The sequence below is a fragment of the Giraffa tippelskirchi genome, chromosome 13 (genome assembly GCF_054371585.1).
Source record: "Giraffa tippelskirchi isolate mGirTip1 chromosome 13, T2T-mGirTip1v1.2.pri, whole genome shotgun sequence".
Taxonomy (NCBI): Eukaryota; Metazoa; Chordata; class Mammalia; order Artiodactyla; family Giraffidae; genus Giraffa; species Giraffa tippelskirchi.
The window spans coordinates 88,039,788-88,181,715 of NC_137287.1; the positions used below are offsets into that span (position 1 = coordinate 88,039,788).

General features: G+C 50.0%; 2 protein-coding genes and 1 long non-coding RNA gene across 22 annotated transcripts; 2 read left to right on the forward strand and 1 right to left on the reverse strand.

Annotated features, from left to right (window-relative positions):
* Nucleotides 1-27,050: 27,050 nt before the first annotated feature.
* Nucleotides 27,051-53,960, forward strand: PITRM1 (pitrilysin metallopeptidase 1). 14 transcript variants are annotated; one of them, XR_014073551.1, is made up of 27 exons: nucleotides 27,051-27,114; nucleotides 29,028-29,130; nucleotides 32,432-32,538; nucleotides 32,714-32,865; nucleotides 33,314-33,428; nucleotides 33,507-33,603; nucleotides 34,210-34,370; nucleotides 36,493-36,619; nucleotides 36,859-36,947; nucleotides 37,440-37,568; nucleotides 38,121-38,234; nucleotides 38,393-38,489; nucleotides 39,565-39,699; nucleotides 40,966-41,104; nucleotides 46,720-46,836; nucleotides 47,891-48,023; nucleotides 49,030-49,150; nucleotides 49,250-49,326; nucleotides 49,542-49,707; nucleotides 49,951-50,051; nucleotides 50,592-50,712; nucleotides 50,872-50,965; nucleotides 51,412-51,524; nucleotides 52,080-52,205; nucleotides 52,911-53,056; nucleotides 53,268-53,370; nucleotides 53,450-53,960. XR_014073551.1 is itself a non-coding variant. In XM_081558574.1 (27 exons), exons 4-27 carry the CDS (start codon nucleotides 32,823-32,825, stop codon nucleotides 53,547-53,549), a joined length of 2,727 nt encoding a protein of 908 aa, XP_081414700.1. In that variant the 5' UTR covers nucleotides 27,051-27,658; nucleotides 29,028-29,130; nucleotides 32,432-32,538; nucleotides 32,714-32,822; the 3' UTR covers nucleotides 53,550-53,960. The 14 variants fall into 14 exon arrangements, 13 of the variants coding, with proteins under 13 accessions (XP_081414700.1, XP_081414707.1, XP_081414703.1 ...); XM_081558574.1 differs by having other exon boundaries at nucleotides 27,051-27,658; nucleotides 50,909-50,965; XM_081558581.1 differs by having other exon boundaries at nucleotides 27,051-27,658; nucleotides 34,214-34,370; nucleotides 50,909-50,965.
* Nucleotides 53,961-54,429: 469 nt separating this feature from the next.
* On the reverse strand, nucleotides 54,430-105,951 carry PFKP (phosphofructokinase, platelet). 6 transcript variants are annotated; one of them, XM_081558585.1, is made up of 23 exons: nucleotides 105,793-105,951; nucleotides 96,730-96,803; nucleotides 86,480-86,557; nucleotides 78,732-78,921; nucleotides 77,365-77,530; nucleotides 76,374-76,418; nucleotides 76,109-76,217; nucleotides 74,453-74,548; nucleotides 73,190-73,282; nucleotides 72,491-72,616; nucleotides 70,437-70,501; nucleotides 69,914-69,983; nucleotides 69,517-69,663; nucleotides 69,085-69,155; nucleotides 67,441-67,528; nucleotides 66,778-66,930; nucleotides 61,985-62,137; nucleotides 60,398-60,562; nucleotides 59,297-59,358; nucleotides 58,942-59,053; nucleotides 57,356-57,455; nucleotides 54,823-54,925; nucleotides 54,430-54,744 (listed from the first exon to the last, which is right to left on the reverse strand). In XM_081558585.1, the coding sequence occupies exons 1-23, from the start codon at nucleotides 105,905-105,907 to the stop codon at nucleotides 54,597-54,599; spliced, it is 2,529 nt and encodes an 842-aa protein (XP_081414711.1). In that variant the 5' UTR covers nucleotides 105,908-105,951; the 3' UTR covers nucleotides 54,430-54,596. The 6 variants fall into 6 exon arrangements, with proteins under 6 accessions (XP_081414711.1, XP_081414714.1, XP_081414713.1 ...); XM_081558588.1 differs by lacking the exon at nucleotides 66,778-66,930; XM_081558587.1 differs by lacking the exon at nucleotides 61,985-62,137.
* Nucleotides 104,359-107,995, forward strand: LOC145532788 (uncharacterized). 2 transcript variants are annotated; one of them, XR_014073553.1, is made up of 3 exons: nucleotides 104,359-104,657; nucleotides 106,546-106,616; nucleotides 107,257-107,995. It is a non-coding gene; the product is annotated as an uncharacterized LOC145532788 (long non-coding RNA). The 2 variants fall into 2 exon arrangements; XR_014073552.1 differs by lacking the exon at nucleotides 104,359-104,657 and adding an exon at nucleotides 105,165-105,511.
* Nucleotides 107,996-141,928: the final 33,933 nt, after the last annotated feature.

Below are 141,928 nucleotides of genomic sequence, written 5' to 3' on the forward strand. Positions count from 1 at the left end.
CACCAGCGCTCTGAGGCTATTGGTATTTGTGAATTTTAGTTCTTACTCAGACCTCTCGTGCTCTCCTGGGTCATGTCTCCATTGAATGTTATACCTCCCGTATGTGAGTGTGTATTTGCTTTTTTAATTTAACTGTGGTAAAATATGCATAACAAAACTCACTGTCTTAACCATTTTTAAGTGTTTGCTCAGTGGCACTAAGTACATTCACATTGTTGTGCAGCCATCCCCTCCACTGTCTCCAGAACCAGTTTTCCCAAACTGAGACTCTGTCTCGGTTCAACACTGACTCTTTATCTCCCCTCCCCTGGCACCCACCATTCTGTTTTTGTCTCTGATCTTCACTGTCTTAGGGACCTCAGGCATCATGTTTGTACTTTTGCATCTGGCTTCTTTCACTGAGCGTAATGTCCTCAAGCTTCATCCGTGTTGTAGCCTCTCAGCACGTGCTTCCTTTTTGAGGCTGGATAATACTCCACTGTGCGCACAGACCACACTCCTTTATCCACGCACCCGCCGTTGGGCCCTTGTGAACTGTGCTGCTGAGACCATGGGATGCAAGTATCTGCCAGAGACTCTGCTTTCAGTTTCTTGCGGTTCACACCACATAAAATAAGTAAGATACTGTCCAAAAAGAATTAAGTATATCTTCTTATTGGAGGAAGTGGAATTGCAGAGTTTGGCTCTAAGTTTGCCTTCTGCTTTTAATGCTTCTTCTTTTCCTGTTTTTTTTTTTAATTTTTCATTGTGTGGCCTTCTGTATGATCTTTATATGTGCTTTGGTGTCCTTTCTTTTATGCTAATTTAAAGGTTTTTTGTTTTGCTAATAATTTATACTACATTACTTTGCCAACAAAGGTCCGTCTAGTCAAAGCTATGGTTTTTCCAGTAGTCGTGTATGAATGTGAGAGTTGGACTATAAAGAAAGCTGAGTGCCGAAGAATTGATGCTTTTGAACTGTGTTGTTGGAGAGGAATCTTGACAGTCCTTTGGACTGCAAGGAGATGCAACAAGTTCATCCTAAAGGAAATCAGTCCTGAATATTCATTGGAAGGACTGATGCTGAAGCTGAAACTCCAATACTTTGGCCACCTGATGCGGAGAACTGACTCATTTGAAAAGACCCTGATGCTGGGAAAGATGCAGGGCAGGAGGAGAAGGGGACAACAGAGGATGAGATGGTTGGATGGCATCACAGACTTGATGGACATGAGTTTGAGCAAGCTTTGGGAGTTTGAGGTTGGACAGGGAGGCCTGGTGTACTGCAGTCCATGGGGTCACAAAGAGTCGGACACGACTGAGTGACTGAACTGACTGACTGACTGATGTTTTACTTACAGTTGTTGTAGTTTTATATAGTTAGTTTTGCAGCTTTAAACTACCTGTGTGATATCCTTAATCCTCTTTGGACAGTATCTTGTTTATTGTACGTTATGTTGACAGCATAACAGCAGAATGTCATAAGTGAGACGCTGTGGCCCAGACAGCGTCAGGGGCGTGGGTGGCGGTACAAACAGGTAGTGTCTCTCCCCTGCTCTAGTCTGGAGTTGACACACATGGCATCAAAATGACAAGTGATTCAGGTACTATTCCGCTGTGTCACCGTAATCCTCACCATAGTTCCGGTCTTATTCCTACATTTAACTGGCTTCAGGGCTCACGGCCTGTGTTTCATGTCAGCCTCTCCATTCCCTTCAGAGCCATGTTCCAGACGACCCCAGGAGGGGTCCCGGGGACTAGCCCCTGGGTCTTGCACACTCCAGGCGGCTTTACTCCCTCCCAAGAATGAGCATCGTTGGTGAGTGTGAGGGCCGCCAAATTTCCCTTAGAAACATCTCATTCTTTGTTTCCTTGGCCTGGACACCTAAAGGAACTTTCCTTCACCTTTTATAGATGCCTGTTCCTCACCTGCGGTCAGTGTTTCCTTAGTGTCTGGCCTGTGGTCTGCACATGGCAATTTATGCTTCTTTCTGTATCAATCTGATTTAAGCCTCTGCCTTTCTGACTTCTTCCCCCTCTTGGCCTTGACATCATCTTGTCCAGCCCTCTGCCTCCAGTTAGGAGCCCTCCTCCTCAGTGCCAGCCCTTCCTACGGTGGCTGCACATCTGCCGTGACCTGCGTGTCCCTCAGATCGGGCGGAGGGACCAGAAGTGCCCACCTCTCCCCACCTGCCCGAGTGTCTCCGTGTCCTGAGGGGAGCCTTTCTCTGATCTCAGCACTCACCCCGGCTCGTCGGTTCCCCTTTGTACAACTTCTCCCTTCTCTCTCTTTTTTTTTTCTGAAATAGTATCTTTCCTAGATGCCTGTTTTTTTCTTTCTTGTTAAATTCACCTTTTAATAAAGGGACTCTTTTTTGGACCAGCTGTTTACACAATATACAAATGAAGCTCTTGGTGACCAAGGGCAGTGTGAGTGTGTGCAGGTGTGCGAATGTGTGCCCGTGTATGTGCATGTGTGCAGGTATATGCATGTGTGCACATGTGTACCTGTGTGCATGTGTGTGCACACATCATCTCTGTTGCCCCGCCCCAGCCAGCAGGGAGTGAGGACTGCACCGCTCCATCTGCGGTCTGTCCTCCCGCCCTGAACCCCGAGCCGTGGCCTCTAGCAGAGGGTAAACTAGCGCCGCTGTTTAGAGAGACACCTGACACAGGCGCCTGGTGCTCAGGATGGTCAGTTGCTTGCTTCCTCGTGGGTTGTCTCTGCTCCTCTGGATGCCGGGAGGTGTCTGTAGCTCCCGTCTTCCAGCCAGGCTCACGTCATGTGGGAAACATGGGGCACTGCCAGCTGTGCCCTGGCCCCACCTGATCAAACCACGTTTGACGACCTTTCCTGTCACTGTGGGTCATGGTTGTGCTGTCTGCTTCACGGAAGAGAATCTGCTGTCTGGATGTTTTTTAATGAATGTTTAAAAACTTTTTTAACATTATTTTATTCTTGGCTATGCTGGGTCTTGGTTGCTGCACAGGCTTTTCTCTAGTTGTGGCGAGTCGGGGCTCCTGTCTAGTTGCAGTGTGCAGGCTTCTCATTGTGGTGGCTTCTCTTGTTGTGGAACAAAGGCTGGTGTGGCTCAGTAGTTGCAGCTCTCAGAAGCACAGGCTCAGTAGCTGCCATTGCACAGGCTTGAGCTGGCCCAAGGCACATGGGATCTTCCCAGACCAGGGACTGAACCCGGGTCTCCTGCATTGGCAGGTGGATTCTTTACCACTAAGCCATCAAGGAAGCCCCTGCTCTCTGGATTTGTTCTTGTTCTCTGGGGATCACTTTGGATGAGAAGATGATCGAGGTGTCTATACTATGCTGCCTTAAAGTGGAGGCGGTATGTTGTTTTGTCTCTGTTTATAAGCAATAAAAAGACCATCTACTCTAGGACATTTCTTTATTCATTATCATCCGACAGAAGTTGGTTTTGTTAACGTTGCTAACTTTGGTACATATGAGGCATATAAAAATAAACAAGACCCAGTGGAAATGAAAGGAAAGACTTGAAGGTCTGTCTGTACAGCCATGTGCACAGCATGACTCACCACCGCCAAGTATGCACACAACCCAAGTGTCCATCAACAGATAACTCCATACACAGAATGATACTCAGCCTTAAAAAGGAAGAAAATTGTGACACAGGCTACAGCAGGCATGAACCTTGAGGACATTATGCTGAGTGAAGTAAACCAGGTGCAAAAGGACAAACCTTGTAGGATTCCTGTTACATTAGGGCCCCAGAGCACTCAGGTTCATAAGTAGAATATCAGGGACCGGGGGCAGAGAGGGTGAGGAACTAGGATTTACTGGGTAGGGAGCTTCCGTGTGAGATGGCGCAAAAGTTCTGGAGATGGTGGTGGTGATGGTCGCACAACAATGTGAATGTCTTAGTTCCCTTGAGCTGTACACTTAAAAAAAGATAAAGATGGAAAGCTTTATGTGTATATATTTTATCACAATTAAAAATGAGGAAAATAAGCAGAACACCATCGTAGGCTTCAGGAAAGCCCTGGAATGGCCAGGGATGAGGCTTGCTGGCAAGAGATGCCATTCCCCTGCAGACTTGTGCAGTGTGGAGGCGTCAGGCCTCTGTCTGAGCCCAGAGGGACAGAATCTCCAGGTACTCTCTGGTTCTGTGATGCTGTGGCCTTGCTTGATGTTGCCCCAAATAGACCGTAAATCTACCAGGGTTGTTATCACACAGCTCACGCTTTTGCACACACAGCTTTCCATCTACTCCCCTCCCGCCGCCACCACATCTGTGGACGGCTCTGTACACACAGGTGCAAACTGTGGTGGACAGAAATGGGGTTTTGGAGACCTGTGCAGGGTTCAGGCCAGAGGTGCCTGCTGTGCCCAGTGACCAGAGCTGGCTTCTCTGCCTTGACCTCGGCAGGCACCCAGCCTGACAGGCCTCACGCCCCGCCGGCCCCACCTTGAACATCTTCACGAAGCACAGGGTCCCCAGTCGTGCAGCTGGCTCTGGATAGGCTCTCACCCTGAACGGTGAAGGTCAAGTCAGAGTTGCTTCATTTTCAAAGGAATCCAGCCCTTGGCTTCACTATGAGGACAGCTGACTAAGGCTTTGAAATACTGAGAAGGACAGCGCAGCAGGAGCCATAAACATGTCAGAGAGACGCCACGGAAGCCTGCTTTCTTAGGCCAGGCCCTCGGTGCAGGCTGGGATGAAGGATGAGTCTGGGAGCTGGCGCACAATGACCAAACTCGGACTGGTTGACGTCACTTTCTGGCCTACTCACTTGGCTCTTTCTTTAGGTTTTATTTCTGTTCCTCACCCCTCCCCAAGGGCTCCTTTCTTTGATCACAGAATTTTACTAGCATTTTTGAGAAGAAACAGGAGGAGAGGAGAGAGGTTAGGTGGCCCCGCGGGTCTGGTTCTGCTTCAGTTGGCCGTTCCTCACTGAAACTTAGAGTAAATAGTTAACCATCTGGAAAGCAGGGAAAATAAAGAATACATCCCTGGCTCAGCATCTCTTGGCTGTTGTGTCACTGAGGGTGCCGTGGGTGCTCTGGGGAGCCCTTTCCATAAACCCTGGGGCTTCAGGTTACAAGACTGAAACGTCAAGGCGGTAGAGACCCCAGCCTGGGTCTGTGAACCAGGAAATGGGTCCTCGTCAGACACCCCATTTGCTGGTATGTTATCTTGGCCCCCACCCCAGCCTCCAGAACTGGGGGAAATGCACATCTGTTGTGTATAAGTTGCCCAAAAGGCTGGGATGCAAGGTCACATGGGGATAAAGAGGCCCCAAGTGAGAAAAAATACACGACCCAAGGCAGTTTTGAGGGCTGCTTAAACAGTTCTGCAAACAAGGACAGCTAAGAGTCAATATTCATTGATGGTGCCCTGCCACAGATATTAGCATTTCAGTGTTCGTTAATTTTTTCACCTGATTGAAAAAGCAGTGTTCTCCATTTTCTTCTCATATACCAGACTCCTGTCTCTTTAAATCAGTGTATCCGCCTGCCTGTAGCCTGGATGGGGCGAAGTGTTAGTCGTGATATGCATGCTGCCCAGGTCTGCAGGGTTGGGGTGTGTGTCCCTTTCACAAGCAAAGAGGAGGATGCTTTCCTCCTCAGTGCTCAAGGCAAATGGGAACCACAGGTTAATATCTCCATGTTATTAAAGGTCATCTTCTTTAATTAACATAATCAGGGGAAAATAATACGCTTTGGAGGCCAAAAAAGTGGCATATCTTAGATCAAAGATTTTTCCTGGTGATTGTGTTTGATTATCTTTTAAAAACATGCATCATAAGAGTTTCTAGACGGCAGTAATTTGGTTCTTGGCTCTATTTACTTTGTATAGTACTTACTCTGATTTTTAAATCATAAGGCAACAGGGGATTTCCTTTTATAATGTTTGTACTGTTGGGGAAACTATGTAAACTGTACATTTTCTTAATTCTAAATAGAATTATACCTGGACCTGCAATTACTTTTCTTAGGAACAACTTCAATGAGAACAGAGCTTAGCTTGTCCCCCGCTGCCCTGTGTTCCTTCCTGGTGCTGCCCTTCCATGTGGGAGAAGAAAAAAGGCCATGGCTCCCACACCTACATGTTCGTGTGTGTGTGTGTGCGCTCATGTGTGTCTTTGTGTATGTGTGTGTGGTGTGTATGTCTGTGTCTCTGCGTGTTATGTGTTTCTTTGTGTATCTGTGTGTCTGTGTGTGTACATGTGTTTGTCTTTGTATGTGTGCCTCTCTGTTGTATATGTATGTATGTGTCTGTGTGTGCACGTGTGTGTGTGTCGTGTGTGTGTTCATGTCTTTGTGTGTTAGTGTATGTGTTTCTCTGTGTGCATTGTGTGTATATATGTGTATGTATTTATGTGTATGCGCACGTGTCTCTGTGTGATGTGTGTGTGTGTGTGTGTGTGTGTGTGTGTGTGTGTACGAACACATATACCTGTGCTCTGAAGAACTGCAAGCCCCAGTGGGGTCAGGACTCTGCGTGTCCCATGGAAGGTCCCGTGAGGCCCTGCACAGACTCTGCACCTTTCGGCGCCCCTGAGCTGTAGGCCTTGCTGAATCTCACGTTTTCAGGTACAGGAGGTGCAGAGAAGACCGTGGCTAAAGTAAACGTGATAACACACATGAAGCGTGGGCAGGCCAGCCATGTGCGATCAGGGTGCCCTTGGATTGGTTATGGTGGGTGGGCGGCAGGGCTCAATGTGTGAATTGGGGGGACATGTTTCCACCCCTTCTTGGGGCCTGGAGACCCAGCCATCTGCCCTCCCCCATCCTTCTGTAACCTGAGATCTCTACTCCCAGAGAGAGCCTGGGAGCTTTTCCAAACGATGCTCCTCTGAAGGACCAAGGTGCCTGCAGAAACCCAGGCCAGAGCCACTTTGGCCTCCATATCTGAGTCCCTGGGGTGGGAGAGCCAGCCTGAGAAGGTGAAAGGACTCCATCCGATGATCTGAGGAGGCCCTGGAGCTCAGAGTCCTGCGTGGAGTCCTGGGGGCCCCACCTTGGAAAGACGGCTGCTCGCCTTTCATTTTACAGAGACTCTGAGGGTGAGGGATGACTGGGAAAGCCGTGGGGTCCAGAGCACCAGGCTGGGAGGCGCTCACAGTGAGCCCAGTATAGGGGCAGAGGCCCCAAGCTCGCTCTGGCCGCTCACTGGCCCGATGGCAGTCAAAACAGTTCTCCAGGCCTCTGCCCCTCCAGCCAGGCCTCCTTTCCTGTCTCAGAAGACAGATGGCATGGACAGAAACACAGACTGAGCAACACTGCACGGTCATTTTCAAAAGACAAAGTTTAAAACCTTCAGAAGCTTTTAAGTCTGGCCTTGTATTCAACAACTAGTCGGACCCCTGGCAGCAGCCGCGGCCGTGTTGTGCTGACATGCCTGCCCTGATGGGCGACGCAAGAGGTTTTGTCCACACAGAGACCGACCTCTGCTTGAGACCCGGGTCCTGCTCCGTGGGGCAGTGAGCACTGAGGAGGTGACGGCTGGCCCTGCGGTGCCGCCTCTGCACTGAAAATACTGGACCACATAAAGGCCCTACAGGGCACCGCTTGAGTCGGCTCCTGGCGGCGTCCTGAAGGACCTTGGCATGCTGCTGCTTCTCAGTCATGAGGAGACGGCTCATGGAAGAGCGAGGTTTGGGCAGAATCATAACAGAGCAGGAGCCTTGGCTTTGGAAACTGTTCCCCTCCCTTGACTGTGAAGCTGCTGTGGGAAATGGAGGGCTTCATCTTCCAGAAACCCCCCAGGTCAGCACTGCTAGTGACCGTAACAGAGCAAAGCACATGCCTCCTCCCTTATGAGACCAAGTGGTATTGCTGGAAGGCCCTGGGGGTTTCTGAGCACCAACCACCTCCCATCCCGACCCCACCCCAGGACAGGCAGCGCTGACCCACAGAGCCAGGCCACCCTGGGGAGCAGGACTGCCCACCCCCAGAGACCATCGTCTCCACACCCGACCAGAACGACAGCCAACGGGAAAGCCCCGAAGTGAAAGCTTGGAACTGAGCAGAGTGTAAGTGTGGGGAAGGAGGGAGCTCAGATTTCAGAGGTGATGGGAGGAAAAGGGTGAAATTCATTATCCCGGATGCTTCTGAACTGTGGTGTTGGAGAAGACTCTCGAGAGTCCCTTGGGCCGCAAGTAGATCAAACCTGTCAATCCTAAAGGAAATTAGTCCTGAATATTCATTAGAGGAACTGATGCTGAAGCTGAAACTCCAATACTTTGATCACATGATGCAAAGAACTGACTCATCAGAAAAGACCCTGATGCTGGGAAAGATGGGAGGCAGGAGGAGAAGGGGACAACAGAGGATGAGATGGTTGAATGGCATCACTAACTTGAAGGACATGAGTTTGAGTAAACTTCAGGAGTTGGTGATGGACAGAGAGGCCTGGCCTGCTGCAGTCCATGAGGTCGCAAAGAGTCAGACACGTCTTGAGTGACTGAACTGAACTGAACAACACAGGTGAAAATGGTGGTTGCTTGGTTGTGTCCAACTCTTTGCGATCCCGTGGACTGAAGTCTGCAAGTCTCCTCAGTCCATGGGATTCTCCAGGCAAGAATAGTGAAGCGGGTTCCATTCCCTTCTCTAGGCTAAACATACAAATAACCCTGAATGTGTAAGACAATGGAAGACTGCTCGGAGGCGGATTGCTGTGCAGAGGCAGAGGGCTTGGGAACAGAAGGAGAAAAGATGCTGGGTTGGACCATCTGCTGAGCGGTCGGGGTGAAGATCCTCTGTTCCTTTAGAGCCACAGCAGGAAGCAGACGGGTTCAATGCTGCTGTGTCTCTCATCACAGGCGCAGTGCAGGAACTGCCTAATCCATGTGACATACAATCTTCTAACCCGTCCGGTCCTTGCTCACAACAGTCATGCAGACGTGGGTTCATGATTGATTTGGCATATATTAAATATTTCTTTTTCCATATGTATTTTTTTCTTCTTCAACAAATTATGTCAGTGTCCTCATTTATCTTTGGCCTGTTTGGTTCTGTATCCCCTCTTCTAGTTTCATAATATTTTCAGTAGAGTAAGCCCAGATTTGAGAGAAGTAAAGAGCTCATCAGCGGCTGTCTTAAGGGATGATGACTGAGGCCCTCCCTGTGCTGGGCTTTCCAGTGAAGGGGTCCACTTGGAGAAAGATGATCACTTTCTTCAGCTGTGGAAGTGCCATGGGCTTCCCTGGTGGCTTAAGACAGTAAAGAATCCTCCTGCAATGCAGCAGACCCAGGTTCAATCCCTAGGTCTAGAAGATCCCCTGGAGAAGGGGATGGCTACCCACTCCAGTGTTCTTGCCTGGAGACCTCCATGGACAGGGGAGGCCGGCGGGCTACAGTCCATGGGTTGCAAAAGAGGACACTACAGAGCAACTGACCCTTGGCAGTTCTCACTTTCAGGAGAAAATGCTCTCCCTCAACTGTGGAAGTGCCCTGGGTCCTAGCACTGCCCTCCCCAGCCAGGCAGCGGGGTTCCCAGGACAGTGGGATCATGCCAATAGGACCCCTTTGATGCCCTCCAAGGCGGCAGAGGCCAGCACTAACATGCTTCTCAGCTGCTGCCATCCTGCCCTTGCTGGCATCTGGCTGGGACGCCCTGTAGCTTACTTTGTTGGAAACTTAGTTTTCCTTTTATTGTGTGGAATTCACACTTAAATTTCCTGTCTATTGTCTATATCCAAGTGGGTCCTTAGAGCACTGGGTTCTTTTTTTTATGACGGAGAATATGATCAAAGCTGCTTGACTCTCTTCTTAGTAAAAGTCTGGATGACATGCAAAAAAATGTATGGTTGATTTTAGGAGGTCAAAGTCCACTAATAATTCTTGAGATTTCCAGCTTGAAACAAGGTGAGCAAATACATTCCAAACCCCACGAAAACATTAGGAAAACTTTGGTTAAGAACATGTTGGTGGACTAACAGCAGATTCTCATAAACCAATAGCTGGTTCTGCCTGCTCGTGTACCCTTACTCCCAATTTACCTGGGAGGGATTAGAACCACCCCACCACCATGAATCACAGCCACGAGCAGTGTACAGTTTGTGTGCAGAAGTAATGAAATGCTGACCATGGGTGCTGGAGCGGGTGTTATTTATTATATTATGACAGAGCATTCACTGTGTGTCAGATCAGGCTGGCATCCCTGGGCAGTGCCCAGCGGGTGACCAGCCGCTGCCCAGTGCCTGTCTGATCACACAGGGACACTGGAAGCGGACTTTGGGTTCTGTATTGGCTGTGCCACACCTTCACCACTACAGAATTTTAGGTCTTCTGTTTGTGTCCTTAAGCCCTGTTTATGGGTTTCCCTTGTAGCTCAGCTGGTAAAGAATCTGTCTGCAATGCGAGAGACCTAGGTTCGACCCCTGGGTTGGGAAGATGCCCTGGAGAAGGGAAAGGCTACCCACTCCAGTGTTCTGGCCTGGAGAATTCCATGGACTGTATGTATAGTCCATAGGAACGCAGAATCAGACATGACTGAGTGACTTTCACTTCACTTCACTTATGTCCTTAAGACACTTCAGTTTGGGAGACAGAAAGATCCCAAGGGGAAAATCGGATCACTGACTGCAAGAGTTCTTCTGCCCTAAGAAAGAAGCTGTTAGCTACATCCTCGCACAATTCTTACTTGCCTGGATCCTGACAGAGATCAGGACTTTCTATGTTTCTAAGAAAGGTGTTTCAAGACTGTAGCTTCAGTTAGTGATGTATTTGTTTTTAATAAAATTCGACAAAATGCACGTATTTCAGCATCTCCCTGGGACAGTATTTGATAATTTGCTAGTTTGGTTCTTCTGTGGACTGGAAGGATGGGGGAAAGCATTCATCAGCAGAGAGAAAATTAGACAGATAATCTGCCTCACTCCTGGAAATCGAGTACTCTGACCCAGCCTGACCTTGGAGGAGGGCACGCTTGGTATTGAGCTTGTCTTCTTCAATGACTGCCACCTTAATAATGCCTGATTCCTGCATTACTCCTGTGGGCGCCTCGTATCTGCATCTGTACTGTGGTCAAAGGTTTCCGGATATTCCATTGTTACTGCCCCAAAGAAACATTCTCACTATTGTGCCTAACTCAGAACACAGAACAATGAACATTTTTCAAAGAGGAAGAAATCTGGGAGATTTCTTTTCATTTCACAGACTTCTTAGTAGCCGTTTCAGGAAATAGAGTGTACCCAGGCGACAGGAATTAAAGCAGGGTGGCGGGTACTTTTCGAGAAACAGGTAAATAAAATCTTTGGGAAATAGAGTTGAGCTTGGCTGAAGCCGAATTGAATGTGTGTCACCGGGGCCCTTGTGTCCTCTGTGTCCCTTCAGGTGACACATTTACTACCTGCAGGGTCAGGAGTCACTCGGGCTGTTTGCCTGGAGTCCTTTGAAGATCAGAGGACGATGAGTGCGTTTCAGACATCATGGCAAACATCTCCAAATGATTGTGCAGGCCCCCCTAGGCTTACATAAAAGATGCTTTATTCTCATCTGAGAGCGTGTGTGATGGCTGGTTGAGAACAGCGGTGATACCTGCGACAGATGAGCCCCAGACATGAGGGCTCTGAATGGAAGGACACCTGGGGTCCTTTCCGCGGGACAGTATGGACCAGGGACCAGGCTGTCTGTGACGGAGCAACCTGCTGATGCCTCACTAAGTTACAGTGACCAGAACAAGGAGGAAGCTCACTCTCATGGCTTTTTTTTTTTGGCTGTGGTGACTGCCACGTGGGATCTTAGTTCCCTGACCAGGGATGAGCTCGCGCGCCCTGCAGTGGAAGTGCGAGGTATTAACCCCTGGACCCCAGGGAAGTCCTCGTTGGTGTTGTCTGCATGAGTTTGGAGCGGGGCGCTCTCTCCAGGTTAACCCCAACCCTCTCAGCTCCCAGTGAACTGAGCCCGCGCCCCCACAGAGCAGTGGTCAGGCTCAGGGCTTCCTCACCCCTGATGAGCTAGTCCCTCTCACTGGAGCACCAGCCACCCCACCTGGAACTAACCTGTTTATGTCCATTTTCAGAGCTTCGTGCATGGCCTGACACATGAATTTCCATGCCCCAAACGTGTTCATTGAGTGAACGAGTAAATGAATCTATGAAGGAAAGGTAAGTGATTTATTATGTTCAGAAGTGCATCTACCCCGTGTGCATTGTTTAGAGGTGGGAGCAGCCCACAGGCAGTTATTACTCTTCTACCCTTCACTGTGCCCTGTGCCCTGTGCCCTGGCCAGGCTGAAGTCCGAAAGAACACTCACTGCTACCACCATCCCGAGCATTTGGGGCCCTTCCTTATCCACATATCCACTGTCTCTTTGAGCAGTTGATGGTGTTTCAGGTCCCTGACCCGCGTCCTCCTGTCCCCACCTCTCCATCCCCACCCAAGTACCACTGCCCCCAGCACCAGCTCTGCCCTAAGGTCACCACCCACTCAGCCCACTCTGAGCTGTCACCTGCCAGCCTGATGTTCACAGCAGACGGTCCAGATGAGCTTCACATGGTTGCGAGGCTCTGCATGTTCACCTGCCTGGAAGACCACTGTGAAGTGGGACCAGATTTGTCTGTAGATCCCACCTTGACCTCTGAGTCAGTCTTTCCTGGCTTGCTCCCCCCACCCCTGCCCTTCAGAAGGTTCCCCTTGAGGCCGGGAAGGAGCTGCCTGCCGCTGGGGAAGTGAGGGCTCCTTGTGGCATGAATGCAGGTCTGGGTTCTCGGGGATGTCGAGGACTGCCTCCTCGTGGTTTTCCCAGGGCCGGGTCCACACTAGACTCCAGGGCCCAGCCCCGGGCCAGGTGCTCCCCGCTCTGGATCTCAGGACCGAAATTCTTGGATGTGTCTGTTTCATTCTCTATCAAATTTGTGTTGAGGCGTCCCGAGGTGCCGGACACTGCAGGTGGTGAGGATGAGAGAGCCTCCATGGGGGGCGGGGCGCAGCGAGGGAGAAGACAGGAAGCAGCAGAAGCCACAGGCAAGGTCCCTGCTGATGCGGGCCCCTCCCCGGGTGGATGGCCTCACCAGGAACAGAGCACCTGGGACCCTGAGCCGCCAAACCGCCCTCGCTGGGTCAGTCCTGCTCACATGGAAGGCGGGCTTGGGGCTCAGCAAACTGTAGGCCCTGGCACCTGGGCCTCTACCTAGGTGCCCCCCAAGAGCGGCTGTGGGGTTCGGGTGCACTCCAGAACTTAGGGCTGCTGTTGAGTTGTCTGTTGACAAGTCAAGTTGTCTTGAGGTTGTCACTCAAGGGAGGAAAGCTCTGCGGTTGTGGGTCAGTGTGTCACCTGTGTTTCCCCTCCTAACCCCAGCATGACCCCACACAGGGCAGTGCAGGTCTGTAAGGTCTGCAGGCGTCCGTCAGTCCATGATCAGATGGCCCAGGGCCCCAGGCAGCTGCTTGATCCTGAGAGGCCACAGTGAGGCACAGTGACAGGTGCCGCCCAGGGGACCTCTGGGAGCTCTCATTCTACCTTCTTTTAAAAATAATATTTACTCATTGGTGGCCATGCTGGGTCTTCTTTGCTGCACCAGCTTGCTCTAGTTGCGGGGAGTGGGGATACCTTCTAGTGTCTCTTGTTGCGGGGAGTGGGGGTACGCTCTATTTGGGGTGCTCGGGCTTAGCTGCTCTACAGCTGGTGAGATCCTCCCAGACCTGGGATTGAACCCGTGTCTCCTGCATTGGCAGGATTCTTTACCACTGAGCCACCTGGGAAGCCCTGATTTCACTTTCTTAAGGAGCCTCTGTGCTGTTCTTCAGAGTGGCTGTTAGCAATGTATATTCCCACCAACTGCAGAATTTATTGCTTGTAGCCTTTTTATGATCAATGCAAGGTGACACCTCATTGTAATTTTGATTTGCATTTTTCTGCTAATAAGCAATGTCAAGCATCTTTTCATGTGAGATTTTGTTTAAAACACTGTGAGTAAAACTTACCTCTTGAAACTGGCTTCTTGAAGGTCTGCCCTTTCTCTTTCACTTATCTACCCCAGCACAGTGTTTGCAGGCAGGGGTCATTTACAGCCCCTCGGGCCTTGTGACTATTAAGAGTCTGTTTTAAAGTTATTATAGGCAATAGCCACAAGGAGACAGCATTTCTTCATGCCCAACTCTGGGTTCCTGGGGAACCAGAGCCTGACCTGGTGGGGGACCCGCGTGCTCCAGGAGGTGTCCTGGGCTGGAGCGGCAGGAGACCCCGGGCTGGACAGAGCATCTCTGCACTTGTAGGGCTGCTTCTGGAGCTCAGCTCAAAGCAGAAGCGGGCCACGGGGGCCTCGTGTTCATGGGGAGGGGGCTGAGGTGGGGAAGGGGTCTCTGTCCTCGCCTGCAGTGCTGGGGTGGACTCCAGGCTGTCCTTCCTGTCTCTGCCTCACTTTGCCCTCATGGCACACAGGTGACCACCTGTTCTGTCCTGTGTCACCTGCCTGCCTCTGTGAGGGTCACTCTGGTTTCTGTTAAAACTAAACCCAGTGGGCAGGAGTATATCTGGGCTCCACAGAGGGGCCAGGGCTCTGGCTTTGTCCCCCACCCCCACCCCTGCACAGCCTTTCTGCTGCTTCTTCACGGGCTGAGCCATCTCTAGCCGTGCTCACTGCCGGGTGTTGGGAGAACCGCCAGAGCTGGCCTTGGAGCAGCTGAAGCCCACCCGAGCGCCTCCCACACACCCCGCTGGTCACCTTGGCCTCTGCGGCCACACAGTGTCCCTCACCGCCGGGTGGAGGGGTTGGGCCGGGACCCGGTTAGAGCTGTCAGGCTCGGGGGTGGGGGACCCTGCAACCCCAGGATGAAGACGTTTCACAGGAGCCACCGAGCCCTCCAGCTCCGGTCCTCCCTCCGCCAGTCACTTTTCTTTCCTGGTGAAATCAGATGAAATGAACCCAAAAATCAGCCTTCAAGGTGGGAGGCTCTGGAAGACCTTTGTTCTCAGCTCTCCTGCTTCCCTGACCTGGGCGGAGGACGAAGCCTTCCAGGAGAAATACCAGAGGACGCCTGCACCCCGGGCCTCTGGGATCAGGGGACGCCTGCACTCCAGGCATCAAGGATCAGGGGGTGCCTGCACCCTGGGTCTCTGGGATCAGGGGACGCCTGCACCCTGGGCATCAAGGATCAGGGGATGTCTGCACCCGGGCATCTGGGATCAGGGGACACCTGCACCCTAGGCGTCAGGGATCAGGGGACGCCTGCACCCCGGGCCTCTGGGATCAGGGGACGCCTGCACCCGGGCATCTGGGATCAGGGGATGCCTGCACCCTGGGCGTCAGGGATCAGGGGACGCCTGCACCCCAGGCGTCAGGGATCAGGACCCGCCCTTCGTGGATGACAGGCCCACAGGTCCTGCGGGCAGGGACCCCATCACCACAGACATGGTGCAGCTGTGGTCACTGCACAGAAGTGTCCCCGCACTTGCTGGCCTGGGTCTTGGGAAACTCCAGAAAGTCAGAGAAGGTGACAGAAGCCAATGCTGAGGCTGGAATCACACACACAGTTCACTGAATGGTGGAAATGTGACAGAGGCCAGAATGAGAACCACACTCAGCAAATGGACGTCTGACAAACTAGACATTCTAGGAATGGGTCAGCCATGAATGGATTTTCGGTGAGTTGGCCCATTTCTGGATTCATGGCCAGGGGCCAGGTGAGCAGAGCCTGTTCTTGGTTCCACAGGAATTATTATTTCACAGGGATGACTGCCAGGAGCAGCAGAGGACCCTTGTGATGGGGGTGTCCAGGCGGGGTGCTTGGGGGAGAGTCTCAGGAAGTACTGATGATTGACAAGAACTCATGGACCACTCTCGGATCCTCAGGGACGTGGCGGTCTCTGAGCCAGCTGCGGAGATGAGGACAGCAGTAGGAGGAGCAGATGTGTCCAGTCACACCTGCTCTGTGCAGGGACTCTGCATGAATCCACTCGCTGACCTTCACAACCCTTGACTTAAGGATTGTGATTTTCGCCCTGCTTCTCAGAAGAGGAAACTGTGTCGTGTTCATAGGTTTTAATTTTCCAAAGCAAGAATCAACTAGGCTTCTAAGAGTTTTATTAATTTTTATATCCACAACAACCACATATTTCCTGTATGAAACGTAGGAACATGTTTGGCACTCGGTCGTATAAACTTGACCGTCCTCTTGTGAACTTCCTTTACATGAAGATCCTGTCATACCTTTGTGTAGGCCCAGGCAAATGGCCTGTGTTCCATAAATGTTTATTAATTGCTTTATGTTTGCCTCTCAAAGCAATCACATTGAAGAGACTCAGTGTTACCTCCTTCCTGTATATTTCATGCCTTCTTGAAGGAAATGTAGATTGATTCAGGAAAAGTCAGTGACTGGAGGGAAAACAGCTTGAGAGAACAGGTGGAAGAAGTAGGAAGCTTTCACAAAATCACTTCAAGAGATACTTTATTGTGATTTGGGGAGACGTTTGTTAAAACTGTCCGAGACTGAGCTAGGATGTTCTGCCTGCTTGTGGGATAAAATTCAGCTTAGAAATGAGAGTACAGGCAAGTGTGGGAATATGTGGATTCAAGTAGAAGGGTCCATAGTGGGTTAATAGGACTGGTGTGTGTTTTTCAAAAAGAAGAAACATAACTGAGGAAAAAACGAGACAGCAGTCATTCTGGGCTAACAAAAACAGGAGTGTTGTCAGACTCCACTTTCTACTGTAATAAGAGTGAAAACCTGGAGATGGAACTCGCTATGGTATTTTCATTAATTGGGGATCTTAAGTACCAAAAGGTTAACTCCTGAACTTTAATCACCTAATATTCAATCCTTGTTATAATCTTTCTCCAAACCAGTCTCCCAGGAGTGGTTTCCCAAGTATGATACTGTGAAACTGTTCGCAGTTCACCAAAATATTCAACACAAAATTCAATCTCAGATTAATATAAGTGGTGCACATGAATTACCCATGACAAATGGAGAAGTGAACCGAGAAACGAATTAACGTCCTCTGACCCATGGAGCTGCCTTGTCAGCCTCCTGCCCTGGATGGAGGGACTGCCTACAGGGGAGGGAGTGTGGGAACTGCTTCTGTCTGCAGGCGTGGCCAACTTGTTGCCAAAGTCCTCAGTCCTTTGGCGATTCCCTGTTGAAATAGTTTCTCCTCAAAATGATTGCAATTTGAAGTTTGAATCTCTGAATGAGGGTGTGCTAAGAGACAACCTGATGTAGGCGAGCAGTGGCCGTGGTGGTGGCAGGAAGGCAGGCAGTCTGCGGAGGGTTGGGTCTGGTCATAGGAGTGATGCTGCAGAGCCATTCAAGTTTCTGACATCGCAGGAGCTGAAAGAACACGGAAGTAGTGAGTCTGACCGTATCTCTACAAACATGTACATGGAGAAACGCTGGACATACGGATAGTGGGAGAAGGGTCAGGCTTAGGGGTTGTTTCACACCAGTGGCCGTGGGAACCCGGTAAGGATGGGTGAGGAGTGCGGGCATTGGGAGAAGACCGTTCCGGATAAGGGCACCGCAGGTACAGGCCTTGATGCAGGGAGGGCTGGGTGGCAACATGAATCGGCTTGTCAGGTCATTCTGGAGACCTGGGCTGGCACCAAGAAGTCTGGGCGCAGAGGGTGGCTTTTGGGCAGCACTCAGCTGACAGCCAAGGGCTTGTGAGGTAAAGACACGAGGAGACGCGCGCCCATGTGTGGAGGACGCATTTCAGCCTCTGAAACCCCTGCTTCTCATGCAATATTGAGCTGTCAGGGTGGTAGGAAAGGGCACTGCCAGAAGGAACCTGAGTCCTCACGCCCTTGGGTCTGAGAGATGGGTCTGCTCGTTCCTGAGATGCAGGTAAAGCTGCGTCCACGACGTCTGACGAGAAGCTGTCGTCCCAACAGGAAGGCGCTGGGTCCTCTCACCCAGGACTGGCCAGGGAACCTCAGAAACACAGAGTGTGTGAAGGATTGGAGGGGGCGTTTCCACCTCCACAGCCAGAAAATCAGCAATGGTTTTGGACTTTGTAGCCCCAGGACTTTGGGCTGCCTGGAAAAGGAAATGGCTTAAAACGGGAAACAGTCAAAATCCAAGAGCGAAGAGCGCTTGGGCATGAAGGCTGACTGTGTGCTCTGCCACTCGGCTTCCTGGAGGGACTGTCTGCCCACTTCCCCAGCTGAAGAGGGGAGATGCCCTGCTGGTGAGTCCAGGAATGTCCTCAGAAAGGGGTTGGTTGCTTGAGTCTTTGATCCGCTCCTGAACCAATTCCTGTCGGTGGAGGCACAAGAGCTCTGGCCTGCAGGGTGAGGAGACGGACCGTTCACACGGAGAGGGCTGGAGGGTGTGTGCAGGAGGACTAGGACCAGGAGGGAAGTTCATGGACACCAAGGAGACAGAGAGCCCTCATGCACCTCCTACTCCCTTCTCCACCTCGGACTCCCTTCCCCTCCACAAAACACCGCTATCAATGTGTTTATTGTAAAAGAGCGATAGTACTTTGTTGAGGATTTTTGCATCTATTTTCATCAGTGACACTGGCCCGTGATTTTCTTTTTGGTGATGTCCTTGTCTCTGGGTATCGGGGATGGCCGCCTTGTAGAATGAGGTTAGGAGTGTTCCTTCCTCTGCGGTTTTTCAGAAGAGTTTGGGAAAGACAGGCATTGGCTCTTCTCTAAATGTTTGATAGAATTCACCTGTGAAGCCATCTGGTCTGAGACTTCTGTTGTTGGAAGATTTTTAATCACACTTTCAGTTTCATTACTTGTGATTGGTTTGTTCATATTTTCTATTTCTTCCAGGTTCAGTCTTGGAAGGTTGTACCTTTCTAAGAATTTGTCCTTTTCTTCCAGGTTATTCATTTTATTGGCATAGTATTAATAGTCTCTTTAGTTTCTTATGATCCTTTGTATTTCTGCAATGTCAGTTGTAATTTCTCCTTCATTTCTTATCTTATTGATTTGAATCCTCTCCCCATTTTTTCTTGAGGAGTCTTAATTTTTTTTAATTTTGGATTTTTTCTTAGGATAGATTCCCCAAAAGTATAATGATGGAGACACACTTTATACTTTCATAGTGATGGAGCAGGAAAGGAGGACGGATCTAGGGAATAAGCAGCTTCTGACTCACTGTTGGACATGAGAGGAGGAAACTAATGTTATGAAACAAGAATTGTCATAGAACCGAGATGCAATAAAAACATAAATAACGTTGGGAAATATGTCTTAAGTTATATGTTACAATACAGTCATTCAAATGATAGATTTTATATTCATTGCCTTCACCAAAAAAGTCCTTTTTTATATGTACAGGGTTTTTTTGATAATTGGGCCTTGCTTTTTATTTTTTAATGTTGATCTATTTAGGCTGTGCTGGGTCTTAGTTGTGACATTTGAACTTCTAGTTGCAGTATGTGGGATCTAGTTCCCCTGCATTGGGTGCATGGAGTCTTAGCCACTGGACAGCCAGGGAAGTCCCTGTGTTTACAGATTTGCTTGGAGAAATGATCAAAGAACAAAGCAATAAAAAACTTAGAAAAAAAAGAAATCCTCAGCGGTTCTAAACTTCCTGTTACTTTTGATTTATTTACAGCGACCATGGCTTTGTCTCACTTGTCTTTTTTACAGTGCCAGCCAAGCAGGCTGAAGTGGTCGTAGGTGTGAATAACTGTCATGAAAGCAATTTCAGTGAAAATAAATAAACCGTGTAAAGGACGTATTTATGTAAAAGCAGAATCCTTGCCATGGAAATGGTGAAATTTAAGGAAAAGGCACCATCTAGTGGCTGAAAATCAAATTGAAGGCTTTGGGGAGACAGCTCTGCTGGAGAGGAAATCATTTTATCTTTCCTGCAGATGACAGTCATTGCTAGGGGCTGAGGGACCCCTTTGGAGGAGTAATTCTGGTCCAGCGAGATACCTCGCAGACACCCTGTGAGGAAGGACATGGGCTTCAGTAGTTGCAACTCACAGGCTCCAGACCATGGACCCACTAGTTGTGGCACCTGTGCCTAGTGGCCCTGTAATATGTGGGATCTTCCTGGACTGGGGATCAAACCCGTGTCCCCTGCGTTGCCAGTCAGGTTCTTAACCACTGGACCACCAGGGAAGCCCCAGACATTTCTAACTACAAAGCTTCATTCAGTACAGCAGCTTTTCTCCATGTAAAGATAATCCTCTGCAGTCTGATGGAAATTCTACTTTATTCATTCATGAATATATGCACATGGTAAGCCATGCAAGGTAAAACGCCCACTCTCGGGAATGTGAATTATTTTATCATTTGATCAATTGCTGAGTGCTGCTCTAAAGTGTCCTCGGTGGTTAATACTCCCACAAGTTATGTGGGAGGAGTTCGCAGAGATACCCAAACATTCTCAGACACTATGTCTTTGCCAACTGGATTGGCTAAAAATGGTTTCACACTTCAATTTTAATTTTCTTAGTTGTCAGTTTAAGGGTCTTTCGTTTTTGTTGGTCATTTGGAATTCTATTTTTGAGCCAACTTCCCCAATTTTAAAGAATTTTTAGTTATTTATTTTTGGCTGCACTGGGTCTTCATTGCTGTGCGTTGGCTTTCTCCAGCTGCGGCAAGTGGGGGCTACTCTCTAGGTGTGGTGCCCGGGTCTCTCATTGCGGTGGCTTCTCCTGCTGCAGAGCACCGGCTCTAGTTGCCCCCGTGCCATGTGGGATCTTCTCGGACCAGAGACTGAACCTGTGTCCCCTGCATTGCCAGGCAGATTCATAACCACTGGATCACCAGGAAGTCCCTTGAAGTTTTTGATTATCGGTATTTTCCTACAAGATTTATGAGACTTATTTATATACTAAGGGCTCTTTCTGTCATGATACTTGCAAAAAATTTTTATGGTTTGTTGTTCTTTTGACTTTATATTGATATTTTGGTTTGCACGTACACTTTAAAATTTTATACTGACAAATGTGCCAGGTTTTCCCTTTATGGATTCTGGGTTTTTGTACTACGTGCTGTGGTCAGTCGCTTCAGTTGTGTCTGACTCTTTGCAACCTATGGGCTGTAGCCTACCAGGCTCCTCTGTCCATGGGATTCTCCAGGCAAGAATACTGGAGTGGGTTGCCTCCAGGGGAATCCTCCCAACCCAGGAATCCAACCCATATCTCCAGTATCTCCTGCATTGCAGGCAAGTTCTTTACCCACTGAGCCATCTGGGAAGCCCATTAGCACACTAAAACCCCCTAAATCTTGTTCCCATTAGCTTGTTCCCATTTTATACCATTAAATCTTGTTCCCGTTTTATACCATACTTATAAATATTTCCTAAGTTATGTTTTGCATTTGCTTATCTTTTATGTTTTTATGAGGTCATTTTACATTATACTCATTGATCTATCTGGAATCTCTTCTGTTGTAAAGAATGGGTCAGTATTAAGCTAATTTAATCTCAACATCATTTCTTAAATAATCTTTTCCTCAATGATTTAAAATGTTTTTTATTGCACATGAAATTCCATATGTTCTGGGTCTGCTTCTGGACACGATACACTGGGTTTCTGAGGTCAGTCTGTTTCTTCCCTCTTGAGCAGTGGCCTTCTGTGCTGGTTTGTTAGGGACAAAGGGGACACATATCTCACCTGAGGCCTTAAACAACAGACGTTTGTTGTCTCCCAGTCCTGGAGGCTGGGAGTTCAAGATCAGGCTGTCGGCAGGGCTGGTTTCTCCAAGTCATTCACTCTCACAGCAAAATTTGAGAAGATGAGTATTTGCATTTTAAGCCTTTTCCTGACTTTGAAATGTAATTCTGTCTCCCATTGGAGTAGTTCAGGCATCAGTGAGTGAACGCTGAGGGTGATGTGTAGGGGAAATCCTTTCTCTGCCTCGACTCCTGAAAATTGCACCCTGAGTGACTTATTCTGAGGGCATTTTAATCTTCAGGACTTTTCTATTACAGGAAGCAGAGACAAAATCCAGACTGCATCTATTGAAAGCATAAGTGAGAAAAGTAAAACTTTTAAACCCTTAGAAGTATAATATTACTATGGCGTTGGGGTAGGTGCAGAGTTGAAATAGCAATTCAGTTTTTCTTCCCCCCATATAAATTACGAGATTTTTTGAATTTGTTCTCCAGTCACCTACTTCTAGGTGTCTATTCCTGGCTTTTTTATAGATTCCTTCAGCCTGTTTGCTTTCTCTCCCTATGTGCTTAATGCATACTGTCTTATTTGCTATAGCTTTGTTGACTTAAGTCTAAAAGTCCTTAATAAAAAACTTAAAAAAAAAATTCCTGCCAAAGTAAGTTTCCCACACTGTCCTTCAGAATTGCTTTGCCTCCTCTTGAGTCTTTTCTTTCACCTATATCTTAGGATCATTGTGTGTTCCTCACCTGTCGGGATCTTTATCAGAATCCCACTGCATTTTTGCAGAGAAATGACGTTCTTATCCCACTGAGTTCCTATCTATGGAAATAGAACGTCTTACCCTTTATTTAGGTCTTTATCAAATGCCTTTCATTAAAGTGTTGTATTTGGTTCACAACTAAAATCTCCTGTTTGACACATTCCACTCAAATGCAAGTATATTTTTCCTACTCAAGTGAGAGCTTCAGTATGCATCTGCATTTCTTCCCTTTTTGGGGGGAGGTGGGCATGCCACATCAGTTCCCCAATCAGGGATCAAACCTGTGCTCCTTCTTATGGAAGCCCAGGGTCCTAACTGGACCACCAGAGGGTCCCCTGGATTTTTTTTCTTACTAATCTATGATAGGTAGGTAGGTAGATAGACAGACAGACAGATGTAGATATTTACATAGATATGTGAAAGATGATGTATATCACTATTTTTACTATCTAAAGGAGAAGGGGGCAGCACAGAATGAGATAGATAGATAGTGTCACCGACTCAGTGGACATGAATTTGAGCAAACTGAGGGAGACAGTGAAGGACAGAGGAGCCTAGCAAGCTGCAGCCTGTGGGGTCACAAAGAGTCAAACTCAACTTAGCAACTGAATAACAACAACAAACATCTAATTATATAAATGTATTATAATTTACTTAAGAAAACTCCTCTTGGTAGACCTGTATGTTGTTTAGTATTTGTTGTAGTCAAAAAGTGCTGCAGGGAATATCTGTCTTTATACATCATTGTGCCCTTGAGAGAACATAGCTACAGGGTAATTTTCACACCAGGAAATTTCTGGTGAAAGAGTTGTCTTCCACCCTCTGTTGCCCACTTCTCCTGCCCTCAATCTTTCCTAGCATCAGGGTCTTTTTCCAGTGAGTCAACTCTTCGAATCAGGTGGCCAGAGTATTGGAGCTTCAGTTTTAGTCCTTCCAATGAATATCCAGGGTTGATTTCCTTTAGGATTGACTGGTTTGATCTCCTTGCTGTCAAAGGGACTCTCAAGAGTCTTCCCCATCATGACAGTTTGAAGCAATTCTTTGGCACTCAGCCTTCTTTATGGTCCAATTCTCACATCCATAGATGACTACTGGAAAAACCATAGCTTTGACTACATGGACCTTTGTGGGCAAAGTGATGTGCATTTAACATTTGTATAAATGATGCCAAAGAACTTTCCAAAAGGTAAAAAGTATATATATAGTACCACATAGCCCCCAGAGCATAAAAATACTTGATTACTGTAACTTCACAGACCTCACTAGCCTTGAGTTTTATCGAACTGTTACATTTGATAATGTCCCATGGTTATTTTAATACACCTTTTCTAAAGCATTAATCCTGGTCCTTTTTCATAATTATATCTATATTTGTAAAGTTTTTATATTATTATTCTTAAAGACATTAGCCAAGAGGAATCTCAAAAACATCTTAGGTTTTCTAAAACAACTACTTAAGACATCCAGAGTTAAACCAAGCTCAATGAAGAGTTGGCATGCATCAGGATGAATGTCAGGGAACGTACCTGGAAGCAAAAATGAAATAAAATCTGCCAAATTAACCGGAATTTCTGAATGGGTCATTTTAAACAGACAAAGTAAAACACAGCTGAAGTCAGTGTGTGACCAATGTCAAAATTAAGACCCACAATGATAAAACTATGGAACCTTAGGGTTGAAAGTCAACTGGGAGGAAATCAGGGCCTCTTTCTCTTTACAAATGGGCCCTTTTTACAAACCCAACAAAAGATGAAATGCTTTACACAGACTCTTTGGACGAAATGTTCAGTGATTGGCAAACAAGTGACATGGAATAAACATTTATTGAGTGAAAAAGTGAAAGAGTGCTAGGATTGCAGTCCAGTTTAATTCTGAGGCTCTTCCCCTGGTTTCAAGTTATCAGCACTGGGTTCTGTTGACATTTTATCCCTTTCAGTTATGCCAACATCGGAGGCACTTTGCATTTTCAGCAGTCTCACTTGACTGCTTTTATGATGGATTCAGAAATAAAGGATTTGCAAAAGTATGCATTTTGTCAATGACATGCAATCCTGGAAAACAACATAGTCAGTTAAACCACTGCCTGTTTTTCTTCTGGAGGTAAAATAACCTTGACATCTTGGTATTCATTTGCTAGGACTTCGTCACAAAGTACCACAAACTGGGTGGCTTAGCACAACAAAAACTTACTATTTCGTAGTCCTGGAGGCCAGAACTCAGGGCTCAGGGTATCGGCAGATTGGTTCATCCTGAGGTTGTGAGGGCCAACCTGTTCTACTAGCTCTTCCCTCTGCCTTACGGTGTTGTCAAAATCCTTGGGCACCTTGGCTTGTAGAAGCATCACCCTGATCTCTGCCTTCATCTTCTTCATCATCACTCTGATCTTTGCCTTTATCTTTATCATCACCCTGATCTTTGCCATCATCTTCATCATCACCCCAATCTCAGTCTTCATTTTCATCATCATCTCTTGCATCTTTGCCTTCATCTTCATCCATCACCCCCATCTTTGCCTTCAGTTTCACGTGATCGTCTGGGTCTATCTCAGTGCGGCCAACTGTCCCCCAGTGATAAGGACACCAGTCATACTGGATTATCATTTTAACTTGATTACCTCTGCAGTTTTTCTGAATGAGGTCACATTCTGAGGTTTTTTTTACGACATCAGCATATCTTTATGGGGAGGTGCAATTCTACACCTGACACAATCAAGTGTTAACTTGATTGTCTAAGTCCCAGTCACACTTTCCTGAGAACGCTCACTTGCTAATGTAACACAATGTTTCATTGTAATAAAGGATATTGCATAGACAATTTTTGATCTTTCTTTTTTACATGGCAGTGATTTGTATTAATGTAAATTGAGATTACATATGAATACTAATATTATGTTGGTGCTTCTCAAAGTAATGATTTATAAATTCTTAGTGTGTATGTACAGGTCAGCTATCAATGAGGTTTATCCTGTGGGAACAGTCTACCAAGTGGCAATTACTGGGTTTATGTAGCATTTATTCTTCAGAGATCAAAATACTAGAACCTTCAGTGCCTCAGTTTCCTGCACAATCACTATAGGGTTAACAATGCCCAGCTGTGTCCCCCAAGATCACAGAGAATTTGTGGTGACTCAGTGACATTCATCAGCCAGATTCTCACAGTGTTCACGTCACAGCGTCTAACCATCACCCTTGCTTGTCCTGGACCCACGGGTGTCCCCTCTGAACAAAGAGGTGCTGTGGTTAACTGCAGAATCCTCTGTGCTGCAGAGAGGTTTCTGTAGACTTTGCTGACTATCTTCTAGGATGCTGGAAAAGCGTCATGTGTTCAGACAAACTGCACCTGTCTACTTAGCATTCTTTCTTTAGAGCCTAGAAGAAGGGGCAACGGGATTTCAGTTCCTTTGAAGTAGTGGGTGGGCAGGGGATGGGGTTGGGAGGAAAGAGGAAGTTGAGAGAAGGGAGGAAGCCAAAGCTTTGAGAAACTGAGGCCAGACTTGGGTCCTGCCTTCTTCTAAGTGCCCCCACCCCCAGCCCCCAGTGTTCCCACCAGCCTGCAGCCACCTACCTGGCCCACCCACTCATGCTCCACCCTCTTGGGGCCAGTCCCTGAGATTCCAGAAGGCCACCTGTGTAGTCTCTCCAGGCACAAATCCAGGTGGGGAGCTGCCCTGAAGTTTGCTGTGACATTTTTTCTTTTTTGTAGTTTTTTTAAAACCTTTTTCGTTTTATATTGCATAGCATGACACACCTGGATAGCATGTTAAAAAAAGGAGACATTACTTTGCTGACAAAGTCTGTATAGTTAAAGCTATGGTCTTTCCAGTAGTCATGTATGGATATGAGAGTTGGATCATAAAGCTGAGCGCTAAATAATTGATTCTTTAGAACTGTGGTGTTGGAGAAGACTCTTGAGAGTCCCATGTACTGCAAGGACATCAAACCAGTCAATCCTAAAGGATATCAGTCCTGAATATTCACTGGAAGGACTGGTGCTGAAGCTGAAGCTTCAATAGTTCCACCTCCTGATGCGAAGAGCCAACTCACTGGAAAAGACCCTGATGCTAGGAAAGATTGAGGGCAAGAGGAGCAGGGAATGACAGAGGATAAGATGGTTTGATGGCATCACCAACTCAATGGACGTGAATTTGAGCAAGCTCTGGAAGATGGTGAAGGACAGGGAAGCCTGGCATGCTGCAGTCCATGGCATTGCAAACAGTAGGACACGACTGAGCGACTGAAAAACAACAATTTTATATCGGTACTGATTAAGAATGTTGTGATAGGTTTCAGGTGGACAGCAGAGGGACTCAGCCATACATATACATGCATCCATTCTGGCTGGGGACATTCTTGTTGGGACCATTCCTAAAAGCGTGACATCATGGAATCCTGGACCTGGAAAGCAGGCGATGCCAGCCTCGGACCCCATCCACGAAGCCGCACACCCGGGGGTTAAGGCACCCGACAGGTGAAGCCCTACTCGGTCCACTGCCCTAGAGCTGCTGATGGACGCCTGAGCCGGCAGAGTGCCGGCGGCCAAACGTCTGTCCCAGAGACTTGCGTTACCTGTGGCCTGAGGACCAGGAAAGTCACCTGGCTCGGGGTAAGTCTGCCCCTCCCCCGAGCAGCCCTTCCTCTCCCTGCCCAGGCCCCACCCCCCGCGCACAGGCCCCGCCCCCTTCCCCGCCAGCCTATCGGAGAGACCGTCTCTCCGGGCGCGGGCCAATTGGGAGGCGGCCAGCTGGTCCCGCCCCGCGGCGTGCGTCGGGTTGCACGGGGTCACGCCGGCGGCGAGCTAGTCTGGCTGCATGTGGCGCGGCGGCTGGAGGGCGCGGAGCGCGCTCCGGAGGCTGAGCGGCGGGTGAGGGGGCGGGGCTGGGGGCTGGGAGCGAGGGGACGGTGACGTGGGGAGGGGGCGGGGGGCCGGGGCGGCTGGGCTCCCCGACCCGGGGCTCTTCGCACGGGGCTCAGGCTCCGAGAGCCCGGCCCACAGCCGGGGCGCCCTAGCAGGCCGCGGTGCGAGGACGGCAGAGCGGGCCCCGCGGTGGCCTTCACCCCGGAGGGAGGGAGCCCCTCTCCAGTTACCGAGGCTGGGGAGCTGCCGCCAGCGAAGGCGGAGTGAAGCCGGCCAGGACCCTGCGCGGACCGGTGGTCAGGCCTCCGAAGCGGAGACCCCCTGAAGTGGGCTTACACGGGCTACACGAGGGGGCGGCGGGCAGGGCTCTCGCTGGGCGTTTGCTCTTTCCCCGCAAACGGGCGGGAAGCTTGAGCGCCTTTGTGGCCTTGAGAGTGGGGCCTCCGGGATGGAGGGCTGATCGCTCGGGCGTGTTCGAGTCTTCGCGGCCCCTGAACCGCGGCCCGCCAGGCTCATCTGTCCACGGGATTCTCCAGGCGAGAACACTGGGGTGGGTTGCCTGCCCTCCTCCGGGGGATCTTCCCGACCCAGGGATCGAACCCCAGGGTCTTGTGCATTGGAAGGTGGATTCTTCCATGTCTGAGCCTCCAATTCGTGTTTACTGAGTGGATTTATGGGAAAAAAATACATTTAGTTTCAAACTGAATCAGCATCATTCCTTTTGACTTTGTAAAATGTAACTTTTTACTTTCTAAAGAAACATAAATTGTTTAGTTTCATGCTGATTCAGAGAATTATTTTATGGTGGAGTTGAGCTGCTGTTCGCCAAGGGGAGGAAACGGGGGTGTCTGTCGTTGGGTTGTCTTTATTGGGTATTTGGGTCAAAATCTTTTATCCTATAATTCTAGAATTGGCTAAATCCAAGACGGAAATGTTGGTTGTTTATAGAATAGACCCATACTATTGCATGATGTTGAATGAGTCAGTGTTTTCAGCCCATACTTTCTATAAAGAACATTTTTGTGAGATTTAACGTTAATGTGGAAAATACTATAAATTGTGTCCCTTTTACCCAGGTTAAGCTTACCCTTTACCCATCGTAACTCTCCCTCTCTCTTAAATGAAATTGCTCTTCTGGTTTACAGAAATAACTTTGTTTTCCTCTGTATTTTTACCATCCCTGTATAGTCTTACAGTACGGTGTTACCTGGTTGGATGGCATCTTTTTTTTTTTTGCTTCAGCATCGTATGCCCACATCTTTGATACATGTAGTTGTCATCCATTCATTCTTAGGGCTAAGTTTATCAACTGAATAGTTCAGTTTATCTGTTTTCTGTTACTGGACTTTTGGGCTGCTGGGGTTGGGGCCCTTGGGAAGGGTGTACACGTTGTGCATTTGTGCACCAGGGAGTGAGTGCAGGTCACAGGGCACATACATTGAGGGGAATGAACTGCTCATCAAATAAGGACAGGGCTATTCTGAAGTCTCATTTCAGTGTGCACACCCAGTGGCCGTGTGAGCCCCTGACAACACTAGATTGTTAATTCTCACTAATTTGGCAGGTGTGAGATGAAACTATTGTAGTCTGAGCTCATTGGGATACCGTGATCTTGACATGAGAATTGTATTTTTTCCCCAGAATCAAGGGAAATTGGTGACGTGATTGTATTACACTTACTTATGGACATGTAGAAATAAAAGGTTTTCAACATTAAATGTTTGCTATTACGAGGCTTAGGTGAGTTGAGGTACAATTGAAAGGACTTTAATGGAAACTGATTTTCTGAAGTGCGTTTAGAAGATGCAGGTTTTCATGTTTCTTAGAATTCTTTGTCACATGGCAGTGTTTTTGTTATATTGCTGAATTATGTTAGCCAGTCTTCGAGTAGATAATCTGACTCCTTTCCTTAAATGTAGCATTGCCCACCTCGGAGCCTGGAGGTGGGGGAGCACCAAGGCCTGTGAGCGAGCGCTGCAGTACCACGTTGGAGAGAGGATCCACGGCTTCACCGTCAGCCAGGTGGGCCTGGGGGCGCCTCCTGTGTCAGCTCAGAGCAGAGATGTGGGGGGTGGGCTTGTTCATCTGTGTCCCCAGCCCTGGCTTCCTTCAGTTTCACAGCAGATGCTGGAAGGAACAGAGTTTGCAAGTGAAAGGGTTTCCTGACTCTCAGATGAAAGCAGACCCCCTAACCCCTTCCCTGAGTGCCTGAGGCCTCACTTCTTTGCAGAGCTTAGGGAGTAAATAAACAGAGTTTTGTTTCTGCATTGCTGATGACCTGTGTTGAAGACTGAAGGCCCCATATCTACTCAGGTCAAGTTCCTACCATCAACCAAGTTTGCTCCAAAGCTGGGCAAAATCTTTCTGGTTTTGAGCCATTTGGGTTTCAGGATTATAGAAAAGAGATTGTGTGGGCCTATGGGTACTTAGTTTATGTTAAAATATCTTGTTTTGTTTGGCTTAAACTTTGTTTTTTTTTTTCTTTAATGCTATAATTGACAACGATGTACAAGACATAGTCAACTGGATGTTGGTTTCACACTGTACTTTACACTAATAAAAACAAAGTCAGGCAGCTCACAGTCGGGAGGACTTGGGTGTGCAACAGGAAGACGCAGGAGGGTCTGCTGGGCACAGGCAGGGTGGGGATGGGTTTGTGGAGAAGTAAAGGAGAGCCACCATCTGTCTCCAGAAACAGGGGCAGGAGGTATTCAGGGCAGGGTCTCTAAACCACTTAAAGGGGTTCATGGTTGTGGGGCCCCTAAAGCAGTCTCAAGAGACTTGGGATTTCTGAACAGTTCTGGTTAATAATACTTTCTTCAGAGGCATGATTCTTGTGGAAACTTAGTTTATAATAAACCATGGTCCTTTTTGAGAAATAATTACTGTGAGAGCTGTTTGTGAGGTAAACTGGTTTTATTTTTTTACTTTTAATTAACTTATTTTTGGCTGCACTGGATTTTTGTTGCTGTGTATGGGCTTTCTCAGGTGGCGCTAGTGATAAAGAACCTGTCTGCCAACGCAGGTTAGACTTAAGAGACGCCAGTTCGATCTCTGGGTCGGTAAGATCCCCTGGAGGAGGGCACAGCGACCCACTCCGGTATTCTTGCCTGGAGAATCCCATGGACAGGGAGCCTGGCAGGCTGCAGTTCATGGAGTTACAAAGAGTCGGACACAACTGAAGCGACTTAGCACACATTCATGGGCTACTCTAGTTGCAGTGTGTGGGCTTCTTATTTCAGTGGCTTCTCTTGTTGCAGAGGACAAGCTCAGGGCACGAGGGCTTCAGTAGTTGCAGCTCTCAAATTCAGTGGTTGTGGCTTCCAGGCTTTAGAGCACAGGCTTCGGTAGTTGTGTCACATCGCCTTAGTTGCCCTGTGGAATCTTCCCGGACCAGGGATCGAACCCATGTCCCCTTTCTTGGCAGGTGGGTCTAAACCACAGGACCACTAGGGAAGTCCAGAGGCAGACTGGTTTTAAATATTAGGTTGGTGCAAACATAATTGCGGTTTTGGACCATGAAATTTAAATTATGATAACTAGGCTCAAATACATCTTTATAAATTAAAATAGGAACCATTACAATAAATACATTTTTGCTAACAAGACGTAAGTTTGTTTATTCCTGTCACATAAAAATTCATGCTTCAGGATTCAGTGAACTTTTGGGAAGCATTTTCTGCATCCTGTTGGTTGTGGAAGCGTTTTCCTTGAGAAAGATTTGTCGAGATGCTTGAAGAAGTGATTATCAGTTGGCGAGGGGTCAAGTGAGTATGACAGATGAGGCAGAACTTTGTAGCCCAGTGTGTTCAACTTTTGAAGCATTGGTTCTGCCGCTTGCGGTCGGGCATTGTCACGGAGAAGAATTGGGCTTTCTGTTGACCACTGCCTGCTGCAGGCGTTGCAGTTTTCAGTGCATCTCATTGATTTGCTGAGCTTGCTTCTCAGATGTGATGGTTTTGCTGGGATTCAGAAAGCTGTAGTGGGTCAGACACAGAACAGACCACCAAACAATGACCATGACCTTTTTTTGGTGCAAGTTTGACTTTGGGAAGTGCTTTGGAGCTTCTTCTCCAACCACTGAGCTGGTTGTTGTATAAAATCCACTTTTCATCACATGTCGCAATCTGATTGAGAAATGATTCGTCGTTGTTGTGTGGACTAACAGAAGACGACACTTCAAAACAAGGATTTTTTTTGATTTGTAGTCAGCTCATGAGGCACCCATTTATCAAGGATTTTCACTTTTCCGATTTTCTTCAAATGCTGAATGACTATAGAATGGTCAATGTTGAGTTCTTTGGCAACTTCTTGTTTAGTTGTAAGAGGATCAGCTTTAATGATTGCTCTCAGTTGGTCATTGTCAACTTCCAGTGACCAGCCACTACGCTCCTCATCTTCAAGGATCTCATCTCCTCTGCAAAACTTCTTCAGCCTCCACTGCACTGTGTACATTCACTAGCGGTTCCTGGGCCAAATGCATTGTTGACGTTGTGAGTTGTTTGGGCTGCTTTATGCCCATTTTGAACTCGAATAAGAAAATCGCTCAGATTTGCTTTTTGTCTAATCACATCTGACAGAAGTACAGTTGTGAACTCCAAGTTGTAAACAGTTTCATTGCTGTAACTTAATGTGGGCATCAGTAGGCCACTTGAAGCACGTAGTTTTTGTAGCAGGGCCCCCAGAGTAGGCTCAGGACAGCAGAACTTTCACCTCTGCCCTGCTAGGAAGTTGCAATGGTCAAGACAGGTCCCTGTCACACCCAGTGGTGGTCATGGTGACAAGTGCTAAGGTTACAGGCGGGGCCTTGATGCAGTTGCTTCAGTACCAAGGACAGTGGAAGTTACCCAGTGCCCACAGACAAGACCTCCCCCAGGGGGTGACGAAGAGTTTGCTGTTTTTAAATAATAGAATAGTTCTTTTCATTTATTTGACTGTCCTGAGTCTGCTTTGCGTGGGCTTTCTCTATTTGTGTTGAACGGAGCTCCTCTTCATTGTGGTGCGTTCCAGGCGAGTCCACTCTCTTCCAGGGCAGCCCAGTGCGACACAAGGGGTCTGACTCCGGGCTCTGTGATCTTGGCAAATTGTCCTGTCAGCCCCAGGCTCAGTTTTCATCTGTAAGTGGGGTGGGATGCCTCCCTCCCGGGGTCGCCTGTGGCACCCTTGGTAGATGCTTGCAGACAGTGGGCGCTCAGGAGGGACAGTGGTGTTGTCCTCAGCCCCAGGTCTTAGCCTTCCTGGTCCATGGTCCCACAGACACAGCATCCCCATGCTGCACGCCTTTCCAGCCGAGTCGAGCTCCCCCATTCCCTCGTTGTTGCAGGTGACGCCTGTCCCCGAGCTGTCGCTGACAGCCGTGAAGCTCAGCCATGACGGCACGGGAGCACAGTACTTGCACCTGGCCCGCGAGGATGGAAACAACCTGTTCAGGTGTGTGTGCGTCCGGGGCTCACGGTCTGGACGCCCTGCAGGGGCGTCTGCCGCACCTGCAGCGGTTCAGCAGGAACGGAGAGGAGGGGAATCTCTCCTCTGGCTCCTGCGGGTCAGGGGGGGATGCGGCTGGCCCACACCCCGAGGGGCTCTAACCATGTGGCTATGTCCCCAGTGTGCAGTTCCGCACCACCCCCACCGACAGCAGCGGCGCCCCCCACATCCTGGAGCACACGGTTCTGTGCGGCTCTCAGAGGTACCCTTGCCGAGACCCCTTCTTCAAGATGCTGAACCGGTCGCTGTCCACATTCATGAACGCCTTCACGGGTGAGACGCAGGCTCGGCCAGGGCTGCCTGGTCTCAGATCGGGGGGTGGCAGCCCATAGGCTGGAGTCAAGTTCCCAGTCCCTGTCTGGAGGCCGTTTGATGCATAATCCCTTAGGAAAACCACACTGGGGTTGATTGTAAAGCTTGGGAGTTTAGGGAAAATGCATCTGAATTTTTTCTGGAAAAGGTGACCGCTGTTTTCTTTGGGGAATAATGCTATAAAGGTCAGTTAGCAGGGCTGGTGTCTGGGTTGTGGGTGCAGGAAGCAGGGGGTATGGGCTGGCGGCAGGCACCCTGTGGGCAACCCCACCGCCCCACCCCCCAGTGGGTGCTGCTGCTGCCTCTGTGCCCCGGACAATGTGGACCTGCTGTGAGGCTGAAACAGACAGTGCTGACATGAACCTGGGGGAACCGCCGTGTTTAAAACCCTCCTCTTCTTTGTGTCTAGCTAGTGATTACACCCTGTACCCATTTTCCACACAAAACCCCAAGGACTTCCAGAACCTCCTATCCGTGTATTTGGACGCAGCCTTTTTTCCATGCTTGCGGGAACTGGACTTCTGGTATGTAGCGATTGGTTCATTGATCTTTAGTTCATTGATAGAGTCACTGTTACCATGTAATCACCTGTCACTCTTCAGGCAGGAAGGATGGCGACTGGAACATGAGGACCCGAATGACCCCCAGACGCCCTTGGTCTTTAAAGGCGTCGTCTTCAATGAAATGAAGGGAGCATTTGTGAGTGTTTCCATCTCTCATGCTGTGTTAAATTTGCTACTGTATAAAATGTTGGAGTACAAACAGTCTTTGCAGATGGCTGACATCTTGTTATGTCACTTAATATCCTTACTGTGAGAACCTGCGTTAGTGCAGACAGTGTGGTGAGCTGGCACCACTGGGCAATGAGCTGGACGGCAGTTCTCAGTGGGGGTGTGGGGACCATGGTGACCTCTGGTCTTTGGGGCTCGGCCACATGAAAACCATGTTCCTGACAATCCTGAGACCTTGGTTTTCCGCTCTTTCCTGCCCCAGTGTAGGATGGGGTTCACAGATACAATGTCTCTCAAATTATGGTAAAGACGATCACGTGCAGTGAATGTTGCAGGAAGGCAGGTCACAGGGATTTTTTGTTTCCTGACACTACTTTGGGGTTCAAGTGTGCAGTAGCACCATGTCTAAAAAAACAATGTACACATCTTAATTAGCACTTCATGGCTGAAAGGAGCATCTGGGTGGGTACTTGGGGGGTGTCGGCAGGGGGACTCCCGTGACGTGGCTACTTTGTTGAATCATGTGAACAGTGTGTGTGTCAGTTTTCACATACATGTATATTTTTACTTGAAGACAGATAATGAGAGGATATTCTCACAGCACCTTCAGAACCGCCTGCTTCCTGACCACACATACTCGGTGGTCTCCGGAGGGGACCCCCTGTGCATCCCCGACCTCACGTGGGAGCAGCTCAGACAGTTCCACGCCATGCACTACCACCCCAGCAATGCCAGGTGATGCTGCCTGGGAAGCCTGGTGCCGGGTTGCTTTCCTCCAGTGTCCTGCTTCTCTTGAGTTGGGCTTGGGAGGCTTCCTTCACGACCATGGGCAGTGGACGGGAGCCTGCTGTGTGCGGATGTGCCCCCAGACCCACAAGGCGAGACCTCTGCCTGCCGCCTCTGTAGCTCAGCCTCAGGCTGATGGTGTGACGGGAGGTTATGGTCCTCCTCTCAGGGCTGACGCAGTTCTGGAGAGGTGCCCCCAGAGAGGTAGCTGTGTCATTCAACCTCTGATCAATTGCCTGTTTCAGGTATGATTAATAATAAAATGCTGACAGTTTGCAAGGACTTCCCTGGTGGCTCAGTGGTAAAGAATCCGCCTGCAGTGCGGGAGACGTGGGTTCGTTCCTTGGGTCAGGAAGATCCCCTGAACAAGGAAATGGCAACCCACTCCAGTATGCTTTCTTGGGAAATCCCATGGATAGAGGAGCCTGGTGGACTACAGTTCATGGGGTTGCAAAGAGTCAGATATGACTTAGTGACTAAACAACAGTAGTTTACAAATACTTGAAGCAGTCAAGTAAAGTCATTTGCAAAACTATTTTAAGTGTAAAATTTTAAAAATTTAATTATGAAAATTCCTAATCATCCAGGGGAGTGTAGGGAATAGATCAGTGAACCCCATGTGCTTAGCCTGTAGCTCCGTCCTGTGGGTGTGTACATAGACACGTGTAGACACAGGCAACTAGACATGTATAGATGCACACAGACATGTATATGTGTATAGACATACATGGATACACATAGATATTTACAAGAATGTTCTCTTATGTGAGATAACACTTTTCACATTTAACAGAATAAATGATTGAATAAAACCACCTATGCCTTAACTGAGATTGATTTCCAGTTGTTCCTGAGATGTTTGATCAGTCGAGGCCCACAGGCAGCCTTTCCTTGCTGTGTCCTTTAAGCACCCTTTCTGGTGGGACGGTGCCCCCTCATGGACCACAATGACCTCATGGAAATATTTTCATATGTGTATATATTTAAGACCATGTGATCACCAGATGAAATTTAAAAACTTTTTAGTGCTCAAATTGTCCCCACAGTGGCCTAAGGAAGTTCCTTGACAGTCATCCTTGACATCTTCAGTGACTTCTGATTTCTGCTCTGGCCGCAAAAGCAGGCCTCCTCCTGCTCCAGACCCGTGGTCGTTCCTCCAGGGGTCCTCGGGCTGAACCATTCGGGCGTGTGGGGACCTCCTGCAGGTGCTCCTCACTGCTGGCTTCGCACTGTCTAAGCTCTGAGGGGGAGGCTTACGGGATCTGTAGGATACTAGCTCCCAGGCCCTTAATTGTAGCTCAGACTGTGTTCTGCTAAAAAGATGAGGTCTGCACTATGCTCTTTACTCCAGTGAGTAATGTGTTGTCCTAAAAACATGGGCGATCTGAGATTCGTAACCCAGATTTGACGTTTGTAACGTTTTAAATTCTGTTGTTAGTCTTAGATGGATTATTGTGGTGCTGTAGCTTAGGTTTTAGGAGAAGGCAATGACACCCCACTCCAGTACTCTTGCCTGGAAAATCCCATGGATGGAGGAGCCTGGTAGGCTACAGTCCATAGGGTCGCGAAGAGTCAGACACGACTGAGCGACTTCACTTTCACTTTTCCCTTTCATGCATTGGAGAAGGAAATGGCAACCCACTCCAGTATTCTTGCCTGGAGAATCCCAGGGACGGCGGAGCCTGGTGGGCTGCCGTCTATGGGGTTGCACAGAGTCGGACACGACTGAAGCAACTTAGCAGCAGCAGCAGCAGCTTAGGTTTTAACTATTTTAATGTGTAGTTTATTTGGTTTTTGTAACACATTTATAGTAGATTCAAAATGAAGAGCAGTTTTTACCAGATTTTATTTAATTAATCCTTTTTGTACAATCTGTGCTTTGTTTGAACCACGTCTTGAGAAAAGAGCAGAAGCCTCTCTATTTGGTGTTGTGGTTAAATTAAGTGAAACAAGTGTTCCTGTGTGAAGTTGACATCAGTGTGGGGACTGGCGTGTTCTGGCCGTTAGATCCTGCACACTCTCCGGTTCAGACAAAGCCTGATGTAGACTAAGGTGCTCTCTCAAACTTCAGGTTCTTCACTTATGGTAACTTTCCACTGGAGCAGCATCTGAAGCAAATTCACGAAGAGGCCCTGAGTAAATTTCAGAGAATTGAGCCACGGACGTCAGTTCCAGCCCAGAAGCCCTGGGATGAGCCGGTGAGAGCTGGGTCCGAGTCACAGGTCAGCAGGCCTATGAGCATGTGACATGCAGGTGGGGTGTGTGTTCCTAGGGTTTCCAGCGCCACGGACCTGCCGTGGTTGTGAGGGTTCCCCGGCCGGAAGAGCGGTGGTCCGTGTGGAAGCACAGTTGCCCTGACGAGAAGCACTGGCAATGTCCTGCAAGTTGGGCGCCCTTGCCCATCTGTGCCTGTTGACGCGTGCCTATGCCCTTGCAGAGGGAGTTCCAGATCACGTGCTTCCCGGACTCGCTGGCTGAAGGTCCCTCGGGGCAGATGACCATCAGCGTCAGCTTCCTCCTACCAGAGTGAGTGTGTGAGGCTCACGCCGCCCACCCTGTGGGGATGCACCCTTGGGAGCACTGGGTGGGGGGGTTTGGGCCTCCAGTGGTATAATTAGATGTGGGGTGTCTAACAGCTTCAGGACAGTTTGAGTTTAGTATTGGGGTCACAGTGCCTCTGCACGTGAGAAGAGCCCTGTGAACTCTGACCTTGAGAAGCTTTGTTCACACAAGACTGACCCCATGGCCTGGCCTGAGGAGTGTGGGCAGGGAGGGCTCCCGCCGCACTGTCACTGTCTGCTTATGGTGTGGGACCGCCAAGGTCCCACAGTGTAAGAGCTTTGCAAGTCAAGAAATGCTCTTTTGCCCATGTAGCTGTTAAAATAGAGGCTGAAATGCAAGAATTTCTAGTAGAATTTCAGCTGTTTTAGAAAATGTGTTTATTGTGGTTTTAGTAGTTTTGGAAACATTTCCACGGGCCAACCATTTCCCTCTCTTCTCCCCTCTTTATAAATGAAGCATCACCAACACATTTGAAGCCTTCACGCTGAGCCTTCTGTCTTCACTCTTGATCAGTGGCCCCAACTCCCCCTTCTACAAAGCCCTCATTGAATCCGGACTTGGCACCGACTTCTCTCCTGACGTTGGGTGCGTGTCACTGTCAGATCAGATCGTTACTCCGCGGTGAGGGGCACTTCTGACACCTGATAGTGTCTGGACACATTTTGGGCTGGTTACTGCAGGGCAGGGGTTACTGACTGCTCATGCGGTGTGGGTGGGGTAGGTCAGTGGTATAGGTGGCTCCACACCCGGTGGTTAGGAGAGGGCCCTCTTCCTGCCCCAGCTGTGCTTCCAGTGGGCAGTTGACAAAAAAAGCCCAACAAGGTAACTCTTCCAAGAGTGGCATGCTGCTGCCTGCTTGAAAAGTCAGGCCATTAGAAGTCCTTTGAAATCATAGCATTTGGTAAAACTCTCTAGATTTGTTCTGCTTTGGAATTTTAATTGTGGTGGTTTTTGGAAAAACTAAAAGGACATGAGAGTGAATGTGAGCCATCATATCTGAGCAGCAGATACCTGAGGAGCTGCCCTCCTGGCTTCTCCTGGCCAAGTCCTGTAGAGGCTCTGATCTCGGTGAAGTGTCTCCTCAACCAGCGATGGAGGGGCGTGCAAATTCTGACATGTCACCTGCTTTCGTACCAGGTACAATGGCTGCACACGGGAGGCCTACTTCAGCGTGGGCCTGCAGGGCATCGCAGAAAAGGACGTCCAGACGGTCCGGGACATCGTGGACCAGACGCTAGATGACGTCATCGAGTACGTGCGGCGTCTGCAGGGCTGGGCTGGGTCCTCATTCCCAAACACAGGCTCACATCACGTGCACTCTTTCATGCAGCTGTTTGAATGTCACCTTTGTGGCCTTGTTGTTCAGATGCATGGATTTTTCACCATCTGAGTTCTTGATGTTTCTGTAGGAAAGGATTTGAAGAGGATCGCATTGAAGCATTACTTCATAAAATTGAAATACAGATGAAGCACCAGTCCGTCAGCTTTGGACTCACCCTGACGTCTGTGCGTATTTTTAAACTCCTCAGCCTCTTTTTTTTGTTAGTTCGTTTTTTTTTTTAATTTATTTCTTTTTGGCTGTGCTTGGTCTTCATTGCCGTGTGGGCTTTTCTCTAGTTGTGGTGTGCAGGCTTCTCATTGTGGTCGCTTCTCTTGTTGCAGAGCACAGGCTCTAGGTGCTTGGGCTTCAGTAGCTGCAGCGTGTGGCTCAGTAATTGTGAGGCCCAGGCTTAGTTGCTTCACAGTACGTGGGATCCTCCTGGATCAGGGATCAAACCTGTGTCTCCTGCATTGGCAGGCAGATTCTTATCCGCTAAGTTACCAGGGAAGCCCAGTTAGTGATTCTTGAAAATACAGATTGTTATTCACAGCACCTTTCATTTGAACTGGGAAAGTTATGGTGTATGGCTCTGATATAAAATCACTGTTAATTTAGTTTTGTAATACATCGTTTGTGTTTTTATTTGCTTACTTCATTAGCTTTCCGATGTCTTATTTTTTAATAGATTTAGAGAGTGCTTAAAACAGATAGGGATTTATCATGACTTCATAATTATATTTTCCATAAAGTAATTTTTAAATCTGTGCTTTCTAAATTGTTAGAGGGGGAAAATCATGAGTTCTTCTTCTAGCCAAAAAATGATTTAATTTTCTTCATGAGCAGTTATCTGTGGTATTTTTAAGTCTAGAAGCTGCTGCTGCTGCTGCTAAGTCACTTCAGTCGTGTCCGACTCTGTGCAACCCCATAGACGGCAGCCCACCAGGCTCCGCCGTCCCTGGGATTCTCCAGGCAAGAATACTGGAGTAGGTTGCCATTTCCTTCTCCAGTGCATGAAAGGGAAAAGTGAAAGTGAAGTCGCTCAGTCATGTCCGACTCTTAGCGACCCCATGGACTGCAGCCTACCAGGCTCCTCCGTCCATGGGATTTTCCAGGCAAGAGTACTGGAGTGGGGTGCCATTGCCTTCTCCGGTCTAGAAGCTGAGTCCTGATGAAAAGGCAGGCTTGGATGTTTGCTGGGCAGACACAAGGTTTGCAGGTTACTGTGGCTCGCTGTGACTCCCCTGCCTGCCCCCCCAATAGTACATTGCTTCCTGCTGGAACCACGACGGGGACCCCATAGAGCTCCTGAAGCTTGGAAGTCAGGTGGCTCAGTTCCGAAAGTGCCTGGAGGAAAATCCAAGGTTTTTGCAAGAAAAAGTAAAACAGTATTTTAAGGTAAGAAAATTGAGAATTTATGTCTGTAATTTTGAAGCTGGATTTTATAATAATGAAGGAAACATTAAGAATATACTTTGCATTGTATAAGTCAATTTTTGACAATATGGGATTTAATTTTTAATTGTTGATTAAAAATGTAAATGGTCATATTAGCTTTAAAAACTCTGTTTTCCAGATATTGATGCAGGTGGGTTTTTGTGTATGAGTGTGTTGGGGGGGTGTTTAACAGAGCATCTGCCTGTATTGCTTTGGTGAGAAGGGTGCTTCTTGGCTTGCGAGATCTTGGCTCCCCGACCAGGGATTGATCCTGGACCCCAGGGGGTCACCCTGTATTTTTGTTCTGTTTTGCTAATAGATTGTATAGAACATGAGAAGAGTTGCCCAAGTGTGTGAATGTTCTGGTTGTTTTTACCAAGGACTCTTTGGTGCTCATTTGTCTCCACAGACTTGTGGGCTTTTGTGCTTTGTGTGTGTTCCCTGGTGGACCGTCACTGATGGAGGGGAATGTCATCTCCCCCGTTGCCCTGGGTGGATGGGAGTGGGGAGGACTGTCCTGTGGTGGGTGGGGTCGTGATCCTGGGCACCTGCGCTGGGGGTGGGGCACATGCTGTGGCCGTTCGTCCTGCGTCTGATCACAAGCCATTTTGCACACAGTGCTTGATGTGCTGTGGTAATCCCGCTCTGTGGTGTCGCACTTGAGCTTTCTGTGGGCGTGTGTGGCTAGTGGCTGCAGTAAGTCAAGGGGCCCCGTGTCACCTAAGTCATGTTAGATCAGCATCTGTTTTGTCCTCGTGGTTTATAAAATACTGAGTGGAGAGTTTAGTTTTGGTTTGAGAAGTTAGTATGATGAAGACTTGGTAAAAAATTATTTTATTCTGTTATCTTCAACTTAGACTAAAGCAAAAGGTTTATTATGGTATTAAAATGTGCAGGTGGTTTCTTTGTACAACCAAGGTGTAAAGGCACTGTTGAATGTCGATGCGTTTGTGGTTAAGACATAGGAACTACAGTGACTGTGCTCCAGACAGTAACAGCTTGGCGTGTGGACCACATGGTCCCTGCAGAGCAGGTGGCCTCAAGGATTGCTTGTGGCTCCTGGGTTCTGCGTGCACAGCCCCATGGGGCAAGTTCTGTTGTCATCACCGTGAGAAATGGGAAAACGGAACTGTGGGGCTAGGGGTACCCTTGCTGGAGGCTGGCTCAGTGCTGGATTCCATAAGACCTTATTTTTAATTGACTTTTCTCTTGCTCTGGTTGTTGCAGAATAATCGGCACAAGCTGACTTTATCCATGAAACCAGACGACAAGTATTCCGAGAAGCAAGCACAGATGGAAACAGAAAAACTGCAGCAAAAGGTCACTTCTCTTTCCCTGGAAGACAAACAGCAGATCTATGAGAAAGGTCAGGTCTGGCAGCTTCCCCGCCCTCACCCAGCCCCACCGAGCTTCCAGTGCTAAGGAGGCGGCTGGTTTCAGCCAGCAGGTCTCTGCTGGCTGCCCGCAGAGTTCTATGTTAACCCCAGCAAGACTGACCTTCTCTCAGAAACTATACCCTCTGATTCAGCAGGAGAGGCAGGAGTTCTGGGAGAGAGGTGGCTTCACAGGGTTTATGCATTTACACACTTCACAGACGCCTTCTCCTTACCGAGGCTGTATAGGCCACTGGGTGTGTACTCCGTGGCAGTCTGCAGCTGACTGCAGACAGATCCTGGGGACGGAGTGCGCTATGGGCTCAGAGGTGGCAGGTCTCGGGGGATGCAAGCCTTGCATTCTTCACGGAGCCCCCGTGGGTACCTGTAGTGCAGGCACTGTGAAGACAGAAACGGGTCTGTGGTTTCTTAAGTGGTAACTCTGCACCACCTGTAAAGCCCAGCGGTCCTACTCCTGAGCGTTCGCCCAAGAGAAGTGAAAGCGTCTGTCCACATGGGCCTTGACATGCCCCACATGTGTCTACACAGAGAGGTGACTGAGATGTCCACATGGTGGGATTCTGCTCAGCCATAATGAGGGCCAGAACACTGGGACACGCAGGGTTGTGAGTCACAGGCCGTGAGGCCAGAGTGGGTGGGGCTGCCTCTGGGGCGGTGGCCCTGCCATCGATGGTGGCATGCTGCTCACGTTGTGCGTTTGGCAGAGCCACTGGGTTCTATACAGCAGTTGCAGGTTGTAGCGTATGACGTTTACATAGGTACACAGTACACAGAAATACATATACATCCACCTGCCCCCCCACCCCTGAAAAGTTGGCTGGGATTACACGAAGAATTTATCAGACATGTCAGCAGGTGGAGTTGACTCTAGTGTGACTTAATCATGCTGAGTTTGAGGTGATTTGATTTTGTAAAAACAGTTAATGTCGATGTGTAACCTGTTTAATCTCTGAAATCTTTATGTATGCAGAGAGTTACTTTAAGCTCTTCCATAAATTTGTTCTTAATTAAAGTGTAAATGAAGTATAGTTGATTTACAATGTTGTATTAGTTTCTGGTGTACAGCAGAGTGGTTCCGTTTCTTTTTCAGATTCTTTTCCATTGTAGTTTATCACAGACTATTGAATATAGTTCCCTGTGCTATTACAGTAGGTCCTTGTTGGTTATGTACTTTAGTGGTGTGTGTACGTTCATTCCACTCTCCTAATTTATCCCTCTCCACCTCCCTTTGCCTTTTGGTAACCATAACTTTATTATTTTTTTAAATAATTTTATTTATTTTTGACTGTGCTGGGTCTTCATCTCCACAAGAGCTTTTCTCCAGTTGCAGCGAGCAGGGGCTGCTCTCTAGCTGTGACCAGACTTCTCATTGTGTTGGCGTCTCTTGTTGCAGACCACAGGCTCTGGGGCGCATGGACTTAGTCGTTGCGGCCCTCAGGCACTGGAGCACAGGCTCAGTTGCTCTGTGGCATGTGGGATCTTCCCTCATCAGGGATCAAACCCGTGTCTTCTGCATTGGCAGGTGGATTCTTTACCACTGAGCCACTAGGAAAGCCTCCTAATTTTTTTTTTTTTTAATTGAAGAGTAACTGACATAACATCATATTAGTTCCAGATGTATAACATAATGATTTGATATATTTATATGTTGTGAGATGATTACCACAGTTCGTCCAGTTAATCTCTATTGTTGTTGTTCAGTCGCTCACTTGTCTCCAGCTCTTTGCGAGCCCATAAACTGCAGCACACCAGGCTTCCCTGTCCCTCAGCATCTCCCGGAGTTTGCCCAAGTTCATGTTCATTGAATTGGTGATGCCATCCAACCATGTCATCTTCTGCCGCCCTCTTCTGCCTTCAGTGTTTCCCAGCATCAGGGTCTTTTCCAATGAGTTGGCTCTTCACATCAGGAGGCCAAACTATTGGAGCTTCAGCTTCAGCATCAGTCTTTCCAATGAATATTCAGGACTGATTTCCTTTAGGATTGATTGGTTGGATCTCCTTGCAGTCCAAGGGACTCTCAAGAGTCTTCTCCAACATTACAGTTCAAAAGCATCAATTCTTCCATGCTCAGCCTTCTTTGTGGTTCAATTCTCACATCCATACGTGGCTACTGGAAAGACCGTAGATTTGACTATACGGACCTTTGTTGGCATAGTGTTGTTTTTGCTTTTTAATACACCGTCTAGGTTTATCATAGCTTTCTTTCCAAGAAGCAGTCCTCTTCTAATTTCTTGGCTGCAGTCACCATTCACAGTTATTTTGGAGCCCAAGAAATCTGTCACTGTTTCCATCTTTTCCCCTTCTATTTGCCATGAAGTGATGGGACCAGATGCCATGATCTTAGCTTTTTTTTAATACTGAGTTTTAAGGCAGCTTTTTCACTCTCCTCTTGCACCCTCAATCAAGAGGCTCTTTAGCTCCTCTTCCCTTTCTGCCATTAGTGTGGTATCATCTGCATATCTGAGGTTGTTGATATTTCTCCGAGCAATCTTGATTCCAGCTTGTGCCTCATCCAGTCTGGCATTTCACATGATGTATTCTGCATAGAAGTTAAATAAACAGGGTGACAGTATACAGCCTTGTCATGCTTGTTTCTCAATTTTGAATCAGTTTTGAATCAATTTTGAATCAGTTCCATATAAGGTTCTAACTGTTGCTTCTTGACCTGCATACACGTTTCTTAGAGACATATCTCTTTAAGAGTTTTTCTGTTTGTTATGATACACACAGTCAAAGACTGGATGGGTGGATGGTGGGAGAAATGGATAAAAGGGGTCAAAGCTACCCCTCAATGAAATAGAAGTAGATGTTTTTCTGGAATTCCCTTGGTTTCTCTGTGATCCAGCAAATGCTAGGAATTTGATCTCTGGTCCCTCTGCCTTTTCTAAACTAGCTTGAACATCTGAAAGTTCTCAGTTCATGTAGTGCTGAAGCCTAGCTTGAAGGATTTTGAGCATAACTTTACTAGCATGGAAAGTGAGTACAGTTGTCCAGTAGTAGGAGCATTCTTCAGTACTACCCTTCTTGGGAACTGGGTTGAAGATTGACCTTTTCCAGTCCTATGGCCACTTCTGGGTTTTCCAAATTTGCTGGCATATTGAGTGCGCACTTTCATAAACATCATCTTTTAGGATTTGAAATAGCTCAGCTGGAATTCCATCACCTCCAATAGCTTTGTTCATAGTGTTGCTTCCTAAGGCCCACTTGACTTCGCACTCCAAGATGTCTGGCTCTGGGTGAGTGATCACACCATTGTGGTTATCCGGGTCATGAAGACCTTTTTTTGTACAGTTCTTCTGTGTTTTGTTGCCATCGCTCCTTGATCTCTTCTGCTTTTACTAGTTCTTTACTGTTTCTGTCCTTTATTGTGGGCACAATAATAGACACACGGTAACCTCTATTATCATACCTAGAATTTTTTGTGTTGTGATGAGAACTTTTAAATTCCCTTAGCAATTTTCAAATCTAAATTCAGTATTATTAGCTTCAGTAACCATGCCATACATGACGTGCCTGGAACTTACAGCTGCAGGCTTGTAGCTCTGACCCCTTTCATCCATTTCTCCCACCACCCACCTCTGGCAGCCACAGTCTGTTCTCTGTTTATATGAGCTTGCTTTTTTGTGTTTTTATTGTTTAGATTCTCCGTATCAGTGAGATCATAGATATTTCTCTGACTTACTTCCCTGAGTGTAATACCCTCAAGCTTCATCCACATTGTTGCAAATGGCAATTTTTCCTTCTGTCTCATGACTGAGTGTGGTATTCTGGGGTGTGTGGTGTCGGGTGGGGTGGTTGTGTGTATGTGTGCATTTTTACCCATTCATCATCTGTGGACATTTAGGTTGTCGTTTCCACATGTTAACTATTGTAAGTAGTGCTGTGCTGCCATGGACATTGGGGTGTGTGTCTCCTTTGCAGTTAGTGTTTTTATATTCTTCAGATAGATAACCAGGAGCAGGGTTGCTGGGCCATATGGTAGTTCTGATTTTACTACTTTGAGAAGCCACCACACTGTTTCTCGTAGTGGCTGCACCAGGTCCCATTTCCACACACAGTGCACAAGGGTCCCTTTCATCCACAGACTCGCCAGCAGTTGCTGTATCTCTTGTCTGCTCTTCTGACAGTTGTGAGGTGAGGGCTCATGTGTTTTGATTTGCATTTCCCTGGTGAGTGGTTTTGGGCACCTTTTCCTGTACCTGTTGGCCATCTTTGTTTTTGGAAAAATGCCTGTTCAGTCCTCAGCCCATGTTTTAATTGGATGGTTTTTGCTGCTGAGTTCTTTGGATATTTTGGGTATCTTACCAGATAACATTAGATTTGCCAATACTTTCCTGCTATGTAGGCAGCCTCTTTATGTTGACAGTGTCCTTTGCTGTCAGGTTTTTAGTTTGATGTGGTCCATCCATTTTCCAAGCTGTTTGTGGCACAGAAGGTAATTCCACAACCAAGCAGAGAGACGTGTGTTCCCTGAGTTATCAGGCGCCTGGCCTGGCCATGGAGGTGTCTTGTGTTAAGAAAACTCGTATGTTCCAGCCCACACCTGCCTGTGGAGGGATGGTGGCCCTGGTTTCAAGATCACGGCAGTGATCGCGAGACATAGGACACAGCCTAGTGCATTTACCATTGCATCAGGTCAGTTTGACTGTGGACTGGGTGCAAAGAATCTGTGAATTGGGGTCCAGTCTGCAGATAAGCACCAGTGAGAAGTGGGAATGGGAGGTTAGTTTGTTGGAAAAGTCAATCTTCCAGTTTGGGGCCTGCATCGTGTGTACCGTGTGCAGGGGCATGGCTGGGTCGCCGGGGCCTGTGGTGGAGCAGGTGCCCGCGGCCTCTGTCCCATGCTCTTCAGGACAGAGGGCGCGAGGGAGCTTTCTCAGGACGCGAGGACATGTCTGAGGCGCAGCGGTTGGGGTGTTCCACTTGACGGGGGAAAAGGCCAGGTGGGGGCCTTGAAGGTGTGGGGGCTCCAAGAAGTATGTGGAGCTGGCTCCCTGGCCTGCATGGGACCAGGTGGGGACCTGGTGCTGGAGACTCAGGGTGGGGGTGAGGCGACTCAGGCTGACAGGACTTCACCCTGTGATACCCCCTCCCCACGGGCTGCCTGGTCTGAGCAGGAACTCGAGGAGAGGGTGTCCGTCCGTCTCCTGTCACCTCCCCATCACATCAGTGTAAGATCAGGCCCTGAAAGTGTGTTCATTCATTTCTTTATTTGTGAACTTTATGTGATCACCCAGCATATTGCCATGATGAGTGAAAATGAAATACAAGTAAATGAGTACAGAGTTAGTGCACTTCAACCCACAAGCTCAGTCTGTGGTATAAAACGGGGGCGGGAACTGCTTGCACAAACTCCCTCCCCGAGCAAACCTGTCCTCTGAAATCACTGAGGATGAGCTGGGGGGACGACTGCTGCTGGGTGCTTACTGTGCTGCTGTCTCTGGTTCTGGCAACCTCTGGCCCCAGCGCTGTGGGGCTCCCTGCACCCAGGGGAGACTACAGAAAGTAACGGACAGGAGAGGGACTGAGCAGGGCCTTCTAAGGGCTGGCCTGGTTGCTCACTGCCACTCCTCCCTGCCGCCAATAGGTTTGGAACTGCAGGCTCAGCAGAGTCAACCTCCGGACGCGTCGTGTCTGCCGGCGCTCAGGGTGTCGGACATCGAGCCCCACATACCGGTCACGGAGCTGGAGGTGGTGCAGGCAGGTCAGTGGCGGGTCCCGGTGTCCCTGGGAGGAGAGTCACCGGTGGGCGTCCTCGCAGGATGTTTGAGCCCCCGTTTCTGGTCCTGGGTCTGGCAGTGCTGAGTGCCCCGCTTCTGGGTTCCACCGTGTGTATGTTCACATGGCTCTCAAGGGCCTGCTGTCCTCTGGCACCCCCCCCAACCGCCCTCTCCGCAGCCCAGTCGGGCAGGGGTCCGGAGGCCCATGGCGCTGGGTGTTGCCTTGCGGGATGCAGAGGGGTCGCTGCTGCTCCCTGTTGCTCGCTTCCCCTGGACGCAGGACCCTCGCCTGTGCTGCTGATGCTGCTCCCCGTGGCCGTGATGCGACAGCCCCTCCTGCCCAAGCAGGTCTGACCCCAGCACTGGGCTTCATGGTGCCCATGTCTAGTCAGGGTTCTGGCTGTGTGTGAGCACCCCTGACTCATGATACATCTATTGTTACTCATGTGTGAATGTCAGCAAAGCCCCTCCTCTGGCCCAGGCTTCTGGGAAGCCCTGTCAGTGTCCCCTTCAGGTCTGGTTTATCAGTGAAGTTCATTGAGTCAGTGTCGTGGTTCGTCATCAGTAGTGCTCAGCTCTGCTGCAGGTCAGGCACTGCATTCGGGATGTGAAAATGAGAATACAGGGTAGTGCCCGAGAGGCCTGGGGGGTAAGTGGATGTGGGGTGGGTGGGGTGAGGTTATGTGGGACTGTGTTGTGGGAGGGGCCGCCAGCATCCCCCCATGCCCAGGATTTGAGTGCAGGTGGTGGTGCTGGACCGCAGGTGGTCAGACACCCCAAGAGCATCCCTGCTCTGCTCTTGTTCCTCACAAAGCAACTCAAGATTTCCAACTCAAGATTTACTTTTGCCTTAACAAAAGTACTCAGGGAAAGTTGTCTGAATGATGCACGGCGAACGAATAGTGTTTTTTTGCTAATATGATATAGAATTTAAAGCTCCATCCTTGAAAACCTTTAGCATTTTAAAAATATTACATGACGGTTACATGGTTAAAACTTTGCTGGTAAGAATATGAAGAAGCGCCCTTGTTCCCACAGCTGGGGACACACCAGTTCAGTACTGCGCACAGCCCACCAACGGCGTGGTCTACTTCAGAGCGTTCTCCAGCCTCAACGCCCTGCCCGAGGAGCTGCGGCCCTATGTGCCGCTCTTCTGCAGCGTCCTCACCAAGTAAGGGGCCAGACGAGGCGGACGCGTGCCTCTAGAGCTCGGCATGTCTCCCCTGGTTACTCGGGTGTGTTCACTGTGTGTCCTGATTCAGTGTATCAGTGTCACTCGTCAGTGAACGGTTTTATTTTGCAAACCTTATAGTGTTGTTACGGAGAAGGCAATGGCAACCCACTCCAGTACTCTTGCCTGGAAAATCCCATGGACAGAGGAGCCTGGTAGGCTGCAGTCCATGGGGTCACTAAGAGTCAGACACGACTGAGCGACTTCACTTTCACTTTTCACTTTCGTGCATTTGAGAAGGCAGTGGCAACCCACTCCAGTGTTCTTGCCTGGAGAATCCCAGGGACGGGGGAGCCTGGTGGGCTGCCGTCTATGGGATCGCACAGAGTTGGACACGACTGAAGTGACTTAGCAGCAGCAGCAGCAGCAGTGTTGTTACAGTAAAGTGGGTGGTGTATTTGTTGAGAATTTTCCTTCTGGACATCATACTTTCTTATTATAATGTAGTACATTAAAGTACATTTGTAAACTGTGAACGTAGTACACAGCTATCTCAACTAGGTTCTTTTTTAAGATAATAAAGAGAATAATTCTTCTCATCAGAAGCTTTAAGCTTTAAACGTGACATGTAGGGCTGGGGTCACCCGCAGAACCTTTCCACCACTCCCCACCCTTCATTAGTATGGCTCCCGCCACCTGCCTTCCGGGGCAGAGGGTTCTGGGAGAGCCTGGTCATCACCTTGGCTTCAGTTAGTTATTGCACTTGGGGCAGCGATGAGGGTGTTCTCCCAAGGCGTCATCCATGTTGAAGTGACTTCTTGAGAGTGCAGAGAAGCTTGTTTTTCAGATCCCCCACCCCCAAGACTGCCTGTACCTGAGGGGCTGCAGAGCTTGGGGTGGGGGAGCCCAACTACTGGGCAGGCATCGCTGTGGGCGGGGTACCCAGTCGGGCAACTCCCTGCCCAGAGGACCCTCTGCCCCGTGACTCTGCACTCTCCCTGTATAGGCTAGGCTGCGGCAGCCTCGACTACCGGGAGCTGGCCCAGCAGGTGGAGCTGAAGACGGGTGGCCTGGCCGCCGCCCCCCAGGTGCTCCCTGATGACTCGCACCTCGACACCTACGAGCAGGTGACCATTTCCTCAGGCGCAGACTGGTGGGGGTTGGTTTTTCCGGTATCTTTTTTTCTTTTTCAGAAGGTCAGAATTCTTTCTTCCCTCCTGATTTAGGGTGTGCTCTTCTCCTCTTTCTGCCTCGATAGAAACCTAGCAGACATGATGCATCTGTGGACTGAGATACTGAACAAGTAGGTGTTTGCAAAGACATGACCCCAGACATACCAGAGACCCAGTCCTGTGAGCAGACACTTGGCCCTGTTGTGATTGGTTCCAGGCCTGGTCCTGTGGTCCCTGGTGGAGTCTAGACATTTTCCTCCCCTGAGAACTTGCCTTCGGCAAGTTTCCCACTGGGGAAGGGGGCGTGGCTGGGTCCCAGGGCTCATCAGGGCTTTCTCCGCCGCAGCCCCCGCCTAGAGGAGGAGGAGCACTTCCGTGTGCTGGTGAGGATGGCCGCCCAGGAGCTGTCCAACGGGGTCCCCGACTCAGGCCATCTCTATGCGTCCATCAGGGCTGGCAGGACGCTGGCACCTGCGGGGGACCTGCAGGAGACCTTCGGGGGGATGGACCAGGTGAGGTGCTCAGGCTGGCCGGCTCTCCAGGGCTCTAACAGATTGGCCAATGTGAACTGGCCAGGTTTCGGGGGGAGGGGGAGAAAATGTCTCTCTCACCTTATTTTCTCAAGCCCCGTAGCTCCCTTCCCTCGAGCTGGGCACGTGCAAATCCCATGTGTGCAGAGAACCATACACACACACACCTGTGTCCCTGTGTAAAGACGTCTGGTCCAGGCTCTCCCTGTGGGCTCTCTGATTCAGGTACTGCTGATGAAGAGAATTGCGGAGATGACCGACCTGCAGCCCGTCCTGGGAAAGCTCTTGCGCATCTGGAAACACCTGCTAAGCTGTGACAGCCTGAGGTAGGGCCGCGCTGGCCTCCAAGCTGCGCTTAACCTCCTTGTTGCTGAGTGTGGTGTGGAGATGCTTTTCAGAGGCAGTGCTCGGGTCAGCCACAGCGTGCATCCTAGAGCCCAGGTCTTCTCAGTGTTTGTCAGACGCTTTTTTATGATAGTGTCTGATTCAGTGGAGGTTGGAGGAACCACAGAGAAATGTTTTCTGAGAGGGTGGAGAACTGTCACCACCCTCTGACTACTTAACACTGCTACTTGAATGAAGGTGTATCCTCCTCTGAACAGTGTGTGTTCTGAGACCATGGCCCCGAAGGCACCGTAGGCGGGTCTGTTCTCTGCACCTCCTCGTCCTCGGGGACACAGAGCTCTGAGCCAGCTGAGAGCAGGGTCAGGTTTTTTCGTACCCAGAAAGCATGCAGCAAAGGAAGATGGCTATGATGTTTGGCTTTTGGTTTATTCAGCTTTTGTTTGTACAGTTACATGTACATATTCTTACACTTTGGTAATCTTTTCACAGTAATGGTTCTGTGCACACACTGTTTTAAACAGATGTTCTGTGAACGCGACTGCCCAGCAGATGTCGCGGGTGGAGGGCGCTGTGGAGGCCTTCCTGAGGAGCCTCAGCCGGAGTGAGAAGGAGCAGAGGCTCGTGTGCCCGCATGTGGTGGAGGTGAGGCTGGGGGCCCGCCCTGGGGCCCAAGGACGAGGTGACTTCTGGTCCCCGAGCTTCACAATGGAAGAATACTCGGGCCACAGAGCCTATACTGCTTGAACCCTAAGCGTCCGGGCTGTTTCTGGAATGTACCTGACCCACTCACGTGCGTTTCAGGGTGTACTCATTTCTCTGGGAAACGTTTCACTTCCAGAAACCTGCACCCAAGGCATCCGGCAGGAGCTGCCCGGTCATAAGGAGGCTGGTGACGGTGAGTCCCTTCCTCTCACACCCTGCCCACTTCGCTGCCCCTTCATGGCCAGCCCATGTCTGGGACCACCAGGTGCTGTCTGTGTGAACGCCCCGTGTTCAGTCCGCCTCTGGTCAAACATCACTGCTGCATGGGGATCACTTCACCTCGCAGTCGTCCCCCCCCCCCCCGCCAATGACCCTAGGAAAGCAAAGGCGCTTATCCTGGGAAAATGACCAGATGACACATGCTCAGGGCCCTGGGAGACAGTGGGGTGAGGTGACCCAAGGGGTCTGGGCGGGCTGGGATGTGTCACCTCCATCCTGCGGAGGTTGTGTGGGGCGAGGTTGCCAGTGCTGTTATGTGTGGACGGGGTTGCTGCTGCTGCCCGGGGTATCATGGTCAGGGCTCTGGGTCCTTGAGGGTCCTGGCCATGCAGCGCTGACATGGCCTGGCCTCTGCCCCAGGACCCCGCCTTCGAGCCCTGCCAGACGAAGACGCACTTCCTGCTCCCGTTCCCCGTGAATTATGTTGCCGAGTGCGTCAGGACTGCCCCGTATACAGCCCCGGACCACGCCAGGTGCATGGGGCAGGGCCCTCAGGAGCAGCACTGTGTGTGGCTCTGTTGAGTAGCAAGATGTGGGTTTAGAAACAGACAGACACCACCTTCCCTGGGTGTGGGGACTTCACTGCCTATACATCACAGAAATAGAAGTTCCTGAAAAAAGACGTGAGGACGGGTTGGATTCCTCCCCCCCCCCCCAGCCCCGTCCCTGCCAGGGAGCAGAGCCGTCTGCGGGCCTCCACCTCTCCCAGGAGCTCAGGCTCACCCTTCACATGGCGGGGCGGTGTGCTGTCATTGCTTACGGTGGACGTCGTGGGGACACAGGGGTCTGGTAGACTTTCCCCACTGGAGCGTGTTTTCCAAGGGAGGGACATGTTGACAGTGGAGGCCACTCACCTAAGGCACCCAGGTGCTGCGGCAGTGCAGTGGGGTGTAGGCCCGTCCCTGTCCTCCCGTCACCCAGGCCTCATCTTGCTCGCATTTTCTTGCCCTCGTGGATCACGCTGTGTTATGTTCAGTCCTGCCCTGCCAGCTGTGCTGTTGTTAATGTGCATCTTTTTATCTTTTCAGCCTCAAGATCCTGGCACGGTTGATGACAGCTAAATTCTTACACACAGAAATTCGAGAAAAAGGTGGTGCTTACGGCGGAGGCGCCCGGCTCAGCTACGGTGGGATGTTCACGCTGTACTCGTACAGGTGGGTCTGAGCGCGCTGCACACAGGGCCTCACACGCAGAGCCAGCTTCAGAAAGACGTTCCCCTGTTCTCACCACACCAGCAGTGGGGACAGACAGTCCTGGGAACCCTGGGCCTGAAACAGCTCTGGGGTTAGTGACCAGGGTATGTGGGAGACGACCTGGGAACTCTCAGGGCCAGGCTGGGTCCTCAGGACCGCAGACTCTCCTGCCCGCTCACGTCTCCATCCTGTGGGCCCCGCTGCCCGAGGGCAGGACTGACATCTCAGGGAAGGGGGGGCTTCCTTCTGCTCCTCACAGGCTGGACGTGGTCGTGGTTGTGTGGGGGCCATGGGTCTCCAGAGGGACAGAAACAAGGTGTATTTCACAGATGCCCGTGTGAGTGAGGACCTTGGAGGATCCTGAGTTCAGGGAGGGTGCCGGAGATCGGGCTCCACGGGGGCCATTGTTTCGTCTGGGGTGTCTGACGTGTCTTCTGTTCCCTCTGGCCAGTCCTTGTCCTGGTGGCAGAGGTGTCATTAGCAGGGTGACAGGCTGGGTCTCCAGGGACAGTGTTGGTGACTTGTGCAGCCACTCATCAGTGTCCAGAGCACTGGGCTGTCTATACCATGTGAAAACAGCCGCTGATGACCCCAAAGTATGGACAAACTGCGTCATACTTGGTTGTCCCTTGGTAAGTGTGAGTATCTGACCCCTCGGGTCTCCAGGGATCCACGTTCCACGGAAACACTGCAGTCCTTCGTGAAGGCCATTGACTGGGCCAAGGCCGGGAGGTTCACCCAGCAGGACATCGACGAGGCAAAGCTCTCGGTTTTCTCCACCGTGGATGCTCCAGTGGCACCTTCAGATAAAGGTGCGTGGTATAGCAGACGCACCTGGAGCCACGGTGCCCGAGCTCGTCCTCCCAAGACTGTGCTTCCACCTTTGCCCAATGTCTCAGCCGAGTCGGGAGGAGTGGGCATGAGCGGCAGTGCTGAGACCTGTGGTGGAAGCGGGGCGTGAAGGCCGGGGGTGGCTGCGTGTCCCCACAACCACCCCATCCCATCCCCTGTACTCACTCTCAGGCCTGGACCACTTCCTGTATGGCCTCTCAGACGAGATGAAGCAGGTACACCGTGAGCAGCTCTTTGCCGTCAGCCACGAAGACCTGGTCAACGTGAGCAACAAGTGAGTGGGAGCCGGGTGCTTAGCGTCCAGTCCCTGTGACCCCATGGCACCTGAGTGACCGCTGCCCTCCTGCCTCCAGGTACCTGGGCGCCGGGAGACGCACACACGGCGTGGCTCTGCTCGGACCAGACAACGCGAGCATCGCTAAGGACCCGTTGTGGGTCATAAGACAGCGGTGACTAGACAATGCGAGCATCGCCAAGGACCTATCATGCTCATAAGACAGCGGTGACCCTGCCTCCTGATGCCGAGTGCCTTGCTTTCCTCACCTTTTAAGTTATTTTTTAGCAAAACTCTTGGTCATGTGTATATATTATCTATATATCAAATATATATGATCATATATACATGATATCATTTGATATCATTCTTAAAATGTTGCCTAAGGTCTTGCCTGGCAAGTCAGATGAAAACGCTTCTGTCCTGAAGAAGGAAATAGTGATCACGAAGAAATTAACTGAAATCATCACTTACTAGATGCCAGAGACGCACAGAGGATATATAGTCTTGAGACTTTGTAAAGCTTTAAGTGTTGTTTTACCTTACTGTCCTAGTGTGCATGCCTTTTAAAACTAAAAGGTAAACTCTGATCTACCTGTGCTTTAGCCATTATTTTAAATGACTATTTGCTGAAGTAGTTTTTAGGGACTTTATGGAGAAACGCATGAGGTGTCCCGATGCTGGCCTTCACTCACTGGCTGCAGGGCAACCGTATTGTCAGGCTCTGCTCCGAAGGGCACTGACGTTCCCCTGTCCCCCTCCTCCTCCAGGCACACAGGGCGGGGGCGGGGGCCCCTTCTCTGCAGACTCTGGGGCGCATGTCCCCGCTCCCCCTTGGCAGCATCACCTTCCCTGGTCCAGGGCCATCCGTGCGCTGGGCATCACCTACGTGTCGCAGGTCAGAGCACTGCCTATTTCCTCCAGTGACTCTGCCCTTGCCTGTGGCCAGCTCCGATTCCCTAGAAAACACACGCCTGTTTCTGCCAACAGAACCCTGACAGCCACCCGCACACCCCGAGGTCTTCACCTCCCACGTAAAATAAAGACACGGCACTGTGGTTGGAGTTGTAGCAAACGTTTAATTCTGCAGGACCTGCAGGTTGTGAAGCAGGAGACAGGACAGCACAGGCGGCCCACGCACCAGGGCCTGGGTTCAGGCTTCACGTGGACGATGCTCGCGTAAAGTGCTCATAAATAACTGGACCACAACAGCAGGCAGGCGGCAGCTAGATGGCAGCCGGCTCCTCGGGGCCACGGGGCTGCACAGGCTCCAGCTGGCTGGCATCCGACACCTCGAAGCTGACCTTGTACTTGGCCAGGATCTTCATGAGGGGCCGCAGCTTCAACCACCACTGCTCCTTGGGGATCCGGTGCCTGCGGGGGAGACCAGGCTGAGCGGGGGTGGGGCCCACCCGGCAGGCCTCCCCGCTGCCCCTGACCTCAGGCGCTTACTCAAAGTCCGTCTCCTTCTTCAGCTCCGCCACGGGCTGGAAAAGCAGTTTTCTCTTGCTGATTCCCAGCACACACACAGAGTCCTCACTTAAAAATTTTTTTCCTATAAAAGGTAGAAAGATGATGTAAGAAAATGAGAGGTGAGGTCTAGATATTGGCACAAATAACCAAGGTCTGGAGAGCAGGGGGCATGGAGAGCTGTAGGTACTGCAGAGAAGAGGGTAAATTGTGTATTTTCATGCCAGACTTCACAGATTCAAACACAAGCAGGTCTGTAAACATGGAAGACATGCAGCCATCAGCTCTCCCTAACAGCAGAAGCAGAGCTGGGACACAGGCAGAGGTTTATCAAACATCCAAAATCAGGACTCTTAGAAACGCTCTCCCCAGGGAACCCCCAGGCCTCTTGGACGCTAGAACAAGCCTGCCCTCTATGCAGAGGGGAACAGAGGGGATGCAGCCTAAGGTGTTAGGGGTACACCCCAGGGAGGCAAGATGAGTGTAACATGAGCAAGTCAGCTAAAGAAAATTCAAGGGACCATCCATCTCCTTCAATGCAAAAGTGTGTCCTAGCCTTCACGACTGAAACAATTCTTAGCAAACATCAGAGCATCCAGTATCCACCAAAAACCGTCAGCAAGAAAGTTGCAGAAAGACTTCACTTAAATATTAGTGAGAATTCTGAGTCATGAAGCACTAAGGTGTTCCCTGTGTTATCCAGGAGACAAGACAGGAGTTCTGTCACTACATCTGTTGGGGTTTCTTTGGAGGAAACGCATCCACAAAAAGTCAAGGAAAAAAAGATCTGCATGCAGATGCTGTGTGTGTAAAAATCAAGAAAAGATGCAGCCATGCAGATTCTGTGTGTGAGAAGACCAAGAAAAGACACATCCATGCGGATGCTGTGAGAAAACCAAGAAAACACGCATTTACACATAATTACTACAATTTACATCAGTGTATAAAATTAAAGTGGTATTTCTGTACGCCAGCAGTAAGAAATTGTAATACCCTTTACAATAATATATTTTTAAAATCACTAAGTCAGGAATAAACTTAATAGCTTTATGGAAAACAATGCTTTAGTAACAAAGGGTGTACATATATGGAGATTAAATTGTTCATGAATTAGAAGATAAATATTTTTAAAATGTCAATTCTTCTTCCAAATTATTTGTTATCTATGTAATTTGTTATTTACATGTAATCCCCACCTCCAAAAATCCAACAGAACTGATGGACACAAAGAGTCAGGCATAGCTGAAACTGGAAGAAAGCCCAGGTAGGACCCACCTGGTGACTAACTGTTCGCCAAGCTGGAATATTGGCAAGATTGCTAACTGCCAGGAAAAGAACCAAACAATCCAGAAGCGGTCCCTTAAGTTTCTGGGTTCTATTCTTGGATGGAGATTAATTGTACTGCAGATTGGGGGGAATGGATTTTTCAGTGGCTAGCGCCCAAGTAATTATTCACATGGAAAAAAATGAGACCTTAAATGTTATACCAGTTCAAGTGGGCTAAAAACCAAATGTAAAAGGTGAATATTTTAGTAACAAAAAGCTCAAACCTTCAAGGACAAAGTTAAAAAAACTGACTATGTTACTAAATTAAGAGTTCTTCATTAAAAGATAACAGAAAATGACACGGTTTGCCAAATGGGAGATACATGTCTGCAACCTGTGACTCAGAATATAAAACATGGGCCTTCAACATACAATATCAAAAATTCTTAAAATGTTTTTAAATTCTAGGAAATAACACAGCCCAAACAATCAGATGACATGAAGCAGTAACAGAATAAACAAGAGTGCTGGACCAGCAGGAGGGGCCTGGCATCTCCCTGCTGACCTGGAGGGTCAGCCTCCAGCAGCCACAGGGGGACCAGACACCCACCATCACAGCAACAGCTCAGAGGTGACACGGATGGGTGAGCCCCAGGGAGGGCGGGATCCCACCAGTGAGCGTGTGGTGGGCGAAACTGGTCTGGGAAACTGGCCTAGCTGGGCCTGGGCAGCAGCTGTGACCCCGGGGCCACTTGCTCAGGGCCAGGTGGGTCCCAGGCCATATCAGAGACCAGCTCCCCTCATGTAAACCACAAAACCAGAGCCTTTGAAGGTTTAATCCTGCAAAGTCAGACTCTGAAGGAAGGATCGCAGGGCTGCTGCCCTGGGGAGGGGCTCAGAGGTGGAGGGAGGACCCACCGGGGAGGAAGCCGGCCAGGTACCTCCCAGTCCCTTGACGTCTTCCCCGAAAAGAGAGGCCATAAAGGAATAAGGAAGGTGCCAAGCGTCTTAGGTAAAAGCCAACTCAGCGTCAGCACAGCAGAGAAACAGGGAAGGTCACAGCGGGTCTGGGGCCCTCAGAGCGGGCAGTTTCTGTTTCCTTAAGTACATTTATTCCTAGTTATAACCTGAGTCACAGGCAGCAGCTGCAGAAGTCGCGTGCAGCCCAAGGCCAGATGGACACGGGGCACAAACGCGCCTGCACAGAGCACGGCCCTCCAAACCCACGCCGCCTGCCACCACTCGGTACCTTTCCCTGCAGACTCCTTCAGCTTCGAGCTGATCCACTGCATGGCTCTGGCGGAAATTTTGGTTCCAAAGTTTCTGTCGAACGGAGAAGGTGCCCCACCCTGTGGGTGGTCAGAGTTACACGAGAGTTAGACACCAGCACCTTCCTGGCTGTTAGCTTTTAAAATGGAACAGAAGTTACAATGACTAACAAAATTCATGTCCTATTTCTAAGAAACTCTATAGTTTGTAAATATGAGTTTGGGGGTCTGTTTCTATCTCCTTGTACGTGGCTGGGACCAGACAAACCACAAGAAACCCTGTCACTCCTGCAGCCAAAGTCCCCAGGTCAGGTGTTGCTGCTTCCCGAGGAGGCGACTTTTAATCAACCAGACCCCTTGCATCAGCATCTTCATCAGGACCCCTTCAGCTTGTTTTGGGGAGTCTGTGGGGAAGGGTCATAGTTCTCTTAAGAAACTGGTCCACTCTCTGGGCTTGCTTTCAGAAAGACCTACACACACCTACCATACACGCCATCGTGTAACTTCAGGGCAGTCAGTGAGTTTGTGGACCCTGAACTATAAGCTCCTGAGACAAGGACTGAGAGGTGGTGATGGGCAGGCCTGCTGTCAGGGGACCGGATCCAGCAACTCCACTCCCACTGCCTGCTCTGTCTGGGGTGTGCTGACATGCATACCCCAAGATTCTGTCCAAATCGCTCTGATTTCACACAGGTCTCGAAGAACTGTCATTTGTGTGACACTCCAGTTTAAATGGGTATGAAGGCCTGATACTGAATCAAAGTATACTGAAGAAAAGTTATGACCAACCTAGACAGCATATTAAAAAGCAGAGACATCACTTTGCCAACAAAGGTCCATCTAGTCAAAGCTATGGTTTTTCTAGTTGTCATGTATGGATGTGAGAGTTGAACTCTAAAGAAAGCTGAGCATCGAAGAATTGACGCTTTTGAATTGTGGTGCTGGAGAAGACTCTTTGAGAGTCCCTTGTACTGCAAGGAGCTTCAACCAGTCCATCCTAAAGGAGATCAGTCCTGGGTGTTCATTGGAAGGACTGATGCTGAAGCTGAAACTCCAATACTTTGGCCACCCCATGTGAAGAACTGACTCATTTGAAAAGACCCTGATGCTGGGAAAGATTGAGGGCAGGAGGAGAAGGGGACAACAGAGGATGAGATGATTGGATGGCATCACCGACTCAATGGACATGAGTTTGAGTAAGCTCCAAGAGGTGGTGATGGACAGGGAGGCCTGGCGTGCTGCAGTCCATGGGGTGGCAAAGAGTCAGACACAACTGAGCGACTGAACTGACTGACTGAATCAAGTACTTAATTTGAATGCGTCTTTCTACTTAACTGGTGTCATTATGTATATGGAAGTGGATGGTTTTCTGACAAAGCCTGTCTGCTCAACTGTCAGAACAGAAAGTGTTCCTGAGGCTGATGATAGGCGGTATAACAACATAGTTCAGATGCCGATTTTAATCCCTGTGGAACTGACTTATGAATACACTTCCTTTTCGCAAAATGGCTACCACAGGCCATCCAAGTGAGAAAAGGTGTGCAGACCTGCCCTGCCCGCGGCTCACCTGCTGCATGTGGCCCAGCACGTTCTTCCTGCAGTCGAACACGCCCTTGCCCTCCTCGGAGTAGAGCTGGTAGATGAAGTCAGTGGTGTAGTTCTCGCTGCAGCTCTCATTCCTGCAACACACAAGCCCAGGGTCGTCCCGCCCCTGCAACCATGCCACCCTCACTCCTTATCACCATGGCAGCGTCGTGACAGAAACCACTGAAAGAATCTTAAAAACAGAAACTGATGACCAAGCAAAACTGGATCTCTAAAAATGGCCCTTGAGTCATTTAAACGCCCACCAGTCTGAACACGGAGCAGAGCGAGACCGTGTGGAGGAAGAGCAGCCGCACTCGGGGGCTGCAGGCTGTTACCTGAGCACGAGCCCCCTCTGGATGCTGGTCTTCATCTTCTCTGTCAGGTGCTCCACATTGGACTAGGAAAGTCAGGACACTGTGATTAGGCGCCTGCTGTGTGCCAGGCACTGACCCAAGTGTGGCCAGTGCAGCTGCTCTGAGCTGACCTCGTGGCAGAGGGGACAGTGGACAGTGACGTGTCGGCTAGTGACACCCACCAGGGACAGTGGCCCATGGAGACCACGGCCGCGGCGGCGGGGGGGGTGGTGGCGGCTGGTGTCAGCGTGCCACCCGGCATCCACAGGCGACACCTGAGAGGTGAGCTGTCCCGTGGACACATCACTGTGTGCTCCATGCGCTCGGCTAAGGCTGCTCCCCTCTCCCCCGGCCCGCCCCCGCGCCTGCGTGTCTCAGAGGGACACGGCTGTCACCCGGCTTTACACAGAGACTCCTGACCCTGCCTAACAGGCATGTTCTGGCAGGAGAATTTTCTAAGGAAGGACATGGCTTGAGAGAGGACGTATGCGAGAAAAAGGGAGCGAGGACACATGAGCACAGGTTCCAAAGGAAGCCGGCTGCAGAAGAGCAGGCCGACTGTGAGTTTCCTGTCCTGATTTTGGGGGCGACACTCCCTGGGCTGCATCCTGGCCAGGGCAAACCTCCCCAGGGGCACTGGGCAGCCCTCCCCACATCATCCTCCCTGTGTCCTAGGCAACAGGGGACTGGGGCTCCTCTGGGCTGGGGTCTATCCTCCAGTGCTGCAGAGTTCCCCCGGCTCAGACCCACAGGGACCCCAAGCTCTGGCTGCCTGCACACCCCTGAGGCCTGGACGTGGTGGCCATGAGCCAGCAAGGCCCCAGGTGCCTAGCACGCCTTGTGTCCCTGCAGGTGTAGGGCCTCCAGGGAGGGCATTAACTGCTTCCCAGGCGAGCGTGTAAGAGACAGCTACAAGCTCGGAGTACGAGCAGCAGGTGCCCTGGAACCTGTTCCAGGGGTCACCCTGTCCCTGCACATGGAGGGAGCTCTAGTGCCTCGCTGGTGTCTGTGATGTTGGGGGGGGTGGTTCCTGAGACCCTAGATCTGTCGGGCAGTGGCCCCCAGGGCCCTATGTCCACGCACCTGCAGGTCCCGGATGTCGAAGGGCTCTTCGAAGATGTAGGCGGCGTCGGCGCCAGCCGCCAGTCCCCCCATGTTGGCGAGGTAGCCGCAGAAGCCCCCCATGGTCTCGATGATGAACACGCGCCGCTTGGTCCCGCTGGCCGACTGCTTGATGCGGTCGCACGTCTGTATGAGGGGACACGGTCAGGAGACGCGGACACTGCCCCATGGCTGGCCCTGACCTCGGGTGGTGTGCTAGGCCCTGGGCCCTGGGCTCTCAGGGCTCGTCAGCAGGCATGTCCCTGCTCTGTTTTCTCCTGAAAAGCTCTGGGGACACATAGGGGAAAGAAGAGAGGTTTTGTGCACCAAAGTGTGGGGAGACCTTTGCTCCAAGACTTTGGTTTAAACGTGGATGAGCACTGTGATAACCAGACGGGCCCCACTCCGTCAACCCTGACGACCCTTCCAGCATCTGTGATGGATCACCACCCTCCCTCAAAACAGACTGATCTCATCCAAACCCAGGGTGCGCTTCAGTGGCCGGGCAGCTCCACATTCTCCAGGAGCCCAGACAGGAAAAGAAACCACATCAACGCGCCCGTCTCATCCTCCTGGTGCTCAGGCCTGAGGGTGCCCGGCCGGGAGGGGAGCCCCACAGGGCCGCAGTGTCCACGGGTCCTTCACGCAGCATTTGAGCACTGAAACCTGCCCACCTGGCCTCTGTCTCAGGAGTTCAGGGTGGGGGATGCACAGGCCCCCTGGGCTGCAGGTCTCGTGCGCTCCCCTCCTGACCCAGAACAGCAGCTCTCATCACCAGCCGGCAAAGCACCTCTCCTGTGAGGCCCAAGCACCCAAGTCTCGGCTCCACCCACATGTGCCCATAGGCCTCGATGGCAGAGGTCCCAGTGACAGCCTCCCTGCCTAACCATCAGCTCAGAACCTGTGCTCAGCTGCTGTTTCCTGGGGCTCTGTGCCCAGCTGAGACGGGAACCCTCCGGCACAGGGGGCTCTGCACCTGTGGGGGAGGACACGGGCTCCACTGCCCACGGCATAGGCCAGGAAGGCAGCGTGCCGATGGGCGAGGGTCAGTGCTGATGGACGCCAGGTGGGCAGGGCTTGGAGACGCTGGTCCCTGGGAGCCTGGGTGACACCGGCATGCTGAGGCCCCACTCGGATGGGGCTGAGAGGGACTGCGGGTGAAGCCCCCCAGGAAGGGCGTCTCCTCCCCACCTCTCCATGACTGGGCTCCACTGGACTCTCATACCCCCATAACCAGGTAACTCTGCCCACCCCCTCCCTCTGCGTCCTGTCTCCTCCAACACCACGCTGCCGCTGGTCACCTGGGGACACCTCGGGGCTTTTGTCCTGGTGGGCAGGAGCAGGCTCACCCAGAGCCCCCCGAGGGAACAGCCCACCGAGAGTCGGCACAGGTGGGCTCCCCGAGACAGGCTGGGCGGGAACTGTGTGCTAACCCGAGCTGACAAGAAACAGGGCTCATTCGCCCTGGAAGATCCAACAGGTCCCCCTTCCGGTTCTCCTTGAGTGGGAAAGACAGACCCTACGGGACCCCTGACAGGCCGTCTCCTTGAGCAAACACGAAGATCTTACCTCCACAACCACGTTCAGGCCCGTGTCACAGCCTATGCTCAGGTCTGTGCCTGGGACGTTGTTGCTAATGGTGGCGGGCACCACACAAACGGGAATGCAAAACTCGGGGTGGCTGTCGCGTTCCTTCGACAGCTCCAGCGAGCTCTGGAAAGCCTGAGCGGAGCGGGGGCGGGTCAGCAGGGAACCCACATCCATGACGGCCAATGGGGAGGAAGCTGCAGAGGGGAGACCTGGGGGGGCTCAGGGTGCAGGGGGAGACCAGCAGGGGGGCTCGGGGTACAAGAGGAGACCAGTAGTGGGGACTTGGGGTGCAGGGGAGACCAGCAGGGGAACTTTGGGCGTAGGGGGAGGCCAGCAGTGGGACTCGGGATGCAGGGGAGACCAGTAGTGGGGGACTGGGGGTGCAGGGGAGACCAGCAGTGGGGGACTCAGGGTGCAGGGGGAGACTAGCAGTGGGACTTGGGGTGCAGGGGAGACCAGTGATGAGGGACTCGGGGTGCAGGGGAGACCAGCGGTGGGGGGCTTGGGGTGCAAGGGGGAGACCAGCAGGGGGGATTCAGGGTGCAGGGGGAGACCAGCAGGGGGGCTCGGGGTGCAAGGGGAGACCAGTAGTGGGGACTCGGGGTGCAGGGGAGACCAGCAGGGGAACTTATGGTATAGGGGGAGACCAGCAGTGGGATTCTGGGTGCAGGGGAGACCAGCAGTGGGGGACACAGGGTGCAGGGGAGACCAGCAGGAGAACTTAGGGTATAGGGGGAGACCAGCAGTGGGATTCTGGGTGCAGGGGAGACCAGCAGTGGGGGACTCGGGGTGCAGAGGAGACCAGCAGTGGGGGGCTCGGGGTGCAGGGGAGACCAGCAGTGGGGGACTCGGGGTGCAGGGGAGACCAGCAGTGGGGGACTCGGGGTGCAGGGGAGACCAGCAGTGGGGGATCGGGGTGCAGGGGAGACCAGCAGTGGGGGGCTCGGGGTGCAGGGGAGACCAGCAGTGGGGGACACAGGGTGCAGGGGAGACCAGCAGTAGGGGGCTCGGGGTGCAGGGGAGACCAGCAGTGGGGGGCTCGGGGTGCAGGGGAGACCAGCAGTGGGGGGCTCGGGGTGCAGGGGAGACCAGCAGTGGGGGGCTCGGGGTGCAGGGGGAGACCAGCAGGGGGACTCGGGGTGCAGGGGAGACCAGCAGGGGCGACTTGGGTGCAGGCCCAGAGCACACAGGCCTGGGTAGGCGGGCAGCAGAGCAGGGCCAAGGTGGCGCGGGGTTAGTGGTGGATGAGCAGCCAGGCCTTTCTGGCATCAGGAGGAGATGTGGGCGGCCACTTGGCGGGACCTTAGGGGCCAGGCTGCCAGGACCCCTTGGAGAGGTAGTGCCGGACGGCTGGGGAGGCAGACGCCCGCGGAGCCCCCTCTGCCCAGGCCGTGTGACCCTCACAGAGAGCCCCGGCAGGTTCAGGATCCCTGGGAAACCATTGGGCTCTGATGTCAGAAAAGCCGGCTGCTCTCACGCACACGACCAGGGCCCGGACCTCCTGCCTCCGCGTTAGCGCAAGTAGCTCGTTAGTGTCCCGGTCCACCACCCGCCCCTGAGGCCATAGCTCCCCATAGCCAGACACTCGCAGAACCTGGGCCTCTGCCTGGTCTTTATTCCTCCCACCTGGAGCCACTTCCGATGCCTTGTGTGGGGAAATTCCTGGCAGGACGACCCAGGCTTTCCAGAGAGCGTGGCTCTCTGCCAGCCCTGCCTCTTCCATCCCCAGACTCCCAGACAGGCCGGGTTCTGGGGGCTACGGCCCTAGGACGTGTGGACAGTGGGCCCATGCTGGGTGAGTCCAGGGAGTGGCCGTGAGGAAGGTCAGGGTGTTGCTCACCTGCCCCGCGCCCCACCACCGTCCTCAATCACCTCCCACCCAGTCCAGCCCAGATCCCCACGGGGAACCTCCCCAGCCCCCATGCAGCTCAGGGCCACTGTGGGGCTGCCTGGATGCCCACTGGTGGGAGGGGTCATGAGCCCCGCGGTTAGACAGGCTCCCAGGCTGTCTGCACCCCCAGGACGCTCTTGGTGGGGGGCACCCAGCATAGGTGGCGGGCAGGGTGCCAGCACCTTGAAATCTGACGGCGGTTCTACACCCGTATGTTCTTCCCACCCTCTTTCTGACCCCCATCACTCCCTGCTTTTCCTCGGATCTCTGGAAAATGAGACAGACACTCAAAGCCAGGAGAACCCTGTCCAGGACATGAGCCCAGGGCCCTGGGGGCAATGCTGGGTGAGCCAGCCACCTGGGCAGCACCGAGCTCACGTCAGCTGCGGCTCCGAAGGGGACCAGGGTGTAGCCCAGAGGAGGAGACACAGCCCCAGCTTTGGCTTCGGACTCCCTGAACCCGAGCCCTGAGGACCAGCTCTGCCCTCGGGCCCCGAGACCTCGTGATGGAGTAAGTCCCCCGGGATCTCTTTCCAGGAACGCATCCGTAAGCTCGGCACACAGACTGACAAGGAGGGGACGTGAGGACAAGGGTTAAGTGTCCAGAGGACGTGCCACCTGATGACACCAGGCCACCTTGGGGTTCACTCCCTCGGCCCCCCGGGACATTCCGGCTGAAGACCCTGGGCTTCAGGGTCATCCTGACATCACGGGGTCAGCAGCATCCAGGCCGATACTCGCCAGACACCACGCCCCACCTCCCCACCCCCGGCCGCCCAGTTCTGACGGCCAGGGTGTCCCCCAACGTCGCAGATGTCCCCTGGGGACAAAGTCACCACCAGACCACCCCGGCCTCTGAGCAAAAGAAAGCGGCTGGGACAGGAAGTGCCCGGGGCTGTCCTTGAGGCCAGGAGGTGGCACTGCCACCATCTGGGCATCCAGACCCCAGATCCCAGGCCACGGAGGCCTGTCCTGAGAGCACGGCTGACCAGACAGACGAACAGATGCTGAGCCAGCTCTGGAAGCCCGAGAGCCTCCTGCCTCCCGGGGAGGCTTGGGAAGGATGACCCTCGGGCCCTCATCCGGCACGGTCCTGCCTGCTGCCCCCTTCTTGAATGTGCCCGGCCCAGCCGAGGGCCAACCAAACCCAGGACTCTTGAGAGATTCAACTGCACTGCGGCTAAATACACACAAGCCGGGGAACCAGCCGGCCTCCTGTCCCCCAGCTCTAGGAACCACTGAGCAGGCCCAGCGGAGGGTCAGCTCGACCACCGCCTGACCACTGGGCACGAACTTAGCAGCAGAGAAGCAGCCCCAACTTGTGGGGCGGCCCTGGCCCGTCACCAACGGTGACCCTGGCTCCGAGAAGCTCCAGTAAAGAAAAGCCCGTGGGTTAAGGGCCACGTAATAAATCTCAAAACCCCTTGAATGGAAGCAGGATGGACCACGTGGAGTTTCCCCAGACCTGTCCTGGTTTTCAGATTTTCAACAACCCACGTGTGGGGAATCTCTATCACTTAGAAAAGCAATTCTTCATAGCAGAGAGCCTGGGATTAAGAAGTGGGAGCACCCTGTCCTGCTGAGAGTGTGTGAAAGGTCACAGGGGACACACACTGACCGTGGTCAGGACCCACCAATGACCACCCCTGGAGTTCCTGCCACCCCCAGGGTTTCGTTAGGTGACAATCAGGACACGGATTCTGGCTGCTTCTACTGCAAGCGCGGCGAGAGCAGACTCAGACCCAGCTATGACACACGACCTTTCAACTCAGAGCTTGAGCAGCGAGCGGTCAGAGGCTGAGTTAGTCCCACGGCAGCGGAAGCACAGACAGCATCCCCGGGGGCAAAGGGGCGGGCACGCGGGTGAGGAAGTCCAGTACTCGGACACCGGCCAAGGCCACGCCGGAAGGCTTTTTAGTACAGAAACTGCAGAAAGTTGAAGAGGTTCAGGAAAGCAAGGAACCAGCACCAAGCATTGCTTACCGCATACATCCTACTTTAAAAGGTTTTCTTTTATTTACCAGTACTGGAGACAGATTTGATGCCCATTGGTTTAAGGGAAAAAAGCTAGAAATACAGCCACAAGGCCTGTGTCTCCCAAGGAAAATAAAACGTGAGAATTTACCAGAAAATTCTAGACACTGAATTGAAAAGAAAAAAAAAAAAAAGAGCTATGCATTCTGATCCTTACTGATCTTCAAACGCCCAAGCGATTTCCCAGGTGTGATTTAAATTTATGATAATTAAAATGTATTTCTATGCTTTGTATGGACTTTAGAGGGATAAAAAAACATTCAAGTACCGTCAGTATTCTTTTACATATGGTTTATCGTCTCCAGTCCACAAAGAGGAGGAGGAGGACAATTGTTTAAAAGGATCAAGGTCAGTGAATGAACTCACAAAATCTTCAGTGCAGCTTCTACCCTCAAACACCAAAACAAGGGCCCCTGGACCCAGGTTTCATCACAATAACACAATAACGTGTTATAGGCTTGGGGGAAATTTAGCTCAGCCAGAAAACAAAGGGGGTGGGTTTAGTCAAATATCCACATCACTGTGACTCAAAACTAGCTGAACTACAGATGATGTAAGGAAACAGAGGTGAAAATCTTTGGGGGCCGAATTGTAGATTGTCAGGCATTTTTTTTTTTTCTTTTTTGGCCATGCCAGCATGCAGGACCATAGATCCCCAATCAGGGATCAAACCTGCGCCCACTGCCTTGGGAGTCTTAGCCACTGCGCCTCCAGGAAAGTCCCTTTATTTTAAAAAGAAAAACTTTTCAGCAGACCCCGGGACCAGTCTGTCTCGAGCACACAGTACATAAAAGCCGGCCGGCGCCCGGGTTAGTTCCGCAGCCCCTGCCCTGCTGCCCACACTCACGTCAGTGATGGTGTTGAGGGCGGTATCTGCCCCGATGCTGAAGTCGGAGCCGGGCACGTTGTTGGAGACGGTGGCGGGGACCATGACCATGGGGACACAGAACTCCTCGTGTTTCTCCCGGGCGGCCAACAGCTCCAGCAGCCCCAGGTAGGCCTGCAGGCGAGTGTGTGAGGTGGGGGGCGCATGGGGGGTGGGGAGCAGGTGGCCATGCATTGCCATCCGGGCGTCGGCCCAGGGCCAGACTAAGCTGCTCACGGGCAAGCGTCTGACTGTTTGAGGTTCTCACGTTTTCTTTAAAGGAAACGTCAAGGTCATCATGAGGCTATTAAAAACGAAGGTGGACGATCCAACAGGTAGTTAAAAGATAATAATCTAGCCCCATAACTGCCCTCCTCTCTGAGTAACCAGTGGGCTTCCAACTCGAGAGAGAGGGTCATCTCCACAGACCCGGCAGGCGTGAGGACTCACTGAGCAGAGAGCCCAGCCACGGGGTTGGGTGGGCGAGTGGCCCCGAGTCCTGCATCACCAGTGCTCAGTGGCAGCTGGGCCCGCAGCTCCATGGCCCCTGGTCCTGATGAGGAGCAGACGGCAGGGTGCTCAAGGGAGCCGGCGCAGGGTCCCCTCTCAAACCCACAGCGCCGGCCAGCAAGGGAGCAGACGTACCTCGAATCCACCGATGATCAAGAGCGCGCTGATGCTGTGGGTTCGCATCTGTGCCGCAATGTCTTTCAGGTACTTCCCAGGGAGGGTGCTGGGGAGGTTCAAGGGGGCAAGCTTAGGCAGGGCCCCCTCTGCACCTCACCCCTGAGGCCAAGGGGCATGACACTCAGGGGGCAGGGGGCGCCCCGGGCCACATGGCTGGGGGACAGCATGGCCGGGAAGCCACCCACGGTGGGCGCAGCCAGGAGTCAGGTCTCAAGAGGGTCTTTTCAAAAGAAAATGGGAAGAAACTTTGCAGCTGCCTCACAGCTGGACCTCAGAAACCCCCTCCGCCCGGTTAGGGACACAGTGAACCACGGAAGCTATCAAACGTTCACAGCGGTAATCATCTGGATGGAAATGTCCAGTTTTCGAGTCACGAACAGAGTACACACACCTCGTGCGGAGTAATCTCACTCAAAGTCATCTCCACGCACACCTGCTCACCTTGTCCCATTTCACCCTCTGTCCACACACGGCCACAAGTGGAGGAGGCAAAGGATACTCTGCTGTCGTGAGAGCCTGCCTGGCACCCACCCCGACCTTTCTGCTGTGCCCCCTGAGCATCAAGGCTTCACTTGGGGTGGGCTTCGCTTGCGGAAGGTGTACAGAGGTCGTAGGGCTGGGTGCTCAGGGCACACGAGTGGATGTGGAGTTGACTAGAGGGTCCCCCAGCATCTAAACATTGTGAGAACGTGCTGCAGCAACCCCTCCAGCCCTGCTGCCCCCAGAGCAGCCCCCGGGAGGGTGGGGCTCATGAAACAGATGAGTTGGGGAGTCACAGTAGGTCTGAAGAGGCCCAGGAGGCAGCCAGGGGGCCCCATCCCCTGCGTGGAGCTCCGCCATCAGAACACCATCTCTGAGGGCGCTGAGGGGACAGGACCACAAGAGCTCTGGACACCTAAGTCAGCTCCGCGGAGCGCTGCTGGCAGGGTACCCAGCTTCAGGGCAGGGCAGAGGCTGGGATGATTCCCTTGGACAACAGGCTACCACTCGTGCGGAATCCAACACCCCTTAGAACCCAGGTACCCACTACTGTCCTTCCATGTAACATGAGACACGCAGTGATGGCTGCACTCAGAGATGAGAGAGCAAACAGCCTCATATTAAATCAGTGCCTTGGCGGGAACACATCCGAGCCCCACTGTGCCCACAACAGGAGCAGCTGCAGTTCAGAAACCTGTGGTTTTGTGCGGAGCCCCTAGCGTCCTTCCTTGGGCGGGGGGGACCTGGTATCTGGGCTCCCTGGACACTGAGCCACATCCAGCTTCTCTGCAGAGCGCGGTCACTGCAGCTCACACGCCCGCATCTGCACTGCCCCACATGGGATGAGGGCTTTCTGCCACCACCGGCCTCTTCCGATGAGGGAAACAAGGAACCAGTGGGGAAGCCCTCCCAGGCCCTCCGCTTGGTGTCTCTTCGAGGCCGTGTCTCACCGGCTCCCCACACCTAGCCTGGGTCCCTCCCAGAATGCGGCCCGGACGCGAGCCAGTGCCAATCCCTTCCCTCCCGGATCCCGGACGGGACATGAATGCCACATAGTTCCTCTCCCTGCGACGTGGTGCCCTGCTCCCCGAGAGCAGGTCAGGATCAAGATGGGAGAATTACCGTTTTGTCCCAAGGATGGAGCCGCCTTGGCCCGTCCAGCCTCCGACGTCCCCCCAGCCGATTTTCTTTATCTAAGGTGCAAATGCATAGAGAAATAGCTGAAGTGAACAAGTAAAGGGAAGGAGAAGGCTTTAAAAACAGCTCAGAGTCTGCACCTCTGACAGGTGGTGTGTCTGTTAAGGATTTGAGGAACATGAAGAAACAGCTTTCCCTGCGAGGCGGGAGGAGCTGGGGCCTGAGCTGGACCCCGGGGTCCCATAGTTAGGGGTGCCAGCATCCCAAGCGCACCTCCCCACTACCTCGTGGGCACCTGCTCACCTTCTCACCTAATGTCCCAGTTCTGGGATCCCAGAGACGCAGTCCCCACCACCTCAGAAATCCAGAACCTGCCTTTCACTGAAGCCCTTCCCCACGGGCACCCCCAGGACCCACCTGGCCTTTGGCGAAGCCCTCGAAGCCGTCATACACGGCGAACATCTTGTGTCCCTCAGAGATGCCCACGCGCACGGCGGCGCGCACAGCCGCGTTCATGCCGGCAGCGGGCGCGCCCACGTTCACGACGCCCACATTGCAGTTGCTCTGCAAGTCGGGGGGGAGGGGTGCAGGTCACCGGCTAGGTGCACCCCCCAACCCCCTGGCACCGCTGCACCCCGAGCGCACGCGCAAGTGAGGGGCTGGCGCGGGGACTCTGGGGCCACGAGGTCCAGCTGGGCGGGGGTGGGAGGGACGCACTGGAGGGGCGCGGGGTGGCTTCCGCAAAGCGGGGACCGAGCCAGGCAGGACACAGGCCTTGCCAGAAGCAGAGGAGAGCGGGGTCAGGGTCTCCTACCTTTGGGATTTCGGAGTCTGGCACCTTGATGGCCAGCCTCTTGTAGGTGTTGAGGTTGTTCTCGAAGCTCCTGGAAGAAAAGGCTGGAGTCAGACCACAGGCTAGAGAGCAGGACAGAGCAGGTGGGCTCTCCCAGGGAGAAGGGGCCCCAGACGATGTCTGCGCGGGGCGCAGGTGGCTGCGGTGCAGGCTTTGTGTCCAGAGAGGAGCCCCGGGTGGTCCCAGAGACTGGGATGGACACTGTGTGAGGGGGCTGAGGGTGCTGCGTCCAGGACGCAGGTAGTTTCTTTCCTGGAATGCTAGCAGCCACATGTCAGGCTCTCTCTCATCTCAGCTTCTGCACAACCCCCCACCTCAACAAAAAACAAACACATTTCCCTCTAATTAGTCACCCAGACCATTCACCAGCAGAAGCAGTGCCTCCTGTCTCATTTCTGGCTTCTTATGTTGAGACAGAAGCAGCGCGACCTGGGCACATGCTGAGAAACAGAAGCTTCAGGGGAAAAGTTTTCAGAACAGTCACCTTCCTCGGAGTTGCACGGCATCCTTAAATCTCCTCTCATCCATCGCCTTTTGTACCTCCTGGGTCTGTAAGGAAGAAAGAACGTGTCAGGACTCAGTGTGTCCCCGGATCTGGGCCGGGGACACAGAGCCAGCTGGGCCCTTCCATCCCAGGTTCATTCGGGTCCGACTTTGCAGCCGGCAGCTGGGGTCAGCGAGCCCACACCACCTGGCCACCACCCAGCCTGCTTCGTAGAAAAGGACTAGAGGCACCGCCAGGGTAAGTGGGTCCGGAGATCTCAGGGATCCTGCCCCCTGAGAGCAAGGCCAGGAGGTGAGTCTCCCAGGCCAGGCTCTGAATGATCCCCTATGACTCTGGTGAAGAAAGAGCAAACAAACCACTTGGCTCCCCGGGGAGCAGGGGCAGGACGGGGTTGGGGGCAGGCTGTCCTGGAGCCAGAGCACTTGGGGTCCAGCACCGACTCCCCTCTTCAGCCCCAGGATCCCAGGCGAGTCACCCCTCTCTCTGAACTTCAGTTTCCTCAGCTGTGTGGTAAGAAAAATGCCCCCTACTTCTACTGTCATCTGTGATGGTGACCACACGCCTGGCCTTTAGGAAGAGACCCAGCGAGCAGCAGCTGGTCAGGGAGGGGCCGGCTGTGGCCTTGCAACCGTCAGGCTGAGACACCATGACGCGCTGTCATTCAAGGACAAACCAGTGGTATCGCCCGCCTCTATCTCCAAACAGACAGAGAGACTGGACAGAAGAAATGTGCTCACAGTAAACCACTGCACGTCATTCCATGTTCTGTTCTTCTGAGCCACAGCCTCACACTCCACACATGACACACGTACACACATGCATAACACGTACACACACTCATACACACACATGACATACACACACAGGCATGACGTGTATAGGCATGCACACACATGCATGACATGTGCATACACACAACATGTGCACTCATACACATGCATGATGTGCACACTCATACACACATATGCACGACATGTACACAGACACGTGCACACACATTCTCACATGCACATGTGCATACACATGACACATGTACACAAATACATACAGGCATAGCACATGCACACAGACACATGCAGGACACATGTATACAAGCATGCACACACATACATGACACATGCAGTCACACATGCACACTCATACACACAATATGTACACTCACACATGCATGGCACATGCACGCTCATACACATGTATGACGTGTACACAAACGTGCACAAATATCACCACGTGCACACACAGGCATGACATGTGCACACTCATAAGCACACATGACACGTGAACACTCATACACATGCATGACATGTGCACACATGCGTGCACATACATGCACACACATACACAACACATGCACACACTCAGACACACAGGCACACACAGGCACACATGAATGATACATGTACACACTCAGATGCACACACGTGCACACACACAGGATTCACTTACTGCCACAGGCTTTTGGAAAGTATGTTTCTAAGGTTTCTTTCAACAAGTCCCTTGACTTAATCATCTCTCTGTACACATTATAAAATACACACACCTCAGAGCCACTGAGAAGACGAAATAAATCGATAGTCATGAAGAGACTTTGAAAAATAAATGGTAACAATTTCTAATGCAACTCCACAGCCACCTCACCTAGTGGACAGTCCACTGGGAAATGGGCCTGAGGAGGTGCTGCACGTCGGGGTGTCACCTGAGGGAGGCCCCCCCGCCATGTCACATCACAGATGTGAGGGTCTCAGGGATGGGAGGGCAGGAGGGGCTGACCGTGGAGAGGCTGGACGGTGTCCTCCTGCCCTGTGAAGACCCTGGTCCCAGCAGGGCTGTCTCCGGCCTCACGGGAAGCGCACAGGCGCCCAGAGGATGTCCCCCTCATAGGATAGGCTAGACTCGCCGTGGAGGCGGCGTGCTCGTGTCACAGGACCGAGACGGGAGCCAGCACCCTGTCCTGCCGTCCACCCCCCAGGAGTGGGGGCTCCTGGGGAAGGTCACTCCCTTGTGCGGTGAACCCGGCCCGCGCCCACACTCACCATCTGTACGCACTCCATCAGCGGCAGCCGCACCGCCTGGTTCCCGCTCAGCGACACCACGCAGGCCGGCGTCTCGGGGGTGGCCTGCAGGAGGGCGACCACGGCCTCCACCCCCATGCGGCTGGCCTGGAAACAACGTCACGATGGTCAGAGCTGGCCCTCCGCCTGCCTGGAGCCCAGCTTGCTGCCCTAGGCAGAGGCCTGCCTGGTTCAGACAAGACCAGCTGCATCCTCAGCTTCCCCCTGGCTTCTCCTGCCCCGAGTCTCTGTTAGTCACTCAGTCCTTTCCCCTTACTTCTAACCCCCCTCCAACAAAGAGCTCGACTCCTGTAAGAACCGGCCAGTGGGGCTGGGGGCTCAGAGGCATGCAAAGCAGGAAACAGAGACTGCACTCTGGGTCTCTGTGGTCCCTGGGTCCATTTCTAGAAAGCTGCACATGAACACTGCCTTTCCACCTTCTGGGTGTTGTCCCCCATGTTTGGTGGGGTCTCCCGGTGGGTGGCTGGGGGCCAAGGAACCCCCCCTGGTGAGTAAGTCTCCCAGGGACTTCAGGGAAAAGCCACCCAGCACTGTGGGCAGAGACGCCCTTCACTGATGGCTCCACCATGTCACCCAGTCTTCGTAGCAACCTGGTCCCTCTGCGATCCCAGAAGCTTTCCTTGCCTTGGGACATGCCTGGCCAGCTCCAGCCTCACTCACCAGAATCCTGTCAAAGGCTGACGGCGTCCCACCTCTCTGCACGTGTCCAAGGATGGTCACTCGCGTGTCGTAGCCCAGCTGCGTGACCACGAGCTGAGGGGAAACAGGACACGGCTGGGCATGTCATCTCGTCCAAGACAGGGGGCTGGGAACCGGGGAAGGGCTCTACCCTTTATGTACATCTACGTGCAAGAATATCCTAGTTTCTAAATTTTACTTCCTGAAAGAATGTTCAACAGCTTGCCGAAATCACTTTTTAAAAAAAAAAAAAAAAGAATGCTTTAACTGCAGGTAAAACCATTGTCTCTCCTACTTTGCCAGTGAATATAACTAAAACAGGTTTTTAAAGATACAGTTTCTATAGCTTGTATTTAAAAGCACGGATACTTTATAAAAATGTAAACTTTTCCATGAATCATCTTAAATTTGTAAGGTTGTATTTGAAAAGCACAACACAGTAACTCCAGGCGTCCCCTCAGGCCAGGGCCATGAGAACCCAGCTGGGTGGCCATGCCAGGTCCCCAGTCCCCTGTAGCCCTCATTTACTCTATGAAAACGTCGGGGCTGGGGCGTGGGACTCCCATGGTCCCCCCTCCCTGGCCCTGATACTCCATAGTCCAATCTCAACTTCAGTTAAGTGGGAAAGAAAATCTTTGCTCTGATCATACAGGTAAACAGCTGATCAGGGGCACAGAAAAGGCGGAGATGCCAACTTGCAAAGCCGTGCTGATGGGCAGCTTCCACAAGAGCCCATGGGCGTCTCCCCAGCGCTACGTCCAGAACCTGCCCGGTTACCTGCGTGACCTAGGAGCCCAGTCAGTCCCTCCGAGGCTGGACAAGCCAGCATCGGACAAGTAGCCCTGCAGCCACAGGAGCATGGGGCCAGCCCCCCCTCAGGGTGGAGGGGCGGTCACTAAGGCCAGCAGAGCACTTCCTCCGTGAGTAAGGCTCAGCTGATGCTCCAGCAGGAGAGAGGATGGCTGTGCTGACCCCCCGGCTCCTGGAACCTTCTAACCCCGCCCAATCTCACATCTTCTGTCTCTGTCAGGAGAGCCTGGGGCCTTCGGGAATATTCCCGACAGTATTCCAGAGGCACGGGCTCCCTAGAAATCAGGAGCTGCAAGATCCTCATGCCAGTGAAGCCACAGTCATCATGAAGGTATTTACAACCATCAAGAAGAACAGGAATACCTACCGAACAGCACCCTGCTCCAAACCTCACCCCGCCCATTGTCGGGCAGGCGTGGCATGAAGCACGCTCACCTCCTTGATCTGCTCCGAGGTGATGGGTTTGTTCTGGGTGTCGATGGCCCCTTCGGCCACAATGATGATGTTCAACCTTTTCTTCCGGGCACGGTTCTAGGAGATAGAAGAAGAAACCCTCTGATGCCTAAACCACTCTGAACGGGGGCCTCTGCCCAACTGACTGGGCTCTCTCCAGGGACACACGGTCACCCGGTTTTATCAGCAGTGCTTCCTAAGGACACGAGCACGTCCAGGTGCCTGGGGTGAGCAGGTGGGACAGGCCGGCAGATGCAGGAGGTCAAAAGCCCCCAGTGCCTCTGACCCGGACTCCCAGTCAGCGATGAGCCCCAAGGCTGGGCTCCCAGGTCTTTCCTGCAGACGAGGCCTGCCAGCTCCCCCAGAAGACAGAGCTTCCTGTCATCTTGCTGGGAACCCGGCCCCAGCCTGGCCTTCACGAAGCAGAGAACCGCCCACGTCCCCAGGCCAGAAGCAAGGGACAGTGAGCTCACGGGTTACTTCAGTGCTAATGGTCACCCCGGGACCTGTGCAGCTGATTCCAGCCTCAAAGGGGTGATTCCTCCCAGCTCTGTGTGCATGCGTGCTAAGCTGCTCAGTCGTATCCAACTCTGTGACCCCATGGACTGTAGCCCGCCAGGCTCCTCTGTCCATGGGATTCTCCAGGCAAGAATTCTGGAGTGGGTAGCTTATCCCTTCTCCAGGGGATCTTCCTAGCCAATGCTACAATTCAAGAGCCAATGTAGACTTTAGAGTATTGCAAAAAATATATCTTCGGACTGTAGCCTTCCCTTCTCCAGGGGATCTTCCCCACCTAGGGATCAACTTCCCAGCCAAGGGATGGCTTTATCAAGTCTCTTACACAGGTTTTTGAGTCAAAGAGTATTGAGTTAGTTGCTGGAAATGCGCTCTTGGAACCCATCGCCTTGAAGGCAACGGCCATGTCTCATGGATCATGGGTCCTTGTTGCATGCGGTCTTTATGTGCTTGCTGAATACAACGATAAATGGCCTCTGCCACAGGTTTCCATTTTTTGGAAACAGAACAGTGATGAGATGGTCATGAAAATAAGAGAAGGGAAAGTCCACACACTGGGGTGGGGTTTCTGTCCTGAAAGCCACCCTTGTTTTCTGCGAGGCCTCGCAGAGGAAACCTGCCTGACACCAGTGATCCACGGTGTGAGATGAGCACAGTCCACAGATAAAAGAAAGGAAAGGCCTGAGCCAAACCAACAGCGAGGCCAGCGCTGGGAGAGGGGATTCCCTCTGGGGAGCGATCTGTTCGGGCCCGGCCTGCAGAGAGCTGGGGGACTCAGGGAGGAGTCGACTCACAGGCCTCCTACCCCCTTTCCCAGGGGATGGCGGCGCCGTGTTCCTCAGACCCCAGCTCTCACGTGGCCTCCTCCAGGGATGGCTGAGCACCTGCTTTGCACAAGCAGCTCAAAAGCTCAGCTGCTTCTCCCTCGCCTGTCTCTGCCACAGCGGGAGGTGGGCAGACGGGACGCCCCCAGGTCACAGCCACAAGTCCGAAGCCACTCTGAGCAGAAAGCCTCCACGGGCTGAAAGCTCTGTCCACACAGAACATGCCCATGGTCACCAGGCTGCGGGCCGGGCAGCGCGACCAGAGGCCGGCAGCCACAGGGGGCAGAAGGCGAGTTACCTCTGAGAGCTTGACGCACATGTTTTCCTGCCAGCCTTCCTCTGGTGGGGACTCAGGAAGGAAGACCCAGTCGGCCCCGCAGGCCAGAGCGCTCACCAGGGCCAGGTACCTACGGGCAGAGAGCGGGGCTTTCACGAGGCGGTGGGCTGGGCCCCCCTGCCCAGGACAGTCCCACAGACGGGACATGCCCCTCCTGGGACGCTCATGCTGGAGTGTGGGGCTCCCCAGGGACCTCCGCACCCCGATTGCATCCACGTGTCCATACCCGCAGTGTCTCCCCATCACTTCCAGGACGAAGGTCCGCTGGTGGCTGGAGAGAGACAGAGGAGCATCCACTTAGCACGGCCGGGCAGACGGCAGGGCCCCAGCTGTCCCCCTCAGACTACCCCTTCTGCACACAAGCAAACACTATGGGGAGTGTATTTCATGCTCTTCTGAGCGAAGGGGCTGCAGTAGTGAGCGCCCCTGGTTGTGTTCTCAGGCCAGGCACACTCCACCAGGACATGCATGTATGCTCTTCCCAGGACGAGGGCTCCACTGGGCAGTCATGCTTCTCCGGCCAGAACCACAGGCCGGACGTCCCTGCATCAGCTCGGTAGACGAGAGCGACGGAGTCAGGTCTGCACCCGGGGACCATGGCCTTTCCACAAATGGGAAACTAACTGCCACCAGTAACCCTGGGAACCCAAATGGGGGCCAAGGTTTGTCTCCAGCCACGGTTCCCCAGGTGTGGCATGAGGTGGTAGCAAGTGGCTGGCCCACGACAGAGGCATATGTTCCACTGTCTCTCTCATTTCACTTTCGTGAAGGTGCTTTGGAAGCCTGAGGGAGCCAGGGAAGATGTGATGGGAAAGGTTCAGCCCTGAGCCTACAACCCGGGACGCGGGGTCACTCCTCATCCATCGGCGGGAACTCCAAATGAGGACAGCACAGGGTGGGGGCTTGCCCAGCTCTGACCAGGGCCGTGCAAACCCGGGGCTCTACGGTCCACCACTCCTGCAGGGGAGCTTTGTGCAGGACTTGACGTAATGATGACTTATTTTTTTGTTTTTCTAAATTATCTGCAACAAATGCATTTCTTTCATAATCAGAAAGCAGTGACTCTTAAAAATTGAAAATAAACAGTAAACCAGGAAAACCATTGATTGCACCAATACAAAATTGTTTCTAATATCAAGCAACAAGGCTTGTGGAACTTTCTGGAGCTGGCACTGAGGTCTACACAGCCCCCTCCCGCTGGTCCCCGCGATTCCCACCTCTGGGCGGTCGTCATGATGGCGTCCACCACCTCGATGATGCGGTGTAGAGCCGAGTCCGTGCCGATGGTCATGTCAGTGCCGCAGAAGTCGTTGTCGATGGAGCCCACCATCCCCACCACGTTGAGGTGCCCGTGCTTCTGCAGCTGCTCCGTGCTGATCTTGCCTATGTGGGGACAAGCCGCACGCCCGGGATGAGGCGGGGGAGGGCGCGCTCCTACACGCATCTCCTACCCACCGCATCACATCCATGGGACCTAACCCTGCATGCTGACGGACATAAGGGCCAGATGGAGGTGGAGGTGAGGACACAGAGGGGAGCGGTCACCTGACACCCAGACAGGAGCACCAACCCAGGAACAGAAGCTGGAGGAGGGAAGGAGTGCACACACAGACGGGTGGAAAAGATGCGACTTCTGTCTGACAGCGGCCTGGCTCTGAATATGGCGGGTCACCATGCCAGAAGCCCATCCTCAAGGATGTGGTACAACTGGTACCCTGACTCCTGACAGGCCTGTGGGGCCCCATTATTTGGTAGATGTACTTGGGGCTCTCAGGAAAGACCACCAGGGTTGGCAGAGCTGCTTAAATGGACCACAAAGGTCAAGGTCAAGGCGGGAGCAGCAACCACCCTCCCCCTCAAGTCACCACCGTGCCCACCTGCCTGACACCAGACATGGTGCAGAAGCATCATGAGGCCCTTGGTGCTGGCATGAGAGCCACCCTCCATTCCCCAGACAGACTTCACGGAACGTGTGAGTCGTCGCTTTAGTTCAAGCTTACGCCTTTCACAAGGTTGCTATTAATATTACTTCAGTTGGCTTCCTCTGGTCATATTTTAAATTAAGTTGGAATTATATAAAAACACATTTAAAAGATAAAAATCACAGGATATACAGGATTCTTGAAAATCCTTTCCTACACAGCTTCGGAGGCGATAAAGGACCAAGTCTTGTACCACTGGCTGGAGGGACCCCAGGGGAGCTGGCTGGGGCAGCCGCAGGTGTCTGAGGGCTGGTGTGAGCGGGGCCACCCTCGTGACCAGGTGGCTTCACCTCGAGCCCCTGACCCTCCTCTGTAAAGCGGGGATTGGCACAGAAGCTCCGGATGGTTGTCCTGAGTGGGCACAAAACCACCAGGGTCAAAGTGGAGCCGTGCCTGGCACGTAGGATGTTGGAATAAATGTTATTCTTATAACCACTTTTGTTATTATCTGAGCCACAAATCTGAGTCCTGAGGTGGCGGCTTTAAGGTCTGCAGCACCGCCAGCAACAAACACCTGTGGGACAGTTCATGGGGCAGGATGTCAGCAGTGGGAGCACTCTGAATGGGAAGGGTGGGCCGCAGGGTGGGCCGCAGAGACGCACCGTCGCGGGCCAGCTCTCCCAGCAGCCCGCTCCACTCCGTCTGGAAGATGTGGGCCCCGGTGAGGCTGCCGTCCCCGCCGATCACACACAGGCTGGTGATGCCCAGCTGAACCAAGTTACATGCGGCCTTCAGGCGGCCTTCCCGAGAACGGAAGTCCTGGCAGCGGGCACTGCCGATGATGGTCCCTCCCTGGAAGAGAAAGAAACCTGTTTATCTGTCTCCTCCCAACTGCACAGACCCCTGAACATGTGCGTGCTGGGTATAAACATAGGACTTGGCGTAGATTTCCCGCCTTTCATCTTTTCAGTGGATCAACCGTGGAAGTTTGGAGTCTTTCCATTTTTAGCTCCGAACTGGAATTCAATGGCTAAAAATGCAGGACCACTCCCACAGGGGACAGAGTAGGCCAGGAAAACAAGGGTGCAGCCATCAGCTAAACACATGGAGCAGAGAGAAGTTCATAAGAGGATGATGGCCATCCCGTGGGGAGGGGGGTACCCCGCACCTCTCTGAGCCTAAGGCAGGCCTGGGCTGGTCACAAGCCACGGCCAGAGAAGCCCCGTGTCCAGCAGCCCCAGGTAACACGGCTCCCCTTCTTAGTCAGGCTCACCACAAGTGCCAGCAAGATAGAAATCTGAGTTCTGGCCATTCCCCACAGGAGCAACCAGAAAATTACTGCTTAGGGACATTTAATATCCACAAGAAAGGACTGCTGGGCTCTAAATAATACCTGCCCTCAAAAAATACAGGGGCAACTTATCAAAAATAATTAAAAACAGGGCAAACTGTCAAGAAGAAAATATCAGCTACATGCAGTTCACAATATTAAAGCACATGAGAAATGGCTCCATATGGCAAATTATCAGAGATGAGATCACAACGGCAATGAGGTATCACCTCAGAGAAATAGAAAAGGACACTACCAAAAATCCACAGAACTACACTGTGGGGGTAAGAACAGCGGACCCTTTAATGATTCTGGTGGATGTAGCTGGTAACAGCAATATGGAAGTGTATTTAGAAGGCATTAATATAAACAAACAGAGCTGCCCTGTGATCTGGCTTTCCCACTCCTAACAGCATATGAGGAGAAGACCAGACTTGGAGAAAACCATGCACCCAGGCAGGCATAGCAGCAGCTTTACAACAGCAAAGACATGGAAGTAAACACACTATGCCCAGATGAATGGATAAAAACAAGTGATACATATACACAATGGAATATGACTCAGCCATGAAAAAGAACGAAAGCATGCCATTTGCAGGAGCACGTACAATCTCAGGATAATCATACTAAGTGAAGTAAGAATCAGAAAGACAAAACTCCAAGATACCATGACCAGGTGGAATCTAAAAATGGTGACAAATGAACTCCTTCAGAAAGCAGAACCAGCCTCACAGACTTAGAAACGTATGGTTACCAAGAGGGGAAGGTGGTGGGCAGGGAGAAACTAGCAGGTTGAGGTTATTTGATAAATAATAGTGTGTATGTATTAATCAAAAAATCCAACTGTATAGCGCAGGAATCCTATGAAACACTCAGTAATAACTGATATGGGAAGAGAACCAGAAAAACATATATGACTAAGTACAAGTGAATCAAGTGGCTGTACACCTGAAAAAACAAAACCACCCAATATGGTAAATCACCTATATACTCCCATTCAAAACAAACAGTAAAAGAAGAAAGAAACGCAGGCTCTGTCCCCCTCAGGGCTTGGTGACTCAGGCTGGGGTCACACCCCTGGAGCCCGAGCACTTGGGTCCCCAGGCTGGACCGTCCTGGGCTGAGGGAGCAGGAGGACATGCCGGCCCACGAGCCCTCCCAGATGGACCCTCTGCATGAGCTGCAGTCTCGGATGCGGGGGGCAGTCCTTCCTGCAGAGAGTCCAGGCCTCCTGCCCCCACAGGAAGGGGCGGCCTCAGGGCTGCAGGAGCTCTGGACAGTCCCCTGGGCTCCATGGCTCTGCTGGTGGGGTTCACACCTCCAGCCTCCTTCCTGAGGGCACCTCCACCCACGGATGACAGCACCCTCCCCAAACTGCTGTTGCAGGAATGGGGAGGTGTTCGGGGGACAAAGAGTAAGGGGGAGAAGTCAGGAGACACAGCCTTGGGGGGTTCCTCTGACACATCCACTCTAAGGGGCAACCAGGAACAGGACTTTCCCTAAGGTCAGCTTCCTGAGAAACCAGAGCTGGGCGTGGAGAAATGCCGCTGCCTTGTGACCACTGTTTGTAACAACACCTTGAAAATAGGCGCTGCTGGGATCTTCATGTTCTAGAAGCCCTGGGGCTGGAAAGGACACCTGCCCTCAACAAATGCCCTGGGGTAAATCATCAGAAAAGATTTCACAACAGGGCTGGTTTTCAAGAAGCCAATGTCAAGAGGTAAACTGTACTCACACAAATAAAAGGAGCATGGTAAGATACTCCACATCAGTTATCAATTGCAAATGAAAACTACAATGAGGAATCACCTCACACCTGTCAGAAGGGCCATCACGAAAAAGATCTACAAAGAACAAATGGTGCAGAGGGCCTGGGGGAATGGAGAATCCACCTCCACTCTTGGTGGGGTGTAAACATGTGCAGCCTTTATGAGAGCAGCATGTAGGTTCCTTAAAAAACCCTACAGGAGCCAGTAATCCCACCCCTGGGCTTAGATACAAGAAATCGCCATGCAAAATGACATGTGTACCCTGTCTTCAGGGCAGCACTCTTTACAAGAGTCAAGACCCTGAATCCACCAACATGTCCAGCGACAGAAAAATGAAGTCTTAAGTGCCACCTCTGTACCATAGAGTACGCTTAGTCATATAAATGAGGAAAATGCCATTAGCAGAAGCAAGAATCAACTGAGGGATTAACGTATGAGCTGATGTAACTCAGAGCAGGACAAGCATCCTGTCTCTTACAGGGGAAATGAATAAATCCATGCAAGAGAACTAACTTACACAGAAAGATAGCATTAGAAAACAGACTTATGGTTATTAATAAAAACCTAGGTGGAGGGATAAACTAGGAGGTTAAGATTCACACATACACATACTATGTATCAAACAGACGATCAAAGACGACCTACTGCAGAGCACAGGGAACTGTACTGAACACAATACAACCTACTGGGAAAAGAACCCCATAGAGAACAGACACAGGTCTTGCATTACTAAATGAAGGTCCTATACCACCTAAAACCAACACCGCATCAGAAATCAACCCTACTCCAACAAAATATAAAAATGAAATTACCAGGGAAAAAGAAAATAGTGTTGGGCATGAAAAGATGCTGCCGCCTGGTAACAGCAACAACTTCAAACCCTGTGCAGATGGGCTCTTAGTGACACAGGCCTAAGGGGGTTGCCCAGTCCCCATCTCTCAGAGAGAGATACGCTTCATTAAATTATTTCACCTGATTGATGACTGTCACTTATAACTTTACTGCTACTTCTGTCTCAGGTATTCCTTTGGAAAAAGTGCATGGATTTGTTACATATTCTAATGTACTGTCTACTGATGATAAGATAAAGTCAAGCATGTATCTGCTGATACTTTTTAAGTTGACCTGTTTTTATCCTTAGAAATGTCTGGTAATAGTAGGCTTCCCTGATGGCTGAGAAGGTGAAGAATCTGCCCACAAAGCAGGAGATCCACGTTGGATCCCTGCGTTGGGAAGATCCCCTGGAGAAGGAAATGGCAACCCACTCAGTATTCTTGCCTTTAGAATTCCATGGATAGAGGAGCCTGGTGGGCTACAGTCCATCGGCTCGCAAAGAGTCAGACACCTCTGAGTTACTATTACCTCAAAGGGCTGTTAGTAAAAAAAAACAAAAAACACCTGCCCTCCACAAATGTCCTGGGGTAGTCAATGAAATAGAATTCACACAGGGCAAACTTTCAAGAAGCCAATTACAAGAGGTAAGGGTCACTCACACTGTTTAAAAAATCACAAGAAAAAATTTCAACATCATTTAAAATTTTTGAGAAATGCACATCAAAATTACAAGGCATCACCTCACATGGGTCAGAATGGCCATTGGCAAAAAAGCCTGCCAAGAAGGACCGCTACAGAAGGTGTGGAGGAAACAGAGCTCATCTACGAAGAAGCTGGGAGCCTAAACTGGGAAGAGTCACAGGGCGGACAGTGTACTGGTCCTTAAACAGTTACAAACAGGATGAAATGAGAGGATTCCCTAACCCCGCACACAATAATTAACTTGGAATAGATGAAAGATCTAAATGTAAGGATCCTATAAAAACTCTTGAGAAAAATACAGGTTATCACACACTTTGAAATTTATGGCAGCAAGTTCTTTTTGGATCCACAGCTCAGAATCATGAAAATAAAACAGAAATTAATATATGGGACCTAATTACCCTTCAAAGAGTTTGCACAGCAAGGAAACCATAAAACAGACAACCATCAAAATGGGAAAAAATATTTGCAAAAGGATATTACCCCCAAAGAATTCATCTCCAACACATACAAACAGTTGATGCAACTCAGTAACAACAAAAACAATGCAAAGACAAATGGGCCAAAGATCTAAACGGACATTTCTGCAAAGAAGGCATATAGATGGCCATAAAAACAGGGAAAAGATGGTCAGCATCACTGATTATTCAAGAAATGAAAGTCAAAAGTCCAGTGAGGTATCACCTTACACCTGTCAGAATGGCTATCACAAAAAATCTGCAAGAGTAAAAGAGGGTGTGTATCAGGGAAACCCTTCTACACTGTTGGTGGGAAGGTAAATCAGTACCTGCATTATGGGGACCGCAGGGAAGGTCTTTAGAAAACTGAGCACCGAAGTCCTTTGTGATCCAGCTTTCCCAGGCTGGGGGGAGATCCAGACAAAGACACCTGAGCCCCAGTGATCATGGCAGCACTATGTACAACAGCCAAGTAAGGGAAGCAACCTAAGTGCTGAAGGACAGACAAATGGGCACATAAGATGGGGTACAAATACATGCAATTTACTCAGCCACAGAAAGAGATGAAATACTGCCATGTCCAGCCATGAGAAAGGAAGTAGAGCCGACCATACTAAGTGAAGTCATAGAGACAGGGAAGGTCACATGCCATGTATCACTCCCAGGTTAAATCAAAACGCAGATACAAATGACTTCTTCACAAAACAAAAACAGCCTCACAGACTTACAAAAGCAACCTATGGCTGCTAAAAGGGAAAGGTGCTGGGCAGGAAGAAATTAGGTTGAGATCATTTTATAAATACTAGTGTGTTTATGTTAATCAACAAAAACCAACTGATCAGTACAAGTAACCCTACTCAACACTTTGTAATAACAGACATGGGAAGAGACCCAGAATAACATGTACACAACTGTGCACAAGTGAATCAAGTTACTGATTAACTTGATCAAGTTACTGATTAACTTGTAATCAAGTTACACCTTAAAAAAAAAGCCAAACATTATAGACCACCTATATACTCCCATTCAAAATAAACATTAACATGAAAAAAGGAAAAAAAGAAAGAGAAATGCAGGCTCTGTCCCCCTCAGGCCTTGGTGACCCAGGCTGGGGTCACACCCTTGGAGCCTGAGCACTTGGGTCCCCAGGCTGGACCGTCCTGGGCTGAGAGAGCGGGAGGACATGCCGGCCCACGAGCCCTCCCAGATGGACCCTCTGCATGAGCTGCAGTCTCGGATGCGGGGGGCAGTCCCTCCTGCAGAGTCCAGGCCTCCTGCCCCCACAGGATGGGGTGACCTCAGGGCTGCAGGAGCTCTGGACAGTCCCCTGGGCTCCATGGCTCTGCTGGTGGGGTTCACACCTCCAGCCTCGTTCTTGAGGGCCCCCCCACCCACGGATGACAGCACCCTCCCCAGACTGCTGTTGCAGGAATGGGGATGTGTTCGGGGGACAAAGGGTAAGGGGGAGAAGTCAGGAGACACAGCCTTGGGGGGTTCCTCTGACACATCCACTCTAAGGGGCAACCAGGAACAGGACTTTCCCTAAGGTCAGCTTCCTGAGAAACCAGAGTTGGGCGTGGAGAAATGCCGCTGCCTTGTGACCACTGTTTGTAACAACACCTTGAAAATAGGCGCTGCTGGGATCTTCATGTTCTAGAGTCATCAGGGCTAGAAATGAGACCTGTGCTCAATATATTTCCTGGAGTAAATCATCAGAAAAGATCACAACAGGGTCATCTTCCAATAAGCCAATGATACTCACCCAAATAAAAAGAGCATGGTAAGATACTCCACATCACTGATTATTAGAGAAATGCAAATGAAAACTACAATGAGGTACCATTCACACCTTTCAGGACGGCCATCATCAAAAAGATCTACAGAGAATAAGAGCTGCAGAAGGCCTGGGGGATGAGGAGTCTGTCTACACTCTTGGTAGGGTGTAAGCGGGTGCAGCCACTATGGAGAGCATTGTGGAGGTTCCTGAAGAAATGAAGAACAGTTCCTGTGTGATATGGCAAAACCACACCTAGGCGTATTTGGGGAAAAAACAATAATTCACAAAGAAACACATGCCCGATTTTCATTGCAGCAATATTTACAATATCCAGTGCATGGAAGCAACCTAAATGTCCATCTACAGAGGAATGGATAAAGATGTGGTACATATATACAATGGAATATAGTCAGCTATAAGAAGCAATGAAATAATGTGATTTGCAGACAAGTGGATAGACTAGAGATTGTATTACAGAGTGAGGTCAGAAAGAGAAAAACAAAGACAGTACTGCTTATACAAGGAATCTAGAAAAATGATACAGATGAACTTATTTGCAAGGCAGAAATAGTAAGAGGTGTGGTGAACAAACTTATGATTACGGTGAGAGAGGGGGAGATGAACTGGGAGATTGGGATTGACCCATATACACTACTGATACCATGTTTAAAATAACTATTGAGAACCTACTGTATAACACAGAGAACTCTACCCAATGCTCTTGGTGACATGAATGGGAAGGAAACCCAAAAAAGAGGGGGTCTATGTATACCTATTATAACTGATTCACCTTGCACAGCAGAAACACAACATTGTAGAACAACTATATGCCAATAAAAATTCTAAAAAACTCAAGACAAGTCACAGATTAATATTAACACATACATTTCAAAAGATCAAACCGCAAGTAAAACACTTTTCATGAAGTCCATTCTTTCCACGTAATCTCTTTATTTCTTAATTGACTTGGAGCCTTCACTGAGCTGCATTGTTCCCGGAATTTATTGGGCATGACATATTTGGGCAGGCTTCTTTTCAATTCCGTGTAAGAACTGTTTCGCCTGCAGTTGTAATTACCTCATCATTGTGCACACCAAGGAAGTCAGCCCTGAGTCAGGGGAGATGCTGTGTCCCCACTAAAGCCATAGCCCTCAGAGGCTACCGGTCAGGGGCCTTCCCAGGCCACGGTCACTGATGCCAAACAGTGCCCCAAACCCAACAGGCAAAGAGATGCACCACTAAACACACAGCACCAACAAACTAAAACTGTCTCAACACTGATCTGCTCTAAAAAAAAAAAAAAAAAATCCTCACAAGTACCACTAGCCATCAAACACAATTTGTTCTTGCAAGGGTAATTCCTCAGTGTGCATGACGCAAAGCTTTTTTAAAAAAAAATTAAATGGAAAATTAAGAACGTATTCTTTCCATGATGCCAGGCAGCACATTCACCTGTTTTAAGTGTTCCTGGAATACAAGCAGGAAAGGTTTCAGACCAGAGAGAACTCAGAGAACCGAGGAGGACCAGCGCAGCACATACCACTTGCAGGATGCTGGAGACGCTCTCCCAGTCGGCTTCCACAATGTTGCTGCCGCCGTCCACCATGCCCTGGTAGCCCTGAGGAGGGAAGGACAGCGTTAAGACCAAGTTCGACTGAGTTGACACATTAACCGATCCATGAGCGACGTAAAACAGAAACACCAGTGACAATGAAGCTGAGTTTCTAGGAGCCCGAAACTCAGGAGACAGTGTGACACGAGTTACAGGGGCGATGCTAATGCTCTTCCCAGGTGCGGAACTGTGGGAGAGCCTCTCAAATGTCACACCCAGTAACGGGATGTCTGCCCAGACTAATCCAGGGTGCTACAGAGAGAGAGGCATTCTGCCTGTTGTCCACTGGCTCCCAAGAGGTTGAAAAGGGACAGAATGACCCCAACACCATTGGTGATTCCACACAAACTTGCTCAGAACAGTAGTGTCAATCACACCGAGTACAGGAACACATCTGCTCGGTAACCTGGGAGGATCCACGACTCTCCAGGCACGTGAACAGGGTCTGAAGGCATAGCTGATGCCACCCACCTCCATCCGCCTCACCTTGGGGCTGGTGCCAGCTCACGACCCTGGGCGAGACCCCAAGTGGATCTGGACAGCTATGAACGTTTGGCCGGAAGACCAGAGACAGTGACCTTTCAACTCTAAATGCAGCCCATTTTCCCCACAGAATATACAAGATCAACAACAACGGAAATGTTCACTTGCATCTCTGTCTACGTGACTCACTTTCCAGGGCATTTTACCCCTGAAAAGGAAAAGGTATTGGCTGTTTAGAAAAGTTTATAATAATTATTGTTGTGGATTTCTATCCCTGGAGAAGGGAATGGCAACCCACTCCAGTATTTGTGCCTGGAGAATTCCATGGACAGAGGAGCCTGTGGGCTACAGTCCATGGGGTCACAAAGAGTCGGACATGACTGAGCGACTAACGCTTTCATTTCATTATAGACAGTATAATTACATACATTATATATAGCACATTATACATCAATATTGTACATAAATACATACACACCTGCAAGTGTGTGTCTAGTCTAGGGTTACACACATGACGATGCTTCCTCAGCCTCAGGACAGGCTGGGACAGGGGTACCCACAGCCCTGCCTTCACGCTGAAGAAGTGGCATTTCCTCCAGACACATCTCGGGCTGACTCCAAGGATCACTTTTATTTTTTTGTCCCCATCTCCCTTCTCTCTTTCTGGAAACCACAGAGGGTGTACGTTTTTAGCCTGCTCCATTGAAAGCCCTGAGCCGGGTGTGGCTGTCACCCGGGAAGGCGAGGGTGATAAGCCTGAGTGTGATGCGATCCAGGCCTCCTCGAGGAGAGGGAGCGCTTATCAGAGGTGCTATTTCAGTTGTGTCCTGGTATGTCAGCTACCTGAGGCAGGCGCTGGCCTGCAGGGCACTCTGCTGCTCCAGAAGCGGATGCAAAACCAGGCCCTCTCCCCTTCTACGGTACTCCAGGGAGCTTGTTTCCACAGAATATTAAAAACAGAGGACAGACAGGCAGCTAGCAGATGGTGGATAGATCATAGACGGCAGGTGCTGGGCAAGCTAGGTAGGAGGTAATTGATAGGTGATAGATGGGAGAGGTCGGTAAAAGGCTATGGTTTGGTTTTTCCAGTAGTCATGTATGGATGTGAGAGCTGGACCATAAAGTAGGCTGAGCATTGAAGAACTGATGCTTTCTAACTGTGGTGCTGGAGAAGACTCTTGAGAGTCCCTTGGACTGCAAGGAGATCTAACTAGTCAATCCTAAAGGAAATCAGTCCTGAATATTCATTGGAAGGACTGATGCTGAAGCTGAAATTCCAACACTTTGGTGGTATGCTGCTGAAAACCGCCCTGTTGGGAGTTGATGATTTCTGAGAATTTAAATACGGATTTAATTAAACAAACAAAAAAAATCTGCAAATCCTTCTGCTCCTAGAGTAAGAACATGGAAAACTGTTCTACAGACCATAACACTTATTCTGAGACATAAAATGTTCTCCAGAAAGGGTTTGGTTATTTTGTGCAGCCTAGATACACACAATAAAGAAAGTGACTAAGGAATAAGGGATGAGCTTGCCAGTGTTGCTCTCCAAACCTCTCATTGTGCCCATGGGCTGGGCCATAGGAAGTGACTCACCCTGTTAACTGCAAACTTGTTAGGACCATGGAACATCTGAAGAAGAACTACCTACTGCGGTTTTAAATTGTCTTTTGGTAACATGGAAGATGTTACTGAGACAGGAAGACTAGTTTTACACAGATGTTACTGTAATTTATCAGTTCTGATGAGCTTTTTCAACTCTCCTTACAAGGTTGAATACTTATTCCAAAGTAGCCAAAGCCCAAAATATTTTCTAAAATTCTCTTTCAGAATCTGCCTTTCCGAGCCAGTTCTATGACTCACACAAGAAAAACAAACTGTAAAACCTTTGAAGCTTGCTTAGTTTTGGACCAAAAGTAACACCATCTCGTTGGTGCTGGTCATAAAATGACCCAGGAGACCCTCAGCTGTCTGATCCAGTCCAATACCGATCACGTCCGAGGCTCTGAAGCCACCTTAACTCACTGTCAGATAAGTTTGAACAAAACTGGCACAGTCTCCCAGCTGGTTATGGAGTAGATGGTGCCACACGTAGGGGTATTTCTAAGCATCTGTTAAACATGTTCTAATAGTGTAAAAGCTGGTCACCTGGGTGGTTTTCTCTTAAAAGAAATCTCATGAGTGCTGTTTAAAGACCCAGAGCAAAATTCCAATCTTGGGCTACGACAAAGTTGGCTTTTAAAAATTATTTTTTGGTCATGCCTGTAGGCTTGCCAGATTTTGGTTCTCTGACCAGGGCTCGAAACCTGTGCCCCCTGCAGTGGAAGTACAGAGTCCTAACCACTGGATTGCTAGGAAAGCCCCTAAAAATGTATTAATTTACCTTATTTTCTGGGAGGTATAATTTCTTTGGTGTGGGGATGGTATCACCTGTGTTTGCAAAAGCCCAGACTCAAATTTTAGATATTTACTATGTAGAGTCCTTTGTGTATCAATTGCACCTTAATAAAACTTAAAAAAAAAAAGATATTTGCAATAATTATACAAATTGAAGACAAAGATGAAAGTGAAGGAAAGTTACTGGTATTTTAACTCTACCTGGTGGCAACTTGGCCTTCATTTTTCTGACTACTCTTAAAAAGAAGATGTCTAATAGTCCCTTCTACTTGTAGTCCACTGAATTAGCTAACTTCTTTTATACAGAAGCTTTGAGACCAACTCTGCCCTGAAGCCAGGTAAGAGGCTCTGCTCCGTTCAGACTAGGCTGTTTCTTTTCTAAAAGAAAAGTGTCACATGGGTCCTCATATCTTCTCAACTTGGCAGTGCTTTTCCTAAATCCTGGACTCTTTGGGGAGCAACATGGTTTGAATGGCAAGCCTTTCAAGGACCAGAGGAGACAACTGCTAAAAAGCTTACCGGGCTTCAAAAGTATTTCCTGGATACTGTAACCACCTACATTCAGACGCTTCTCCAGGGGTCTTGAGCAAACACCCACGTTTGTTTCCCACAGAATGAAGGTTTCCCAAGTCAGTTCATCGTAAATAAAGCTTCTCATGTATAGCATTTGAGAGCCAGCACACAGATCGGCTCTGAACTGCTCAAGGGCCAACAAGTCCATGGTGCTGGACCAGCTGTGGGCACCAGAGAGGCGGGCGGGGACAGCTCTCCACAGGGACGGCTTTCGAGGTGCAGGAACGATGGTTCTATTCATCTGCAGGAGAGTCAGTGCCGAACCTTGAGACCACATACTCCCCACACCCAGGCCCAGGGCCTGCGCAGCCCCACCAGGTCCTAAAGGCTCAGACACTCCAGTCCAGAGGACCAGCCATCACCCCTGCTTGCTGACTTCACAGCTTAGGGGAAAACGCCCTTGGCTTTGTCCTCGGTGAGATGTGGTCAACTCCAAAATTCTCAGCAACTTGGAACAGGACAGTCACGGCACAGCCCTGCACTTTGTGCTTTTGAAAACTGATAATAAACCGATGTGATTTATTGAGCCCTCTGGCGTTATTAGATTTCTAAGCCAAAGCTCATAATACACAGTTCCTGGTAAACCAAAAGTCATAGCAGGATAAAGCCAGCCCTCTTATCTCAGTGACTTATGTGCTTAATTAGTGATATCAGCGGGTGGGGCGGAGGCAGGGGGAGACACGATCATTTTTGCAACTTGAGCACTAAAATGAGAGCTAGCGTTCGACGGTCTGAGGCCAAGGGAGTGATGCCTACAGCGTGGGGGTCAAGCCAGGTCACACACAAAGGATTCTGCTCGGCCCTGGTGGGGAGCAGCGTGTGGTTACAGAGGTGCCCCTCATGGCTCAGACGGTGAAGAATCTGCCTGCCGATGCAGGACACTCGAGTTCAATCCCTGGGTCAGGAAGATCTCCTGAAGGATGGCATGGCTACCCACTCCAGTATTCTTGCCTGGAGAATCCCATGGACAGAGGAGCCTGGTGGGCTATGGTCCATGGGGTCGCAAAGAGTCAGACATGACCGAGCAACTAACACTTTCATGCTCAGGGCTGTGATGGGTCACTACACCAGGTGGCCACAAGTCAGCCTCCTGCCGAGAAGGTGGGTCTCCTGCTGCGTCCCCCAGGTCACCGGCCTGCTGTGAATTAACTTAAGGAGATGGACCGACCTGGCACGGGGCATGTCGGCCGAAGGGCCAGGCAGCACTGCCTCCCTCTCAGCCACCCAGCGAAGCTTCTGCCTACCTCCCAGCACCACTGTGGCTGTTTTTAGTTAGTGGTTAAGGAGTTCTGTCTTTAAGGAAGTTAAAATGCAGAAACAGGAAGTGTAAAAACCTCAAGGAGATGAGACAATGGGACTGTGGTCATCTCCTTGGCCTTCACGGAACTGTTGAGGGGGCAGGCAGAGGCAGTGACCACGGGTGAGAGAAAAGGACAGGCGTGTCCTCAAAGCAGACCTTCTAACCTGCTCTCTGTGTGGGCAGCGGTGTCACCATCCGCCGTGCCCGCATGGCCCAGGACCACAGGACACCATCACAGTCACCTGTGTCCCCCTCCCTCCAGCTTCGAATCCCCTGCGGGGTGAGCCCCCCCACTACAAAGCAGAGCCTGGGCTTCTGGGCAAGTCGGCCCGCTCTGCCCTGCCTGGGAAAGTGAGCTTTGTTGCTGTTTAGTCACAACGTGGCAATTCTCACTTGAAAAACTGTGAAAGTGGACAGTTCATCATATCCAAGAAGAAAATAAAGTGTTAAATGGAGGCGAGGAAGGGAGACGGGGTTCCTCTAAAGCTTGTTCATGCTCCTACAACATCCGGCTGGGAAGCTCAGGCCCCAGGTGAGTGCAGTTCAGACTGCTAGCTGGTCTGAGGGGCCCCGAGCTCCGGTGAGAAAGCCACTCACTGGACCTCCTCTGACGGCTGGCGAGACGAGAACATTAACTGCTGGTCTTGCTCTGATGTCACTGTTCTTTTATAGTTCAAAGTCCTGCCTCGCCTAATGCACTTATAATGTATTGTCTGTAATAATAACATCAGCTGCTTAAAGTGAAGCTCCACTTCCAGCTTGTCTTCAATGTGTAGAGGATGATGGGTGAACCCTGATATTCACAAATGCTGGGCTTGAGCAGGGCAAGCCGCTAAGAGTTCCTTTAAAGAGGAAGACTTTTGCATTAGTCATAGTTAAAGAGCTATAACCAGAATGGTGACTTTTTTTAATCTTCGGTAAAGTGTTAGTCCCTCAGTCATGTCTGACTCCTTGTGACCTTGTGGATTATAGCCCTCCAGGCTCCTCTGTCCATCTCCTCTGGGGCTCTCCAGGCAAGAATACAGGAGGGGATAGGCATTCCCTTCTTCAGGAGATCTTCCTGACCCAGGGATCGAACCCAGGTCTCCTGAATTGCAGGCTGATTCTTTACCATCTGAGCCACCAGGAAATCTTTGGGAAAAGTGAAAGTCACTCAGTCGTGTCAGACTCTTTGCGACACCATGGACTATACAGTCCATGGAATTCTCCAGGCCAGAATACTGCAGTGGGTAGCCTTTCCCTTCTCCAGGGGATCTTCCCAACCCAGGGATCGAACCCAGGTCTCCTGCAGGTGGATTCTTTACCAGCTGAGCCACAAGGGAAGCCCAAGAATACTGGAGTGGGTAGACTATCCCTTCTCCAGCACATCTTCCCGACCCAGGAATCGAACCAGGGTCTCCTGCATTGCAGGTGAATTCTTTACCAACTGAGCTGTCAGGGAAGCCATCTTCGAGAAAACGAGCATCTCGTTTTGAGCTTGTATATTGAATGAAACACAACGAGACCATTTCCACAGCCAAAACCAGAGCAGCAGGCAACATACGGACTCTCCCTGCTCCACTTTTTATCCACCTAGACCTGGGACGGTCCACCCTGAGCAAAAGGCACGTGATGCACTTGTCTTCACTGCCTCCAAGAAGCTGAAGGCACCTGTACGTTTCTAAGGAAAAGTCCTATCTTAAGAAGGAGAAAACACAAATCTACAGCAGGCTAGGTGGAGAGAATGGGTTAATCCACACCCCGCCCCATCCCTCCCGGAAGGCGCCCAAGGGCTGGCATGCACCACACGTAGACGCGTCCCAGATTTACAGCAAGCCCTGTGGCAGCCAGACAGAACACGTCCGTGCCAGACCCTCAGCAGAAATACCAGTGTTTTCTGATCAATATCCTTCCCACATTCTTTCTGCCCAAGAAAAGCCAAAGCACCTTCATTTCAATAATTGATGCGGACCTGTTTAACTGTTTTGATGTTGGCAACCTCCAAATTTCCAGCTAAACTTAGAAACTCAACTAGCTTTGGGAAAATGTGTTGGATAAGTTACCAAATGATGCTTTAAAAAACGAACTCATTCTCTAAATTTGAGCCCTATTGGGTACAGGACAGTGGTCCCCAACCAGGGGACAACTGCTGACTTCTAGAGACATTTCTGGCTGTCACTGCTGTAGACTGGGGGTGGCCTGGCTTCCAAGGGGCTGAGGCAGGGATGCTCTAACCAGCATACACAGCCCAGCCATGCTCGCCACACCTGAATCCTGCAGGTGCCAGCAGTGCTACAGCCAAGAAAGAAGCCGTGTCTGTCGGGACGTGACCCAGACACATGGATGTCCACAGTCCTGAGATGGTCCACAGGGAGGTGAATCATCCGAGCCCCCGATTCTGCACCTGGCCACAACCAGCAGAGTCAGCGGCACCTAGAACATGATGACCCCTGCCTGGTTTGTGCAGAGAGTCCTTCCAAGTGCAGAAGGTGATGGACGAGGAAACAGGCCCAGAAGGTGAGCATGTGGATCTCCTGTCACTTGGCTATGGACGTGGGCCCTCAAACGTTCCCGCTGGCCTGCAGGTCAGAGACGTGCGGGACTCAGAAGCTGGGGTTTTCAGCAGCAGCACGAATGTCCCGGTCACCTGGCGCCGTCGGGAGTGTGAACAGGCCTTACCCACATCCTGGGACAGTCATGCTAGGCGGCGGGCACTGTCACAGGCAGCTCCATCAAGGACTGCTGCCCAAATGAACTTAGGCAAACTTCAGAGATTTTTGGATTCAGAATTGCAGGGTCCTCATCCTCACACCTGCAGTGAGGGATGACTGTATTCAGGGTGATGGTACTGATACCATTCATGCCCAGGCCCTGGATCAAAGCCGACTGAGAACTCCTGTCTCAAGTGGGCCCTGAGAGGAGGCTGACCCCAAGGACTCCCTTCCACAGGGGTGGAAAGAACAGGCCCCATTCACCAGAATCGCTCTCCTTTTGGGGTGGGGGAGGGGTGTCATGAGAAACATGGCATCACCTCCAAAGAGGCAATTTTGGTTCAACCGTACCCACCTATTTCTATTTCTATTTCCTTCCAGAATGTAAGGCCCTCAAGTTCTGGTCATTCGTAGTGCCGACCCCGAAAGGCAGCACTCAGCTGGACACCAAGATGCCCATAAAGTGATTATTATGAGAATTAGAGTCACCGGTACAGCTCTGCCCAGGGTTCTCTCTGACTTCTTCCTGACCGAGGAACTGCAGAATGCCCTGCTCCTGTGAAGGGGGTCTGTTCAGACTCAGGAGGCCTTGCGGCCCACCCGAGGGAGGGCAGGATGCCGAGCTCCCGGGGGCCCACTGTGCCCTCGCGCCCCCTCACCCCCACCCTGAGAGGTCATGAAGAGCTCGGCCCAAGGGCGTCAGCAGAGGACTCCGTTACCCATGAGGAAAGCGGCTTCTGGGTGTCAAGACTCCTCCAGAGAGACCTCACACCTCCTTTGAAGGAAGCCCAGGTGTGTGGAGGCCCAGGCCACCTGATACACTTCAATTCCTTCATTAAGCAAAGTACAAAGTCTGGTAGGTGTATGTCTGGGTACACCAAAATATCCCCTGAATACAGACACAGCCGCAGGACACGGTGCCAATTAGAGACAAACGAAAACCCTCAGCCTGAGAAGGGCGACTTCAAGTTGAGCAGTTACAGTGTGGGTTCCAGTACCCACAGACACCCTCTCCCCACCATCCCACAGTCACACCAGACACAGGTGCGGCCCCTGGCTGAAGGCAGGGCGTCACCAGCCCTCAGCATCAAGCCCTGTGGACGCGGGATGTTGAGCAGCGTCCCTGGCTCACGAAATGCCCCTCATCTTAGGAGGACCCAAAACCGTCTCCAAGGTAACAAAGCCTGGGGGTGAGACACGCCTCCATCACTGCTTTGCTGTGCATGCCAGCTCCTGTCCCAGCCCCGCCAGTGACTGAGAAGTGACACAGAGGAAGTGTACCACCCACAACTCCTCAGGTTCTCCAATGAAGTAACTCAACTGATTTCCCTCACCTTCTGGCAAGGCGGGCTTAAAGATCCCAGGAGGGACGGAACTACACCCCACCACCACCCTCACCAAGGGAGGAAACTAGGAGGACAGCTGGCCAGGCAATCAAAGGCTTCCTGGGGAACATGCTGGAACCAGAAGCTGGAGGACTGTTCATCTCCAGTGAGTCTGAAACAACATTATTACACGTAACAGAAAAGCCAGATCTGAGGGGGCTCTGCCCCCAGGACAGGTTTAACTGTGGTGTTCACACATCAGGAACTCCTATCAGCCCAGGCTGCGGGGCCCACACTCAAGTTCTAAGGCACACAACCCCGCCCCAAAGCAAAATAAAACAAAAGGGCAGTGGGCGAGAGAGGGAACAAAGGACCACTTTGGCAGGACCTGTAAGAGAACCATCCCTTTTAACCTGGCCAGATGCTGTATCCTGGGATCACAGCAATGATGCAAAGTATAGCGCGGCTTCAAATATTAATCTAGGGCTTGCTGTGTTAGGAGAGCTGAAAAATGGGTGGTGATCTATATAAATTTCGGTAGCATGAGAACACGAGGTAAATGATGAGACATCAGGTTGATGGAATTTTACAGACATAGAAAATTGTTACAACATAGTGGCAGGTAAAACATACAGTACACAAAATATATTTGCTATGATGTTAATAACGTAAATATTTCCTTCCAGTCTTTAACATAATACTACTAGGAGGAATCAGAATGAAATGCTAACAGTGATTTGGGAAGAATTAAGCAATTTTAAAAAACCATTCTCTAATTTCCATTTTTAGAAAGTTTTATTATATTTTATGAATTTAAAAACTAATGATAAGTTATTTTTTCTAATAGTTGTTGAAATAAACCATGTGGTCAAAGCTACAGGTGTGCCTTCCCGACAAACACAACTTACTTCTAAGCTGCCAGGACCTCAAAAACAGGATAATCAACCATCCCTGCTGTTTGCTTTCAGGTGCTCCATTTTGAAGTTAAGGCATAAACAGACACTAGGGAGGTAGCCTGGGTTTTACATTTATGATGAAAAGTTCAAAGAGGCTGCTTTCTCCCATTTACCTTAATGTTTATTCACATTCAGGCTGCATTTTCAGTGAATTTATCTATAGGGATAGGAACAAATAAATACGACCAGCTTGAGATCCTTAATCTAATAAGTTGATGTCAAAATGGCATTTTGAGCCCTGTTTCATTTATTTATTAGGAGCCCTGCTCCCTAAGACAAATCTCACAGACGTGCATCTAGACCAGGGGGTGTGACCCCAGCATCCCCAGGAGGCTCTCCTGGTACCTGGGCTCCCCTGCTGGTACCTTGTGTGCCCATCACCCCTTGCCTGTGGTCAGCAGCCCTGGACAGGGACGAGGCCCACAGAGAAAGCGGGACGAGACACGACACTGACCTCACAGATGAAGTACACCTTGGCGCCCACGTATATCCCCATGCGCACGACGGCCCGGACAGCAGCGTTCATGCCTGCAGAGGAAGGCAGACAGTCGTTATTGATGAGGCCCTAGTTAACTAACCGTGACAGTGGGAAAACCATGCACCCTCTCAGAAGGCTCCTCTTGTGAACAGTGGTCCCGACGTGAACCCCCAGGACTAGTGCAGGGAGCGGGGGACAGGAGTACAGAGACCAATGTGTCGCAGGCTGGACCGCAGGGAGCATCACAACGGAGCCGGGATGTTTGTTTAGAATTTCGCTGCAAACACACTTGGGACATGAGAGACCTCAATCTGGTATGAATCGGCAGGTGGGTGATTCCATCCAATTGCAGAACAACAGAGAGGAGAGATGCATTCTTATAGGTAGCCAAATTCAAAGAAAAAGGGACTGAAGAGGCCCATTGGTCTGGGGAGGAGATGAAACACTATCACCCACTGCCAGTGTTAAAGAATAAAATTTTAATCAGTGGCCTTAAACACAAAACAAATCACACAATCCTATTAAAAGAAAGCTCAAGTTAAACCAATATACTATAAGTAATACCTAATCAAGATAAAATTTAGGCCATTTTTCATATTTCCCCAGAGCCTTAATGGAAATAAAAAGTGCTACACCCCATTTTGATGGCATCATCAACTCAATGGACATGCGTTTGAGCAAACTACGGGAAATAGTGAAGGACAGGGAAGCCTGGTGTGCTGCAGTCCATGGGGTCACAAAGAATCAGACATGACTTAGCAACTGAACAACAAAATCACATTCTGCTTTCCACTGAAGCCCCATTTCTGGGCAGCTATCTGTGAAATGGACCATAATCTAGACCTACGTGAACAGGTCAGGATTTCCTGTCTCATCACCCCAGGTGATGAGTGAAGCCATCAGGAGGACAGTGAGAAGGGAGGACCATTCCTCTCTAAAAGGAGGCAGCCTTGAGTCTTGGAAAACTCGTTGCCCCTGGGCCCCCAAAGGTTTCAATCTGAATCCTTCATAAATTTAAATTTCAGGGACAAACATTGGGACTAAAGGTGTTGGAGAAGGTGGACTATAAAGTAAGCGGTGCTATAGGTAAATAAAGCAACAAATGAAGGCACCTGGGGTCCCAGGAATACACTCCACAGACAAGGAGACTAAGTTTGTATGTATTTGGAGGGTAAACTGGCTCAGAAGATGATTACGAATTTTCAAATTTCTTTGAACCAGGTCTGGAAATGTGGGATAAGACTGCTGCCTCTGAAAGGTGACAATTTTGAAAGGTTACCAGGTTCGTGAAGCTGAAAAAGCTGGAAATAAATCCACGTTAAACAAAAAAAATGCATGTTAAACAAAGAAACCCACGTTAAATAAATAAATACACACTAAATGTGGCTGTCCCACTGCTCCCAGCTGGGTGCTCACACCCGCCCATCTCACCACAGCCTCGGGCCTCGACCCCACGGCCTCGACCCCATGGACAAGCGAGCCTCCTCGTGCCCTCCCCACAGACCCTGTGATTCCAGAACTTCATTCTGTGGCCCTGGAATCAAGAGTCTGACCACCAAACACTGGGGCCCCACCAGCCCTTGATCACTGGGACGCCAGCACGAATGACACTGACTCCTGGCCGCCCCCCCCCCACTGCCGTCCCTTCTGAAGACCTCTTGGTGCTGGTGGGGAGTGTTCTACAGGCAGGAATAAAGAAGACATGGGGGATTTTAAAACATGCAAGCAGGGAAGACAGGGCAGGAGAAATGGAAAGCGGGAGACTGCCAGAGGTGACCCCAGGGGACCCCCAAGTGAAATAAAAACAAGCTGGGGTGACCCCTACCTGACCACCTTCATGCTGGCCCCGCGGCCTGAGTTCCTCCCCTGTCCCGTGGGGCTGACACGGACTCACCTGGGAACCCGACCTGTCCCCTTGGGGCTGGTCCCCTCAGCCTGCAGCAGGCCCCGTGAGGCGGGGTCTGGGGAGGGTCCCGAGCACCCATTTCTAGCAAGAAGATGGAAGCCCTGGCGTCTGAGCGGCTCAGTGCCCAGCCCCCAGGGCTTTTATTTGAGGGCAGTTAGAGTAATCTGCTGCAAGGCAGGCTTTTCCCAGCAGCCCCCGTGGCCCCTTCTGACTGGGCCCTGAGCAGAGCCATCCTGCTTGGGGCTCAGTGATGACCAGGGCTGAGTGCTCCGCACACCTGGGCGGGTGCGTCCACAAAGCCCTGGGGACCTGGTTGGTCCTCCTGGGAGCCCAGGGAGTCAGCCCCTGAGTGAATACATTAATAGCTGAGAGAACAAAACTAGTAAAAGGCAAAGCTGGGGTATAAGCCCTGCTCTTCCCCTTATTGTAATGTAAAACCCATTGTACTAATAACTGCCTCTAGAAGGAAGGAAACTTAGAGGAAAAAACGCCCATTGGGCCCGGTTTCTTGTGTAAATGTTTGTGGAGAGGCCAGCTGTCCGCTTGAACTTGGGGCTCACAGGGCAGGGCTGCTGCCTGGCGCTGGCCCTGCAGGTGGGTGCCTTCCAGAAAGTGTCCAGAGGACAGAAGCAGAGGGCAACAGGAAAGGCCAGTTTCCACCGGCCGTCTCTGCGACACACGAGTGGGGTCCAGGCTGGGCTTGGTGTCTGAGGCCTCCTGGGTGAGCAGCCCCAGGTTCCAGGGCACTCCAGCAGCTGTTTTTAGTAAACCTTCAGACACAGTCAGTTTCCTTCCTTTTCCTTTTGGTTTTGTTTTGGCAGCCAGGCCCCGTAATTCAAACAACCTCCATAACTGTTTCCATGGGAACCATCATCCTGCTACCAAGAAAGTGCCTTAGTCTTTGGAGAGTAACCTCTTCGTCCCTCGCAAAAATTAAAACCCTGGTCCTCAGGGAATGACTGGACTTGTTACGGGAACCAAAAATAAACCTTGAAAAACCCAGGGAGCAGCTAAGAGGGAAATGTGAGCAAATTAGGAGCGATAGAAAGAAGAGACTGTTAGACTGTCTTCCTGCCATGACATACCCTCAAGCAGCTTCTTACTAAAAGCATGGTGCATGTAAGATAGTCATTAATGTAACTTCTTCCTTCTGGTTGGGGAGGCCAGTGACCTCTAAGGGAAGCTTCTAAGATTCTGTTATGATAAAATTTAAACTTCGTGTAATTTATAAGAAATGAAGATTATGTTGATTCTAATAAAATAATTGGGGCTGTTTTATTTCCCCATGGTCTGAAAAGCCTAATAAACATCCTTGCTCAGCCCTTTTGGACTATGCTGAGCCGTTTCCCCTGCATATTTCTCAGGGCCCACAACCACTCCCTGACTAATTTCAACATTTAAATTCCCTTTTGAAAAATAAGATCCAGTGCTTAATCTTACTGGCTTCTCCCTGATACCATGGGGTTTTCACCTTTGTACCAAAGTGAGGACATCAGCACAGGTCAGAAAACAAACTTAAAAAGCAGTTTATCTTATCTTGCTCTTGCTACTGCAGCCCTCCACAAAGCTTTCCTGTTTTAGTAATTCAGGTGTGGAAAGGACAAACAGTCCATAGGAGAAGGTGTCCCTGTGACCAATTACCAACCTCGCCTTCTCAGCACCCTGCCGTGTCTAATCACCGAGCCCTGTGTCAGACACCAGTGAGACAAATCCCTGAGGGGTGTCAACTGTCTGTCCATCCAGGACACGTGGATGGGTGTCTTCTCTCTGCCGACACTGCTGCGCAATCCACTGACACAGTGGTGGACCTGCTAGCCTAGTGGGCTTCCCCCGTGGCTCAGCAGTAAAGAATCCGCCTACAGTGCAGGAGCCGCAGGAGACACGGGTTCGATCCCTGGGTCAGGAAGATCCCCTGGAGGAGGGCGTGGCAACCCACTCCAGCACTTGACTGGAGAATCCCATGGACAAAGGGGCCTGGCGGGCTACCGTCCATGGAGTCACAAAGAGTCAAGACACGACTGAAGTGACTTAGCACACACACACGCACGTGGTTGCCTAGTGGTTAGCATCCCAGGCTTTCACTGTGCAGGACCTGGGTTCAATCCCAGGTTGAACTGAGATCCCGAAAGCCATGTGGCAAGGCACACACAAAAAAAGAGTGCATTTGGTTAGTGAAGGCTTAATTCATCAAAATGACTTCATGAGAAAAGACAGCCAGAAGACAGACAGACTAGTCACCCCCATCTTGCAGAAGGAAGCAGTCCATTCTAGGTGAGGTTCCAGGAGGGAGATTCAGCAAACATCTGGCAACCTGCCAAGTGCCCCCAGTACTGCCCTGGGCGCCAGAAACACCCAGTGAATGGACACACGTCCTGGGCCGCAGCTTCCCACTGCAGCCACGTGGCCCAGTCAGCTCATCTCAGAGCTCACTTGCTCGTGTGTGAAACATATGAGTTACTGCATGGAAGCACTGGTGGCTACTGCTAAGCAAATGATCACTAAATGTTAGTTACTCTTTTTTGTTTAAATTTTATTGGAGTATAGTTGATTTACAGTGTTTTGTTTCAGGTGCACAGCAAAATGATTCAGTTACACGTATACATATATCCACTCCTTTTCAGACTCTCTTTCCTTATAGATTATTACAGAATATTGAGTAAAGTTCCCTGTGCTATAGAGCAGGTTCTTGTTGGTCATCTATTTTATATATAGTAGTGCGGGTATGTTAATCCCAAACTCCTAATTTATTATCCTCCCCCTCGTTTCCCCTTTGCGCACCATAAATTTGTTTTTGAAATCTGTGAGTCTGCTTCTGTTTTGTAAATAAGCTCATTTATGTATTTTTTAAAAAAATTAGATTCCACACGAGTAATATTGTGTATTTGTCTCTCTCTGTCTGACTTGTTCAGTCGCAAAGCCATGCTTAGTATGATAATCTCTAGGTCCATCTGTTGCGCTGCAAATGGCATTATTTTGTTCTTTTTTTTATGGCTAACCCTTCCTATTAGTAGAAAGGCTTATACAGACTTCATCTACATGTTGTTGTTGTTCAGTCGCTAAGTCCTGTCCAACTCTTTTCCACCCCATGGACTGCAGCACACAGGCTTCCCTGTCCTTCACTATCTCAGAGTTTGCTCACACTCACGTCCATTGAGTCGGTGATGCCAGGCAACCATCTCATCCTGTCGCTCTCTTCTCCTCCCGCCCTCAAGCTTTCCCAGCATCAGGGTCTTTTCCAATGCTTTGCATCAGGTGGCCAAAGTACTGGAGCTTCAGTTTCAGCATCAATCCTTCCAATGAATATTCAGTGTTGATTTCCATCAGCTTTCTGTAAACACTGGCTTATTTTGCTATAGGTCAAAAAGGACTCCATTTTTCTGTTCAGTCTACCCTGTAGGTCCATTTCTCTGCACTTTCATCTGTACCGGGCCGTCCAGAAGCCCTCAATTTGAGTCTAAGGCAAGGAGTCATTTTCGGCATATGACACAGTCTTGCTTCGGGAGTGGGTACCTTGTTATGGTAAGTCTGTGCACTGACCTGAAACTTATTGTAGGTTAAAGTGAAAATCAGCTGAAATTTGCAGACATTCCTTGTGACAATGAAAGCAACCCAAAGAATGAAAATAATAATAATTAGCCTTAGAAATAGTCTTCCTCTGTGGCCAGGGCTGGGGGAGTCAGGAATATAGCTGGAGGATTTTCGTTTTGTTCAACAATCATATAATATAAATTCCATTGGAAATAAGCACTTCATCACTTCAGTCTCAGATGTGACATCAATTTAGCCACCCTGTTGCTCTCATTGTACAAACGCATTTTATGTTCTACTTGCAAAGCTGCTTAAAAATCATTTGTATAATCTATGTAGTATCTTCTTTCTCTTTTGACTGGTACGTAGGGCAGTTTGTCTCATGTTTAAATATCTATCTGAAATTTTAGGTTATTTCCTTTAGATGATTACAGTTTACTTCTTCATTAATTTCACGAGAAAATCATTAAGACATTTTATACCAATTAAGTAGTTTATATATTTTTAGTAAGAGAAATTTCACACAGTGATCCTGTCTTCCAATGTACTTTGTTAAAGCACAGTCTTAAACTCCATTTGAGTCTTTTAAAATTTTTAACTTCTTTTGTTTCTAATTTGAGGGAAAAAATGTTTTTAAATACTTCTTTCTAATTTGAGGGAAAATATTTTTACTTGTGGCAAATTAATTACTTCTTCATAATCTGCAAAATAGAAAGAAAAATGCCAGCTGCCTTACTAATGAAAAGTTTGGTGTTATGAAGAAAAAAATCACCTGTATAATTTTGAGCAAACTTGGCTTCTGAGTATTAATTAGATGTTACAGCCTTAAGAGCAGGGCTTACAGGAAAACCTTTGGGATTGAAACTGAACTTGGCTTAAATCCTGCCAAGGGCCACCTAAGAGCCTGTTACCTTAACAAGGTTACTTCTCTCCCCACCTCCAAAACGAAGACAGTAATCAGGCCTGGAGATGAAAACCACAAAGCTCCTAGGACATGAACTGTGCTCGGGAACCAGCAGCTATAGCCTTCTCCACATGGAATTTTATCTTTGTTTCACATCTGAGTAGAAAACTATCCTGAAATTAAGACTTGTGGTTATTCTCCTTGGTCTTCAGCTGCCAGCAAACCTCTCTTAACCTCAGGGAAAATCAAGCATGGATATCATACAGAGTCAAGACAAAATGGCAGAGCATGGGGGAGTGACATCATCTCTAGGAATCACCTCCTCAAGGAGCTTAAGTCCGCTGCTGCGGAGACCAGCCCCGTGGTGCACATAGCAAGGCAAGCTTTCTCAAAAAGAAATGCATGCCCCTGTTCAGTCAGGTCCCAGATAGGATCGAACAGGAGGTGGCACTTGGCATGAAGTCCAAGAAGAAACAGACAACAGTCTCAGCTCTGCCCCAGGGAAGATGCCCAAACGCTGGGCCACCAGGGAGCTCTCGAGCAGGGACCAACCAGAGGAGCCGGTTCCGGGCATCAGGACAACTCTCATCAACCTGACCATACACCGACCAAGCCATCTGACGTTGTCATATAATTCTGATTCTCAAAGTATCCTTTTCCACTGAGGAGAAGTGTGGACTTACTGACCTCTATTATTCATAACTGCTCACAGGTGACAGAGATAAGTAGCAGAGAAAATGCCGATTCTGTCTATTGCATCATCACCTCAATTGCCTTTACACCAGCTACCAGGTAGCTGAGCAAATTTATGGAAAAGGACTCAAGTGAATGACCTGCAATTTTTTTTTTTTTTAACAGACACAGTACCTTAATTCTAAATGACTTTGCAACTCTGACCTTGAAAGCTGGAGGATTAAGAGACCAGTTCCTTTTTCTATGCTGGCATTTTATTCTTTTTCCAAGCCCAGGGTAAGAGTCATTCAGGATGCTTCCTAACTTGGGTAGCCCACGTCTCGGGACGCAGGTGCTTTCTGAAGCGCGTTGACCAGGAAGCCCCTCTTAGCCCAGCAGCGACCCGGCCGGGACCCCATCCAGCACATCAGGTAAGTAACGTGGGCGATGTCATCAATTTCACTCTGCCATTTCCCCGCCCCCAGTCTTCGCTGTATCACATTTTTTCTCTTCACTGGGGCCACTTTACTGGAATACCAAATTAGACCAGCCTGCTCGGGCTCAGCCGGCTTGTGGGGCGGGGGCGGTGACAAATGCGGCGCGCACCACCTTCAACAGGACAGGGAGGGGCTCTCCAGGGACCCGCGGTCCCCTGGCCTCCTGCCGGCCGTGCGCGGGGAGTCCCGGGTCGGGGGCGCGGGGCGCATCGGCGACTGGCCCGGCATCACGTACGCGCGCGGGGCAGGCGGGGCTGCGGCCACAGCTCCCCACCTGCAACCCCCCCTCCCGGCCTGCCCCTCTCAAGGGCGAAGGGAAGGTCACGGGCAGCGTGGGCGGAGGCGAGGGGGCGGGCCACCCGCTTAAGCATCCCTGCACCGCATGTGGTGAGATGAGGTGAGAACAAGGCATGGGGCCTTTCAGCTCATCTGGACAGGACGAAGGGGGTAAAAGAAATGCCAGAAGTAGGCGCGGGAGGCGTCTCTGGCCTGCGGTCCTGCAGGTTCCGAGCGCGTGGGCAGAGCCCCGCTCCTTTCTAGCGGTTGGCTCGCCCCACCAGGGGATCTACGAGGATCAGGAATCCCCGGGCCCCCACGTGCGCCCGGAGCTAGGGGCGCGGCCGTGTCATCCCCGCTTCGGCTGTCCGCGGGCCCCAACCTCGGGGCCCCATTTCCCCCGAGCCCAGCTTCCAGGTTCGCGGGTGGAGGGCGGCGCCCGAGTCCGCGCTCCCGGCGCTGGCAACACCCCGGAGTCCCCGCTTCCTGGTCCTTCCCATCCAGGGGAGGCTGGCGGGGAGGGCCTAGTGACCCGCTTCGGTTTTCGGTTTGGTGACGAGCCGGAAGGAGACAGGAGATGAGGGCGGCGGAAAACCGTTTTTAAAATCTCCCAGCGGAAACGCCAAGCGGTGCCGGGTGGCCCGGCAACCCCGGGCGGGGACCCCGTGCCTCCGCTGCCGCGCGCCGCGGGACAGCAGCGGGGACCCCGCCGGCGCCGCGCAGGGGTCGCGGGGCTGCAGACGCGTCGCGGGGACGCAGCGGTCTTCCTAGCGACCCCAGGTGTGAGGAGTCAGGGACGGAGCCAGGGCGGCCGCAGCGGCATCGGAAGTGGCCGCGCTGTAGCCAAGCCTTGGAGGGGCGTCCGGCTTCATCCTGCCTCGCGGAAGCAGAGAGACCTCCGAACGAGGTCCCGGCGACCCCGTCGCCAGTCGTAATTTAGAAAATAAACGTGGAGGTGGAAAACTGACCTTCCGGGTAAGGGACCCCCGCGCCCTCCGCGCGGGTCCCGCAGTGACTCCTTCCGAGGCCGCACCGGCTCCGGCCCCGGGAAGGCACTTCCGAGGTTCCCGGGCGCCGGGCTTCTCCCCACTGTCACTTACCCCTGGTACCCCCCTCCTCCTTGCTCCTCTCGGGCCCCCCCATCCCTTCTCCCCGGCACCTCATCCTTTCTTCCCGGCACCCCCATGTCCCTTCTCATTGGTCCCCTCCCTGCGCCCCCTGCCCGGGACCGGGAACCCGGGGACCCGGTGGCGCACCTTGGGCATCCCCGCCGCTGGTCAGTACGCCGATGGCCTTGCCGGCCCCGGAGAGTTGCTCCAGGAACTTTCGGAAGGAGCCCTTGGGGGTCGGGGGGCTGTCGTGGCCGTCCATCGTGAACAGGCCGGAGACCGCGCTCTGGAGGTCCCTCGGTAGGCACTGCGCCCCGCCCGCGCCGCCGCCACGGGAACCGCCGGCCACGCCCGCGCGGCGCGCGCCAATGGGCGGCCTGGGGCGGGCGCGGGGACGCGGGGGCGGTGGCGCGGGCGGGGCTGGGGGCGCCTGATTGAGGGGAGCTTGTGGGGCTAGGGAGCCGGGTCGGCAGAAAGGACCACTCACGGGCGAGCCACATGGTTGGGGAGTGCGGTTTGCATCTCAGATGGGAGGAGCTTTACGAGCCGGAAGCGCCTCGGAGGGAGGGGACACCCCGCAGGTGGGAGGGGACACCCCGCAGGTGGGAGGGGTGGGCGGAGCATCCCTGGTGGGCCAGGGAGAGGGCACCGCCGGAGTGTTGGCCGCGGAGGTGGGCGGACGGGGAGGGGGCATCCCGGCAACGGGAGGGTGCGGGAGGCATGGAGGAACTATAGGGGGCGGGGTCACCGTGGTCGCGGGAACGCGGCAGGTGGGCGAAAGCATCCTGCTCGGGGAGTCCAGGAGGCCGGGTGGGGGTGCGGGGCTCCGCACGTGGGGCACCGGGTCACTGGCGGTTGGGGGGCCCGAACCGTCTCCGAGGCGCGCGCCCGTTCCCGCAGGGTTCCTGTCCGGGTGGCTCTCGGGGCCCGGGCGCCCCAGTCTTTCCTCCGGCATGAGGATCGTCGAGTCGGTGAGTGTCGCCTGCGGGCGAGGACGAAGCGCCGGCTCGGTCCCCACAGGGGCTCTGGCCGCTCAACGAGGAGGCGGACTGGGGTCGTGGAGGACGCGCGGGGACTCTGGCGACCGCTGGCGCCGGGCTGGGCGCTGGAAGGGAAGGGGCGGGGGAAGGACAGGAAGGTCCTGGCGAGGCGATAAGACCCTGGAAGCCGCGGTGTCCGAGGTCGCCGGCCGGATATTCGCTGCCCCGCCGGGCAATCCCGAACCGAGGTGCTAGTGTTTGGTCCGCTGGATGATGGCTGAATAGGGAGCTTGGTCGCTGTCAGTTCCTGCCGCGGGTGTAGACGGATGCGCAGTTTCGGAGCGCACAGCGCTGAGCTTGGGGTACGGTCACCTCCAGAAAAGAATTTCATAAGCGGCCGCATCATCAGTCCCTTGTGGGGACCGCACAGTATCCCCTTACTACTTGCGCAGCAAATGTGCATTGAGTGGACACAGGGAAAAGAGGTTAGGTCAAGGCCATCCCGTCCACCCATACCAGCCTGACAGCGGTTTACTCCTGGCTGCCCTGGACAGAGCAGTGTGTGCGCACTTTTGTCTGGCACTTGCCTTATCCTCTTGTCCTCTCTCTGATCATCACAGTTTTTTTGCAGAAAAGATACAAATACCTGCCATGGACAAGGCCAGACGTCTGATCTCTACCCTGGACCAGAAGTGATGGAGCAACTTCTAAACCCCTCGTGGTCATTTGAATCACCTGGCCTGGTTTTTCCCGCTCCACCAGAACCGCAGAAGCCCGGTTTCTGGGAATGCTGCCTACAAAGATGTATTTTCAACAAGTCGCAGCACATTCTGATGACTGCAGAGTCTGCGCGCACCTGCTCCACAGAGTGAAACTGAGCGGCGGTGCTGAGAAGATACTGGGCATCGGAAGGCTGCCCTTCACTGTCCTGGCCCAGAGAACGGAGCCAGGTTCCCATTTCTCCAGCCAGAGGTGTCCTCGGTCCAGGATTTGTGCTCCAGAATCATCCATCCCTTTCTGGAGCATTCTGCACTTTGAATTTTAGCCCCAAAGCCTTTATCTTCTTATAAAATTGACATTTTTGTAATTTAGAGGATTGGCCATTTGTCATTGAGTTGTCTGTAATATATTGAGTTGGCCAAACAGTTTGTAAGATGGTATGGAAAAACCTGAATGAACTTTTTGGCCAACCCAATAAAAAATAATAGATACAAACTAAGAGTCCAAACAATGGGTTAAGTACCTTTTAATGCAAATATACATGTGGTCTTCTATTGCTGGTATGATTATGAAGACAAATCTCCATTTACATGGAAGTGTATTTAGGATATGTTAATAAATGAAGAAGAAGAGTCAGAAGTACCATTAAACTGTGTGTATGTGTGCGCACACACGCATATGTAAATTTAGATATTTTATTTTCCTTTCTTATGCTTATTATGGGACTTCCCACACTATGCAGTGGTAAAGAACCCCTCTGCCAATGCAAGAGACATAAAAGACTCTAGTTCCATTCCTAGGTTGAGAAGATCCCCTGGAGAAGGGCATGGCATCCTCTCCAGTATTCTTGCCTGGAGAATCCCACAGACAGGAGTATGGTGGGCTACAGTCCACAGGGTTGCAGAGTCAGACATGACTGAAGCGATTTAGCATGCACAGAATCTATGGAAAGACACAGCCATCTCTCCCTTCTTCTTCTTTTGCAGTGTGTTTATTTCAGCTAGTGGTGGGGTTTTTTTATTTGGCCTTAGAAGAGGCTTCTCTGATATAAGAGGGATAATCACATGCCATGTTGAGGTCACAGCTTACCTCCAATTTGTTGGTTCTCCACTGCTGCCTAAAAAATTACCCCGAGCTTCTGTGGCTTATATGACTACTTATACCACAGGCTTATCATCCCAGAGAGGGCTTGCAGGCGGGTTTTGCTGGGCCCTCTGCTCGGGGTCTCAGAGGCTGCAGAGGTGTCACCAGGGTCCCTATTCTCCTCTGATCCCTCATCTTAGCAACTCCCTTCTGTCCTAGCCCCTGAGCCAATTTCGAGCTAATCTATATCCACAGCTCCTCCACCATCTGCCATTTTCCTGGTGCCTCATCTTCTTGCCCCTTCTTCCCTAGACTTGGGAAAGTCCAAGATTAAATGAAACGGATTGCTAAACAAGGAAATGCCTTCAACCCCTGTCCCTCCCCAGCCCTACAGTTGTCTTTCAGTGTCCTTGTCCAAACTTAAAAATAATTCTGCTTTATCTCCAGCAGATAAACTTTAAATTATATATAAAACCTTTGGATGCTTTCCAAGACCTTGATGCAGAACCATGTTGTCCTGGACCAATTAGAGTCAATTTCCAGACACTGGGGGAAAAAAATGGAAAGAAAGCCAGACTCATTATTTCTGCAGAGTATGTGGCCAATAAGAGTTTAACCCCTCCGGGAAATGTCGCTGGTGATGTGAACTGGACCCTCTCAGAGAACAACTATTTGCTTCTCCGTGCGGTGTTGAAAGCTGGTTCAAGGCAACTTCCTCATACTTCTAACAATTTTCTTGCAACAGGAGAGCACAGGTGCTGATAAGGCGGAATAAACTGATCTTCGTAATTGCCAAGTTACTTCAGGAAACAGAGGAAAGGAGAGATGGATGGTTCTTTTGAAAAATGAGTTACATAGGGATTTCCCAGTTAGGAGAGGAAATTATGATTTTGGCAGCATTGCCATGTGATGGTTAATTTTATGTGTCAACTTGGCTGGATCATCAGTGCCCAGATAGTTGGCAAAACACTGTGTCTGGATGTGACTGTGAAGATGTTTCCAATGAGATTAACTAACATTTGAATCTTTCCAATGCGATTAACATTTGAATCAGTGAACTGAGCAAAGCGATCCCCTCTGCATGTGGGGGTGGGGGGGCCTTAGCCAGCCCATCGAGGGTCTGAGTAAAGGTGAGCTTGTGGCCTTTCTCTCTCCCTAGATGTTATCAGATGTATCAATATACATGTCCTGCTGGTTCTGCTTCACTGGAGAACCCTGGCAAGTCAGTCAGCTTAAATACATTTGTTCTGTGTTTTAGTTGTGAAATGCTGTTGTCCACACACAGGCCTGTGTCCCCAGTGGCATTTTACACGTTCAAGTCTGTAATAACGGATCTTAAAGCGCCCTTCCTCCCACATCAGAACTGAAGCGGTTCATGGCCAGCAGTCAAGGGCAAACATGACGAAGAACTCAAAACCACAGCTATGAACTATAGTGCTTTTTCAGTTTGCAGACGGGCCCACATGGACCATGCGTATGTAAGTGGTAGTGCTGGCTTGTAGCAGGGGTTTTGAGGTTTTTTGGAAAATAAAGCGTCTGAGATTCCCATACAAACTACACATCTCTTCCTCCACCCAGACATACACATGTACACACACAACCCCTGCTTGTCGCATACAGTTTAGGGAACTCCCAAGCCTGGTGACTCGGGCAGACAGAGGGCAGAGGATGGAGTCTGGCCCCACGTCCCAGGGGCGGAACGTTGAGTCCTCTTGAGCAGCCTCCCTCTGGCCACTCCCTGTTCAGCCCTGGGGCCCCATCTGATCTCAGAGCCTAAGCCAAACCCAGGCCAGATGGGGACTGAGAGCCAGTTCCTGGGGTCTCAGTCCTGTGTCTGGGGTGTCTCCCTGCTGGGGTCTCAGTCCTGCATCTGGGGGAGTCTCCCTGCACCCCCCACCCCACGATGCTGTTTGGAAAGCATCGTTCAGAGCGCCAGCTCTCCCTCCACTGATGATGTGGTCCTGTGATCCTGCCTGGGGCAGACTATTCTTGAGTCTATAAAACCTTTTTACCAGAATGGGCCATCCATTTAGGGCCATATTTTGGCAAATGAGGCACCTCTGCAGCAGACAGGGCTGATCATTTCTCACCTGACTTGTTCTGAGTCCCTTCTGCCCTGCGGTCTGCTTCTCTGTTCCTCTCTCCGCCCCCGGGCCTGGTGGGGAGCTGGTCACAGGAGCTGCACTCCAGGTCATGTAGGGAGCTGCCCCTTCCCTCTGTCCAGGTCACCAGGGGGCCGAGGACACAGCCAAGCCCTCAAGACTCCCCTCCAGGCTTTAATCCTGGAGCCCATTGCAAGGACGTTTCTGGGGTCATTGAGTCATCAGGGGGAGAGAGTTTGCACTGTGAAGACAAAGGGAGCTGAGAGATGCGGGCAGAGACAGAGACACACAAAGAAGGAGAGACAGATACAGAAAGGCAGAGAGAGAAAGCAAAAACACAACATCCCTTATGTTTGCTTGTGACAGCCACCAAAAATGTTTAAAATTGTCGCCATTCCCTCAGGTTCCCCAAGTCCGCCTCTGAAACTTCTGAATGTCATCAACTGTTGGTCCAAACAACCAGCAAATAAAACAGCTTGTGAAACCAATTACTCGACTTTTTCTTGATATTTTTCTGAACTCTATGGTGGTGTTTCCTCACACCACCTCCTAATGCCCTCTGTAAATTGGATTTTCTTGGTTGTGATTTTACATGAGTTAACAGAGAACACAAATAATGATGGTGAATGTAAATGAAGAGAAGATGAAGCCCTTCAGGAATGTTATGTTCATAGAACTGATTTTTGTCCTCCTGGGCTCCTCCTCACGGAGAGTGTTGGGGCTCCTTTACTCACAGTTACAATGAGGACCTTAGCATTTAGACTTGCTTTGTGGCAGATAAAATGCCAGATAATAAGCATGAATTTCAAGGTTTCTCCTTGGATCCAAATGGTCCACTTTTCAAATTTTTATTACACTGGTTTGATGCCTTCTATGTCCTATGTCCCAGAGATTCTGGAAGGAAGAAACTTTGGGAACTCTGGTTAGTCCCATGCAATCTGTTCCATGCCCTTTAGCATATTCTGACTCAGAATTATCGACTCACAGGACTTGAAGCTCCTCAAGGATGCTCCTTGCCCTGCCAAGTTCTGAGGGGCTGAGAATACCTGCCAGCTCACAGTTTAGTAGGAAGGGCAGAAAACAGCCTGAAGATGGATTCCCTTAGCAAAGAAGACAAAATTATTCTAGTCACTAGCAACATGAAGATAGTTCGTCTAGCCATGGGGTGTTGCTGAGGACTTGGTTTTAATTTTTTTTTAAGTCATTCAGTTGTGTCCGACTCTTTGCAACCCCATGGACTATACAGTCCATGGAATTCTCCAGGCCATAATACTGCAGTGGGTACCTTTCTCTTCTCCAGGGGATCTTCCCGACCCAGGGATCGAACCCAGGTCTCCTGCATTGCGGGTGGATTCTTTACCAGCTGAGCCACAAGGGAAGCCCAAGAATACTGGAGTGGGTAGCCTATCTCTTCTCCAGTGGAACTTCCCGACCCAGGAATCGAACCGGGGTCTCCTGCATTGCAGGTTGCTGAGGACTTGGTTAAGTACCAATATTCAAAATAGCATCTTCTGGGAGGAAGGGACAGTTAGGTAGGGCATCTGGGGAGAGCATGTACACCTTGCCATATTTAAAATAGATAACCAACAAGGGTCTACTGTGTAGCACAGGGAACTCTGCTCAATGTCAGGTGGCAGCCTGGTGAGAGCGGGGAGAATGGATGCGTGTATATGTATGGCTGAGTCCCCTTGCTGTTCACCTGAAACTATCACAACAGTCTTTATTAATTGGCTGTACCCCAGTACAAAATAAAAAGTTAAAAGAACCCCAAAACAGCGTCTTCAATAAGCCAGCACTCACGGAATAGAGGTGAAGCGCAGGGTCCTCCCTGCTTGGCGTGTCAGAGCCTCAGATCCTCCCAGGAAGGGGATCCTGGGGATCCTAGCTCTCACTTCCGGGCCTGAGGGCCCCATGCCCAGTCCCAGGCGGGTGGGAGGAGAGTGAGCCTCACCTGACCTGGCCTCCCAGACTGGAACACACTTACTTCCTGAGGTTCCTGCACCAGAGCCTCATAGAGAGACCTTTGTTCCCATGGCTGTCGCTTCTGGGGCAGGAGGTGCCCCGCTTCGGTCTCCCACTCTGCCTCCAAGAGTCTGACCTCAGTGTAGGTTCAGAAACTTGCTTTTTAAAACTTATTCTCAGACTTTTTTTTTTTTAAGTCAGCCAACTAGAAAAAAAAAAGGACACATCTAAAGTAAGGTGAGTCAGATGCAAGTGGGAATTTCAGGTGATGAAATATGCATGTGGATAAACATGCCATGCTCAGGGCCTATTGTGCAGGGAGCTTCCCCGCTCGCCAAGAACCATGCAAACGAAATAAGTGTAAACAGCAAGGAAATGCTAGGATTCTCTGTCAGCTTCTACTTTTTGATAAATGCGTTTTACAGACTTTCTTTTACTTTTTAATTGGAGGATAATTGCTTTACAATGTTGTGTTGGTTTCTGCCATACAACAGTGTATAGACTTTCTTCTAGAGACTGGGAGTCATAGAAGTAAGACAACAGGACCTCTTGCGAGCAGTGTGGGCTTTCCCAGGTGGGCAGGAGAATTAGGAGCCCGTTTGGTATAAATGAAATGAGTACGAAGGATGATGGATTATCTGAGCAGAATTTTCTACCAAAATATGAAATGGAAAAGGGGTAGGTGGGGCGGGGAGAGAGAGACACAGCAATTTATCACTCCCCGCCAGAGACCCTGGCCGATTGTCCAGACCCCCACGCACCCCATCCCCTCCCCACCCCCAGCATTCTGGGGAGAGGCTGGTGCCGCTGATGCTGAAGCTCTTTTTCTAGAACATTCTACTCTCCGGCTGTTCTTGATCCGCTGTTCGCTCTCCATTTTGAAAGCGAGGCCGTGTGATGGGAGCTTGTTTTCGTCTCTTGTTAGCTATGTCCTGGTGATGTTCCAGGAATGACTTCAATCTTATTAGCAAGGGGGCCCTCAGATCTCTTTCCCTGGGACAGGCTCCTGGAAGTCTTCCCTGGAGGAGGCTGGTTCTAGGCTGTTTATGAGTTCCTGAGAGCTCCTTCAGGTTCACTGTTCCCTGACTCCTGTCTCTTCAGTACTGTGTAAGCGTGTGCAGACACACATACATGTGTGTGCACACACGCACCCCAGCAGGGTCGACAAGCTTCCTGCGTCCCCAGCTTTCAGGGGCTGAAGCAGGGGGAGCTGTCATCCCTTGTTCTACTCCCAGCCACATGCCAGCCTATTTTCCGGGATCGGGAGACCTTGTTCAAGGGGCCTCTACCTGGGCCTTGGCCTCCTCCGCCTCCTGCTGGCCTGCCCTGTCAGTGTTGCCCAGTCTCTGCCGCTGTCTCTGCCACCACCTCTGGGTCTGCAGCTCAGGAAGAGGACCATGCTGAGCAATAGTGAGTTTGGGGGTCCAGCCGGGGCCCTGGGGCTTCAAGCTGGCTCCCAGGAGGGTGATGTGACCTGTGACTAGGGGACAGGTAAGGGCTGGGGACGCTCTAGCCAGACGGAGGCCACGGGAAGGAAGGATGTGCGTGAGGACAAAGTGAGTGAGGTTTGTGTGGGTGCTGGGCTGGGGGGTGGCCCGGAGGGGAGGGGTGTCGGGGAGCTGGGGGAAAGGCAGCCAGCAGGTTGGGGGGGGGGCAGATGGGGGAGGGCAAATGAAGGGGGCAGGCAGGGAGAGTGGCTGGCAGCTGGGCAGGTGTTAGCCCTGGAGGGACCCTGAGCATCTAGACTTCAGGGAGCTGCCCCTGGGGTTCCCTTGGAGACAGGAGGGACTGTCCTTGTGCTAGGCTTGGTGCCCTGGAGTCAGGGCTTCTTGGCAAGGCTGGAACTGTCCCCACACACCCCTGCTGGTCGCCCTTGGGGCCAGGACATACCTGGGCTGTCAGGTCTGCAGTACTGGGCATGAGGTGCTGAAATTAATACACCCCGTCCTCCTTCCAGACCTTGGGTTTCCTGTACTTTTTTTCAGGGCAGATAGGGGCTGTCACTCAGTGAGGGCCTGTGACTTTCCACCAAAAAACACATCAGAGTGAAATGCGGAGTGCTGCCAAGAAGGCTGTGTCTGCCACTTCCTCCCAGCCCCCCTCCCCGGGGGGCCCTGACTTCCTTGTACCAGGGCCAAACCCCGAGCTGTGAGCCAGCACCCCTTCAGAGGAGTCCATCTGGGGTGGGGTTGGCAGATTCCAGGGCCAGGGTGGGCAGGAGGAGAACGCTTAGACAGGCGGGGCTGCAGTCTCTGTGCTCACAAGGCTGGGTCACTCAGGCCTCTCTTTAGGCAGTGGGGAGGAGCTGCAGGTGGCAGGGCCTGGCCTCAGGGGGAGGGGGGGATGGTGGAATCAGCTTGAGGTGGGCAGCGGGAGGGATGGTGGTGGTGACCAGAGTATTTCCTTTAATGCAAAGGAGGACAGACGATATGTGAACGCCCCGCCTTTAGTAAGAGTAGCTGCTGCTTTTGTGAAACCCTTCCAGAGGTGTGTTGGTCAGATGAGACTCCTTTCCTGGCATGACTCATGGTTTGCAAACATGGCTTTGTTGTAGTACAAGCAGAAATGCAGTTTTCCTCTCCTGAGAACAAGGAAAGTAAAGGGAACAGTGAACAGGCCAGAGGAGAAACGTGAGCGGGCCTGAAAGAGTTAATCACTCCTACTTTTGCTTTAACTGTTGCTGATCTGCAGTGACAGTTAGGAGGAGCCAACCTAGCTCCCCCTAATACTATGTAAATTACATCCTGTCCTAGTATTTGCTCTCCCACACTCTCCCAGCAAATCACCCGTAGTAGCTGCCTGCATTGCAGAAAGAAGATAACCCCCCAGAGACAAATGGGCCCAATTACCGGCTGCCTGACGCCATGAAAAATGCAAGACCTTCTTTACTTTGAGCCTTATCATTTACTCTAAGACCGTGAGACCCCGGTTCCCCTAGGTGGGGGGAGGGCACAGTTCTTGAGGTACTAGCCTGCCCCTCTTCCAGCCTAGGATTAAAGCTATCTTTCTATTTCCTCCAAACCCTGTCTCCATATGTTTTATTCGGCATTGGTGAGCAGAGAAAGCCAAGATTTTGGCAGTCGTGGTTTGAGCGCGTTCTGGGTCAGTGGACTTGTTAAAAAGATCATTTGAAAGCCACACGCTTATCTGGGGCACAATGCAGGTCTTCTCTTTCTCCCCACCTCCCGCCCTTCCCTCCCTCTCCGAGTCTTCTGAGTCTTCTTGTTCCTCCCTGAAGGCTGGGGCCAGGCCCCAAAGGGCCACTTAGTAAGACAAGGAGCAGGATGACATGACATCCAGCCTGGGGACAGGGAGTTTGAGGACGGGGACGTATGTGCTCAGTGTCCCAGGGACCTGGTCCCCACGTGAGCTGAACTTGGACCGTCCCTCCCGAGTGTGAGCTGAGCTCCGTGTGCATTTCCATCTTTACTGTTGATAATAACAGGAATCTAGACACGCCATCTTTGCTCCGTCCCCTAGCTCAGGTTGGAATTTAGAGAATATATACGTACCTGAAAAGCAATCTCAAACAAGCTCTGTGTAAGTGTTACCATGCTGGAATATTGAGAAGGTAAAATCCGGACCAAGCAGATGGAATTTCATTGGCAAGAGTCCTTCCCTTGCTCCAGCTCAGCCTGTCTGGGAACCCTGAGATCTAAACTTAGCCAAAGCTGTTCACTGCAGTCAGAGAAACTCTGTGTGTGTGTGTGTATGTGTGTGTGTGTGTGTGTGTGTACGTGTGCGTGCGCGCACGCACGCACGCGATGCAATACTACATTCTTTTTCGGATTTGCCTCAAGATATTAAAAACAATGCTTTGGGATTTGTTTCCATCTCTCTTCACTGCTTCTGCACCCCTGCTCAAAGCACGGTCTCTGTCCCAGGAATCCACAACCCAGGGCCTGATAGAGATGCAGGTTCTAAGACCTCATTCTCCAAGTGATTTTATGCATCTTAAAATGTAAGAGGCACTCTCATCACTAAGCTTTTATTTATTTATTTTTGTGTGTGTGTGTGCTCAGTCGTGTCCTACTCTTTCAATCCCATGGACTGTTGCCCACCGGGCTCCTCTGTCCATAGGATTCTCCAGGCAAGGATACTAGAGTGGGTTGTCATGCCCTCCTCCAGGGGAGCTTCCCAACCCAGGGACTGAACCTGCATCTCTTTGGTCTGCTGCACCTGCAGGTGGGTTCTTTGCCACTGTGCCACCTGGGAAACCCCCAAGTCTTCCAGAAGATCCCCAAGCTTTGGATGCCCACAATTCCCCACAGCTTTGTCTGTCTTTATCCTGCTCTTCCTGGAACAGATACACAAGCCTCTGACATCTCCTCACCCTCCTCGCCACATGATGGCCCCAGAGCCCTGGATGCAGAGACCTAAGCCACCCTTCGTACCTCATACTGATTCCCTGATTAAAACGTTAGGAGAACACGTCAATTCTACTCAATAAATTTCAAGTGCACAGTGCAGTATTAACTGCAGCCACCATGCGCTACACTAGGTCCCCAGAATGTATTCTTCATACTATTGTGCATCAGTTATACCTCGATAAAAGGTTAGAAGAGAACAAATAATTTCCCTAAAGAATAGACTTGAAATCGGTGTATTTCCCAGGAATTTTTTCCCCATGTAGTCAGGGATTAATAGATCCCCATGGCACCCCACTCCAGTCCTCTTGCCTGGAAAATCCCATGGACGGAGGAGCCTGGTAGGCTGCAGACCCATGGGGTCGCTAAGAGTCGGACACGACTGAGTGACTTCACTTTCACTTTTGCCTTTCATGCACTGGAGAAGGAAATGGCAACCCACTCCAGTATTCTTGCCTGGAGAATCCCAGGGACGGTGGAGCCTGGTGGGCTGCCGTCTGTGGAGTCGCACAGAGTCGGACACGACTGAAGCGACTTAGCAGCAGATCACACAGCCTTTCTCCATTCAGTAAAAAGGTTTTCTTAGACATAGTGTAGATTTGAAATAAATTTATTCTTTTTTTTTAGGACACCAAAATTTACAGAAGTATCTTTGAGCTCAGTATTTTAAATGACTCTACCTTCAAATTTGAAGGTTGTAATGCTTTATCATAAATGTTTAAGGCTTAAATAGGACAAAGTATGTTTGATTTTTTGCCATTCTGTTAGCACTCTCTTTTTTTTCTTTCTTAAGTTTAATTGAGGCGTAATTGAAGCACAGCAAACTGTACTTATTGATACTATGAACTGATGAGTTCTGGTCTGTGTGCAGCAAGAACTCAGTGGGGTGTCCATCACCCCAAGACTTTTCCTGAGCCCTCTCTCCCCACCCCCTGCAACCCCACCAATTGAACAGAAAGAGAAGCCTTCTCTTGTTTACATTTTCTAGAATTTTATACAAATGAAGTAATGTGCTATGTACACTATTTTTGCTGGCTTTTCTTACTGAGCATTCTGATTTTGAGATTCAGCCATGTCTTAGCATATATTGAAAACTCTCCTTTTTATTACTGAGTAATTTTCCGTTGTATGGGCATCACTTGTTGATGGGTGTTGGGTTGTTTCCAGGTTTTTGTTAGTACAAATAAAGCTGCCATAGGCACTGGTGTACAAGCCTTTGTGTAGGAGTCTGCTATCATTTCTTTGGGGTCATTACCAGGGAGGAGGAATGACTGGGTGATATGGAAATGTATGTTTAATTTTAAAATAGACTACCAAATTGTATGCCAAACTGGCCACATTTTACATCCCTGCCAGCAGTGTGGGAAGTGCCAGTTGCTCCACATCCTTGCCAACCCTTGGCAGAGTCAGTCTTTTACATTGTAACGCTTCTGGGGGTATGTGGAGGAATCTCATACTGGTATTGAATTACATCTCCCTAACCACCAAGAATATTTAGCATCTTTTCATCTGTTTATCTGCCATCTGTGTATCACTTCTAGAGAAAGGTCTGTTCAAATCTTTTACCCACTGTTCAATTGGGTTGGTATTTTTTTTCTTATTATTATTGCATTGTGAGAATTGTTTGTCAACTGTAGGTATAAGTCCTTTGTCAGATATATGTTTCACACATAATTTCTTCCAGCCTTTACCTTGAAGATCAAAGCTGTTGACTTTTTTTTTAATTAAAAGAATATATTTTTTTGCCTGCCTTGGGTCTCTGTTGCTGTCACAGACTTTCTCTAGTTGCCACTAGCAGGGGCTACTCTCCAGCTGAGATGCTCAGGCTTCTCTCATTGCAGAGCCAGACTCCAAGGTGTGGGGGCTTCAGTAGTCATGGTACCCAGGCTTCATTGCCCCAAAGTATGTTGAATCTTCCTGGACCAGGGATTGAACCTGTGTCCCCTGCATTGGCAGGCAGATGACCCACCAGAGAAGCCCTGATAGCATGTTGCAAACCCATCATGATACAAGTTTTCAGAGGACATTTGGCTGAAGTTCCAGCTTCCTAGTTTCGTAAACTGGTTTTGCGTGTTTATGGGTCACACCAGTCAAATTACATTTCACTGAAAGTTACATTCCACCTGCTCTACGATGAGGCACTGTTTTATATACTGACAGAAACAAACAGAAAAGCCTTAAGTTGTACTACAGATCCTACTTGGAGATAGTAAAATGTTAAATAATGAGCTTCACGGTACTAAGGGAAAAGAGTAATTGTTAGAAAGATAACAAAGAGGGATGGTTCACGGTGGTCGCACAGTCCCCAGGATGGCAGAAGTTGTCTCGACCTCATGAACAAGCAGAATTTCTTCCCCTGAAACTGATCGCTACTGCTTCTCTATGAAAACTAGGAAATGTGCCTTTACATGCCAGATCCATAGACAGCCCCTGGGACCAGCTTTCACTTTTTTCTTTTCTTCCTTGTTCTTGGAGATACTCAGCTTCTCTCAGCGGGAAGGAGCCCTTGGAGGAGAGCCTGTGTGCTCTGCTGGGCCCGTGGGCACAGACTTGCTGGGCGCTCCCCTCTTTCTGGTTCAGATCCCGCAGCATTCTTCCCTCTGACATTGGGACAGTTCACTAACCTTCACCGTGGCCCCTTCCTCATTAGTTAATCTGCTCATCACAGGACAGAATCACCAGATTGACAGCTAGAGAGATATAGGCAATCTCCTCAGGGTTTTAGAATTATGTTATTGTCGTATAAAGGGAGCTGAAGCTAATTTAGCATATGATGTGTGCAAGACACTGGTTTCAGCAATGCATGTGTATGATTTTATTTAACTCTCATCTCCATCTTATAAAGCAGGGCTTTCAGGACCCATACTTCATCGCTGTGGAAGCTGAAGGTCAGAGCTGCTCCCAACTCTCAGGTGGCCACACAGCAGTTCAGGAGCCAGAACAAGGGTCCACCCGGCCTGACAGCAGAGCTGGGCTTCAACTGCCAGGCGTCGCCCACCCTCCATCCCACCCAAGCCCCTCCTCCTGGATGCTGGTTACTGGGCCGCAAGAGTCTAGCTGCAATTCTAGAAAAGTCCTTCCCCACTATTTAGTTTCTGTTGAAGAAAGCCTTAAAATTAATTCCAAATTTGTCTGTATTTAAACAGATGGTATTTGATCACCAGTTCTTCCCTTGTGGCTCAGTGGTAAAGAATCCTCCTGGCAAGCAGGAGACGTGGGTTCAATCCCTGGGTTAGGAGGATCCCCTGGAGAAGGAAATGGCAGCCCACTCCAGTATTCTTGCCTGGAGAATCCCAAGGACAAAGGACCCTGGTGGGCTGCAGTCCAAGGTGTTGCAAAGAGTTGGACATATCTTTGCGACTAATCAATGACAAGAGCAGGTTGGATGGATTACTATCTTTTATTCATGACCCATCTTTACTTCTTTTATTGTTATGAGACATTGATAGAAAATGAAATTTTTTATTCCCCAGTATTTGATATTTTTGTGGCTTCTGATGCACTGACCTTTGGTATGAATCTGCATGAATATGCTTGAGTCTGAAAGATTCTAGACTGTCCCATTATAGGGACACTTAATGGCAACACACTCCAGTATTTTTGCCTGGGAAATCCCATGGACAGAGGAGCCCGGTGGGCTATAGTCTTTGCGGTGCAGAGTCAGACACGACTGAAGTGACTAAGCATGCATGAATGCGTACTGCCCTGAATTGCCAATTTGTTCTGTGTTCCTCCTCCAGTACCTCCCTGGCTGTGGGCTTGTATTCTGTTTCCATTTGCTTTTCACTAAAATCCCTGGAAGTCTTATTCCCCAATGCTCTGAAATGATGCAGTCCTTACAGGCATTTGTTCAGACACTCATGCTTCCTTAGTGTGTTAAACAAGCCTTTTTTCCTGATGCGTTGACATCTGGGGCCTAAGGGTCCTGGAGGAACTGACCACTACCCTGGGCCTGGCCGGGAGTAGCTGTTTCTAGACACTTTGAAGGACTTGTCTGAGGGTGTACCTTTTTGTGTGCAAACCAATCAACTCAGAGCCCACCCTGCAAACCACCTCTTTCTTGAGCTTTTATATGCCTGGTCTCTCTCCCTCTGCCTTAATTACCGGGCCAGGCATCTGACAACCAGCCTCTTCTCCCCTGAAACCACAGAAATTATTCAAAGTACCAATCCTAAATCTACTTGCCCTTCCACTGCGGGCTCTTACCCATGTACCCCTACTCCCTCTGCCTCCCCAGTCCCCGCTCCTGGCCCCTCTGTGGCCACCCCCACCCCCAGAGCCCTGCATGGTATGGCAGGGGCCCCCTCTTCTTGGAGCCGTGAGGAGCAAACCATACTGTCAAGGGCAATGTCTCCTGACCTGTTGGCCTTACCATCCCTGAATAATAATAAAACCTGTATTTTAAAACACTTCTCCAGAAATTATCTTTCTCCCCAAGGGAAATATGTGCAAATGGGCCTAGAGAGAGATGAGGGATATATTCTGTATGATGTGAAAATATGGAGTCTGTGTTATATTCAAACAGAAACAGTTTAGGCTGAAGCTATGGAATTCTGTATCTTACGCTCCAACAGATTTGCTTTGAGGATGAAATGGCTCATTATTGCTTCAGTGTTTATAAGATAATGTATCTGTACAAAATATTTTCCCTTAGCAGCATATAATGTACACAGCCATGCATTTATTGTAGTAAATGCAGAACATTAGTCACTTGTAAATGTAGACCATCAGTATTTTATTTCAGAGTCTTAAATTTCAAATTTGCTGAAAAATCTCCCTGACTCAGAAGTCAACTGCTTTTCAGCACAGATGGTGTTGTCCTGTTTAAAAAAGTAGTTATTCATCATGGTTAGGTTGCAGCCCTCTTTTGTAATGCTGAAGCAATAATGTTGCATGGGGCCCTCTAGTGAATGGTTCTCATTATACATCTGGTCAGCCAAAATGTAAATATAATCATCAAGTCTCAGATGCTTTATAATTGTGTTTAACCCACATGACATTGAGCTCGAAATAAACAGCAGTGTTTTTGAATAGTACTGGTGTGTGTGTGTGGGAGAGAGAGAGTTTAGTGTTCGTCCTACATGTAGGACTTGTCATGTGTGTGTGCTCTATTGCTCAGTCATGCCTGACTCTTTGTGACCCCATGGAGAGTAGCCTGCCAGGCTCCTCTGTCCCTGGATTTCCCAGGCAAGAATACTGGAGTGGTTGCCATTTCCTTCTCCAGGAGAATCTTCCCAACCCAGGGATTGAGCCCACATCTCTTGGCGTTTCCTGCATTGGCAGGCAGTTATTAATCACTGTACCCCTTGGGAAGCCAGGACATGTCACAGTGCTACTCAAACAAAGGACTCATTCTCAATCCCTCTTCTAAGTAAAAAGTGGATTCCTAATAAAATGAGCTTAAAACCCCACCCCCGTTGCCATAGTGGAAAGAGGAAAACAAATCCTCCTACAGGGAGTGAAGACACACTCAGATGAGAGCTGCATCATTCCTATCAGCATGAGCCAAGTCTGCCAGAACGTGCCAGAGAGAAGCACAGTTTAGCATAAATCAACTGGATACACGAACTGTACTTTGGACAAGTTTATAGGCACAGACCACATTTTGGAATAGAAGCCTTGGAAGGAGAAGTAGACATCTCAGTGTGATGGGGTCTGAGAATTAAGTGGGATCCAGGTCCTTGACCAGGAGAGAATGTTCCTGAATAATGGAAGATAAAGGTGATCATCAATTATTGAGAAGTTGTGAGTGACTAGAACCAAAGTCCCCTTCATATCTCTATGCTTCATATTCCACTGAGTACTATGAATAATTTGCTGCTTTTTGTTTTCAGGAACTTCCACTTAAATAAACTGTTCTAGATGTCCTGGGTTGACACTGGCTGTTGACAATGAAGAATCTGATGCTAAGGAATGTAGAACATCGCGCTAACATCCCCCTGCACAGAACCTGGGCATTAGGAAGATGGTTTCAGACTGAGACTGTTGTGTTATATAAATATACTGTGTTCTTCTTTTTTATTTTTTTTAACAGAAATCTTTCTATTTTGTATTGGGATGTAGCCAATTAACAATGTTGTGATAGTTCCAGGTAAACAGCGAAGGGACTCAGCCATACATACACAGGTATCTGTTCTCTCCCAAACTCCCCTCCCATCTAGGCTGCCACATAACACCGACCTGTGGTACATGGCAGGTCCGTGTTGGTTACCCATTTAAAATACAGCAGTGTGTACATGCTGCATCATTACGCAGCCCTAAGTGTTTCTCTGGGCCTAATGAAGGCAGTATTTGCCTTGGAGAGACATGAATTAATTATGGCTCTGAGTACTCTGAGGAGTCTCTTTTAAGATGATGCTGAGTCATGATGAATGCCTCTTGGAGCTGAGCTCTGCCTCTGGACGTGAAGTTCCCATGTTTATAGAAAAATTGATTCATTAAATATTAAAACGGGGAAGAGGGAAAGATTCCTAAAAGAAAGACTTGACTTAAAACTACACACAGAGAACACCCCAAGGCTTAGGGACAATTAGTCTAACGGTTACAGGAGTGATTGGGTTCTGATGTGATCATTGAAAACATTGGAAATTTTGTGATGTATTAATTTCAAGTTTTTTAACTTTTTTAGAAGGGGAAGCTGAGAATGTCCACACTGAAAGGTCTCGTCTCAGCTTCACCTCTCTTAGTCACAATGACCAAATGGAATTCCGAGTTATACACAAAGGACTGGTTTTCCTAATCCTTGGAGGAAAGGGTCATTTTGACTCACTTGATGCCTCCGGATTCCTCAAATTCTCTTATCAAAACAAACAAAGCTATTTTAAAATTATCCAGTGACAAAGAGGAACTTACAACTACAACTCTTTACTGTGTCTTATTTTTTTCTACTCTGTGGAACAAGAATTAATGCCTCATACATTTGACCTTGAGATCTTTGAGATTTTTTTCCTGAGTATCTGTTCTACTTATTTGACCCATGACAGTATTTGTATGCTTAAGTGTCTTCATAAGGACTCCACGTTGTACTGGTATTGCTGTCAAAATCCTGGCTTTCTTTGCCCACTGAAGCCGAATAAAAAAATTATGGAAACAGAGTTTGGAGGAAAGAAAAAGGTGGTTTTAATACTCAGCTGGCAGAGGAGGGACATACAGCAAGCTCGTGCCTCAACTGCACCCCCCTCCCCCATCCCCTTTCCCCCCTCTCCCCTCCCCACCCCTCACCCCTTATCGTGAGGAGTCTGGGGGTATATAAGATGAGGGCTCACAGTCAGGGGGAGGTGATGAGGAAGAAAGGTGTAAGGACCTTATATTCTTCTCTTGTGTTGTTTCACAAAAAACGGTCATAGGCTGATGTCAGGTAGCCAGGTAATTGGGTCCATTGTCTTTTGTGTATGTACTGCTTCCCTCTTTCTGTAATGCAAAAAGAGAAAAACTATGAGGGGTGGGCTTTGAAGAGAGCTGTAACGGTGAGCCCCAGATACAGGATGTAATTAACATGGAGCTAAAGATCGGTAGCAAGCTTAGTTACAGACAACAGATGAGGATCAGTTAAAGTAAAACGTAGGAATGATCAGGCCTGCTCACTGTCTTCTTTATTTTCTTTGTTTTCAGGAAAGAAAGACTCATTCCTTTTTTTTCCTTTTCACTGCAACCTTGGGAGACATGGGCTGTATCCATCATTGAGGGTAGACAACAAACTCACGGGTTTAGTCTTTTGCAAACTTTCTTCCCCCTCCCATGTTGGTTATGCTTATAAATCACAGCCAACAAATACTATGCAGATACTAATATGATACAAGTCAGATTAGCATTGCCCCCATTGGGGAGCTTTTGTTGAAGAAGCTCAGCACAGCAGGGCTGGGTCTCAGTCACAGGCTGTCAACTTGAGTGTGTCTTTGGCAATGGGAACATCAAGCTGAACAGTTTCCCAGTGATCCTGGGGCTTGGGGCCAAGTGCTAGCCAAGCCCTTTGGCCATGTCTGATTCCTGTGACCATCCTCATAACCTTGCGAACAAAGTCCTGTTCGTTTCCATTAACCGGACAAGGGCACTGAGTGACTGACATCCGTGACCTTGCTCAAGACCGCCGCCGGGATGGGCGGGTGCGGGCAGTGTGGCCCGAGCGCCAGCCACACACTCTGCTGCTGCTATCGAGGCCCTCCTCACACAACAGTGACGCACCTTTAAATATAACAATAATTCGCAGACAACGAGCTTGGGCTTTGGAGTCAGACTTTGGTTGGCATCTAGCTGAGCCGCTTGCTAGCAAGGTGAGACTTTGATCTGTGTCTTCTTATCTATGAAGCAAAAATAAGCCAATCCGTCAGGCTACTGACTTAATTAGAGACAGGGCACTAACCAGCCAGCCTGGCACTTGGGCTTTTGTCGCCCTTTAGAAGGAGCTATTAATAACAATTGATTAAATATTAACAACAAGACGTAACAGCATAGAAAAAAGAACAGCTGATAACAAAGAATTTTGGAAACTACCTTCGTGCATACAAATAATCAAGCCACAAAATATCCATTCTTCCAGTCCACCAGCATCTGTATATTACAGAGGCAGCATCTCTGGGCACCAGGCCTCTCGGGTGTGGGTGAGCAGGAGTGGTACCATATTGATGGTCTCCTCTTCCTCCCCAGATACATCCTTTTTTTTTTTTTTTAAAGTTCAGTCCCTTTACTTTTTTATTTATGTATATACTTATCTATTTCTGGTTGTATTGGATCTTCGTTGCTACACACGGGTTTTATCTAGTTGCAGAAAACAGGATCTCCTCTCTAGTTGCAGTGCGTGGGCTTCTCCTTGTGGAGGCTTCTCTTGTTGTGGAGCACGTGTCTAGGCATGCAGGCTTCAGTAGCTGCAGCACATGGGCCCAGTAGCTATGGCTCACAAGCCCTAGAGCATGGGTCCAGTAGCTGTGGTGCACAGGCTTTGTTGTTCCGTGGCACTTGGGATCTTCCTGGACCAAGGATCAAACCCGTGTCCTCTGCATTGGCAGGTAGATATTCACCCACTGTACCATCGGGGAAGTCCCATATCCTTGATCAGGTTCAAAGTACATTCCAAGATATTTGTGGAGTAACACACTATTGGTGCAGAAATTTTATGTTTTCACTCTTTGACAGGTTCAAAGGAAAGAACACTGCATCTTGAGTCCTAGAAGTTAACATAAATCTAATAACTCCCCCCTTAACCTCCATTTTTTCCCTCCTGAACTACATTCACATCTATGCAGCATTTTCGGTGTTATGTTTTGTATTCTACTTTGTAACATGTACATGTCATATTTGATACTAGTTTGTAAGTTGCTTTCCAAGGTCAGGGCCATTGCAAACTTGATTTCTACCATCACTCAGCACAGAGTTTTAGGTACTAATGGTTTATCAGTTGTGTCTTTAGCTTTTTGGTACAAACCACAGGATGTGTGCTCAGTAATTTAAATTGTCCCTCTAAACTAATCAGTAAGGTAAATGTCCTTGTTTCTTCTCAAACTTAAAGGTGATGGTTAAGACGCCAAGGGAGTCAAAGCAGTAGATTATGTTTTAAGTCAAGAAGCAGTTCTTTCATGTCTATAAAGAATCAATGCCTTTATCCCTTCTGTAAACAATCCCTTAGGTTTTAAATTATTTACATGTTGGTGTTCTGAGTCATTGTTGTTCCTGGTATTATCTGATGTTCTAATGTGACAGTGAAGCCCGTTAAACCTTATATGTCTGGTTTAATGGCAAACATGTGGAGGGAGTTCTTTTTGGATCGACTCTAACAATTTACCATTTTTACACTTTAAATGTAATACAGTGGCAGTGTAGAGCCAACTAAGATCTGATAGCAAGAACAAAATCTTTGTTTCCTTTATTACAATTATTTTTGACCCCGGTCCCTCCTGGGTCCTCGTGGTGGGTAGGATGGTGGGATGGTGTAGTTTGCACATGGGGAGCTCGTAACTGGGGCCATAGACATTCGTTTGAGAGAAGCCACTGCTCTGAGGAGTGTCACATTCACTCTGCATTTTGTTCCCAGTGCCCGGGAGGTGGAAGCTTCCAGGATGCCTTTGGCCATGTCCCCAGTCCTGGAGGACTGATAGAAAAGGAAACTTGTCTTTGCATCTTCAGTAAATCTGTCCCTGGGAAGAGTGACTTGGAAGCGACCGGGTGCCTGTTAAGTTTCTTCTGGAGATCGTTTAACTGAGTCACACACACACACAAAATAGGTCATGCAGTAAATCATGCTCTTTATCAGAAACGAAACCGAATGTTAGGCTCTAATCACGAAAGAGTGAACTTTAGTTTTGAAAATAGAGAAGTTGTCCATTGATTTCATTCAACGCTCACAGCAGATCCTAAATCAATAAAGCATTGCTTTTCCTTGAAACATTTCTGTCATCATCTCAGTCATCATAAAGCCCAGCTCCCATGGGTCTTATGTCTTATGCAGGTACTTGGCTAAGAGCTGGATCCTACAACAGATCACACTGATTTCTTCATTTTGCAGAAGGTGAAATCATGGCACAGAGAGGTTATGTAACAAGCCTCTAGGTTGCACAGCTAGAAGAGCTGCACCCGGGGTTCAGATCTGGCCCCATATTGGTCATGTCAACTGCAGTAAAATATTGCCTCTCAGGCAGGAGTGAGGCAGGTAAGCACAGGTACAGGTACGGTGACATCGCAGCTGGTAGAGCTAGGACTGTGTCTAGTCTACTCCAAGACCGAGGTCACCTTCAGCTCTTGCTGTGGTTGGAGATCCCCACCAGGCTCACTCCAAGGTGCTCACGGTCCCCGTTCTGGTCTAGTTTTTTGCCCAGGTGATTGTGGGAAGCTGTTTAACTCCTCTCTGGTCTCAGGTGAGTGAGTGAATTAGCATGCTACCTCTGGAGGAGGGCATGACCACCCACTCCAGGATTCTTGCCTGGAGAACCTCGTGGACAGAGGAGCCTCAGTTTCCTATTGCTGTTGTAACAAATGACCACAAACTCAGTGGTTCAAAACAGCACACAAGGACTTCCTGGTGGTCCAATGGCTAAAACTCTGCACTTCCAATGCAGGGGTTCCAATCCCTGGTGAGGAAACTAGATCCCCACATGCCGCAACTAAGACCTGGCACAGCCAAATAAATAAAAGTAAGCAAATATTAAAAAAGCCAAACAGCACACATTTCAGTCTTGCAATTCTGGGATTAGACATCCAGAGTGGGTCTCACAGGGCTAAAACCCTTGGCTAAAACCAAGGGTTTGGCTGGGCTAGTTCCTCCTGAGGTCCTGGAGAAACTGGTCCTTCCTGTTCCCCTCTGCTCTGGGCTCCTCTCTCTCCAAAGCCAGGATGTAGCCCCTTCCCTCTGGTTTCTCTCCCACGAGGGCCCCTGTGGTCACACTGCTTCTCAGGACAACCTCGCCATCTCACCACCCTTAATATGATCATGCTGATGCAGTCCTTTCTGCCATTAGGTTCATGCTCACAGGCTCCAGTGATCAGGGTGGGGGAGTGACTCTGCTCATTTTAAGGTGTGTAGGAGTGAGCGTGCTGAGTTGCTTCAGTCATGTCTGACTCTGTGTGACCCCATGGACTGTAGCCCACCAGGCTCCTCTGTCCGTGGGATTCTCCTGGCAAGAATCCTGGAGTGGGCTGCCACGTCCTTCTCCAGGGGATCTTCTAGACCTAGGAATCAAACCTGCATCTCTTACGTCTCCTGCACTGGCAGGCATGTTCTTTACCACAGCGCCACTTGGGAAGCCCATGTAGGTAACTTAGGTCCACACAAAATCTACAAGGCTCTGAAAGGTTGGTTCATACCCAATTTCCTTGGTTTTTTTTTTGCTTTACATTTTTGACTTTAAGTTCTTATTTTCCTCTCCTGCTAGAGCAGCTGATGGAGAATGACATAAATTAAAAAAGTAAATATTCAAGTGAGACATCATAATAATAGCTGAGCTTGGGTGTCTTTGTACCCAAGATATGCACCCAGAGGAATAACCTGGCCAGCTCTGGGCAGTCCCACCCCATAAAGGGGCAGAATATGACTTTCTCTCATTTCCAAGTATTACGCAGGTGAGATGCGGGTTTACTGTGTGGATTCTGTGGCTGAGGTGAGTCATGTGAGCAGTGCCCCCTCTCTCCCTGCCCTCCCCGCACCCCATCTGCTCTGTCAGTGATGCCGCACAGAGAACGAGTGCTAAGTCAGACGGGCATCCTCGCCCCGTGCTGGGGGAGCATCTCCTTCAGTCCTGGACCACTCAGTTCCTCCTGTCCTCACACAGCTTCTCACTGCACTCAGGAACAGAACTGAGTTTCTCTCCTGTCTCCTCCCACATGGCTGGAATGAGAGGCCAGCGCTGTCTTCTCTTCCTCATTCTGCCTTCCCGAGTCTACGGAAAATTACATTAGAAGTCGGGGGCTGGGGAGACACATTTCCGAGATGGAAAAACAACTTGGTTCACACTTTGGAGGATGTGGCTTTGGGTGGTTCTCAACCCCGAGTCTCTTTCTTTTCAAACGCCTGCCTGCTTGTTTCTTTGTGGTCATTCAGTCCAGCTAGGAAAACCAGAGGCCACAGAAATAGGTGAATAAATAAAGACAACTCAATGTGTCCATGTTTGTGTGGCTATTGCTTTTCATTCCATTTTCCCCTTCTTGCAGGTGATTTCTCTGATGATCTGGTCTCCTAGCCGGCTACGATGGTTTATTCCATGTGTCTCATTTTCTGTGACAGATGGAATAAATGTGCCCAGAAACGTGCTCAAATACTGTTCTTGATGTTTCTATGAAACTGTTTATGGGTGAGGGTAATGTTGAAATGATCGAATCAGTTGAAGCCCTGGATGGAGCAGTGACTGAGCTCCCTGGACCAAGAGGGAATTGTCCAGCAGACATCCTTGAGCTCCAGCTGCCCTGGCCTCCAGCCCACTGGCCTCCCCCATCCTGAGGGGGTTTACCAAGTCCCCACAAACACATGAGCCAATTTCTTGAAATAACTTTCTCTCTCTCTCTCTCTTTCTATATATATATATTCTGTTGGTTCTCTTTGGTTCTGTTTCCCTGGAGAACCCTGGCCTTTTTCTCAAACATTTAACCTGCTTTTGAAGACAGGACGGGGTGGCCCTTCCTGAGCTGGGAGGGGCAGAAATGACAAGCGCAGAGTCAGTACTGGGCTTTGCACTGTGATGAGGTGGGTGTGGGGCAGAGGGCCTCCTCCCAGGTGGCCAGGCTCAGTGTCCACCCTGTCACTTGCCACCCGGGTGGGTGTGTGTGGCTCGTGTGACAGACTCCGTGAAGCGGCATGAGCTGCTTCCAGCATGGTACCGTAGGTATCGCTGGGCAGATGCACCATCATGAGGATAATTAGGAAAAAGTCAGCCAGGTTTTGCTCTAGAAAGTGTGCTGGAGTTCCTCTGTGAATTCCTTTGTGAATTGTGAATTCCTTCCTCACAATTCCTTTGTGAGGAATCAGGAGAGGCTGCTCTAGAAATGTCCCTGTCTTGACTGTATTGCGAAAAGGAGCATTTCTGGTCACAAAAAAAATTGTTTAATAGGTTTGACCTTATACACAGGGAATTAAGCATTTAATGGACTGAATGTTACATTACCTTGTGTGAACTTGCTTGAGGTTTCATAATTCTCTCTAGATAAAGGTAAGCTTTCATAATTCACAGCTGAGATTTTTTTTGGAGAAATTTTTATTTTATTAAAATTTTATTTGTTTAATTTTGGGCCATGCTGTATGGCATGTGGAATCTTGGCTTTCCAACCAGCGATCCAATGCATGCCCCCTGCAGTGGGAGCACAGAGTCCTAACCACTGGACTCCCAGAGAATCCCCTTAGAGACGTCTTTAAATAAAAATCTTTCATGAGTGAATATTTGGAATGTTACCATAGGGTCTCAATGTATGTTAAGAGATTAACATTACTAACTCAACACAAAAAAATAAATCCAAATAAACAATAGGAGAAGGAGCTGACAGCATTTCTCCAAAAAGGATACACAAGTGGCCAAAAAGGCCATGAAGAGATGCTTGACATCGTTTATCACTGGGGAAATGCAAATCAAACCCATAGTGAGATACCACTTACACATGTCAGAATGGCTATTACCAAAAACAAAAAAACCCAAAAAACTTAAAACAGAAAATAACAAGTGTTGTGAAGATGTAGAGATTGGAACAGTTGTACTCTTCTGGTGGGCATGAAAACAGTACAGCCACCATGAAAACAGAATGATAGCTTCTCAAAAATTAAATATACAATTACTACTATATGATCCAGCAGGTCCACTTATGGGTATTTATCCAAAATGGTGGTAAGCAGAGACTCAAGCAGATATTTGCACACCCATGTTCATAGCATTACTCACAATAGCTAAAGCATGGTAGTGGTGGCGATTTAGTGGCTAAGCCATGTCCAACTCTTCCAATCCCATGCACTGTAGCCCATCAGGCTCCTCTGTCCATGGGATTTCCCAGACAAGAATATTGCAGTTGGTTGCCATTCCCTTCTTCAGGGGATCTTTCCAACCCAGGGATTGAACTCGAGTCTCTTGTGTCTTCTGCATTTCAGGCAGATTCTTTACTGACTGAGCCACCAGGGAAGCCTGCTAAAACATGGAAGCCACCCAGTGTCTACTGGCAGATTAATAGAGAAGCAAAACTGGGTAGAAACACACAGTGGAATTTTATTCGGCTTTGAAAAAGAAGGAAATTCTGACACATGTTACAACATAGATGAAGACTTTATGTTAAGTGAAAAAAGCCAGTCACAGAAAGACAAATACTGTATGAATCCATGAGGAATCATTCCATGAGGTCCCTAGAGGAATCAAGTAATAGAGACAGAAATTAGGATGGTGGGGGCCAGGGTCTGGGGATAAGGGGGAGCAGGGAGTTGTTGAGTAGTAGGGACAGACTTTCAGTTTGGGAAGCTGAGAAAGGTCTGGTGATGACGGTGGTGATGGTTTACAACAATGTGAATTAACTTAATGCCACTGAGTGCACACTTAAAATTGATTAAAATGGTAAACTTTCTGTTATGTATATTTTACCAAGATAATAAAAGGGCATTATTTCTTTCAATCTCAGCCTCCTGTTGTATTTTTTTTTTTTTAGACTCTGACAACGTCACACTTTCAGTTCCTGAAAGCAGTTTCTTCATAAACTGACTATAGAGGATGATTTCCCAATGTGTTAATCATCTCTGCTAAAAATACAGCTGTGCACTAGGAATGTTTTCCAGGAAGTCTAAGAATCCTAGATCGAAGTTGTGTTTTATGGTCCCTGAGCAATAATGGCCTTGTTCAAAGTTTCAGGGAGGCGACATTGAGCGTTTAGCCCTGTGTGCGTGGCTTTAGGGTTTCAAACCATGAACCCTGGCTGCTACGCTGCCCACATGACCCTAGACATGAAGGCACAAGGCTCTCTTATTTACTCTCATGTACGCTTGGAAGCCTAAAATCAATTTTTGGTGAATAAATGATTGAATGTCTTTTCCACTTCACTTCTGGGTGAATTAATCTTGGAGACATTAAATTCTTTCTTTTGGATACTGAATCCGTGTTCTGGGTCCTCGCTGCTATCCATGTTCAAGATACTGAAGCTGTGTTCTAATACAGTTCTGGGCTGTATGCTGGGACCTGGTGACTCCAGCCTCACCCCAGAGGGCTGGCAGCTTAGCCCTCAAGGCTCCAGGTGGAGCCTTGATCTTGGAGTCCAGCCTCCAGAGCTGGAGAAGTCTATGTCGGTAGTTTGTAAGCCTCCCAGTCTGTGTTCCGTCACAGCAGGCTGCACGGAACCCAGGCACTGCCACATTTTCCACGGCCCAACCTCCCTCAGCCTGTCGGTAAGAGGGATGAACACTAGAATCTGCTTCTTTGGGAGCCTCTCACTTCATCAAATGAGGTGATTTCTGGCAGCAACTGCCCTGTGCAGCCCTGGACACACCTGAGCTCCCTCTGGGTCCCCAGCTCCATGCACTGTGACCCCTTGTACCAATGTAGATGAAACTCTGTAGCATTGGTGGTTATAACTGGTTCATATGATCCACGTTAACTTTTGAAAGTCTCACACTAATGCAAACCAGTAGTCATGTATGGATGTGAGAGTTGGACCATAAAGAAAGCTGAGCTGAAGAATTGATGCTTTTGAACTGCGGTGTTGGAGAAAACTCTTGAGAGTCCCTTGGACTGCAAGGAGATCCAACCAGTTCTTCCTAAAGGAAATCAGTCCTGAATATCCATTGGAAGGACTGATGCTGAAGCTGAAACTCCAATACTCTGGCCACCTGATGCAAAGAACTGACTCATTGGAAAAGACTCTGAGGCTGGGAAAGATTGAAGGCGGAAGGAGAAGGGGACCACAGAGGATGAGCTGGTTGGATGGCAGCACCGACTCGGTGGACATGAGTTTGAGTAAGCTCTGGGAGTTGGTGATGGACAGGGAAGCCTGGCGTGCTGCAGTCCATGGGGTCGCAAAGAGTTGGACCTGACTGAGCAACCGAAACTGAATTGAGCTGAATGCAAACCTTGCCCTCTCCCGCTAGAGGGCAGGCAGCTCTGGAGGCAAACTATGACCCCTTCATAGTTTAGCCTAGGCAAACTAGGCAAACTAGGACCCCTTGGAATCCTTTTATTTCAAGTCACTCCTGTAGCACAAGAAATCACGTGCTGTGGTGAAGGCCTCCTTATGTCCAGTGTTGTTGGATAAATAATACAACTTGGGCACTTTTGCTTGTGTCACCCTGACGTTTCCTGGATGCGCAGACTTGCATGTGACCACCAGAGGGAGCACTACGCTGGACCACGCACGCATGCACAGCCTGGTCCCATTCATCTCGTCCTCCACAGGAGGATGCCCACGGCTCAGCCTCTGACCCCGCCAGCTGTGTCCAGCATGAAGGGCTAATCAGGAAAATGCAAATGAACGAGGGACAGAGCGGGCAGGTTCCTGGGCCGACAGCATCCCTTGGACTGGCACAAATCAGGAGCACCAGCAACAGATTGTTCTTTTCTCCAAGAAAGCAAAAGAGACCAACACCGTGAATTATCATGGAAATGCAAACCTTTCCAGCCTGGGAGCAGTGGTTGATGCTGCTGCAGGTGGAGAACAGCAGACTCAGTGCCCACTGCTGGGAATTGCAGGGTTCACCCTGGGAATTGCTGGGTCACCAGACCTCCTCTGACCTGTTACCACCCCTTGACCTGGTCCAGTGAGACTGTGGCTCCCCTCATCCCGAGCCTGGGTACCTGAGTCTGGCAGGGTCTCAGCTGGTTGGATCCATCATGGCCCTGAGGGTCCCCCCACCCCAGCTAGGAGACCCGCGGGACATGTGTGCTGTGCGGAGTGAGTCCTGCTGAGAGCTGAGTGGACAGGCCATCCCCTCCCACATGCCAGCAGTGTTCCCAGGCTTGGCACCCATGGCCCACTGGCCTCACACAGCCACACAGGAGGGCACAAACAGAGCCCAGACAAAGCAGATCAGGACCTCACCAGGAGCGGGGCACAGAGCTGGGCTGAGAGTACCACGGGACTGAAACCCTGGCTGGGTCACCTTCCCAAGTTTCTTACTCAGTCTGAGACTCAGTTTAGTTATCAGTTAGGAAGAAACCCCCTTCCACAGGCAGGATGCTGAGCCGGGCAGCCCTGGACCTGCCCTGTCTTCATAACCCTGAATGGCATCCTTCCGACCACCCCGCGCTCACAACCACTTGCTCTCTGGGTCCAAGTGTAACTATTTGTCTTCCAAATTTTACTTATTTATTTATTTTTGATAGATAAAAATTGTGCCTATTTAAGGTGTATGATGTGGTTTGATACATGTGCATTGTGAAATGATCGCCACAATCGAGCTAATTAACACACATTAACACATCCATCACCTTCCATAATTATGTTTTTATTTTCTTTTTGTGGTGAGAACACTTAAGATCCATTCTTCCACTCTTTTAGCAAATTTCAAGTATACAATGTACTACTGCTAACATACTATTGACCATGGGATTTTTGCAGAAACAAAAACCTGTGAGCTAGTATGTCTCCGGTCAAAAGTGTGTTAACTAGAGTCTCAGCTGTGGTTCGACCCCAGGGCTTATGCACCGGATGATGGAAGTGTGTGCCCTTTGACCACCACCCCCCTGACCCCTAGCCCCGGCCCCTGGAGACCACCCCTCCACTCTCTACTCTTGGAGTTTGATTTTTTTTTGTTTAGATCCCACAGGCTAAACCATACTCTCTGAAAGGTGATTATCTGCTTAAAAAAGAGAAGAATGCAAAATAACGATATCATGTGTCAGAAAACCTATACAAACAAGGGGCTGGGACCTGGTGGACTCCTGGACTCTGGAGGACACGCTTGGGTCTGCGCCAGGACCGTCTGGCAGGAGGGTGGCTCTTTCCTTGCCCACGTGGATTCTCCTGGCATCTCATCCAGAAAGCTTCGAGCCTTTCCTGAGGGACACAGGGACTCCAGGGCAGGCTGGGGACTCAAATCCACATGGTTGGTAGCACTGATTTCCTGGGATGGCCTGTGTCCTTCTGCATCTGATAGATGGCGGGGAGCTGCCTGACGCTGACCCTCAGAGAAATGGTGTAGCACCCAGGTAACTCCCAGGAAACTGGAGGAGCACGAACCCTGTGGTGCCAGAGAGCAGAAGCCTCACCCGTGAGAGGGCGGGGCGGGGGGGAGCAAAGCCTGGATGGAGTGACTGACAGGCTTTGTGACTGACAGTGCCGGGCCCAGCGGAGCTCCTGGCACAAGGCCTCTGTGTCCCCTCTTTCTGTGATTACAGGGAACAGCCTTCATTCAGCCTCCACGACCTTCCCTGAGTCCCAGTGGGGAGATTCAAGCAGTTGTTAACTAGGGAAAGGAGGGGAGGTGAGACCAGGGAGAAGCAGTCAAGAGCAGCCTTGGGGCAGGGTCCTGGTTTCCCATCAATGGATACACACAACCATGTCTTTGAGCTCTTTTGCTCAAGGCTGAAAACCCTCTAGGTGGGAGAAGTCAACGATTAATGATGGTATGGCTGCCCACAAGCATGGAGACCCCAGACCAGCTGACCTGAAGGTTGACGATGCTGACCCCTACTTACCTCACCACCCACCCATCCGATGAATGTCCGTGGACTGGTCATGCCTTCTTTAAACAATTACTATAAAACTTCTTGCTATCTCCCCAAGTTGGGATATTTGGTTTTGAGGGCCTGAACTCACCGTGTCTCCCTGTGTCTGGCAAAGTGGTAAAGCTATCCTTTCCTACTTCACCCAAAACTCTGTCCCTGAGGTTTGATTTGACACCAGTGTGCAGATAAGCCGAGCCTTCGGCATCATGACCACAGAGAGTGGGGTCTGTGTGCTGCCCAGTGAGCACAGGGTAGAGGGCAGAGTGAGCTGGGAATGACCGTCACGGTTCCTGCCCTGATCTCAGATGGCCTGGGGATTGCGTCCCCATCTGCCAAGGGGGCTAGAAACAGTCCTGCCTCAGAGGCTGTTCCGAGGATTAGGTGAGTTCATATTTGCAGAGGGCTTAAAACAGTGGCTGGCAAGCAGTATACACAATAGAAAGGTTTACTCAATGCAGAAAATAATGAAAATCAATGACCTGTATATTGAAAATCCCAAGGAATCCACTAAAAATTGTGAGAAGTAATAAATGAGTTCAGCCAGGTTGTGGGATAGAAGATCAATATTTAAAAATCAATTGTGTTTCTATGAACTTGCAATGAACATCCTGAAAATGAAATTAAGGAAACGACTTCACTCACAATAGCCTGAAAAAGAATAAAATATTAGGAATAAATTTAACAAAAGATGTACAAGGCAGGTGTTTGAAAACTACCAATATTGAAAGAAACTTGAGAAAATCTAACTACAGACATACCTCATTTTATCCAGCTTTGCTTCATTGTGTTTTTCACAAACTGAAGGTTTGTGTCAGCTCTGCATCCAGTAAGTCTAACAGCAGCATTTTCCCCACTGAATTTTCTCACTTCATGTTTCTGTGTCACATTTTGGTGGTTCTCACAATGTTTCAACTGTTTTTGTTATTGTTATATTTGCTATGGGATCTGTGATCTGTGGTCTTTGATGTTACTCCTTTGACTTGCTGAAGTCTCAGATGATGGTCAGCATTTTTTGAGTAATAATGTATTATTTAAGGCATGTATGTTATTTTTTGACAAAATGCTATTGTACACTTAATAGACTACAGTATAAACTAGATTTTTATATGCACTAGGAAGCCCCAAATTTTTTATGACTTACTTTATTGGGCTTCCCTGATGACTCAGACAGTAAAGAAACTACTTATAATTGAGGAGACCCGGGTTCAGTCCTTGGATCAGGAAGATCCCCTGGAGAAGGGCATGGCAACACTCCAGTATTCTTGCATGGAGGACTCCATGGACAGAGGAGTTTGGTGGGCTACAGTCCATGGGGTTGAAAAGAGTCAGATAAGAACAAGCAGCTAACACTTTCACTTTCATCATGCTTTCAAGAAATAGTCAATGGATGGAAATATAATTTTCATATTTTTATGAAACTGCAGTACTCTCCCAAAAGATCTACAGATTCAATGCAATCCCTATCAGATCCCTAGCTCTCTGCCCTATAGAAATCGACAGGCTGCTTCTAAAATTTATATGAAAATTGCGAAGGACCCAGAATAGCCAAAAGAATCCTGAAGAACAAATTTAGGGGATTCACATTTCCCGATTTTAAAACATACTTAAAAGCAATGGTGACTGAACACTGTAGTGTTGATACGAGGGTTCATCAGTGGAATAGAACTGAGGGTCTCTAAGTGGATTCTCACATACACAGTGAGTTGATTTTTGTAAATGTGACACTGACTCAGTTCTGCAGCTTGGGAAAACAGAGCTATTGGGGTCTGCAGTGAACACAGGCAGAGAGATGGGGACAGATTCAAGTCCAGACGACCAGGGTCCCAGTCTGACCACTTCCAGTTTTCATGAGAAATTGGGATTTTAAAAAATGTGGCAAAACAACTATTCTCCAATAAAATTTTTTTTAAAAGTGAAATCTCTAGGCAACATTTAACTGGTAAGTGGATAAAACTAAAAGCTTTCAGAAGAATGTTCTGTACCACTATTTTTATTTTAACAGAACAGAGAAGAGAGGGCAGAACCACTCAAAAGATTTAACAAATAAAATTCACAGCATACAAAGGAGCCTCTCTTTGGCAAATGATAAAGCGACATGTCTATCAGAACAGACTCTAAAGAGCTTCTCATGATTTTCGATGCATTTCAGGAATGGAAACCTGTTTTGGGGTAGAAACAGCTCTGCTCTGTGCTGGAATCAACATTTGCAAGCCACACTGGACCCTGGAGAGCCTCACACGCATGCGGAAAATTCAGAAATGGCCCCCTCCACTCTCTGAAATGCACCTGCCGGATGTAGGAAATAGTCCCCCATGGCCCCACAAGGCAGCGTGTTTGACTCGGAGGCCCATGTGCTTCAGATGGCACTCGAGGACACATTCCGTGTAAGCACTCATTCTGGCAGCTGCGAGACTGGTGGTCCTGGGCAAACCTGAGGGTTTTCTTAAATGTAATTTCTAGAATGAGATCACACTCCCCAGACTGCGTCTGATTTCTTCTGGGAAATCAGCAGGCTAGTGGAAAGGAGCACCTGACCACGTTCTCTTAGCCTATAGGAAAGTGATAGAGGGCTATTCTTCCAAACAGGGATGTGTTTTGGTGACGGGCATACAGATGGGCTAATTAAAAATTATATTGAGAGTCTCATTTTTAAGTCTGATATTGTCGTTCAGTACATATTATGTTTTCCTCACAGTCCATATGTCCCATATATGTTCATTGTAATGAAAACTATTAAAACATTTACCCTCTGTACAGATATGCATTTCTCAGTGACATGCTTTGTCTGTCTGTTTCTGTTCCAATTTCTCTCTTTCTCTCTGTCTGCCTCAGATGTATATCAAGGCATATTAAGTTTTCCTGGCTCAGTGGTAAAGAATCTGCCTACCAATGCAGGAGGTGCAGGAGATGCAGGTTCGATCTCTGGGTTGGTAAGATCTCCTGGAGAAGGGCATGGCAACCACTCCAGTATTCTTTCCTGGAGAATTCTATGGACAGAGAAGCCTGGTGGGCTACAGTCAATGGGGTCACAAAGAGTCGGACATGACTGAGTGGTTGAGCTCACATGCACAGGTTAAGATTAGACAATTTGGCAGTGGAATTCTAAAGAAATATGATACTCTCTCTAAAAAACCTCTGATATTGATGATAAGTTTAGACATTTTCTTTTTTTTAGATATATTATTAATGACTTGAAATCCCATAGTTTTTAAATAAAACATTACACATAGTCTATTCCTTAGGTTATGTACATAGCATTTAGAGTCAGCAAATTCAATATGTAAATATATTTAAGATATTTTAATACAGCATCTGCTGTCCTCTGTAATACAGATTGAAATCTTCATCAGTATTTTATTTTAAAGTATCATGATGAGAAGTGTAGTTGTGTGCTGACTTAGTTTTGTGTGCAATTGATTGATTTCTTGGTTGCGTAAAACACACATATCCTGTTCGCATCTGAAATGTGGCAGCAAGGAAATTAGGAAGGATGAGGAGGCTGTGTCACTGTATTAGTAAAGGCTCTTTATTGAGCATCACAAAAGTGCAACGTGAACTGGGTCGATGAACACATGGTAGTGGTTGATTGTTTATTTTTTCTTTTGACTCCCATCTAGAAGTCCAGGGTGGCTCCAAAGCAGCTCAGCTGATCCAGGCTGATGCTATCAGAGCTCCCACCCCTTCCATCTCCAGGTTCTGCCCCATCCTTAGGTGGGTGGTCTTCACTTGGTGGGAAAGATAGGGGACAGGAAAGGTAGTGATCCCAAAGGGAAACAACTGTCCTCGGCTTGTGTACATCTCAGAATGATGGGATCTGGGACGGCGGCCCCCTGCTTTGTGTCCCGATGAGTCGTGGAAGAATCTGAAGTTAGTCAGTCATGCTGGCGGTCTTCCTGCAGAGAGAAAACCTGAGCTCCATTTAACCAACCATGTGTCTTTCTGATACCAAGGGACTTACCTTTGAAAGTGAGGGTGAACTTTACACGAGAGGATAAAGGACACCGGACAAGGGAGGAGAAAATAAAATCACAGGAGAGTGAGAACCGGCAGGGAAAATAGAGGAAAAGCAACACTGTGACCAGGAAAACCAGGAACACAAGGCTTCCAGGAATGGCTGGCGCTCCCCATGGGCGGACAGAGAGGAGCCGTCCGCTTCACAACTGAGGGCTGGAGACAGACGCAAGGGGGTCTGGGGGTGATTCACGTTACAGGGTCCGCTGGGCTCCATCTCTTCTGTCACCCTTTCCCTATTTCAGTTCCCTTTCAGAGAACACGAGAAGTCTTTAAACACAGGAAACCAGCTCTTTGTCAATATTTAAAGAGCAAGTTTCATCTTGGCAAAGATGTAAAAACCTGTAATAATGTGTTTTCTGTTTCCTGACTTCAGTTACCGTTAAGGCCTGGCAAGAATGAGTGATAATGTAGAGATTTCATGATCATGGTCATTTAATTTTTAATTGTCACTACTGGTTTTATTTTTTATTATTGTGTCATGACTCGTTTTTACAGGGAAGTTGGAAAAGTGAAAGTGACAGTCTCTCAGTCAAGTCTGACTCTTTGTGACCCCATGGACTGTACAGTCCATGGAATTCTCCAGGCCAGAATACTGGAGTGGGTAGCCTTTCCCCTCTCCAGGGGATCTTCCCAACACAGGAATCAAACCCAGGTCTCCTGCATTGCAGGGAGATTCTTTACCAACTGAGCTCTCAGGGAAGCGCCACAGTGAGGTGAGAGCAGTGCAAATTAAATACTAGATGTGAAACCAGTCAGAAGAGAGAAAAGAGAAGGTGGACATTTAGACAGGGGCTCAATTTTCCAACATTAGGGGCTCTGAGAGCTTCTTACTCCAAGAAGGGGCTGGGGTGGGAGCCGGAGGTCTGGGAGGAGGAAGGGGCAGGAGAAACAGATCAACAGGAGGTGGATGCAGGTTTACTGTAAGTGGCCGGCAGGCTGTCGTGGAGGCTGGGCAGGCTCTGAGCTGACGTCACCTGTCCTGACCTGCCATCTGCAAGCTGCAGGCCCAGGAAGGGCAGTGGGTGGTATGGCAACAGGCCTGGTGCTGAAACACAGGACAAGTCACCAGGAGATCCGCCTCCTCGCCCAGCAGGCCACCCCCGAAGGGAAGAGCCTGCACCCTGCTCCCTGGAGGCCAGGACTTCGTAGTTGCTCTTGGCCAGGCCCTCCCCTCCTGATGAAAAGGCAATCAGCGAAAAGGAATTCCTTCATCCCACACCTAAATCTTGTCCAAGCATTGCCTCGGGCTGGCGGCCTGACAGCAGATGTGGTGAGATGACACAGCAACAAATAATAAAGGGTTAAAATCTCCCACCCTTATTCCCAAGTTGATTTAAAAAATAACAAGAGTTATTATTTATACAATGACAGGGCAAAACCTGAAGTTCATTAAATGCGTCTCAGAGTCCTTTTTCAACTGGATGCTCAAATACTTGAAAACAGTCTTCAGCCTAAAAACGTGTAGACATAGGGTGATTAAGCTAAGGACCTTGTGAAGATACAACCTTGTGCAGACCAAAAGCCCGGAGAATGATTGATACTGAGAACTGGCAAAAGCTGGTTATTTTGTGGCTTCTGCCTCCTGAAATTTGGGAAATCTATCACCTTTGTTTTTTCTAAAGCAGAGGTTCAACTCTAATATTTTGTGGAGTCCTCTGATACTCTGACAAGATCAGTGGACATGAGACACAGTGAGTAACAACCCTGTCTATTTCTATCTCGAAAAAGAGAGCATCCATCTGATGGGCCACCCATTACTCAGGAAGAGGTTCAGGGTTATTAACATTATTATTCAAATGGCCGTTTCCTGAACATTCACCCCAGATAAGGTCATGGGAAATCGTAGGTTAACACGACTGTAATAGTCAGGTTCCCATTAGGCCCCTTGAACTGCAGGGTCAGCGGAGGAGTAAGGCATTACTGACAGACCCCAGGGGACTTTATCTTCTCAGATTCTG

What these genes read in the sequence shown, in the direction of transcription:
- PFKP (XM_081558585.1), bottom strand. Translation starts at nt 105,907, where the DNA reads ATGGACGGCCACGACAGCCCCCCGACCCCCAAGGGCTCCTTCCGAAAG. An exon ending in ATCATGACGACCGCCCAGAG is followed by an intron (nt 76,419 to 77,364) that starts GTGGGAATCGCG and finishes GTCTCTCTCCAG; the next exon opens with CCACCAGCGGACCTTCGTCC. An exon ending in CAGCCTTTGACAGGATTCTG is followed by an intron (nt 72,617 to 73,189) that starts GTGAGTGAGGCT and finishes CGTTGTTTCCAG; the next exon opens with GCCAGCCGCATGGGGGTGGA.
- PITRM1 (XM_081558571.1), top strand. Translation starts at nt 27,062, where the DNA reads ATGTGGCGCGGCGGCTGGAGGGCGCGGAGCGCGCTCCGGAGGCTGAGC. An exon ending in ATGAAATGAAGGGAGCATTT is followed by an intron (nt 33,604 to 34,209) that starts GTGAGTGTTTCC and finishes TTTTACTTGAAG; the next exon opens with ACAGATAATGAGAGGATATT. An exon ending in TTCTGCAGCGTCCTCACCAA is followed by an intron (nt 48,024 to 49,029) that starts GTAAGGGGCCAG and finishes CTCCCTGTATAG; the next exon opens with GCTAGGCTGCGGCAGCCTCG.